Source organism: Coenobita brevimanus, chromosome 57 (genome assembly GCF_032717465.1).
Source record: "Coenobita brevimanus isolate Jiangsu-jjx chromosome 57, ASM3271746v2, whole genome shotgun sequence".
Lineage (NCBI taxonomy): Eukaryota > Metazoa > Arthropoda > Malacostraca > Decapoda > Coenobitidae > Coenobita > Coenobita brevimanus.
The window spans coordinates 7,649,886-7,794,064 of record NC_137010.1 but is presented as its reverse complement, the minus strand read 5'-3'; the positions used below and the strand labels follow the sequence as shown (position 1 = coordinate 7,794,064).

The 144,179-nt window shown below is 41.6% G+C and overlaps 2 protein-coding genes across 2 annotated transcripts; one reads left to right on the top strand and one right to left on the bottom strand.

Annotated features, from left to right (window-relative positions):
- The first annotated feature begins 30,730 nt into the window (after positions 1–30,730).
- LOC145402075 (multicopper oxidase 3-like) lies at positions 30,731–94,372 on the top strand. Its single transcript, XM_080274180.1, has 15 exons — positions 30,731–30,971; positions 55,654–55,804; positions 62,614–62,701; positions 64,216–64,336; positions 65,185–65,416; positions 65,963–66,072; positions 67,897–68,007; positions 68,374–68,434; positions 69,899–70,045; positions 73,536–73,822; positions 75,166–75,352; positions 81,162–81,383; positions 83,003–83,112; positions 91,760–91,880; positions 93,864–94,372. Exons 2-15 carry the CDS (start codon positions 55,687–55,689, stop codon positions 94,004–94,006), a joined length of 2,058 nt encoding a protein of 685 aa, XP_080130306.1. The 5' UTR covers positions 30,731–30,971; positions 55,654–55,686; the 3' UTR covers positions 94,007–94,372.
- An 11,800-nt stretch (positions 94,373–106,172) lies between these two features.
- LOC145402265 (dual specificity protein phosphatase 3-like) lies at positions 106,173–119,935 on the bottom strand. Its single transcript, XM_080274393.1, has 4 exons — positions 119,761–119,935; positions 117,173–117,329; positions 109,021–109,244; positions 106,173–107,558 (listed from the first exon to the last, which is right to left on the bottom strand). The coding sequence occupies exons 2-4, from the start codon at positions 117,316–117,318 to the stop codon at positions 107,368–107,370; spliced, it is 561 nt and encodes a 186-aa protein (XP_080130519.1). The 5' UTR covers positions 117,319–117,329; positions 119,761–119,935; the 3' UTR covers positions 106,173–107,367.
- Between the last annotated feature and the right edge of the window lie 24,244 nt (positions 119,936–144,179).

Below are 144,179 nucleotides of genomic sequence, written 5' to 3'. Positions count from 1 at the left end.
GAAGTTTTGGGCCAGTGGTTCAAAACATGTATTGAACTTTTAAACTTTCTGTGATTTTTTTTTTTTTTTTTTTCCCACTTCATAGTTTTCAGATGTGATACATGTGTTCAGAAGTTTTCTTTAGGTGGAAATATTCTGACCCTTATTAAATGTATAAACCTCTCTGATTTGTTGGAATATACTGTATTTAATGTATGTATTTGGGAGGAATTTTTTGTGAATTTTAAAATTCTCCTATATTTTGGTTCTTTTATCCTTGACATAATTGATGTGAATATTTTAAAGGGTTTTAAAATTTGGTGGCTAGAGATTTAGAGGGGTTGACTAGTTATATCTGTTATACTGGGGGTGTAACATGTGTTAGGTTAGGCCTGTAGACAACACAGCACCATACAGTGATGATATTGTGGCAAGACAGTTTGTATCCCTCCCCTCCCCATTACAATTAGATTCTTTAACATGGTGCTTTAGACTGTCATTTTACACTTCCAGAACTATTGTGGTTTACTCAAAATGTTACTTAATGTTTTTATTTATTTATTTATTTATTTATTTATTTATTTTCTGTAGTTTTATTATTTTGATCTTGATGTATGATTGTTCACAATTTTTAAACTGTTGGTGTTTTGTGTACAATGTTTTGAGTAGCCAACCACAGGTGTCTTACGCACAGTATCTCCAGAATTGTGGTGAATCCTCAAGTGACACACAGACAAGTGAGATATATTGAAGCTATTGAACCATTAACCTCATTAATATTTTTTAAATTTGAGATTATTTATAGTGAAGAAGATGGAAACAACAATGTGTCTGTCTCTTACCAGATGCTGTGTATTAGTATTTTGTCCAGGGTATATGATTGAAGAGACTGCATGCCACTCAGTCCTGATTCATTTGCAGTCCTTAACCCTCACTGGGCTGATTATCTGTGAGGTACAGTAATTTCCCTTCCCTGGGTCATTGTTTTATGACCTATGTAAATTGTACCTCGTATGAGGCTTGCAGCATGGCCAGTGCAGACTTCATTGTGTCTTATATGAGGTTGCACCTCGGCAAGGGATTAATATCAAGCTATGAAATGGTACTGACCATATGCCACCAATGTTTCCTCTTTATAGTTTGATGTATTTAACTCTCGAACTCTTTGTATGCAACCTGCGTCCAACCACTTCCGAGTACTGCATGACCCCCACGGGCTGGCCCAGACCTTACACACCACACACCTCTGACTCAGCTATGTGCACGACATCGGAAAATGTTCCCATTCAGCTTTCTCCCGTGCCCTTATTTATAATTGTATTGTTATTAAATTGTTACATGTTATAAATTAATAAATGATCTTCCTTATGAGTGGAAGAAAAAAAAAGAAAAAATAAATTACTATATTTTATCGTTCACTCATTCAACACTGATTTCTCACAGATATATTGTATAAACATTTCATCAATGCTTGTTGAGAGAAAGTTGTAGAGCATTTATTTGCAATTATTTTCATTTAAAAATGACACTTCTAGCTCTATTAGAAAGAGTTTTATAGCTTATGGAACATGAATTTCATACACATGGCCTTTGACCACAACCGGCTGCTCTAGTAGCGGCTGGCTCTACATTGTAAAACGTTTCCAATCATTTAATTCCCCTGCCCTTATTTGTAACTGTATTGTTATGAAATTACTACATGTTGTGAATGAATAAATGATCTTCCTAATGAAAGAAGAAAAAAGGGAAAAAAAAATTACTGTTTTTTCATTCACTCATTTATTCAACACCAATTTTTTTTTAATATATAAACATTTCGTCAGTGCTTGTTGACTGCTCTACTTTCAGTAAGCATTGATGAAATGTTTATACATCTGTGAGAAATCAGTGATGAATAAATGAGTGAACCATAAAATATGATGATTTATTTATTTATTTTTTATTTTATTTTATTTTTTCATGTTCATTAGGAAGATCATTTATTCGTTTATAACATGTAGCAATTTCATAACAATACAGTTATAAATAAAGGCAGGGGAGAAAGTTGAATGACGCAACCGAAAATTGTGGCAAAAAAATACAACCTATATGGTTGGATGCAACCTGCTTCAAAAAAGTGCAAGTAGTTGGATTTCACTTGGATGGAACCTGCTTCGAAAACGTGCGTGCAGTTGAATATTTTACCAAGCCCTTGTGTATGAGAGAGTTAAACTCACAAACTTCATAGTTTCAAAAACTTACCATATATATCGATTGGCATGTCTTCAACATAAATATAATGCGCATTATCTTAGAATTGGAAGTCAGAATTAAATTTGACACCATTCTGAGTTCAAGACAGTTCACCAAAACAAGAAAACAGGTAATAGTCTGATACATGCCGGACTTCACTTCATCACATTACTCTGTATTAGCTCTGTCATCTACTGTATATGACTTACATTAGGCTGCTGCCTGTTGAACTGTGGACTTCAACACAGCAGAATATGCTTCACCTTGGAATATGTATAACTGTACAGTATTTGTTTACAGTCTAGAGAAATCAGAATCGCTAAAGTTTCTTCAAAATATTGGGAGCCACCATGACCGATCTTGATTAATTACATTTTCCAAAAGGTAAATGTTTTGTTTTTTTAATTTTTTTAAAAACTGGTGGTCTTACCAATGCTTGTTGCCACAGCCTCACTATTATTTGTGTTGCCTGGCTTGAAACTTATTATGCTTGTACCTGGACATGGTCTTGAGATACTTTTCTCATTTTTCAGCTTAAGCCCTTAAAATGCTTTTATAGCCCAAAAGTGTAGCAGGAATGGTGTGGAAACACCATATACTCAAAGAGCTATCCCATAAGGACACATTCAGTTCAACTTTGAACACATTTATGGTACAGTGCAGTTTCCTTTGGAACGTTCCCTCTAGCCTATGATTTTTTTTTTTTTTTTTTCTCCATTAAAAATACAAGCAAATACATGTATTTACATAATATGTAAAGCTTTTTAAAATGTCATGCATTTGTTCACAAAGGTTGCCTGTCTAGTCTAGCACTGTATTAAATATCATCCTAAGTTTTGCCACTTATAATAAAAGCCTTCTGTCTGAAATTTGGCTTATCAAGATTAATGAAGTTTCTTAGAATTTTTGTCTAACATCTGATTTGTAAGCAAATGTGGAGAAGTCAGAGCTGAAATACTGACTGAGTTTGTTGTAGTGACTTGTGTCTAGGACGAAGATAGGTAGAAGCTGTACTGAAAGTAAGGACTAGGTTGAATACAAATGGGAAGGTGTGTCACGGTTGAATGAAGGACTACAGTTTAGTCAGGCTAAAGCATTGTGGAGATTTCTCTTGTGTGAACTACCAACATGAAGGTGTCCCCCAGGGCCGCATCCTGAGTACTTTACCACCCTTTTTCTTATAGCTATAAAGGGCATTGCCTCTTCTCTACCCCCTTCTGTTTCGGTCTCTCTGAGCGTTGATGATTTTGCTGTTTACGCTGCAGATTCAGACCTGCCTTGTCACCAGTCTCTTCTTCAGTCTGTCATTGATTCTGCATCCATGTGGACTACTACTATTTTTTTTTTTTTTTTTTTTTTTTTTTTTTTTTTTTAACCTCTAAGTCCTGTGAAGTTATGTTTACTTGTTTGCAAACCATACCATAGCCTTCTCTGTACTTGTATAACATCCCTCCTCTGTACCACCCCTCTACCACTTTTCTTGGCCTCTTTCTTCAACTCCCGGTTAAATTGGAATGCACATATTTCTTCCCTCAAGTCTTCTACCCTTTATCGTTTTCATTTGCTGCAAATGCTTTCTCATCTTCCAAGGGTTGCTGATTGTGTCACAATTCTTCGTCTGATTGTGTCACACTTCGTCTTCACTCTGTCCGTATTCTTTCTAAACTCAGTTATGGTTGCCAAGTCTTCTGCCTCCACTTGCACTTTTTCAAAACTAGATTGCGTTCATCATGCTGATCTATGTTTAGCAATCGGTGCTTTAAGGTTAACTCCTGCTGCAAGTCTTTGTGCTGAATCAAGCATCCCCCCCCCCCTCTTATCATCATTCTTTTCTCACTGTTTAGTCTTCCGCAAATCTCCTTCAGTGTCCTGCAAATAAGTTACTCCGTCCTCCCAGCCTTCTCCAACCCTCTTTTTACTCAGTCTCCCATCTCCTTCAGTTCCCCCTTCGGGTCCCCACCCTTCTTCAGTCTGTTGATTTCACCTTTCCTCCTCTTCTTCCACTTTGTTCAGTGCCCTTCCCACCTTGGCTTCTGTCTCCTGCTGTGGTCTGCCGTTCTTTTCTTTCTTGTTCTAAGTCTCAGATACTCTTTGCACCCTTTTTCTCAGACATTGTCCTGTCACTTCTGCTGCACATACTTAATCTGATGGCTCCAAATTTTGCCATGGTATTGGGTTTGCTGTTGTGTTCCCTGACAACTCCTTCCAAAGTACAGTTCTTTCCATTGCAAGTATTCTCACTGCAGGACTCTATGCTATTCTTTTTGCTCTGACGTCTCTTTCTCTTCCTCCACCTTTGTTATCTTCTCCCATTCTCTCAGTGTGCTCACTTCCTTACACATCACACCTTCTCTTCCTCCAGTCACCCAAATTCGGGAGTGACCGTTCCGTCTTTCTTTTCAGAAAAAGTCAGTTTGCTTCTGCTGGGTTCCTAGCCATATCGGGATTACAGGTAATGAACAAGCTGACTCACTGGCATGCTCTGCTACTCTCCTCTCCAGGTCCTTTCTCCACCCCTTTCCTGCTGTTGATTGTTTTCGTCTTCTGACCTGTCTCTTCCGTGAATGTTGACAATCCCATATGGAACCTGAAGGGTCACAACAAACTTCATAATGTTAAACCCTTATTTCTTCCCTGGCACACTTCAGCCCATTCCAGTCATCAATGGGAGACTATCCTTGCTCTTCTTTGTTTGGGCCATATCCGCCTCACTCATGGTCATTTAATGAGTCATGACCCTCAGCCCATCTGTTCACACTGTATTTGCCCTATGACTGTCCATCACCTTTTCCATGTTTGCTCATCTACACTCTAACACCATCTTTCAGCTTTCCACTTCCTTTCCTTACGATGTTAGTCCCCACGGCTTACTGATTTCCTTTATGACTCTACCCCTGTTTCAACTTCCAATCATCACTTTTATTAATGCTTTTCACATCATACATTTAATATAATTATTTCCCTTGTTTCCACGTACCTTACTGCCGTATAGCCATATTGTGGCTTGGTGCTAGTTCTTCATTATTCCTTCCTTGTCTGAGCCACTCCCAAGTAATTGTCATGCAGTGAATAACTTGAGTGAAATACAGGAATGACAGATGATGAGGAAATTTGCAAGGTATATGTATCACCAGTTGTAACAGGTGTCAAGTGTGTGGTATTACTGTTTGACACCTGATAATCTAGTGGACTAAAGTCAGTAAGAATGAAGGACTTGAGCTTCGTGCATTAGTTTCAGTCCCAGTGACGAGGGTGGAGGGTTTTCCATTATTTAATACTTCCAGAGGTGTAAACCAGTCACCTGACCCTCATGTTCTTGAGTTCAGTAGCCCACCCTAGAGCTCCCCCTCCCCCCTCCATTTTTTTTTTTTTTTTTTTCTTTTTTCTTTTTTTTTTTTTTTCCTAGGGTGTAGTGGTTGGTAAGTGGGTTTCAATATATCTTTTTTTGTCTGTTGGTAACTCATTCCGATCACAACAGTCTTACTTAATGTCTGTCCTCATGTCTCTGTGTAATACCAAGTTGATTAAGTGTAAAGTCACTGGGTTATGTATTCAGCAAAACCTTGAAAACCAGGTGAATACAGAAATCTAGCAAAAATTGGATTCAGGAAGTCCTCTTTCATTTACATGCTCATTGTCAGCTATCACAGTGTAAATCCTTTGAATAGGAGAATTATGGGTAAAACCTTTGTGCTTTTGAAATTCATACTTTTATAATTGCAGTGAACCATATTATTTTTCACTCTGTCATCTTGTTTGAAATTCATATGCTGTCTAAGCAGAGATATGTAGGCATCTGGTTTTGAAAGACCACACTTATTATATGAAGTCCATCATTAGTTGTATGATAATTTGGTGCTGGCATAAATGAAATGGAAATGTTTGAGTTGTAGTGAATGGCTAATAGAAAATGTTTCTAACCCATCTCAATGAGAAGTCCTTTCTTATTTAAAAAAAAAAAATGGAAATGGCTAAATAAAAAATGTTGCTACTGTAGTAAAGATGTAAAAGCAAATAAAATTAAGAGTTGTTATATCATAACCCTGGTCTGGAGAGGTTTTTACTGTATTATTTCACTTGCAAGCACTGTATTAGTATGTCTGTTCTGAGGGAGGTGGTGTGGTGCGTATGTCTGGACGGTGCTCTGTAAAACTTTTAAGGTGATTACCCAAGAAGAATTGGACTAAGTATTCTCTCTCTCTCTCTCTCTGCATATATATATATATATATATATATATATATATATATATATATCTTTATATCCATCCATCATCGAATCCTATGTCGCCCTATGAGGAGTATAGGAGACCAGGGCTAAGCATGTTGGTCCTGACATCATATAGTGTATATATATTATATATATACAGTAAGACCTCACTATAACGGACTAACTGGGGTCCACACCATTCCGAAAAATGCGAAATTCCGATAAAAGCGACATCCAGACTTCCCCCTGCTAATCCGGACTTTTTCCGAAATATCAGACATTAGTCCGGATTGCATGAACGGTTTTTAAACTGTTTTGGCTACCATTGCGGTACTGTACTGTGTTATAACTTCACTACATTAATCAAATGGTGTAATAATACTGTACTGTACACTGATAAACATGTCTTTTATTTACCTTATTGTGGTGAACATAGCTGAAGTGGTCAAGCAGTCTGGACTGCTTCTGGCTTTATCGGACTTTTTCCAATATATAGGAATTTAGTCCGGTAGCTCCAAGAGTCCGATAAAAGCGAATTCCGGACTATTGAAGTCCGTTATATCGAGGTTTTACTGTATATATAGAATATGGGGGTGTTCCATGATTTGTGTGCCAAGCTTCAGGAGGTTGTTCTTGACCTAATTTTGAGTAATAAATGTTAAATCATTTTGGGTCCATTTCTCTGCCATTACAGAGTTACAATGACTGATAATCTTATGGCTGAATTATGAGGGATATCATTTTTGCCCATGACGTCATCAGTGTAGTAATTGTAATGCTGTAATGAATGACAATTGGTCTCAAGTTGATACACCATTTTTTACTGCATTGTCATACATTTCATAGGACACCAAATATCTCTATGCCTTCCAGAGTTTCCACTACTAAGGTCTGTAAGGTGGGGTACTAGCTGATGCTTAGTTTCACAGTATCACCCGTAGGACACTGGAAAAAGAGAGAGAGAACTCAACTACTAATGTCACAATGTTAGAGTCACCAAGACCTGTACTGTTGTGGAGCCACACTTTCTTAATGTTGGCTTTTGGGGTTCAGGAAACTGCTAAATATGATTTAATCGTAACCTGTATGATGTTATCACCATGACTGCTTTTTATATATATATATATATATATATATATATATATATATGTGTGTGTGTGTGTGTGTGTGTGTGTAAACTATACAGATTTAAAGATGTTCACTCAAAACTGAGCTGGAGTTTTAGAGAGGTGTTCTGAATTGCATTCCCAGGCCAGTAGTAGTGTAATAAAGTATGGTATGATGGTATCGTATGTATGGTTTGTTGAATGTGCATTGAGATTTTTATATTCATTACTGGTGACATTATTATTATTATTATTATTATTTTTATTATTATTATTATTACTGTTATTATTATTATTATATAAAACCAAAACAGCAAATGTTTCTTAGCTTCTAAATCCAAAATATCCATGTCAGAATGTGTGAATAAGATGAATTGTTCTTTAGCCATGGAACTGATTGTATTTAATTTGACTTCCTACTTGGAAGTGGAAGAAGCTAGACCAGAGGAAAGCCAGCACCACATGGGATTTTTATGTGACTTTGCAGACTGTTAAAAATTGGATTTTTTTTTCCTCATCCATGTCTACAAGTGATTGTACTCAGGTTTTAGACCTTGCAACTGTCAGAAACTTTAATAATGGTAAACAAAGTGAGACAAGTTACAATACTGTTAGTACAGGCCTCTTATTTGTGTGGTGGTATGAAGTGTATATATTAGGTACCTTGACTGATGTGGTGGTCTAATAATATGCTTAACAGTTTAGTATCATTTTAAATATTGTCAGTTCAGAAATACTGTAGTTAATTTGGTGTGTTGGTGTGTGAAGTGTATGACATTTTTGTTTATTGTCAGTGATGGAATAGCATGTCTGTTATGGTTGACAGTATAACATATGTTAATGATTATTGCCAGCACAGATTTTATATTTACTGGTGCATTTGTGTGTGAAATGTATGACTTGCATAACAGCAAGAACGATACCTGTATTGTGGTCAATAATAAGGCTGCCACTTTTTTTTAGCCACTTGGGCATGAGTGTACAGAGCATGATGCAGCCATTGTGATGTTGTTTATGTGGCGTGTGCGTAGCCAGCGTGTTTGTGTCGCTCCGCACCACCTGCCCTACCACAGCAACTGGAAACACTGCCATTACCATTATTTTATTTTTTATACATGTCAGCTCTGCTGGCAGTTCCGGGAACAGGGTTATAAAAAATGAGGCCGGGGAAGTGCAGGGTGGGGGGGGTGTCTGTTGGCTTTCTTCAGCCTAATTCATGTTACATGCATTAAATAATTTTTATTGTACTTCTATGCTCATGTTACTGTTGGTTTAATGCAGAAGCTATTTCACCCTTTTGTGGGTTGCCTTATATTGGAACTTTTTCTCTTAAAATTCATAGCAAAACCAGTATTGTAATTTTGGTAAATGTTATTTACTTTCTGTTAATTTAGTACTGTAGCACTGTATCCATATTTTACTAATTACATAATTGCAGTTGGCATCAGTTCTTCAAAACTGGAAATATCAGTTGAAACAGCACCATATAAAATAGCACATTCCCTCCCAACACAAGGAGCCTTACTTCCCCCACATACTTCCCTGCAGGCTTCAGTAGTCTAGTCATTTTTAATTTAATAAATCACAGGCAAGATACACAGAGCTCACCCACCAATTCTGCCAACTCTCGTCACATCATATTTATTTGTAAAACAAGACCTTCCCGTGTGGGTGTGGTTAGAAAGCAAGACAGTTTAATCCAGTTATCCAAGTTCAGTACAGTCAGGGACGTCAGGCATGTCTACTGTTCCATAGCACCTACTTCACACTTTGGGCATGTTGTGGCTTTCCTCCCTGATGTAACACATCAAAGAGAATCATCTGTGGTTAGAGAAAATATTTGTTGAAAATATTTGTAAGCATTGGAAAGTGAGAAGTAAAAAAGGTGAAATATTAGGTAGTCTTTTGTCTGAGACTGTATTTGATTATCCTAAAGGCTCTTTCCAGATTGTTTTATGTGATTTGAAGGGGGTAAGCATCTATTGAATTTTCAGCAACTCAGCTAGTAGTAGTTATGATAGTTTATCAACCAGCTTAACAAAGAACTCAGAATTAAAGTATATTTTGTAACAAATTTCCTTACCTCTTTTGATATTTCCATCAGTTACCAGTATAGTTTTTAAAGTTGAGTAAACATTAGCAGCACCTGAAAAGCCTTGGGAGCAGTTTGACTTGGATAATTGGAGTGTTGCTGTAACTGGGACCCCAGTAGTGTTTTGTGAACTGCCATTGTACAAGTCCTGAAATTAGCCTGAGCAGTTATGTGATTTATGAATATTACTACAAAGAATTATTTACCTTGACCCCTTAAGTGTCTATTGCTTTTCCAAAGCTCTATCGTCTTGCTGTAACAAGAATGACGAAAAAGGCATATCATACTGAGTAGGTCAGAAAGAATATGCATTACTTGAGTGAGCCAGGAAAACATGATGTGTAGTGCACAATATGGAACTGTTCGTGGGTCCTGATGCTTACAGCCGTATTATTGAAATTGAGTGTGCAAAGGTGTAAACGATTCCTTAATTTTTTATGGTCATTTATGGAACAGGTGTAATCTCATATTACAGAGTGTAATCAGCAATGATGCAGAAAGGTCAGACATGTTCTGCCATCACCATAAAAGTATGCTTCAGAAATTAGTATAAAAAATTGAGGGCTTGTCCATGCCATGCTTTCAGCTTTCATAACACGGCTCTTATGTCCAGCTACACCTGTTTGTCTTATGGTTTGATTGTTCTTCATTTTGCCCTACTTTTAATGCTATTCAGTACAGAAACTTAGCACAGGGCTTGTTAATTTTAGTATATTTAAAGTCTCATAGATCATTACCATTGTTGCATTTCGAGTTTAGCACAACTACTATAAAAAAATGATTTTCCTTTTTCACAGGAATGTAGTTCATTATTTTTTTCTTACCTCTTTAATTTGGTGAAAGATTTTTGTATTTTATTCTTGCTGCTGTATCACCGGATGATTTTATCAGATTTAGGATATACAGTACCTCTTGCACTGACTGGGTTAATGAAGGATACATCTAACTCTTCAAGGTCAGAGTCTGTCTTGAGCCAGGTGATATTGTCTGGAGATTGCAAAAATAAAATGGATGAGACATCATCACTTTGAAAGGGTCAACTGTAATATGAGATTGCCAATGACTAGCAGGATCACCAGTTTGTCACAGTATTTTTTATTAATTTTTGTGATGTTGCCAATGACTTTCAGGATTATCAGTGTTGTGATGTACAAGAATGCAGTATTTTTTACTTATTTAATTTTCCAGCAATATTCTGTGTGATGCATAGGGTAACTGATTTTTATTTTAACAGGGAAATATTGATTCATTTGTTTTCTTACTTGGTGCATACTAAAGATGGCTGTAAGATTTTTTAAAAGAAAATAGTTCATATTGTCCTGCTGCCATAGTTATATCATTGTGTTGTGTCTGCTACTTTTCTTTATTGTGTCTATAGAAACTGTAATATGAAGTCAGAGAAAAAATTATGAAATACCAAGAATTAAATGGAATTCTATGATTGGAGGAGTATGAGAGGAAAAGTGGCTTGAGGAAGTGATGTTGGTGAGGCACTGAAGTGTTGCAGCCACTGTGGATGATCATAGTATGAATTGATACAGATATACTGTATACATCTTGATATCTTTTAGTGGATGCCATGAAACTTCTTGAGAATGTGAATTCAGCAGCAGCAGTGGTGTCAAGGATTATCTTGATGGAAATGAAGTGTGCATTGTTCTGTACTGATAAATATGTATGCCAGTACTGTACTTGGATCAGTCACATTGCTAACATTACATGTTTGTGTGTTGTATAATGATGTGAGACGGTTGGTGAGAGAAGATTAAATAGGAAAGTTGTGGCAGGATGAATGTTAGGAGTATTGTGGTAGTATAGATTTGTGTGGTAGTATGAGAATAGTAATGTAATGTATTGGTAGTATGACAGTGATAGTTTAGAACACAAATGCCACTGACTTGTGAACTTCCTACTGCCAGTACCTGTAATTGTTTACAGTAATAAGTGTGGTTGTGACTGAAAGTCCATTTGGTTTTTGGGTAATATACATTAATCATTCATTCATTCACTGATTCACATTGCACATCAGACCAAATTAAATGTGTCCTTTTCTTGGTGGTTGTGCTTTATTGAGAGTTATTGGTCTAAGTATATGCACATGATTCATTTTCAGAAAAAATAAGTAATGTCAGCCTTTTACAAGTAAGGGAAAACATTATATTTTCATAGATACTTATTTATGATCTGCAAATTGTAATTGTATTGTACTTCCTTTGCTCATGGTGAGAACATTCTACTGTGCCTCTACACTGCCATGTATAACACACAACATGATGTAATTTTCAGCAGAATGTGTAAGCCACCATATATTACTGTTGCATGTTAAACTTCAAGATCAAGATGATGATATTGATACACTGCTGTTTATGAAAGTGATGTTAAGCTTCCCATCTGTTATTCATATTATGAAACAAGAAAATGATGATGAAGTTTGATCATGTATGCAATGCCGTTCCTTATCCCTTCACCTTCAAGTTTAACCCTCTGACTGCTGGGATTTTTCTTATCTAAACTGAATCTGATTTTGACCAAAATTATTTGAGAGGTGTACAGTTAGCAGAAAAAGGGTGACTCACATTAGTTTTTGAAGCATTTGACTGTGGGGATTTCTGTTTGAACAAATCTTCCAATGTTAGCCAGAATAAAATACTTGCTTACCAGCCACAACAAAAGCATTAACTTGTCAATGAGTAAAAAGTTATATAATTGCCCACCTTGTGTTCATAGGTTTGTATGCTCGTCAGCTTCAGAAGCTTTGTAGCACCTCGTCCTTATCAACATGTTTTTCTAGCACCTCTTCCTTATCAATTTATTTTTCCATATTGCACATCAGTACTCATGTATATTCTATATGTCTGTCTGTTGCCTGATGCCTTAATCCCGTATGGGGTGGCCACAAAACAAATCGCCTCCATGTCGCCCTGTCCTCTGCCACCATTTCACTGCCCTACTCCCAGCTCGCTCTATCTCACCCTGTCCTTCCCTCCACCTCACTCATATATACTCTCCTCGTCAGTCTCTTGCTCTCCATCCTCTCCACATGGCCAAAGCACCTCAGTGTGTTTCTCCTAACGCATCGTATCACATCCACATCCACACCACAATGCTCCTTCACTTCCGCATTTGTCAGTCTGTCCCTCCATGTGACTCCACATGTTCCCTTCAAGTAACTCATTTCCACTGGTCTCACTCTTGACTTGTGTCCCTCCAACAAGGTCCTAGCATCACTTCTATATCACAATACTGTCATGTAGTAAGTTTTTCAATTCCATGCTCACTTCCCTGTTCCATGTCACTGCTTTCAAAGAACCAGCAACCTTTCTTCCTTATTGTACCCTTTCAAGCATGTCACCCTCTAAACTTCCATCCTTACTCATCACACTACCCAATAACTTGAACGCACTTAAATTTTCCATTTCCTCCTCATGTATATTATACAAATTATATAAACATTACAAACATATATATATATATATATATATATATATATATATATATATATATATAATCATAATAGTCATGATAAATAACTTGAGGTGTTTTTAAGCTTTGTAACTGCACGAGAATACAGCCTATAACTTAAATAAGTTGTAGAGAGCACTTCAAGGTAAGTGTGTTCCATAGATGAAGGCCGTGGTGCCATATGCTGTACTGTATATATATTTTTCCCCATGAGAAATGAGAAAATCTGTGAGACGTTTCAGTCATGTTTTTTACTATACTTAGTAACTACTGTATTTGAGCAGAATGACGTGATCTTTATTTATTGTTTTTACTTTTTGAAAATATTGTGCAGTCATTGAGGATTTTTATACATCTCCCACTCCCCTTTTCTTTCCTGAAGTCATGCAACCCAGATAGTTTACAGTATTGTCTATTCTGTTCTGTTGTTTTGAAAACTGGTTCATATATATATATATATACATATATCTTTTTACCTGTAAAAGGTTCAAAATGTATCCAAAAACTAATTTTATGGTCCTTATGTTCATGTTTTAAATAAAGATGTATTTTCATATATAGATTTGAATTTGAACACTTTAAAAGATCAAGTTTAGCTGAGTTGTGAAGCAGATATACAGATGAACATTCCCTTGAATCTCTCTCTGTAATTTATTCTTGATTTTTCGTATTTTTTTTTTTTTTTTTTCCCAAGGAAGAGCCTCTCGTACTGAATAGGGTAATGAAGATTGTATCTAACTTCCAATTCCAAATGTCTTTCCTAATCTGTACGTACATGGCATCAGTGTTGGAAAGAACAGCTGGATTCCTAGGGATTAAATGTTTGAAAACCAAGAAGTTTCATCCGGATATGCCGCTAAATTTGTCACCACGGCCAGTATTATGTGCATATATGTACAGTACGGTTTAGTTAAGTTTGAGCCTTGAGTAATTAAGGTCATAACAGTGCTGAAAGATTAACCGTGATGGTTTTCCGGGGATGAGACCATATTGGTTAGACAAACATATACAGGGTATTCAAGCAACAATATTTGCCTAGATGACTCCACTAATATTGCTGGTGTATTTTGTAGGAATAAAATAAGCAGATAGATTTGTTTACCCTTCTTCAAAGTAGTGAAGTTCTTGATTGGTGAAATTTTAACAAATACAGGTACTGGATTAGTTGCGTACACGTATTCTTGATCAGTTCATTTTATATTTTACCACAATTTTAGTGTAATCTGACAGCTTAATCACTTGCATCTGATGACTAAGTGTATTTTATAACCAGTCCTTTTAAACGGTTATCTTCAGCTGGGGGGAGACTCGCCAAACTTGAGGGATAAGGTATGGCCTTTATTGCTGCCTTAACTACTAGGTTGCCATTTTAAGTTAAAAAAAAAAAAAAAAAAATCTTCGTGGGACCAAATATTGTTATATTTGGTCCCATGAAGAATTTTTTGTCATCAGTCTGAAATGTTTTGCTAACAAATTTGGTGTCTCAAACAGTGTGGCATTAATGACAGCACTGAAACATTTTCCTTCTCTGGAGTGGTTGGCTATTCATGTTGATCATATCACTGGCTGGCGTCTAGGTTATAAAATGGGAAAGCGTACCGTCAGTGCCGCGTGTGGGTGTGGAGGATGAGAAAGTAACAGGACTTGTTTTTCGTTAATACTGCATCCATCACTTCAGACCGCTCCCCCCCCCCCCCCCCCTTTTTTCGTGCATTTTATTTTGCTTGTTTCGGCCCCCTCACTGTGCTTTTTTTTTTTTTTTTTTTTTTTTTTATGTATATGAACTTTAATATAGGGTGTACCCTGCCTACCTGTCACTTACCTCACCTTGCTCTTTTAAATGCTTTGTTTACAAGTTTAATTAAAATCCACCATACTTGGTTCATTGAAATTTCCTTTTCGTCTTCCTATTTCGACTTTGCGTATGGCAGGTACGGTACCTGCTGTTTAATGTATCCCATCCACATGTGAAATGGTTGGAAAACGTTTTTCCAAAGATTTATCAGCGATATGTCCACGATCAGTGTATGGGTTGTTATGATTTGCTTATCAAAACATAGGAAAACAAGTAAACACCATAGTGCAATTTTATTTTGACTTGCACTAATCAGGTTGAGTATTTACTCGAGCAACTCTCGGAAAATGTGTGCCACTACAACGGCAGCCCATATCTTGGACTTGTATAACATCTCATCGCTCTTCACATACCAACTTTATTGTTCATCTTTCTTTTTCATTTTATGATTTATTTTTTTGGTTGCTATATTTTCCTTTATTCTGTGGTTCATTTTGTGAATTTCTGTTCCATTTTTAGTCCACTGACCATCTTTTTAGTTTCTATAATACTAATTTACGCACTCAAAACAGTAATAATAATAATAATAATAATATTACTATTATTATTATAAACCCGAAAGTCAGTTGGCGAATTTGTGAAGCTGGTGTATTATTTTTGTTAATGACCCATTTATTCTCGGAGAATTAGATGATTCCTTTATTTGTTTCTTCCCCTTAGTACAAACTTCCTGCGAACGCGACTGGGAACAAACTTTTTTTTTTTTTTTTTTTTTTCCTCAATCACTACTTTTCTGTATCTGTTACAGGGAAAATATAAATAATGTTAATTCTAGAGCAAAGTATTTTTCACGTTTTAAGAGATTCAAACTGTTGTTTCTGAAGTTTTTATGTATTGTATAACATGCAAGAAATTGGGTTCCTTGTAGTCCATCTTGAATAAATTATAAATATGCTCGACTTTTTTATTACGACTCAGAATTTCTCTCTCTCTCTCTCTCTCTCTCTCTCTCTCTCTCTCTCTCTCTCTCTCTCTCCCGTTTGAAGCTTTAATAATATCGTGTCATATTTTGTTTTGATCCTCAATGCTGAGCACGTAGACTCTGTTGGATGATTTTGCAACATACCCGACGTGTGAGTTGAAAACCGTTTTTAGGGGGTCAATCTGGTGTTGCTACCCCAATGAAGTACCGGTATGAATGTGCTATGAATTTGTCCTCAATGTCTCCTTACCCACATACCTTCACCCATTCCACATTATTGCTACCTGTATACCTCCATCCATCCCTTAACCTCACGTTTTCCTGTCAGTTTTAGTTTTTTTTTTTTTTTTTGGGGGGGAAGGAATTTTGTATATGGGGAATCAGTTCCCCGAGCTAGACCTTGATAGATCATATATCCCTGCTAGGTAACGGGAGAGCACTACCTTTCTCAGCAGGGAAGTTGCCTGGGTGGGGCGCGAACTCGGCCCTTTTGTCTCAAGTCAGGCACTCTACCACTGATCCAGCCTGCCCCCGTGGGAGGGGGGGAGGGGAATCTTTACTACTGTCTTCTTTTAGTAATCTTGGCGCACTTTGACAGAGGCCGCCAAGAATGGACCAAACGCCCCACTCATCATTTTATCTCCTTGCTTGCGTACCTTAAACCATCCATCATTATTCTGTCCGGGGGGCTTGAAGCGGGGCTGGGAGTGCCGCCTACTCTGGTGGCGTGCCTACAGGTACCTGTGTAGAGTTCGGCATTTATTAGGCCGGGGGGCTTGAAGCGGGGCTGGGAGTGCCGCCTACTCTGGTGGCGTGCCTACAGGTACCAGTGTAGAGTTCGGCATTTATTAGGCCGGGGGGCTTGAAGCGGGGCTGGGAGTGCCGCCTACTCTGGTGGCGTGCCTACAGGTACCTTTATTTTATTTATTTATTTATTTATTTTTTTTATGCGAGGAAGAAGGAACCAAAGGCCATAAGCCCGCAGTAACAGTTCCCTCCAAGAGAAAAACAAAATATAACAGAGAGCCAAATTCAAGATCCATCATTTTGAGATGCCTGGACACACTGCGTTTGAAAGACTGGAAATCATAGGCAGCAGGAAATACAGAGAGAGGGAGACAGTTCCAGAGCTGACCTGTTGCATAAATGAAAGACTGGGAGTAACGGTTAACTCTTGCATTAGAGAGTTGGACAGAAAAGGGATGAGAGTTTGCTGCCAGGCGGGTGCTACGCGCCCGTCGTAGGGGTGGAGGAATGCAAGCAGACAGTTCAGAGGAGCAGTGACCATTAAAGTAGCGATAGAAAAGAGATAAAGATGCAACAGTGCGGCGAAGAGACAGAGGTTGAAGGGAATCAGTAAGAGGAGGAGAGTTAATGAGACGAAAAGCCTTTGACTCCACCCTATTGAGAAGAGCTGTATGTGGGAAGCCTCCCCACACATGAGAGTTGTACTCCACACAGGGGCGGATAAAACCCCTGTATAGAGTCAACAATTGTGCAGGGGTAAAAAAAAAAAAAAGCGGAGTCGGCTTAGCACACCCAATCTCTTGGAAGCAGATTTTACAAGAGATGTAATATGATCTTTCCAAGATAAGTCCCGAGTAAATGAAACCCCAAGCATGTTCAAGGATGATGCAGGATTAAGCTGAATATTATTAAACATTAATGGGTATACCTGTGGAAGATTTTGTCGGGTTGATAGGTGTAAGAACTGAGTCTTAGATGCATTAAAAACAACCATATTATTTTTACCCCAGTCAGAGATATGAGCCAAGTCAGACATTAGGTGTACCATAGCCTCATCCCTTGTTTGTTGAAGTAACTGTTGAGATGGGCGTTGCGGGAACCGAATGGAAAGGTGAAGGGTGGAGTCATCAGCGTATGAGTGGATAGAGTTAGATGTACAGCTTAGAAGATCATTGATGAATAAAAGGAAGAGAGTTGGTGATAGAACAGAGCCCTGAGGAACACCACTGTTGATAGATCTAGGAGAAGAACGATGGCCGTCTACAATAGCGGCTATAGAACGACCAGAAAGGAAGCTAGCGATGAAGGCACAGATAGAAGGATAGAAACCGTAGGAGGGCAGTTTGGAAATTAAAGATTTATGCCAGACTCGATCGAAAGCCTTTGAGATGTCAAGTGCAATGGCAAAGCTTTCGCCAAAGTCCCGAAAGGAGGATGACCAGGAGTCTGAAAGGTAGGTGAGAAGATCGCCAGTGGAGCGTCCCTGACGGAACCCGTACTGACGAGCGGAAAGAAAATTGATAGGAAAGATGCCTTAAACTTTTTCTATTTAGAATTGACTCGAAAACTTTTGAAATACAGGATGTTAAAGCAATTGGACGATAGTTGGAGGGTTGGGAGTGGTCACCCTTCTTTGGGACTGGCTGAATGAGAGCAAACTTCCAGCAAAAAGGAAAGGTACAAGTTGACAGACCAAGGCGAAAGAGTTTGCCTAGGCAGGGTGTAAGCACAGAAGCATAGTTCTTGAGAAAAACAGGAGGGACCCCATCAGGCCCATATGCCTTGTTAGTACTGAGGCCAGTGATGGCAGAAAATACATCAACTGAAGAAATTTAAATGTCAGCCATGAGGAAGTCAGAGGGGGGAAGTGATGGAGAAACAGCACCGGAATCGTCTAAGGTGGAATTGGAGGAGAAAGTCTGTGCGAAGAGATCTGCTTTATCAGTAGAAGAAATAGCTACAGAACCATCAGAGTAGAAAAGAGAAGGGAAGGATGATGAGGTAAAGTTGTTAGAAAGATTTTTGGCAAGGTGCCAGAAGGAGCGGGAAGAATTCGAGTTGGAGAGTTGAGAGCATTTAGTATGGATGAAATTATTTTTAGTAGAGCAAAGAACAGACTTCGCACGATTCCGGGCAGAAACGTAAAGAGTTCGGCATTTATTAGGCCGGGGGGCTTGAAGCGGGGGTGGAAGTCCGCCTACTCTGGTGGCGTGCCTACAGGTACGTACCTGTGTAGGCCTAGAGTTCGGCATTTATTAGGCTCGTTATTAGGCGGTGTTGCTCCCGTAAGAGAGAACAGCAGGAGAGGGATGCACAGAGGCAGCGCCCTCCCCGGTGCACACTAAGGCCGTAGCCGAGGGTCCCCTTACCCTGGTGTACACTTCTGGCCGTAGCCTTGGGCCTCCTGCCCTTGGGGTGGTAACTGAAGGGCGTACGGTGGCCGCTCCTTCCCCGTCACGTACAGTGGCCGTCGACGCGGTGTTACCTGGGACTGAATCTTGTTCAGTCCCACCCCGATTCTGGTGACGGCTGTCCTACCCGCAAAGTCGTTGCCTTTTTCCGGTCACCTGGTGTTGGGGTAGTTGCGGGGAAAAAGGACTCAGGACAGTAGTGTCCCGGTGTCCCTCTCGACCTGGGTCACTAGCCCCACCGTTGTGTCCTCCTGGGGTTGTGGTGTGGTAGCGGCTCGGTGGTGGGGAGGGGGGTGGCGGGGTGGGTGGTCCGGCGGCGGGTATTTTAGAATCATATTATTATTCACGCATATATTATACACGAATATTATTATACAGTACACTAACATATACACGAATCACATGCGTCTCTCACTATACACGAAATCAGACTCACTTTCGAATGGTAGGTTGCCAGGACACGATAATAACCTGAGGTGCCGCGACTATAGTTGCCTAGTTTTTTTTTTTTTTTTTTTAATGTTTACTTTGTGGCAAAAATATTGTACAGATAATTACTTGGAATTTATATGAGTGCTTTAGCGGAATAAACATAGCAAATAGGGTCCAACAATTTATTTCACGAAGAGTGGGCATTAGGACATCTACATTAATTCAACTTTATCTGGCATTAGTATTAAGTCTGTTTATTTTATGCCGTGCACTTTTGCCTTGCATACTATAGAATGTATATAAATTCGGAAGAAAATTTAGTGAACGCTATATGCTGTTCGGAACGTTTCGTATGAAGGCAGGCTGAAAAGGGTAAATGAGCTTTCACCTGAAAGGCGTAAAGGGGGGGAGGCTAATTGATGTGTTTAAGTGGACGAAGAAATAGAAAAGAGAAATATTAAAAAAGTACTAAAAGTGAGCATATAGGATAGAACCAGAAATAATAGTTTGAAACTAGATGTATTCGAAAGTGTGAAAAGAGAAAAGACACTGTCTTGGTGAAACTGAAAGGGATAATTAACAATTAGTAACTAGGACATTATTATTATCTTTTAAATCTAACCCTTACCTGTCCTATGCTTATCTAGCCTATACTTGACACACAGTGAAAGAGGCTATTATTAGTAAACTTATTTCATTCGTCCACTACTCCACCTTACTACAAACTGAATTTATCTAGTTTGAAACCATTTGTTCGAGCCCTTTCCTCAATGCCCACATTCAGTATGGTACCTTGCTAATATCCCCCTTCTTCCCTTCATCCACTTAAACATCTTAATCACCTGTTATTCATCGCTAAGGTATGATATAGAGTCTTACAGGTTTCCCTTTAAAGCTCAACTATCGGTGTGGCTGGATTGGTGGCGGGGAGCATATTCCCGATGTCTATCGCTTCAGTGCACGCAGTGAATGTAGGGGTTGTTGGGGAGGGGGGAGTCTAGTTAGCTATCCCCGCATAGGAAAAGAAAACTAGTTTAACTGGTAACTTGCTCCTCGTGTTGGCAGATACAGTAGGTTAGGTTAGGTTAGGTTGGATCTCCTATAACTGCCCACAAAAGGAGCAAGTTACCCGTTAAATTAGTTTTCTTGTGCGTGAATCCCGCACTCAATGCATGCGCAATTGACGTTCAGAATATGCTGGCCGGGCACCACATTTCCATGCTGTATGTATATTGGTCTCCATACCACAGCCAGCCACCTCAGCCAAGCAGCCCTTGTGGGATAGATTAGGTCAGGTCAGATCAGGTCGTCAGAATACCGTGAGTAATTTTGCGTGGGAAACACATTGCGTATATTTTCGAGAAGAACCTATGGTTAGTTTTGAAACGGCGCGGTGGTGAGAGGAATACGCATGCAGAACCGAAATATGTGGCCGGGCAGGAGCAGAGAGTTAACTGCTGACGAGATCATTCAGTTTTGCGAAGTCCACCAGTAGAAGAGTCATTGGTCAAGGCTGTATCTTACCCTTCTAGTTTTAATACCATGTCCAGAACTGAATATCATACGAAGATAACAAGAAGTGTTACGTCATCGACTTAAAGGGGTTAGTACGTCGAGAGGTGTTGGTTTGTCCGTACGATCATGGCGATGGTTTGGTTCGAACTCCCACATTAGCAGCACTAAAGTTCTATCTATCTATCTATTGCCAGACGCCATAATCCCGTACGGGGTGGCCACTTGACTCTGAGTTATTTGTTTTACAGGGAGGGGCACTAACCCTCCACCAACCCACTTGACACGTAGGGAGCACGCATGGTTTGGTTATATGGTTACCACCCAGCGTTGTAAATGGTTTCTTGGCTTACAGGAAACCATTTGGCTTGTCACTCAATGTAAAGCCACCTGTAATGGAAAGAAAAGCAATAAATATTGACAGAAAAGATGGGAGAAATAGGAAGAGAGGAGGGCAGGCACAGAAAAAGAATGATAAAGGCTAAGGAAGAAGTAGTTAAACTTTCATGTACCTACTACCGATATCTCAAGAGAGAGAGAAAAAATGATGGTACTGAAATTTTTAAAGCCAATAATATTCCAACACAATGGACTTCCCGTATTTATGGTGGATGGTGTGGTTGTATGGTGCAAGGAATATATTGAGAACTGTGAGAAGATAGGCCTATGGTGTAGGGTACGGTTGGGGGGGATGGAGGATGGAATGGGATCCTTTCCTGGCCATGGGTCTTATTCTCGTGGGGTTTGCAGGCTTCCTTGCATCCCTTCCTTTTCCTGTTTACTTAAACGAGGAGAAATTCTTCTTATGCAAGGAACACCTTAATATTCCCCCTTATGTTACGTATGCCTTATAAATCTCTCGTAATAATGACATCATTTATTTATTTATTCATCTAAGGAGAGCCAGGCAGTTATTCATCTAGGGAAAGCCAGGCAGTTATTCATCTAAGGAGAGCCAGGCAGTTATTCATCTAGGGCAGTGGTTTTAACCTTCTTTGAGTCACGGACCCCTTCGAGAATCCGGTGAAAGCTATGAACCCCTTCCCTACAAAAATGCACATATGCACAAAAATGCAGCATTTTGCATGTAATGAATATACTTTATTTTATTGAAAACTACCTCACGCAGTGTATGACACACAAAGTGTAAAACAGTCTTTACGAAGGATTATGTTTCTCACTCTTTATGTAAAAACTAATGATCACTCGATGAAAACTGTTATGCTGAGTGTTTTTAGGCCGACTCCTCGTACTAAAGACTCTAGCTACTGAGCGGGGTCCTCTTTCCGGACCGGAAATAATGCACTAACAAAGGAACAGGACATAAAAACTAGGCAGTCCACCTTTAACACATCTATTACCTTAATTCTAACACCTTGACAATATTACATAGAATGGTATTATGGACAGAGGATACAGATATACAAAGTTACGTTAGTGCAATACGGGATATTCACACGCTCTTTAATTATGCTTTACAATAGGTTAAGAGTCCATAAGTGGATGGGACTAACTTGCATCAAAGTCCAAAAGGTCTTAGTGTGCTGGGACAATAGAGATGTCTGGGCTTGATGAGCCGAGGAGGGATTATTACTATAAAATAACAAGGGGGGTAGAGCACTATAATTCAATGTTTGGGCTCGGCGCGGCAACTCTCGCCCGCGCGTGTACTGACAAGGGGGGGAGACTATTCTAGACTGGACTTTGGGATAGCACTAGTCGTATGAACCCAGAACTTATAGTCTTTTCCAGGGGAAGGTATTTACGGACACTTTTTGGTGTAATCCCGCTGGTTCACTCTGTCACTGGATCACTACAGGAAAGGGAAAGTCACTATTCTTGCCGGAGTTTCTGGGGCGATATCACTTTGTCACTATAAGGTGTAGGTCCTCACTCTGGTCACGGTGCAGGGAGACCCTCTTGCCTGGGGTCTCGACCTGTTGTAGACCCTCCTCTGGTCACGGTGCAGGGAGACCCTCTTGCCTGGGGTCTCGACCTGTTGTAGGTCCTCCTCTGGTCACGGTGCAGGGAGACCCTCTTGCCTGGGGTCTCGACCTGTGGTAGGCCCTCCTCTGGTCACTGTGAAGGGAGGCCTGTCTGTGTTGGCCCTAGGGACTGGGGCCAAACAGGTGTAGCAGACGGGCCTGACGTCGTAGGGTCTGCGGCAGGGGGAGGTCGGCGTCGACGGGTTGCTGGGCTCGCCTAGGGGTCCGAGGGCTGCGGAGGTCTGCTGGGGGGCGCGCCGTCGGGTGTGGGCTGCGGCCTCGTCTCCTGCTGGTACCTGGGGAAGACAAGAATTTCCCGGGGGTGGGAGGTAGGTCCCGACTGGGACCGGGCCTCTGTTCAGGTGACACTTTAGGGGCAACTCCCCCGGGTGGTGTCCAGCTACTCCTGCAGGAGTTAGCTGACTCTAGAGGACACATGGAGGCCGTGGTCTCTCTTGCACTTATGGAGGGTAGCACAGAGGCGACTCTCTCTCTTGTCTTTACAATTGCCGTGGCACCAGGTTGATCGGTCCTGGGACCCACTTGTGGCTGTGTGTGAGGGTCTCTTACCCTTAGAGTGGCTAGGGGCGTGAGCCCCGTACAATCCACTATTGGGCCTCCTGCCCTATTTGTTATAGAGGGCTCTCCTCCCTCGTCAAAGGACCTCCTGTCCTGGTTGTGGCAGAGGGTATTACGCCCTCGTGGCTCACGGTGGCAGAGGATACAAGCCCCTCGTGGCTCACCTGGGTTGTTGCGGCAGAGGATGGTACTTCCCCGTGGCTCGCGGTGGCAGTAGGTGTTAACACCTCGTGGCTCACCTAGGGACCTCCTGTCCCGTTGGGGTGAAGCTGTGGTCGTCACCACAAGACTACGAGGGACTGACGTATCAGTCCCACCCCACTGCTGTCGATGGTCAACCCGCCGTTGAAGTTGTTGCGGATCTAGGCTCACCTGTCGTTGGGGCAGTTGCGGGAAGAAGGGGCACAGGTCAGTGGTGGTTGGATGACCCTCTTGTCCTGGGTCATTAACCTGTCCGTTATCTCCTCCTCGGGTGATGGGGTGGTGGTGGCCCGGTGGTCGTGTGGGGGTGGCGGGGCGGAAGGTCCGGCCGCGGGCATTTTAAAAACATTAAATAAATCTAGCCTGTGCAAAATAAACAAAACAAAACTTTAATTCTGGTCAAAAGTTCATTTCAATGAAAGGGTTGTTATTGTTTGGTTTGAATAAGATGAAACTGTGGAGTGGTTTTCGACTAGGCAACACGCATGTCATCGCTGACATTCAGTTGATTTCGACTTTTTGTTTTGATAGAAACAAGCGCTGAAAACCCTGACTTAGAAAGGTATGTAGCAGCAAACGGAATCAAAGCACCCATAGCCAGTTTAGGGTAGGCTTGTGTCAACGAACACCAAAATTCTTCAAGACTCTTCGAGTTTTATTTGGCAGCTAATGATGCCAAACGGCATCACGCAATATCGCTAAATTGTTCTCAGTTATTCTGACCTAATTCACGGACCCCCTGAAGCCCATCATGGACCTCAGGTTAAGAATCCCTGATCTAGGGAGAACCAGGCAGTTATTCATCTTAGGAGAGCCAGGCAGTTTTTCACCTGGGGAGAGCCAGGCAGTTATTCATCTTAGGAGAGCCAGGCAGTTTTTCACCTGGGGAGAGCCAGGCAGTTATTCATCTTAGGAGAGCCAGGCAGTTATTCATTTTGGGAGAGCCAGGCAGCTTTTCATCTTAGGAGAGCCAGGCAGTTATTCATCTTAGGAGAGCCAGGCAGTTAGTCATCTTAGGAGAGCCAGGCAGTTATTCATCTTAGGAAAGCCAGGCAGTTATTCATCTTAGGAAAGCCAGGGAGTTTTTCATCTTAGGAGAGCCAGGCAGTTATTTATTTAAGGAGAGCCAGGCAGTTATTCATCTAAGGAGAGCCAGGCAGCTTTATTCACGTGAAGGGAGACCCCATCGTGGCGAATTTGTCACCACAGGCTCATAACAAGGAGTGTACATATCGCTACATCAGTGGTCACTGCTTTGAACTGTCTACTTGCATCCCTCCACCACTACGGCGGGCGCATAGTACGCATCTAGTAACAAACTTTCATCCTTTTTCTGTCCAACTGTCTAATGCAAGAGTTTACCGTTATTCCCAGTCCTTCATGTATGCAACAGATCAGCTCTGGAATTGTCTTCCTCTGTAATTCTCACTGCCTATGACATCCAATCTTTCAAACACATTTTGCACAGGCATCTCGAAATGAACAGATCTTGAATTTGGCTGTTATTTGGTTTTTATTGGAGGGAACAATCTTGCGGGCTTTTAGCTTTTGGTTCCCTCTTCCTTGCATATAAAAAAAATGAAAGAAAATAAACGTACATAATTATTTTCCTATCTTATTTTTATCTCTAAAGAACTTGCACATAAATATTCCGATGTGGACAAACTTTGCCGAGAATAACAGGGGAGAGTATTAACTTATCCAAGAAAATATGAATACCGGTATTTATCTGATTACTTCAGTTCGATATCGGATTATTCACTCGTCACCACCATACAATTTGATTCATTGTACAAGACTTTATGAGGTCAAATATACCGGCTGCCTGAATTAAGCCCTCCTGTGCCTCTCCCCTAAATTGAATGAAATCGTTTGGTAGCAAGAATAGGACAAATTATGCCTTGGGAGTTTCGCCCTTTTCTAGCGTGTTTCCCGCAGCTTAGTGGCAGTGCGAGACAATATTACTCGGCCTTGTATCCTTTCTATAGCATTTTTCCGCGTCAAGCTCCAAATCGTGGTCTTACCGTCTCGTTATAGCTCAAGCATTGAAGATGGTGGGGTGGCAACTTTTCGCCTAGTTAAAGTGAACAGAGTATAGTTTACATGAATAAAATGAACATTTATATTAGCATGTAAAAAGGACTAAGTTGCTGAAGAAGAGGAGTAAAGTAGCCTCGGAAGCCCACAGTTCATCCCTTAACTCTCTCAGTACGATGGCGCATTTTAAATTTGATTCTTGCTGCAACCAGAATAATTTGTTCAGCGAGGGGGGTGATGTGATGGGCGTGGTGGGCAAAGGAACAGGTGGGATGGGCTGGAAGTTTGGTGGGCGGGGGAGTTGGGGCGAGAAAATATATTGTGTAAAATGAGTGTAGTTTATTTCAAAATATCCAAAAATGAATGTGTCAGGTGGTGGTGGGGGGGGTAAAGAAAGAGTGTCCCAGAATGAAAGTGTCAGGGTGGGGGGGTGGGGGGGTAAAGAAATGAGTGTCCCAGAATGGAAGCGTCAGGGTGGGGAGGGGGTAGAGAAATGGTCGTGTGGATTCATGGGAAGACCCGGATTTGTGGTGGGGGTATGAGGGAGGGACCATGAGACTATACCTGTGCAAATGGATGTTATGGGGTTAATGGTTGAAGTGTAGTGAACGTTTGTCTTATAGCTTTTCCAACAACAACAACAACTAGAACAAGGGAAGATAAGCTCATATACCTGGTGGTTTTCGACGCATATAACGTGACGTGGTTGACCCTCCGAGTGTCAGTGGTCGAAAGTGCAGGAAATTAAGTAAAAGTGATCAGTTGCTAAAAATCCAAGTGATCAGTGGTGCCGTGCCGAAAGAGTCACGGGTAGCTTTGAAACGATGAGAGAGAGAGAGAGAGAGAGAGAGAGAGAGAGAGAGAGAGAGAGAGAGAGAGATGGGGGAGTAGTTTTCAGTATTTTCGTGCAGTTATTGTTGACTGGATGTGACGTGTGTGGAATGAGATATTTCCTGTGTGTCAACCCCTCTGCTTCTGGTGCTGGTGTGGCGACGGAGGAAATAGTTGGTGTCCTGGAATGCTGGAAGGGTTGGGGTTTCAATAGTCTGTCTGTCTGTCTGTCTGTCTGTCTCTCTCTCTCTCTCTCACACTCTCCATCTTCATTTTCCTACACTCCCTTCACACTTCACATCTCATTCGCTGTCTACCTCAGTGCTTGGCTTCTGCAGTTTTTTTCTTTTAATTCTATCACGTTTTCGCTCTCCCTCTCAGTCTCCACCTCGCTCTTAGCAATCCATTCCTGTTCGAAGCTTTCCGTAAGCGATTGATTTATATACGGTACTCACGTTCACTGACTTCTCACGGCCGCCGTCACTCCCACTACAGTTTCACCACAACTACCACCACCAGTATCGTCCATATCATCACTACCATCACTGCTACCACTACCCCTACCACACTACCACAATAACCATAACTACAGCACCATCGGCAAAACTATCATGGCTGCCTGCTTCACTACTGTTGCTATTGCTTATCAAACCCACTCCCTCACCACCACTACCAGAACTACCACAACTACCACCACCAAAACTCTTCCACCATTACAACCACACCGGTACCATGACTGCCACGATTCTCAGAAGTACCGGTAGTAAGAGTTGCGTAGGCGGTCATAAGTTTTTCTCCCTTTTTTCCTCCTCTCTCCCTTCCCTTCCCTCACCTTCATTTATCCCTCCTCTCTACTTCCTCCCCGGACCCCTATGGTCAAAATATCACTTTCCTCCTCCGATCCTCCCTTTCATCTCCCCTCCCTTCCTGCTTCCCTCCCCCTTACCTCACCTCCCTTTTTCCCTTATCTCTCTCCCTTCCTTTCTCCACCTCCCGTTCACTCCATCCCTCCCCTCTTCGCCTCACCTCTCCATTCTCTCTCTCTCTCTCTCTCTCTCTTGCTGTATGGGACATCTTCGTTACGGGTGTTCCTTCTTCGTAATAAAGTTTTTTTTTTTCTTTACCTTCATAAAGTTACTCTCCGTGCATAACCTAAAGCAAATATCTGATCACATTTAACTGACAGGCGCGATGGAACCAGTAGGTCTTGCCGTACGCTTTCTTTTCTACTCCCTTGTATTGTCTGAGTTTATCCCATTCTCACTAAAATCGTCTAGCGGCATTATCATCATAAGTAATGAAGTCGTCTGGTGCCAGCAGTAATAAATAAGGTAACGCTCAGTCGTATGGAGACGTCGGCATGTTAAAAAAAAATAAATAAATAAAAGTTTGTAGGACAAAGCAAATGGTCCTACTATAAACATGAATAATAGGACAGCTGAATATGCCTGGCTGGGTCACGGTAGGCAGCTAAGTTAAAGGTCTAGAAATCTTGACCTTACTTTTGTGTTTAAGTATTGCTAGATCTTCGATAATAAGACAAGGATGACAAAGAATAATGGTTTCCCCTGCACACAAAACTCTCAACCCGAAAATGACAGGAAAAAGTGAGAAGAATGAAAGTAAACAACAAAATAAAAGAGTAACTGCAGAATGGCGATTGACTCAAGCTAAGCAGTTCTTAATTGTCTTCATTACTACAAGGGTCACCTCACCTAATCTGGCAGGGAAAAAAATAAGAGTTGGACGAATATATGAAAAATTTGTGAATGACGAAAGAAGAATATATTGTAATCAGAGAGAGAGAGAGAGAGAGAGAGTCTGTTTCCTATTACTCTGTCCCTTGGCTCCCAGGCTGACCTCTTCACCTATAACCTCTCTCCCACCCTCACCTCTCCTCTCCTGTCTCACTCCCTCCGTCTCTCCCTCCTCCCCCTTTCCATTCCCTTCTCCCCCTCCCTTCCTTCTCTCCCGCCCTCCGTCTCCCCATTCCCCCTCTCGTTCTTTCTTCCTCCATGTACTCTCTCTCTCTCTCTCTCTCTCTCTCTCTCTCTCTCTCTCTCTCTCTCTCTCTCTCACACACACACACACACACGCACACCTTTCTCCCCACTGCACCTCACCATCCCCTCCGACCTCCTTGTTTTCGTTCCAGCCTCACCTCGCTCCTTTCCTCTCTCCCTTCTTCCTTTTTATTCCTATCATCCCCTTCCTTTCTTTCATCACTATCCTATTTCCCTTCCTCCTATCTTTCAGTTCCCTTCCTCTCGTCTATCTCTCCCTTCCTCATTTTCCCCTCTTCTGCTTCCATGCTGTCCCCTCTTTCACCCCCCCTCCCTCCTTCCAGTTCCTGTTTGCTCTCATATTCCCTCTTGATTAATAAAAAAAAAAAATGTCTTCGCAAGTCCTGAAGTCGAAATTTGCATGGAAAAACGCGAGGGAACTCCATGCAGTAAGGAAATGACATTATACTGAAAAAAAAAAAGAAAAGAAATAAACTCCATACTGCCTTAGTGGTACCCCCAAATAAGTAAAACAGCAATAATTTGTCCCGAGTGTTAACATTTTGTATTGAATGAGAGTGCCTGTTTTGACGTGGGTTCAGTCCGGGCATGGGCGGACATTTAAGAGGGTGCAGCAGTATGCCCTTACCAACAGCAGGATAAACTGATATGATCGTAGTGAAGAGGTTGGGTGGTTAAGGGGAAAACAGAAGAACGGACGCAGATGGCTTCATATGACGAAAACTATATGCTTTGGATCAAGGGGATGGTTAAGAAATGGGAAGTAGTTATTTGATCACCTGGAATGTGTTTATATCCTCCACACTCTCTCAAAATAGAGTACTGGTAATATAAAGATGACTGGCGCGGATTACATGTCCAGCGATGCAGTTACTGATATATTTGATTTGTTTTCACTTAAAGAAACTGGGCCACTACCGTAGTTATAATTTTTTATTTTAATATTTTTGTTAAACTTTCTCTAGACTGGACAAGGACATCTTTTGTAGGATTCCGACCTTCGGTTCTTTCTTATTTGCCTACAGAGCTGCCTATGGGTCAACCAGCCTTCTGATGTTATCCTACCCCCTCCCTCCCTCCCTCTCTCTCTCTTTCATCATACATCTGTCCGTATCTATCCATCCTGCTGTCTGCTTCTATGTCTATCTACCTGTCTGTTTGTCTGTCTGTTTATTCTTGTCAGCCTATGGACTTGTTTACGTATTTTATTATCGGGACCATAAACCGTTACTGACAGTTTTTATGAACTGAAATTAACCGTGACCTTTTTTTCTTGTTTACTATGCTCTCTCTCTCTCGCTCTCTCTCTCTCTGCATCACAGTACCAGTGTCCTCGTAATTAAGTTTCGTTTTCTATCAATTTATTTTTCTTAAAGAAGCTGCATTATTATTATTATTATTATTATTATTATTGTTGTTGTTGTTGTTGTTGATGATGATGATCGTGGTGGTAGTATTAATATATAGGTATTTTTACATTGTTCCCATATATCGTTTTCTTATTAATCGCCTTTTCATTATTCTTACCCCAATTCTTCCTTCGTCAGCCTTTCCTCGGTTTATTTCTTCATTCCTATGTCCTTCCTCTTCATTCTCACCAACTTCTTTTCCCTCCTTGTTTAACATAACCTTCCAACTCCCACTTTTCCTTGGCTTCTTTTCCTTTTCTTTTTTCTTTCCTCGTTTTCCCTTCGTTTTATTATTCACTAGTCTGTTTACTCCCAATTCTCTGTTCACTCTTTCCTCTCCCTTTCCTTCCTTCCTTCCATTTCCTTCATTTTGTAACCCACCCACTCCTGTTTCCTCCCTTCCTCCTCGTACTCCTCCATCTCTCCCTTTAACTCCTCCTCCTGACCGCCTAGGGCAATCACGTGACCAAGCACCAACGGTCGAAACAACATCCAAAACTTCAAGCTCAAAACACCGAGCCACAAACATCCACAATCAAGCACTTCTCAACGGAATTTGTGTACAGAGTGAAAATTCCAGGCAGGAGGAAAGAGTAAGAAAGGAGGGAGATAAGGGAGTGAGAGAGGGAGGAGGCGTCTGGTAACCCCTCCTCCCTCCACTTCAAAGCCTTCCCTCCCTTTTTCTCTCAGTCTTCTCCCTCCCTCCCTCCCGTTCCCTCCTCTCCATCTACTAACCTCCGCCCATTTTCTCCCGTTTTCTCTATTTTCTCTGCAACCCCTCCGTGTTTCCCCAATATTACGGTACCGCAAGATAGCCGGGGTTTTTGGCCAAGTGTGAACGAAGTGTGGTGAAGTTTGCACGATAAATAACGAAAGAAATGCAATAAAACCGAACACCTGTGGAAAATAATGTGAGGATTTTAAACCGACGCCTTCGACACACTGCGGGTAAGTGCTCCAATTTTCTTCAATTTAGTCCCTTATTGCATCATTCTTTGGTTATAAATTTGGTTCAGGTAGATTCTTATATACATGTTTTGTTGCCTGAGTGTAAAACTTTGAAACGTTAATCCTGAAATCGTGGAAAATATTCAAAAATGTTGTTGGGAACCGAAAACGAGTGAATGAAAATGAACGAAGTCTTTGTTGTCTTTCGTCTCTTACGCATTTTTCCTTCTTTTACTCCCTGTTTTCTCTTTCCTTCTCTTCTGTATTTTTACCGCAAGGTATCTCTAATTTTCTTCTTTCATTTCATTAATCCTTCGTCTTCATCTTTTTGTCTCCACTTCGTTCAACCCTCATCCTTCTTTATTTTCCTTCTTTTTCCCTTCTTTCATCCATGTCTCCATACGCATCCCCTCCCTTCCTCTTTATTCAATCTTTCTTCCTCATCGTCCTTCATTCCCTTCTCCAAACCCCTGTCATTTGTATTTCATCCTCCCTTTCTTCGTTTTTTTTAACCACCTCTTTTCGTCCTTCTGTCAACCATCCCCACTTTCCATTTTTCTTTCATCCCTTTTCTTCATTCCTTCCCTTCATTTCATTCGTTGTCTCCAGTCTTTCCCTCCTTTCCAATCGTTTACTTCCTTTATTTTCATGTAGGCCTATTCTGTTCCACTGCATCAATCTTTCCTTCCTTCATATCTCTCTTTGTCCTGTCTTCATCATCTTAGTTCCCCTGTGCCTTCCTTTCCATGTTTATTTTGTCCTTCAGTTTCTCTCTTCATCCCGTCTTCCTCACTTCCTCCTTCCCTCCTTCCTTACTTTGTCTTTCTTGTCCTTCCCCTCCTATCCCTTCCTTTTTCCATTTGTTAATTCTTTTAACTGCATGCTTTTTCTCTCCTTGCCATTCTTTCCTTTTCTTCTCTGCGTTTTCCTCCCCCCCCCCACCTTTTTTTAATCACTCCTCCCTTGTATTTTTGTTCCTGTTTCCTACCCCGTATCCTGATATCCTCCGTCAACCAGCCTACGTAACAGTACGGCACCGTACCATTATGTAACATTACAAAATACTGCCTAACTACCTGACTTACCGTCATTACAAGATACTGCCTAACTATCCGACATTAGCATTGCATTACGGGGGAGTACTTGCTTTTGAACGAGAGAGAGAGAGAGAGAGAGAGAGAGAGAGAGAGAGCTACCCCACTTATTCCCTGCGTGTCGTAATCCCTTAACAATGATTGTCTTAGTTAATTCTTGCCGTCCCAGACAACAGCTTAAAAGAGATTTTTAAAACTGGAGGGTTAGATATAACGTCATGAAACGTTTCACTTCGAGGCATCCCTAGAGCCAAAGAAAATGGTCTGAAGGTATGGTAGCAAAAATAAAAATGTAGTGGTAGTAGTAGTAGTAGTAGTAGTAGTAATAGTGGTAGTAGCAGCAGAAGTAATAGTAGTAGTAGTAGTAGCCTAGTAGTTGCAACCCCAGTCTCATCTAGACGAACCCGGTAGTGTTGACTGAAGTTGCCCTTGTAGTGCAGTCCTCTCGAGGAGTGGAGAGGGAATTGAAGGGACATTTGTATGACCGGGCAGCTCCACCGTCGTATCATACCAGTGCCACCACCAGAAGGCGCCTCTCGACTGCCGAATGAAGTATTAAATGATGTCATCGTGGTGAGGGTTGAATCATACTGTCTAGCTTACCTGTGAATATGGGACAGAGAATATTTACCCACGTATTCCCCGCTTTATTTTGTCGACAGGAGTGATGGTGGACTGTAAGCCACCTTCCCCATTGCATGTATTGGCTTAAGAATGTAGCGATCCCACCGATAGCCACCGGTGTTATTCTGTGGTGCAAGCAACCTCGTAGCTCCAGTGGCACGGGAGGGATGATGCTGGAAATTTCCTGATCCTCTGATTTATATTCCCCCAAAAAAGATATTCGCACCTTCATGTGGACAGTGGAAACATGATTTTCCTGATGATGATGATGGCGTTTCTTCCTTACTGGTATGTTTATTATTGCTGAACTCGTTTTTCATAATGGTATCGTGGTCGGCTGTCTTTGTTAATGTTGGTATTAGTAGCTTTGTTATCTGGTATTTCTTTGGTGTTGGTAGCTGCGTTGTTTATTGATGCTTTGATGTCATTTGTCAATATTATAAGCAAGATTTGTTTTTGGTCTCTCTCTCTCTCTCTCTCTCTCTCTCTCTGATAGACGTCACTGTGTTCTTGTGGACTGGGATAGGTATCATGTTGCTGTGTGTATGTGTGTGTGTGTGTGTTCCCTCTGTCTTCCATCCATCCTTCCTCCCTCCCACCCTTCCTTTCTTCCTCCATCATACCTTCCGTCTTTCCTTCCTGCGTATCAGATGGCTCATATTCCCGTCAGCCAGACACCATGTACCGTCTTTACCAATATCTCTGTGTATTTCACGTTGTATAAGAGATACAGTAGGGTATATTTTACCCGAATAATGCCCAGTGGTATACTAGGATTTCTCTCAACTGTAAATGCCATATTCATAATGAAACGATTAGGAATGGTCATCTGTCTATGGCCAGACGCCTTAAAACTGTATATACGCATAGAAAAATAGCAGTTTGACTGTATGTTTGGGTAGGCTGAGCAGATTTGTGGTTCCCAACCGGCCAGCACTTCTGTTATGCATCGTGGTACCGCTTACAGAACAATAACAGGGGGAGTATACCTTAAGTCTTTCTCCTTCCTTTAATAATCCCTTCCCCGCGTTTGGGTGTATGAACGGGAGACTAAAAATGCGCTGTTGGACTGAAGGGGTTAAAATGGATGGAATAGCAACAAAAAAGACGATTAAAGCATATTAGAGCTGAGACTTCAGGATGAGGAACTGAGTACAAAAAATAAGGGTGTGACAATTGGGTGGTATGAGAATTAAGTGGTGGTCACGAAACAGGGTGCAGCAGCATGGCGGACCCCCGTTTTCTGTGCGGGTGAGCGAGGGAGGGAAGGGTGACTGAGCAGGATGTGACGCAACTGGGAAGCCTTTGTGGGGGCTGATCTACAGGATGCCGGAGGACGGGGTGAGGGGATGCAGCTTGCACTAGAACGTCAAATACAATGTACGTGAAATGTCAGATGCAATGCACAATTAGTAAATTAACACAAGCACATGGGGGAGGTGAGTTGGGGGGAGGGTAATCAAATGGTGGGTGACAGCGACTTGGAGGCGTTTTGTCTGCGGCCACCCTTTGCGGGATTAGGGCGTCGGGCTATAGATAGATAGATAGATAGATAGACGTTATGAGCTTCTGAAATAAAACTTCCTATCATAAAGTCGTCTCCTCAGTGGCTTGGCAATATTCTCCAAATAAGCAGGTAATTCATATAAGAAGTCCAAACTAATTTCAGTACTCATGATATCTTTCACGACTGATGTTGAGGCCGTTGAGCTATGAGGCATCCTTGCCTTACTGTATGTTGAGGGTCTAAGTGAGCATATCCTCATGCTATATAGAGGAGAATCCATGGTATAAGTTCCCTCATCGTTACCTACCAAAAAAAAAAAAAAAAAAAAAAAAGCTAATAAAGTCATGCTGTGGTCGATGATAGTGATGATGTGCATTACAACTGGCTTGTGGAAAACTATCCTTGCTCATTGTTTCACTTGTAGAAGGAGTTTAAATCGATATGGTACCTAGCTCATGTAAATGCTGTATTGTGGCATTGTAGCAACAGTTGCACCTATGTTTGTGTGTCTTATGCGATCTTAATTTATTTTAGTATGTACTGATATCCTCTAGTTTATTTTCACCGATAGTGTTCGATGTTTCGGTTGTGTCCGAGGTTGCATATTTGCTAACTAAATTTCTTGGGACCTTTTTTAAATGGTCAACATGAATTTGTTTTTCCTCGCCACTCGACAATGACTTAATTACTACCTTGTCTGCAGTCTTCTTAATCACTCTGTATGGGCCTTAAAATTTCGGTGATAGTTTATTGTTTCTAGTGTGAATGATACCATAGACAGTGTCTCCAAGCTGATAGGCGATTCTTTTGCCCTTTTATTGAATGACTTCGCCATTTCTTCCATGGTCATCGCTAATTGTTTCATCACCCTTTTGTGTATATAATGGAATTCACGCAAACGGAGCTTAGGATAATCGTCATAATTATATACTGGTAAATTTTCACTGTCTAGAATTTCGTAAGGTAATTTTCTGTCTGTTCCTTATATAATGAAATGTGGTGTGTCTCCTATAGATTTATTAATTGCTCCATTAATTGAATCTTCCACTCTGGGAATCCAATCATCCCAGCGCTGCCACCAAAATAATATATCACTTGTAATTAATTAAATCGTAGTCGTAGCCGAGCCGCAGGTAACAGTGAGCAGACTTGTGAGAGACAACCCCAGTTCACTTGTAGTTGATGACGGGAGAAGTTAAAGATGAGTCTGGGGTTGATAGTAGTTTTATTCTCTTCAAAAGGGAAAGCTCAAGATAAACTTTGAGCGTATTACACAAGAGCGTTTATATACGGTACTTGCTAACTTCTTGCAGCCCACCGTCCCCCTTCTCGCTCTTTCTTCTCCAGCCTCGTAACTCCTGGTTTCTTCTCCAGTTTCCTTCTGTATATGAGAAGTTCGGTCACATGGGCAATACAATTGTCGAATGTTCTAGAAGCCTGTGTGTGTGTGTTTGTATGGTAGCTTCCGGTCACACTTTGCTGGCTGGCATTCTTGAGAGAGAATTTTGCTAACACATTTCTTTCGGCCTCTAGCCTATGACTTTCATTTAACCTTTAGAATACCTATGCATGTTTTATGATATTGTAGAGTCCTGACAATTACACATAAATTTTGGAATAATAAAAAAGTGGGTGAGGAAGTTGTATAGACATTGAGTTGCATATTATCTCTGATGATGTGTATGGATCAAAGGCTAGGTTGCACAATGCCATACATTTAAAGGTACAGTACCTGTAGGTGGCCGGCGGCTCTAAACCGGAAAACCTCGAGATGGGTGCACGAATGTATGAGTATATACAACAGTAATCCACATAAGTACTTTGTATGCTTAAAATCTCATGTTCATAGTTATTCACATGAAAATGATAGTAATGAATATGTATCTGAACGAACCGAAAACAAATCAGCTCACCCTTATACATTATGGCGAATAGTATCCTATTAGCTTTAACCATAAATCCTGTTAAGAGTGCCGGCATATCATCACAAGGATCACCCTGATGATATATCCTTGAAAAAGACATTTTCCTAGTCCTGTAGGGGCTTCCACCCCTATACCACCAAGAGAGAGAGAGAGAGGGGGGGGACTGTGTGTGTGTGTGTGTGTGTGTGTGTGTGTGTGTGTGTGTGTGTGTGTGTGTGTGTGTGTGTGTGTGTGTGTTTTATGCAAAGATAAAACCAAGGTTTTAAGCTTACAAGCATCGTTCTTCCGGAGAAAATTGAACAAATGAGACCCAGGCACGTATTCTCGTCGGTTAATGAAGTTCCCTAACATCTTTTCTGTTGCCTGCTCTTATATCAGTCCTTCCAGTATCGCTACACTGTGCACAGATAACGTACAAAAGGATATTAAACATCCATATAAAAAAGTAAGTCGCTAATACAGGCCCCAGATTCAAGATTCGTGTATTTCGAGACACCCAAACCCATCGCTTTTAGAAGATTGGTGGGGAGGAAAATAGATTGAAGAAAACATGTACGTAATTAGCCAGTTGTGTAAGATACAGCCACAAGCAAAAGTTGGGCTTCACTTCTGTCACGACTTTGGCAGTGGAAGGATTTACATAGCCAATTCTTATGTAACAGTAATACGAAACATACAACAGAAGAGTATGGGTAGGAACTATATTCTTTGTTGTTTGGTGAGGAATCGGAAATACAGAAAGCAAGACACAATGCTGGCAGGTTGGCGTCTTAACTGTTATTCATAGCTTTACGAGGATTCAGAACGTTAGACAAACTCGATGAGTGTGAACAGATGATGTGTTGTTCCCTTGCGTGCGGGCTGTAAATTCAAAACCCATTCAACCCCAGAAGTGTTTTACATTTCTAAATCTTTCAAACCGAGGAATGTTTTATTTTATTCATTTTTTTTTTCTGCTGCCTCCCAAGCGATTTTATTCATGATAACCACGTGGTAATGAAAGGGTTATTGGAGGTTGTATTTTACCCCCGTAGAAAGAGAAGTTAGTTTCTGAGAGGAGGAAGATTGAGACGTGATGTCTGTCTTCAGCTGTTTACAGAAGCTGATACGGTGAACACTCCGACACACACACACACACACACACACACACACACACGGATGAATAAGAGCCCTGTATGGAGGCAGCCAGTGTGTCGGGGTAAAGAATTCTGGCAGCGGATTTATCAGGAAGAGTAATGTCAGGTTTCCGGGAAGGGGAAGAAGGAATACCGTGAATAATAAGACAAGGACTGAAGGCCGTGTTCTCTTTGGTTTAGGAAATTTCATAATCCCTCTCCTTTAGCGGTTTACTTTATCTGTTACACTTTAAAATTTAGTAAGCCCTCTTCCTTTGCGATTTACTCTGTTACATTTTAGTATCCTCTTGTGTTCTACTAATGTAATGTATGTTGTTAAAAAGATGCAAACAGCCAAGAAGGTACGGTAAGGTAATATGAAGGTGCAGTGTGGACGATGGTAATATAAAAATGTAACATGCATAATAAATCGCTATGAAAAGTTACCAGAGAGAATATGACATCCTTAACTCTCTCTCTCTCTCTCTCTCTCTCTCGTTATGTGTTGTTGAAGGAAATGGGCTTGTGTGGAAGTCCCAGAAGCTGACGGACCGATAGGCGAGAGGAAATGAGTTTATGAGGCAATAATCCCTTCCCCACTAGAACTCTCTGTTATTTTATTCCTGCCACCACCAGCCGATCATTTTTAGGTAAGGAAAACTCTAGTGAAGAAAGAGTTAAGCAGTCTTCATTTACTTTTTTTTTTTTTTACTACAATGTCGCCATTTTAATTTCAGTCATGCTACCTCCAGGAAATTTAATTTCACTTCGAAAGAACGTTTGTATTGTGACTGAATTAAGCAGTTCCTCAAATTCTTTCAGTACAGACGATTTTTTTAAAAGTTGGGAGAAACTGCTTGCAATGAAGGAGTTAAAGCGAGTTTTACACACACACACACACACACACACACACACACACACACACACACACACACACACACACACACGCACACACGCGCGCGCGCGCGCAAGTAGGCAGCGTCATGCAATTTAATTTAGCTGGAGAAACGCAGCATAGGCAAGGGCAAGGAATCGTACTGTTTTATTGGTGTGCTAATGGGGAGAGTAGAAACGTGTGAGGAATAACACTGTTCACCTCGTTCACCCTTGTTTTGGCTTGGTTGTCCTGGAGAGAGAGAGAGAGAGAGAGAGAGAGAGAGAGAAATAACACTGTTGTTCACCTCGTTCACCCTTGTTTTGGCTTTTCTTGTTTGTCCTGGAGAGAGAGAGAGAGAGAGAGAGAGAGAGAGAGAGAGAGAGAATTCATGGGTTTTCTAACCTAATTGTATTTTCATAGGACTGAATAATAACTCGTTGATTCTCGTCTTTCCCTACAAAACTAGTTTATCAGTTATAGAGCTTTAACCATTTAAAAATATGTTTGGCACAAGGATATAGTATATGGTGAAGGTGATGAATGAGTGATGCGTATGTTGTGAAGCGTTAGTAAGTTCTCTGTGGTGAGTAGGATGCTGTGGTATGTGATGAATTTCTGAGATGAGTATGTTCCATGTGCAGTAACTTGCTGTGCAGGATATAATATGCGGGTGATGAGTATGTGGTGAGTCGAGATGAATATGCTGTGAATTTCATGTTCCGATGTATGTGCTGATTATGGTGTAGGCTAGGTGCGGTTCATATGTGGTTGAGCGTGTGGTGATATGTGGTGACTAATGTGAATATGATGTTCCGGGTACTGTTTTGAATTGAGGGGGAGTAGATGATTTATGTGTTGTAAATGAGTGTGAGTGTAGAGTGTGATAATAATAATAATAATGCATGGACAGTGAATACAGTGCTTATGGTGAGTTCCAGTAGTGAATGTAGTGCCTGTTATACTTTACGGTGTAGGTGTGGCGATAGCAGCTACACCACCCCATTATCGATTCCATAAAAGGTCAAGCCACAGCGCAGTCTGGTACGATGCATTCCCCAGGATCTCAGAAAGGTCACACAGACGTCTTTACCCCCGGGACACACAAGGGAACCTGGGATTTTAGATGGAAGAGTTATATAGTGTGCCTGGCGTGATGGTGGTAGTTGTGGTAGTTTTGTTCTATTGTGGTAGGGATGATGCTGGTAGTACATGTTCTCGTGGTGGCGTTGGTGGTAGCACTTGTAGTGGTGGTTATTTTGGTGATGACAGTTGTGGTACGGAATGTGGTTGTATTGGTGGTAGTTTTTATAATAGTTGTGATTACTAAGTTATTGTGGTGGTGATAGTTGTGGTAGGGAATGTGGTTGTGTTTGTTGGTAGTTTTGATAAAGGTTGTGGAGGTGATTGATGTTTGGACAGTTGTAATCATGATTGTGGTTAAATCGTGGTTGTGTGGGGAATGTTTGTCGTGTTAGCATGGTGTGGCTGTAGTATGGTAGTGGTTGTGGTGGTGATGGTACAAGTGGTAGTGGTTGTGGCGGAAGTGGTAGTGGTGGTATGGTAGTGGTAATGGTTTTGGTGGTGGTGGTGTGGTAGTGGTTGTGGTGAAATTGGCGGTGGTGGTGGTGTGGTAGTGGTTGTTGTGGAATTGGCGGTGGTGGTGGTGTGGTAGTGGTTGTGGTGGAATTGGCGGTGGCGTGGGTGTGGTTGGCATGTGGTAATGGTTTTTGTGGTGATTTGTAGCTATGCGGGTATGGTAGTGGTGGTGGTAGTGGTTGTGGTGGTGTGGTAGTCGTTGTGTGGAACTGGTGGTGGTGGTCGTGGTATGGTAGTTGTGTGGAGTTGTTGTTGTTGGTGGTGGTGGTATGAGTGTGGTTGGCTTGTGTTGATGTAGTGGCAGTACTGCATTCCTCCAGTACTCAGTTAATACGCCTGGTTAGAAAAAAATGTGGAAAAACCACATTGTTTGACCACCACCATCATTTTCACCCTTACAGTCACCACTATCACCAGTCACTATGATCGTCGTTTTTGTCATCATCAGTAACAAAAATACAGCTACCCCCACTGCCACCACCTTTATCGCCGTGACAGTAACAGTAACAAAATGCCTACCTAGCAAGTTCCATCACCACCACCAGAACAACAGCAACAGTTTATCTGTAACTACCACCATCATCGCAACCACAGTCCCAGCCACATCCACCACCACCACCACATCATACAGCTCTTCTAACCATTCCAGCTACAGCCACATTAACTTCCGCCACCACCACCACCACCACAACAACAACAGCTCATTTAGCCATGCCCAGCACCACCATTCCTATTACCATCACCACCACCATAACAGAAACAACACCACCATCTTCCACCACCACCATCAAAACAACAACAATCACCCACCTAACCAGTCCGACTACCACCATTGCTTAATTCCCCACCTCCCCTCCCCCACCTCTCGCTCTCCCCTCCCCTCCCCTTCCCTCCCTTCCAGTCTTCCCTCCCTCCCAACCGGACATTCCACACACCAATAAACGCTTAGTGACTGGAACGAGAGAGAGAGAGAGAGAGAGAGAGAGAGAGAGAGAGAGAGAGAGAGAGAGATGTGTAAGCCTTATTGTGGCCTTAATTACTACTAATAGGACTGCAGTGAACGTTCTGAATGTGGTAACACGACTCTGCTGCGCGGCCTCGCTTTAACTGAATGAGATCGTCTGAGAAGAGAAGAAAAAATATTAAAGAGTTAAGTGCTTTCGTACAGGATTTTTAATTTAATTTACTTACTTTTTTATTTTACGTTTTTATTACTCATTTGCTTAGTCATTTCCTTCTCGAATTATTTACAATAACTGATACTCGTTTTGACTGAGCAAGGAATGTCAGTTGTATTGTTACGAAAACATACGGAGAACAATACTTCACCGAGAGAAAAGTTCCGCTCTGGCGAGCTTCATCACACACAGACACACAGACACACACACAAAGAGGGAAGCGCCTGGGTAAATGCGTGTTCTCAGAAGTCACTTTGGTAGCATGTTTGCATTCGTGAGACTGTTACTAACCCCTACAGTTCAAAGATGTTTTACCTAGGTTAAGTAAAACTGTGTGGCACCAACCTATAAAAAGAAAAAATCGGACTGTGGGTTTGAATGACCTTTATCAGCAGCATGACCATTCTGTCAGCCTTGTTGCATTTTTGAAACGTGTTTCTGTCAGTAAGAAAGCGTCAACCGGTTTTTACCCAGTGAGCTGTTTTGATACAAACCCAGTGAGCTGTTTTGATACTAGAGTTATGATTAATCTGCTTTTATACGATGTCATTTAGCTGAGCTGAGGGAAACACCAGACCCAAAAGGATTAACATCATCATGGTATTTTTATTCGAATTTATTTACTCCTACGTTACTACTGTTGCTATAAGTTGTGAAGGGAACAGGTTTTGCTGGTATATCCCCGCTGTACTGCGCTACCTTGAACATGATTCACATTTACTATCACTCTGCTGTCTCTTATGTAACCAGCTGTGTAACCTGTTATAAATGTTACTTATGATAACTTATGACTCTTGAGACATCTGTGCCTGTCAGGAGGTTTGCTTATGTCTTATTTATTATAATCATGAACATTAATTAGTTATATATTTGTATTATTACGAAGGCTCAAATCATCTATGAACTGAAACGAGAGAGAGAGAGAGAGAGAGAGAGAGAGAGAGAGAGAGAGAGAGAGAGAGAGAGAGAGAGAGAGAGAGAGAGAGAGACAATATGACGTAAGTTTGTACACACACACACACACACACACAACCACCATAAGCATATTCTACCCAGTCAAGCCCACTGACCCTCCCCCCCAATGGACCTCCCCTTCCTCTCGGGCTGAGTGCGTGGGAGGGTGGGTGTGGTGAGGGTAGGGGAGGGGTAAGGGTAGAGGGAGTGGTATCATGTTACTCCCGCAATAATAAGTGACACAAAAAAGGTGTAAGTTAGTGCAGCTGGGTTGTGATTTGTTCAACACATGTCTTCCCCGACCGTACCCACCATACCAACAACAGCAGTAACAATAACAAATAAAACACTCCGTAAAATAACCAAACTTGCATCATAGTGATGTTCTCTACGACCATCTTGTGTTCCACCAGCTGTGCCTCCTCACGCCCGTATGACTTTATCCCTTTATATTCCCCTATGGTGTCTGCAGACGGCCTTTATCAGGAGAATTACTTTTTTTTTCTTTTTTTTTTTTAAATCGCCTACTGTGTATGAAGCCTGCACATAAATATCCCAATGAGGAATAACGCTTGTTACAGTTTTTCGAGGAGTTAGGGTGTCCCCCGAAAAAAAAAAAAAAAACGATAATGGACTACAAGGTTAGGTCACTATGACTGTTTTGTCTACCACCAGGTATTTTTTATTCACCAGAGGGAAGCACCCTTTCCTAAATGGTTCAGTTCATTTACTTGGTTAGTTTCCATCACTTAAATCAATTGTCTGGTGTTAGCCAGGAAAAAAAAAAAATCCTACTCTTCTGTCACATCCACTAACAGTTTAGGAGGGTGAGGTGGTCGGGTGGGGTGGGGTGGATTTGTGGTGGTGGTGTTATGTAACCATCTTACGTGTTTTATTCGTTATGAAGACGCATGCTTTGGAAAAACTGACATTCCTCACGAGCGAGCAATGGCAGTAACTGTGCCTACATACTGAGATTGTGATTATCGTGAATATGCAACAGGTCTGGTCAGAATTTAACGTTTTTCATTTATCGGCAGGTCTAAATCTGGCTGAAATTGTTTTATCCTAATAAACACACTTCATTATGTGTGTCAAATTTCGTCTATGCCAACACTTGACGGTGTTATGGCATCAAGACCCAAACAAACAATACTTAAGCCACGATAATTAGGCCACCTCCAGCCTCCCTGACGGACGTATTATACACAACAATAATTAGTAGTAGCAACAACAACAACAACAACAACAATAATAATAATAATAATAATAGTGTATGACCAACCGTTGTGTTTCCCCGTCACAAATATAAGCATTGTATTAGCAAGAGCGACTCATAACAAACAATCTATCAGGTGTTTGTTTATGTTTCTGAGTACTATGATTTATCGCGCTCTCTCCTCTCTCTCTCTCTCTCTCTCTCTCTCTCTACGTGATTATATAAAATTCTCCAGGCGTTTGAAAGGAGGGAGCGCGACAAGAGTGGTGCTGGTTGTGGTGGTGGTGGGTGGTGGTGGTGTTAGTTGTGAGTGTGGTTGTGGTGATGGTTATGCCGGTAGTTGTGAAGCTGATGGTGTTGGTAGTAGTGGGTGTGATTATGGTAGCTGTTGTGATAGTGGCAGTGAGAGTTGTGATTGGTGGTGGTAACGGTTGTGATGGTGGTGGTGTTAGTTATGGCAGTGGTGGTAGTTATGCTAGTGGTTGTAATGTGCTTGTGGTGCCTTCTGGGTAGCTGTGGTACTGGTAGTAATATTGGTTGTGGTGATGGTAATAGTGGTATAGTTGGTATAGTTGTAGTGGTTGCTGTGATGGTTATGGCAGTGATATTTGCGATGATGATAATGGTTGTGATGATAGTAGTTGTTGTGGTAGTCATCTATAGCGGTAGTGGTGGTGGTGGTTCAGATGATATTTTGGCCATATCAAAGTCGGAAATGTCGGAAATTTGTGTATATAAAAAAAATCTTGGGGAATTACGCTCCTGTTTCAAAGAGAGAGAGAGAGAGAGAGAACGGAGAGGAGTGACCACTTGTCCCCTGGGAATGACCAGCCTTCCCGGGTCATATGGGTAGGACCATAGTGTACAGTAAATATTTTTATTACGTGTACCGTATATCCATATATAATTGCACATAGAAAAGTACGAGTGGCCCACTCACTGTGTGTGTGTGTGTGTGTGTGTGTGTGTGTGTGTGTGTGTGTGTGTGTGTGTGTGAGCTTTTTAACTCCTATTTGGCTATTTGATGGGAATGAAACTTCCCACGGGAGTTCGTCTGGTTACTTGGAAGGTTTTCCACTATATTTATTTTTGCAGCCATGATTATTAGGAAGGCCAGCACCCCGTGATCAAATTTAACATTCTCAGAAATAGTGAAAGGAGGGCAGATATGGTCTTGTTACGGTAGTGTACAGTACATGTCGTACCATGCGCGCTCATCCATAATGGGATATTTGGGGAGGATGACCCTCCAGTGATGCTTGGAGCGCGGGGGGGGGGGGATCGGCCCCCTCCCAAATTTTAAAATTATCAGAAATAGGGGACTGTGGACACAGAAATCGACATACATATCGCAGGATTGGGTACCGTATGCAGTTTCCATGGTTCCTCTAAATGCACAGGAAGAAACTGCATATCTTTATTATCACGTATTAGTAATAGCCAAAACATCAGCATGTCGAACATTTATTGCATTAGCCAATCGCTGCAAACCTGCTTGGTGCAACGGACTCACTCTTTTGCTCAGTAGGCTACAGTCCTTTAAGTGTATGTTCATTTGCTCCAGAGGATAGTTCTGTTTGTACTGGTACAGTACGTTAGATTGTGGTTAGGAACAGATGCTAGAGCTATAAAAAATACGTGGGTGTAGCGGTATGCGAGATTATGGTCATCATCCCCTGCCACTTGCCTGCTCGCATACACACACACGTCTGCGGTCTCTGCACAGGAAATAGTGAAAAAATACTGTAATTCGTTGACTCTCGTGACTCAGCTCCCTCACTGTTTTCTTCGAGTTATTTTTTTAAATATTCTTTCTGATAGTTTTTTTTTTTTTTTTTTTTCAAATCCAAAATCGGCGAAATACAATCAGCATTATATTTGCCATATTCCTTTTATTCATATTTTCTTGGTGCGCATTTCATTGTAGGCTAAACGTTCTACGAAGTATTAAAAAAAATAAAAAAGAAAGAAAGAAATATTGAAGGCACGTTTTGAATAATCAGACCCTTGTGATAGACGGGTGAAACAAACCAAGTCACCTATTCGACTGGTGCGAGAATCAGACTTGATAAGTAGGTACAGTACTGTGCTCGGTGTAAGCCGACGATATGTGGGTTGTAGTCAAGAGCAAATTGACTCAGCGCAAGTTGATTGCCGTAAAGATGTTTGTGCAGTCGACATGCATTAATTTAAACCCCTTCCATCCGTTATGTGCTGTAATTCTTTTTAGGTTTATTGCTGGTCATGTGTTTGTTGTATGTTCTGTTAAAAAAAAAAATGCTTTTGGCGTCCAAGACAGAATATGGCCGAGCTAAAAATGAGGGACGCAGGGCCCCCATGACTTCCTTTATGGATCCGTCACTAGGTTAGGAATTATCGACAGAAACCCCTTGAGTGTGATGACTTTTTTTAATGTTTTCATTTGGTTAGTTGGGTGTGCCTGCAGAAGTGGATGAGAATGGCAGTGCTCTAGTGGCCAGTTGTGCAGGGAGGGAGTTGGTGATAGCCAATACCCTCTTTAGACACAAAATGATCCATAGGTATACGTGGCGAGCGAGGATAAGAGTGGATGGTGAACTGAATGAACGGAAGGCAATGACTGATTATACGTGTGTGTGGATGACAGAATGAGAAGGTGTGTAATGGATGAAATAGCATATAGAGGTTGGGGGAGTGGACTTTCTGACCACCACATGGTGGTGGCGAAAGTCAAGGTTCAAATGAAATGGAGGGATAGAAGAAGGGTAGGATATGAAGAAGTAATTTATACAGGGAGGATAGAAAGGTTGCAAGGGATAGAAAAAAGGCAGAATATAAGAGAGAAATGGAGGAACGATTGGATGAGTATGATTCGGATCAGATGGGGGACGTGGAGGGTGTGTGCAAGATATTCGCAGAAGAAACCTGTGCAGCATGTAAGGTGATGCGTGGGGTGAAGAGAAGACGAAAGGAGGTGCAAGGAACAGCATGGTAGAATGAAGAGACAGGCTGTGTAACAAAAGAAAAAAGCATATAGTAAGCGGACGAGAAACAGGGGCGTGGAAAAAGTTGAGAGATGGAAGGGAGAGTTATATGTAGAGAGAAAGAGAGAGGTGAAAAAATTAATAAGAGAGAGTAAGAAGAGAGTGGATGAGGAATTTGGAAGGAATTTGAGTGTAAAGTGGAAGGAATGTAAGAAAATGTTCTGGAAAGAGGTAAAAAGAGCTAGACAGGGTGATAAAATATAGTCTGGGAGTGAAAGATAAAAATGATAGATTGGTAACTGAGCGGATGGAGAGAACACTTCAAGGAATTGTTGAACATAGAGATTGAAAGTAATGCGAATGTAAGTGGCTGGGGAATGGCTGGAAGAAGGTGGCATATGAAAAGGATGGAAGTTGTGGAAGCAATGAAGAATGTGGTGAAATGCTGAAGCATGGGGGAGAGATAGTAGTAGAATGGATGTGAAAGTTGAGCAGATTGGCCTGGGAGGAAGGTAGAGTCCCGGAGGATTGAAAGTCAGGTATAATTATTCCCCTGTATAAAGGAAGAGGGAAAAACGAAGTGTGTGGTAATCATAGGGGCATTTGTCTTAGTGTAATAGGAAAAGTTTATGATAGGACACTTATTGACAGAGTTAGGGAAGTAACAGAGGAATCAGTAGAAGAAAAGGGAGGTTTTAGGAAGGGAAGAGGTTGTTTAGATCAGATACGGTATTCATTTTAAGGTCTTGTGTAGCTCAGATGTTCATTCTAAGGAATAGTGTTTAGAGAAGGGAAGGAAGTTGTATGAGGTCTTCATGGATTTGGAGAAAGCATATGACAGGGTGGATAGACAAGGACCTGGGGAAGTATTAAGAATATATGAGTGGATGGGAAGTTGTTGAATGCTGTGAAGAGTATGTATGAGGGTGCAAAGGCTGCAGTGCGTGCTGACAGTGAGATGAGTGAATTTTTCTATTTGAAGATTGGATTGAAACGGATGTGTCATGTCTCCATGGTTGTTAAATCTGTTGTTACATAGCCTATGATTTCATCATCCTTTGTGTAATTTTAACGCACAGTATGCTGCATGTTTGATCACGAGCGTGTTCTGCCTCAGTCCCCCCCTTCTACCATTATAGTAGAGTAAGTCGTCCTTTCTGTTGTTCAGTGCGGGATTTTCAGCTCTTTGTCCCCATGGCTTCATTTGCGCGTCCTTCTTACAAGTTGTATCAAGCTCTGCTGGCCCCTATATAATGAGCTCAGTCTCTGCATCATTGCCACTTAGATCTGCTCCTCATTTTGTTCACATCTCTGTCCTCCCCTGTACCGTTATTATTATTGTGAGTACTCCGGAAGTCTCCAACCATCTAGCAGCTGTGTAATTTGAGTATAACTGTTATTGCATTTTTTCCTTGTATAGCATAAGGTGTTGATTTGTAGGCCTAGTGAGTTTTTTTTTGTAATTTATGTAGGATTCATTTTGTCAGCCAGTTTTAATATTATTTTGTATCTGTAATAATTTATCTTGCATTTACTGAGCATTACCCAGTGTATTTTCATTTTATCAGGGCTAACTTAGATAAATTTACTCTTGCTAATTTCGTGTTAATAGAGGCTATTGCAGTTAACCATATATTTAACCTGTTTTTTGCCATTACATTATCCTTATGAGTTCTGAATGTTTTGTTGTTAGTTTGAGCATTAAACTTTAACTTGTAATTTTACCTAACTTTTTTGTTTTGAACCTGGAACTTTACGGGACAGTAGTGATTTTTAGTATTCTCACTTAAAGTGTACATTATCTTTCTCTGTTCCGTAACACTGTATATGGATGGGGTTATAAAAGGGATACAATTTATGGCCGTGGATGATGGAGCGGCCCTAATGAGGGAGGGCAGTGTTTGGAAATTCCCTGTACTGTTGTTTGCAGATGATACAGTGTTGTTAAATGAAGACGAAGAGGAGCTGCAAGGCTTGGTGATGAATTTGGGAGAGTGTGTGTAAGAAACGGAATCTAAAGGTGAATGTAGGGAAGAGTAAAGTTATTGTCTTCCAGATAAATGACGTCACTGAATGTACAGTGAGGTTGGATGATGAGGAAATGGAAAATGTGAGTGCTTTTAAGTACTTGGGTAGTGTGATGAGTAAAGATGGAAGTTTAGAGGGTGAAGTGCTTGAGATGGTACAACAAGGAAGAAAGGTTGCTGGTTCTTTGAAAGCTGTGATAAGAAACAGGGAAGTGAGAATGGAAGTAAAAAAGTCGCTGGATGACAGTATTGTGATACCAACTGTAACGTATGGAAGTGAAGCATGGACTTTGTTGGAGGGACACAAGTCAAGAGTGAGCAGTGGAAATGCGTTATTTGAGAGGAGTATGTCGAGTCACATGGAGAGATAGACTGTCAAATGAAGAAGTGAAGGAGCGTTGTGGTGTGGATGTGAATGTGATAGAAAGCGTTAGAACAAAAACATTGAGGTGGTTTGGCCATATGGGGAAGATGGAGAGCGAGAGACTGGCGATTAGAGTGTATGTGAGTTAGGTGGAGGGGGGGGGAGAGGGAGGCCGACGATGAGATGGAGGGATGGAGTGGAGAGGTATATGAGAGAGGGGGGTGTGAGCTGGGAGCAGGGCAGTGAAATGGCGGGGGACGGCGACATGAAGGCGATTTGTTTGTGGACACGCCTTCCGGGATTAAGGCGTCTGGCAATAGATAGACAGAGAGATGTTGACAGCCAGCAGATGATTTTTATTCAGTTTATTATAGACTTCTGGTAGTACTGAAGATTGAACAGGCTCACCTCTTCCTTCACGGTCCCCATGAATCCTGTAGGCTGACATCGTCAGGAAAAAATGAGAAGGTGAATGCTATATCCTGGCATAAATTAGTTGTTTTACAGGAAAGTAGACATCGAAAAAGCAAGAGACACCGGAGATACTACGATAGGTTTTATAGGCTATATTCACTTCGTATATTGTTGCATTTGCCATTTACGGTATTTATACTTGTCATATTCTACACATTCATGCTTGGCCTTCAGTGACAACATTCCCTGGTATATTGGAGCTTGTGCCGAAATGGTCAATGCAGAAGCCAAAAAACAAAACAAAACGACTGCTTGTTAGGGTGCGATGTGAAGAGGCGCGAAACAGAAAATGTAAAGGTGGTGTGGTAAGAGGTAAAACAGAAAACGTAAACGGGTCACTAAAGGAGAAGCTATGATATATAAACACATGACTAATGGTAGAGGGTGACCATGGCTTGATAATGTAACCCGCTGTAGTCGTGAGGGCTGGGCCGGTGCGGGTTCGAAGCCCTCTACCACTTCATAAATATTTTTTCTGTCCTCAGTTTCTATATTCCCCTAAGCATGTGTGGCCGGTTTCTGGTTGAGAAAGAGAAAATTATAAGTAAAAAATAATGAATAAATAAATAAATACATAAATAAATAACAGTCGGAAGGTTGTAGAGGTAAGTGAAGCAGTGCAGAAACCACAGATACGATACGGAGATGATATTTTCAGTCGGTGGTGTGTTGAGTGGAATCATACAAACTGGGGCGCTGTGATGTTGACCTTTGACTCATAACCTTCATGTCGCCTCAGTATTTTCCTATGACGACACCCGTTTCACGAGTAAGTGGATTTTTTTTTTTTTTTTAAGTGTTCCCTCACATTTTCATGGTTAACACCAAGTTCACGGAGAACTGTTATAATTTTATTTATAGTGAAGGAGACCTGTTGTCTTTATTAGCTTTCATTTTTATGGTTAACACCCATTTCGTGAACTGTTGTCTTTAGTGAGTGTTATTTATTGAAGGAGAGCTGTTGTCTATATTGTTATTTTTGTTGTTGAACCTTTCGCTGCCTCCCACCCTCTCTCTCTTTCTGTGTGTGTGTGTGTGTGTGCGTGGTGATGGCTCTAGGAGTAGTCTTCGAGGCTTGTTAATGCCGCAGATTTTCACTGTTTCGGTTATAATATTCAACTCGTACCGTATGATTCAGAATCCTGCTGTAATCCATCTTGGAATAGGACCTACAGACCTTGATGTTCTCGGACAGTAATACCGGGTACCTTTATTACAGTTTGTGAGATACCGGTATCTTTTGAAACAAGCAGTCAGTATTGGGTAGATACATAGCTTTAAATCATTAGCAAAAATGTACGTGGCGAAATAATACAAGCTGATTTATTCTCTCTCTCTCACACACACACACACACATGCACGCGCGCAAAACATGATAAAACGAGCTCCGGCTCAATACCGTCATGCTTTTATTGTCCTATACGATACTGTAGGTTGTATCGTATTGAAGAAAGTCTGTAGCTATCAATCCTGCCTTGAAAACTATCCTTGAGCGTTAATACTATACGGTGGTCTTCATTTCCCGCGTGCTTGGGTTGTAGGGAGTGGTCAGTGGGTGGAGCCTTCTGGTGTACGGTTCTTTATACAGACTGGTAAATACACGAAGCCGAACCATATAACAAACGGGCTGGAAAAGACCAAGACATCCGTGAGCTGTTTGCTTGCTTTTGTACTCCTTTGCAGGCGTGCTCTTTCATTTCCCAGGTTACAGTAATTTACACTTCCCAGCAATACTTGTCGCCGGCCAGTGATGTCATTCAGTTTAGGGAAATACCTGGTTGTTTGGCGAAAAGTAACCCCTACACCATGATGGCTTATTCTGTGTGCAGCTAAACGTTTTTTTTTTTCTTTTCTTTTCAACCTTGGGAGGTCCTCTCGCATGGTTAGAGTTATGGTCCCTGAATTCAAAACCGTACTATAGCCGTTTTACTCTGACCTGGTCTAAAATTACTGCCTCTCCGTCTTCATTATTGAACTGTAATAATATTTTAATACTAGAATATGATGAGGGTAGTGTAGAAGTGCTATGGAAAGCAAGTAGAGTTGTAGTATTGTTTTTACTCTCATTGAACTACGTGAAATACGCTGCTGAAGGACGAAAACGTAGGCCAAGTTAAGATAAAAGAACTATAGCAACAACACACAGTATCCAACTAATGTTTGGAGTGTGTCTTCTCACCCGTCGAAGTGTCCCGGCGATGTAAACAACACAGAAGAGCGAGGCTCCTGAGAAAAATAGTCGATTACGATTCTGATTCTCTACATGAAATTAGTGGATGAATGGTATAAATAAGGGAGATATTAGCAAGGTACTTAAAGTGAGCATACAGGATAGAACTAGAAATAATGGTTTCAAACTAGAAAAATTCCGTTTCAGTAAGGAAATCGGTAGAAATTGGTTTGGTAATAGAGTAGTAGACGAATGGAATAAGCTACCTAGTAAAGTAGTTGCTGCCTCTTCCATTGAGAGTTTCAAGCATAGGCTAGATAAGCATATGACAAATAAGGGGTGGATATAGGATATTGGATATAGAATAAAGAAAATCTTATAACCAATACTAATTCAAAAAAAATTTCTTTTCAGGTTACACTATGATAGTCTCTATTCTCCTTTCACACTTTCCTGTAAAATGTCCACGCCAGTTTTTCTATACGGCGTGGTGTTCTTTCTGACTTTTTCCTGCCGGCTTCGGCTGGAGGGTTTGGAGGGCGGGGGAGAGCCTTCTTCTTTGCTATCCTTATCTCATTCTAGTAGTTTAGTTACTCTTCTAGGAGCTGCCTAGCATGGGCCAACCGGCCTACTGCAGTTATCCTCTCTTCTTATGTTCTTATGATTATTTAGGTCGCTAAGCTGTTAATGAGACTTCTGTATATCGTTCTAATTGAGTCAGGTGTTGAGATGGATAAGACATTGCAGTAGTACCGTTATGTTCCTATACACGTTATATACAGTTTTGCACTCTCTTGCGCTTCCCTAATAGCCTATGCACTTTCACAGACTCTGCCACTCTACCAGAAATTTCCACATGCTGTTCCCACTCTATGCCCCAGAGAGAGAGAGAGAGAGAGTACCATCCTTGATGCATGTTTGTGCAGGGCAGGCGGGTACACACACACTCACACACACACACACACACACACACACACACACACACACACACACACACACACAAAACGTTCCTCTCCCCTCCTCCCTCGGAAAGCCCAGTCACGCCCTCAGTAGTTACATGAGCTCAGTCACGAGGCAGGATTCTCTTCATATCACATGCACACCACACGGACGGACTGGGAAAAGCCGGGCAGAGAGGGAACGAAGGCACGGGCGGAGGGGAGACAAGGGGGAGGGATGCAGGGGAGTGGAGAGGGAAGGAATGAAGCAGAGCAAGGAGAAAATGGAATGAGAGAGAGAGAGAGATATCGGTGGAAGAGGAGGGAGGGAGAAGGGTGAAGTGGCGGGCAGATAAAAATAAAAAGGAGGAAGAAAAAGGAAGGCAAGAAATATTAGAGAAAAAGATATGAGGAGAAAAAATGGTAGAGGAGGGAAGAGAAAAAATGAGATAGGGAGAAGGGAGGGAAAGATAAACGATAAAAGACCAAGAAGGAGTGAGAGAGGAGGGAGTGGAGAGAAGGACGAAGGAGGAAAGAAGGACAAGAGGAAAGAGGGTAGGGGAGACAGTGATAAAGAAGGATGAGAGAAGTGGAGAGAAAAAAAGGAAGAGGGAAGGAAGAGAGAAAGAGAGAGAGAGAGGTGGGGGGGAAAGCTTGGGAAAGACAAAAATAACAAAGAAGAATGAGAAAGGTGAAGGGAGAAAAATAAAAAAAATGAGAAGGGAAGAAGGAAGGAATGATGAGAGAAAGGAGATAAGACGAAAGGAAGGGACAGGCCAAGGAAAACAAAGGAGTAGAAGGAGAGCAAAGCAAGAAGTCATTAATAGGGGGCAGGAGGAAAGAAGGAGAGAGGGAGGGAGGAGAGAGGTCATTCAGGTCAATGGGGGCGAAGAGGAGGAGGAAATCCAAGGTTACAGTGGGAGTGATGGAGGGAGGGAGGGAAGATTGTGTGACTCATCTTCTTTATCAGTTGAGTTCACTACAAAGCAATGTATACAGTCATCTCGTTCTTTTGTCAGGGGATTTCCACTTCTGTTCGCCCCTGTTTGTCTGCCTGTTTATGTATCACCCATCCATCCATCCATCTCTCTCTCTCTCTCTCTCTCTCTCTCTGATGCTTCCAGCAGCACGCCACCCTTCCTCACATACTCTTTTACCGTATCTCTTAGTTTATATTTTAGTATATATTGACTTTTTTTTTTTTTTACTATCTTCTGCAGACGAAAATAGAAGGCAAACTCCAGAATTGGGCCTTATATAGGCTTAACGCTACCTGATTCGACCTTTCCTGACCTACCCCAGGCCTAATCATGTGGTTTAAAAGAAGGCTTACGATGACCTAACGTACTTTACGGTAGATACATGTTACTCAAACCTACATTACATGAATTTCCCATATAATGTCAACCTAGCCTCACAACCGAACTTCACAAAGAAAGGGGGTATGGTGCTCACAAAGGATTACATGGTGACTGTCGTACTAAAGCTCATGTTACTGTTAGTGGGTATCCCCTCGCCAACATCACCGCCAAAGATGACAAAGCAGAAATAGAGTGGAAGATTTCGATGATGGCATCGTAGCTGATTCACTCCAATTACGTAGCTTCTTTCTTCCAAATTTTTATTGCAATTAGGAACGGCTTTTCGTACTGACGGGATTAATGAAGGCTACATCTAAAGGGCCTATCACTCGGGAACTCGTGGACGTCCAAATTTGCTGCCGCGCGAGGGTCGTGGACGTTCACGGGTGGAAGGCCACCACACCCATTCGTGGACGTCCACGACACCGTAGTCTCCTTCTCTACTGAGTTTATCCTTAGTTGTGGCCAAGTAAGTGTGTCGTCTGTCATTTTATACCGTGATTAAGTCAATACCCTTAGTAAAGTTTGTATAATCTTTTTATACGACCTGTTTTTGTTTTAGAAAAATATCCATTGCAAAAGTCACTAGCTGGTTCACGTCCATTATTGTTGATAAATACGACGTCTTCTAGGGAGTCGGAACAAGTGACCTCACAGTCGCGTGGGGTGACCTCGATAAAGAAGGTGGATGTTCACGTCCACTGTCCACCGTGTGATAGGGAATGGACGTCGAAGCTCAGTTTGGACGTCAGTTTTGTGTTGCACACAATGTTCATGGATCCGCGTGATACACGCTCAACTTTCATTTCAAAAAGGTTTTACGGGGCTGAATGGAATCGTCTGACGGAAAAAAAAAAAAAAAAAAAAAAAAAAAAAACCTGACGAAATCAGCAACTGTGTAAGCGGCCCTATGACTGCGATCCCACAGAGGACAAGTGCTCCCACCAAACGCAGTAGTTTTCATGACCCCTATGAGCTTAGTTGCCATGGCGACCGATAGACGAGCCGGGGGCCATATAATAGGAAAGGTTGGATGTCAACAATGATTGGCTAGTGTGGGCCGTGCTAGAATCTGTTTCTCGGAACTGTGACGCAATATTAGGCGAGACGAATGTGCATTTGTATTGACTTGTCTTGGTTTTGATTTAGAATTCTGTATATCTAATGTATTGATATACGTTAGCTAATATAACGAAGCCTTTGTTCTTACGAATATGCGTTCTTTGTTTTATGGTATTTTTCCTCCCATTTGAATTTATTGAGAATTAGTGGTTGCCTGGTACGATATTTATCTTCTGATTAAAATAATATTAACGTTGCGATAACATTTCTTATTCCGGTCTTGTTTTATGCAGACTATTTTATTTACTTCAGGCGAGACTTCAAAGTGGAAGAAATATTTTTTAATCCCTTCTGTACGGTTTATCAAATCTTGGTGCATAAAATACATTAACAACTACGCCATCGCAGCGAAGGAGTTAAAAGTGGCTATGCTGTGTTGTTCTTCAGTGGTGGTAATGACTGGTGGATTTTAATTTTGGTGTGATATAACTGCACTTGCCACGTGAACGGGAATCCTCTATTTTACCGGGAGACAACCACGAGAAACTAAAACTGAAGGAGAACAAAAGGTCAATGCATGCTGAACAGTTGCCAAGGGAAAGTAGGAAACAACATGCATTCTATTGCCCAACCTTCTCTGTGAAGTACAGTAATCATTTTTTTTTTCCTTGCCATCTCTGGACGATTTGTTCTGTTTAGGAGAAAATAAAAACCTGTGGTCCCCAAACTCATCTGGGAGGGTGGGAAGGGTAGATATACAGTACCTTAGTAACTCCATCACTATATTTCCCTCAGGCTGAGTAAAATCGTCTGGTGGTGGCCTGGTTCACATGACGAGACGTTACAAGAATGAGAGGGTTAACTCCTTTTTACTTCTTGTACGTAAAGTGTGTATTCTCCATGAATAGTACGACTGCAAGGATTCAAGCCCACTTTTAGACACACGCATACCTACTCACACAGGCAGAACACAAAAACACGGGGTGTTTGGTTTCCAAACGCCTCTTTCTTACCAGGTTACTTCTGTATCTGGTACATTAAATATATTCTTGAATATTACTTCTTCATTGTGTCGGTGCAGAAAGGGTAAATGTAATAATAATGTATATGTAATACGTCAGAAAGCCTCCTAAGCTGACGAGAATACGGCCGTAACAATCACTGAGTCACGTACGGTAAACTTGAGGTGTGTAAATATGTATCATGTGCATATAAAGTTTTTGGTATGTTGCAGGGCGGTCGGTGCGAGGGTATAAAACGGGTGGTGATGGCTGGAGGGTGTCAGTTCAGCGCTGTGGCTGCTGTAACCATGGTGGCTTTAGTGCTGGCAGCGGCGATAGCCACCCTTACCTCGGTCATCACTGCACACCAACCAATCACACCAGGTTGGTCATATCACTTCCACATGTATCTACTGTATTTACTTCTTTCACTACTAGGTTTACTTTCAGTTGCAAATATATTGATGTGGGTTTTGCTAAAGTTGAACTCCATTTTCGCTATTACATGTCTATCCAAAACATACGAAATTAATGGCAAGTGGTTTAATTTCACTGTAGCATTTTTGTTTTTACATGACTAGTGGTAGGTGGGGGCGTCACCATCCACTCACTCGATGTAGTGCTGCTCTGGGGTGTCTACCCTTTCCTCGCCTCCCTTCTTTTCTTCCTCTTGTCTTTCTTTCCTTCATTCTTTCCTCGTCCTTCTGCCAACGGTGACTTTACACTCCCCCTTTTGTCTTTCCATCATCCTTTCCTCTTCTTTTACCTATGAGTGACTCTACTCTGAGTGACAAGCCAAATGGTTTCCTGTACACCAGGAAACCATTTACTACGCTGGGTAGTAACCATATAACCAAATAATGGCACTTGGTGAGTTAGTGGGTAATTGTGGCGCTCCAATCGGATTGAGCCAGTGAAGGTTTATATCCACGGGGTGGTTGGGGTTATTGCTTACGTAATGCCACTCAGGGATGAGTGAGGCTGGTCACCCACCTTAAATGTCAGAGCCAACATGCATAGCCCCGGGCTCCTACGCTTCTCATGGGACTAGGTAGGATTGGATGATGGATGGATGGATGGTTTTTACATGACGGAACTGGACATAAAAAATCGATGAGTTAATGGGGGTAGGCACTGCATCTCCTTGATAAAGTCAAATCGACCCTCCAGTCTGTGTAAACAGAAAAGGGTTAGGAATCAACAGTATAAGTTAGAAAAAATGGTGTGTGTGTGTGTGTGTGTGTGTGTGTGTGTAATTCACCGGGTCGGTCAGGATCAGTTGATGGTCGTGATCGTCAGCTTTTACCCTCCCGGAAGGGAGCTGAGAGCTCATATAGTCCGATCTAAGGGCAAGGCTGTGACCTTCACACACGCACACACCCGTCCCCTTGCTCGAGGGGGACAGTAACCACCCACTTCGTCAGTGAAACTTTTCGCAACCTGAGCGAGGCGCGAACTCCCGTCCACCAGATGGCAAGCGAGAGCGTTACCACTGTGTGTGTGTGTGTGTGTGTGTGTGTGTGTGTGTGTGTGTGTGTGTGTTTACGGAAGAGACTCTTTGGTGTGAGTTGTATAATAAACTATCCGTTCCAGGAGTGACTTTATAACCTTGTGGCCAAGGACGTACAGATGCTTTACTTTAGAGAGGCATATGCTCTGACAATAAAAGTGGCACTTGGCGCATGCATGGCTACCCAGTCCTGACATTTAAGCCAAGGGTGAACGTTCTAGCTCGCCTGAGTGGCAGTGAGAGAAATAAACCCCTTCCATCCCTAAGATGTAGACCCTTACAGGCCTCATTCAGTTGGAGTGCCTAAACCCACCAGTCCACCAAACATTCATTTGGTTCTGTGATTGCTATCAAAACAAAGTGATTTCCTGAAGTACATGCATTTATTTGGCCTGTCACAGTGTAGGGTAGAGCTCCTTGAAGGTTGCGTTACTTCGTGAGTGGATGGCGGGCGTCCCCATCATCAATACAGCGTATTATGGGCGCATTTTGTACTAGCGAAAACAGTATATATATATATATATATATATATATATATATATATATATATATATATATATATATATATAATATACTAGACTGCAGTAGTAGTATCGTAACCAATGAGGAAAATCCGAGGAGTGATGGCAAAGCTCAACCAACTTTTTAGCCACTTGTTATTAGGTAAAGTTACTGTATTGCAACTGTCTTTGTCCTCCGTAAAGGCCCGTTCACACCAGGGATCATGCAGCGCTCTTTGTTGCGCTTGATGCTGTCCAGTTCGGATTTTTTTTCGTGCAGCAGAGTTTGTGCTGCGCGCTTCTGGCAAATCTGGCCGAGGAGCATTTCATTGTGACAGCGCGCGCCGCCAATTCCGCAGTGCCTTCAGTACTCAGTTGCTGTCTGACTTCAGTTGAGAGGAGTTACCGCTTGCATCACATCTTTTTCCCATTCCTTTACTTTTAGCCACAACTTAGTGCCACAATGCCCCACATCATAGTCTCTTGAACTGCTGAATGTTGGTTTGCATCCTCCTCCTCTAGCGGCGCAATGGTAACTAGCGTGCACTGCCCAATGCAGTGTTTCCACAAAAAGGAAATCAACCTCCTTAGAGTCTTGTCCAAATTTCCGTAGATTTCCTTAGATTTATCTTTGAATTTCCTTTAAAATTTTCTTGTGTAACAAACAAGAGTAAATACCATTTCTTCAAAAAAAATTTTTTAATGTAATTTACTAATTTTACTATATTAATTAAAAAAAAATGCATTTTATTATAGATATTACACTATTTCTTATCGTATACATAATTTTATAGATTCGGATTCCTTTTGCATTGCAACTAGACTGCACACTGTAGCAACTACCTGTACAATGAGCTTGCTTAATAACATACGTAATACCAGCACTGTGCGATTTATTAGAATAATGGTATAAAAATAGATATTCCTGAAAAAATAAAACGGTAGATTGCTTTGACAAATTGTCTTATAAAATAAATGTCAAAAAAAAAAAAAAAATAATAATAATAGATTGGATTCACTCGCATCTTAAATGTCGGGACCAGCTGCTTAGCCCCGGGCTCTTACGCTTCTCATGGGGCAATGTAAGATTGGATGATGGATGGATGGAATGTTGCTAATTTGCTACGACCAGTGGTGGACTAGAAATAAAAATACATGGGATATGTGAAATTGCATGGTAAATTGCTATAACCAGTGGTAGACTAGAAATAGAAATATCTATCTTATATAGAATTGTTGAGTATTATATTATAGTCTTAATCTTACTCAGATCACAAAATTTCGTCAAATTGTTAACCAAACCAACACCTTTATCTTTGACTTAATTTACAGATTCTACATAGGAACGTCTTAAATCACCTGATCCTGTGTTACCTGCATTTGAGAGCATTTTGGAACAGAGGCTATGAATATCTTTTGATGGGTCTAAATCTGCAGCCTGATGATTGCCTTTTTGTTGAAAGGCAAGCTTGGTTGTAAACAACCCAAGTAGGGACTCATGCTCCAGGAAAGTTTTGTGTTCAGTGTTTGCTTTGAGTTGGCTGAAGGAAACGAAGGCAATATGCAGAGAAATTTGCATAGGTCTGGGAATTTAGATCTTCCTCCGATTTGTTTACATTAAAGACAATATGCCAAAACCTCCTGAAGGCCGTAACAACATCACTATTTCCAAATATGGCCTGTTGTCTACACTCAAGATCAGCAGCTTCACTATCAGCAAGGCCTTTTAGGTGGGGTAACTTAGCTATTACCTGTGCTAGGCTTGTTTGAGTAAGGTTTAGGGCTGCTTTTGGAGACACAGGAAAGAAAGTCAGAGACATCAATATCAAACTAGGACTGTTACCAATGATTGTTGAGGGAGGTGGCCTTTTCACCGGCTTTGGGTAACACATACAAATAGATCCAAAACTATTGAACGTGCAGTAGTAAAATTTTCTTGAATTATTTTCATGTTTTTACTTTTTCTAAATTTCCTTACTCTTTTGCCATGATTTCCGTAGAATTGCCAGTTCCTTAGACTCATCCTTTTAGACTCCAGATTTCCTTAGAAAAGAATCATTTTCTTGAATGTGGAAACACAGGCCCATTGCACTAATGTGGATATCACCGGCCTCAGGCACCACGAGTTGGGCGACATAGCGCACAGCGTGCCCCTATTTTGGACAGGATTTTAAGTCCTGTCCACACTAGGGCTCATGTTGCCCAACTCGCGTTGCTGATGTCCACATTACAATAGACAGAGCGCGCAAATTACCGTTGAGCTGCGAGGGGAGGAGGATGGATACCAATACCGCAGCAGTTCAAGAGACTGTTAATGTTGAGCGTTGTGGCACTAAGTTGTGCCAAAAAGAAAAAGAATAAAAAAAAAAAAATGTGGTGCAATCAGTGGCTGTTTTGACGCAATTTCGGAGGGAAGCCAGACGGCCACTGCTTGACTGCAGGCATCATAGAGGTAGGCCTTCATGGCAGGCATCGTGGCGCGCGCATGAAATCCCCCTCAGTTAGATTTGCCAGAAGCGCGCGCCATAGACCCTTCTGGGCTCGAAAATACGAGTTGCGCAACATGACGCACAATAGAGCACGGAACATGAGCCCTAGTGTGGACGGAACTTTAGAGAAAGAGTAGCCTGTCTCTATTTTCGCGTGGTGTGCACCGTTAGTACACTTTAATGTTTGTACTGTATGCTGCATGACGTCTATAGTAGTTTTATTTTCTAGTAGTTTTATTTATTTATTTATTTTTTCTGTATCCTGTCATTCTGATGTCATAATTTCAACATTTGTGTTGATTGGGGCTACCTAGGCAGCTAGTTAGACATGACTGCTAAGGAAGGATGCCCGGTGTCATATGCACGGAGTGACTATGCAGGAAGCTACCGTTCCCTTCTCTGTTTAGCCTAATTAATCTAACCAAACCAAACCTAAACTAACCTAACCTTATCCTATTTCAACCTAACCTAAATAAACCTAAATTAAACTAACTTTACTTCACGAAATGACTGATTTCACAGTCTGCCTGTAATATACATACGTATATTTATTTGTATATCTATATATCGACCTATAGTTACATATAGGTCGATAAGACATCCAACTATCTCCATGACACATATTTCATAAAATGTTGATAAATGGCACAATACTTGAGATAACATGCAGATACTTTCAGCACAGCAACCAAAAGGGCACTCAGCTATTGCGCACTTAGCGGAACGGTAACTTCCTGCATAAAGTCACTTTGTGCATATGACATCGGGATGCAGAAAGTCCGTTGCAAATTCAGCCAAGGCGCTGAAATGTGTTGTCATTGCAGTAATTGACGTCACGTCATATATGTGGGCAATGAGGACGATGATTATACAGTTTTATGCCGATGGTACTCTGGTAGATGTGATGAGTACCGTCAGACCAGCGACGTACGGACAGGGCCGACGCGATTTTTAGAGGTGTTCTTGACAGTTTTATGGAGGATATATTTTCAGTGCTGAAAACTTCGGAATATAGGATCAGCGCTACTGAGGCGACTTCCATGAACCCTCAGCATCATTTGCTGACATCCTGAAGCAGTGGCGTGTATAGGTCCGTGGAGAGGGGGGGGGGGCACAGGGGTGAATCCAGAATTTTGTCAAGGGGGGGGGGAGCAAGCGAAGCGAGCCTCTACAGCTGGGGGGACGGTGTAAGCCGCCCCAGGAAATTTTTTGGAAATCAAGCACTATTAGGGGCATTTTGAGGCCTCAGGAGGGATACATTACAGTTATTTGATATTCAGTGGCAAAACAATATAAAGAAGTTTAAGTATCTTCCCTATTTAAATATTTGAAAAATATTTAAATAGGGAATTCTACAGTACCCGGTATGTATTAAAAACAAAAAAAACTGGTAGATCATATGCAATTGTTCATTCCTACATTCCTGGAAGCTGCAATGTTCATTTTTATATGAAACATTTAAAAAATTAAACAAAAACTCGCATTAATGATTTAGAGAGAGAGAGTACTGTATATGAAACATTGAGCAAATTAAACTAGAACTTTCATCAATGAAGTTGAGAGAGAGAGAGAGAGCTTACTAAAGTCGTGTGAAAGTTGATCATTTGAAATCAAGCAGCCTATATTTACAGCTGAATTCATTGATTACTTGTGTATGTATTTAGGTCTGCAGATATGTAGGCCTACTGGGACAAAAGGGGGGGGGCCATGGCCGAGTGCCCCCCCCCCCATATATACGCCACTGTCCTGAAGCAAGAATTGAAGGAGCTGGGGAAGGAAGGAACGCTCCCATCAACAGAGTTGTGACGGAACAGAACATAGCCAACATGTAATTGTTGAAACCAAAGGATGGCAATGAGAACGATAAGGCTAGGTTGTCTGCAGCTGTTAGATATGTATAGAGGGCACTGAAGACTGTTCTAGTTAACAGTTGTAAGGAAACAATATCAGGAGCCCATGTTGTTAAGCTGCCCACAGAAAGAACTAGGGCAGAACAGTGAAATAATGCTTTGGTTCTGATGGTACTTGCTGACAGGCTTTTCTCTTTCCTTAATGACCGTGACATCATCCCAATCATTTTGAATAAGAACAGCATAATTAAGATGCTCGTGGAAGGTGGTTGTACCCTCAGCATTGCCTTCACAAGAACTAAGAATAATACAGTACTTGATGTGTCATCTTTCAGATATTGCCTAATGTAAGACAGTTATATCTACGGAGATATTACAAGAAGTCGTGCCATCGACAGATTTTGGGTTGCGCAATGTCACCATTGTCAGTACTCTGGTCACACATCTTAGAAGTATACTAGAATGAGTGATGAACCCAAATGTGTTTTGTGCTGGAGCCCACAATACTAAAAACTCGTAATAAAGGCTCTCCCGCACACATGAACTGCTCTTCTGTAGGGCATCAAGAAGCTGATGTTGATTATCACAGTGGCGCATTATGAATGTAGTAGAGAATGTTCACTTATGAGTTCACACAGGAATAGATTGAAAACACCAACTTTGTCCACAGGAAAAAAAGAAAAAGAAAAGACAATAAGTTCTAAAGTCAGTTAAAACTCGTTCTTCTTAACATTCTTTCCTTGGATGTACCGTAACAAAACCAGTGGTTTTAGTGAACCTAACTTTCCCAATTAGTTCATTATATTCAGGGTCTGCTATACTTAACTGTGTTTGTATCCGGCAGGGAGAAATTGTTACCGAAAATGTGTTGCTGATGACCACCGGACGTGCCACTTCCGCTTTGATGTCCACCCCTATCAAACTATGTCCAGGTGAGGTGATTGTAAGGGGGAGTTTGAGGAGGTACTTTGACTTGTTAAGGATCACACATGTATAAAGGCATCTGAGGATTTGGGGGTTACTGGGCAATATTTGAGACATTAGGGGTAACTTAAGGAACATTTTCAAAGCTTTCCATCCTCAACTAGGTATTTCTTAATCTTTTATTTCCCACTCACTATTTTTCCATATATGTGTACTGTATTACAAAGAACCTTAATTACGGTAAATGTCATTATCATTATCGTGATTACACTCTTCTATGAACATAGCCTAAAATTCCCCTCTCCACCATGAATTCTGAGCTGGAGCAACTGATTAACACTAGAATATGGTGTTAGTTGTGAAGAAGTGCTGTGGAATGGATGTACAGCCATTGCATTGTGTTTTTCTGTCACTGAGTTACTTGAAATTAGCTGCAAAAGGATGAAAATCAGGGCCAAGTCATGTCATGTAATTATGAAGAGTGCATCAGTCAGGGGGTGACTGATTCCACCCTACCACTGCAGCAGCGTGTAGAGGGGTGTCAAAACCTTTTTAGGGCCAATTCTTAATTTAGTTACAGACTCGAGGGCCAGCAAAGATATATACCTGTACGTATTTGCAAGACTGATGTTTACAGCTTAATACGAGGATGTAAAGACAGTCAAACAAACAGAGAAAGAGAGAGAGAGAGAGACAATGGCAGATAAACAGATGATTTACATTTTTTTTACATTTCAAAAATTTACAATGCTCAAAAACAATAATAAATAATTGAATAAAACCGCCCACTCAACCTGAACCTGAACACGTGGCAGATGGCCTACAGTAGCGAAGCCTGGCACAAGGTGGTGGTTACCAGTTTTGACGTTTCCCTACTTTATTTCAAAGGTACACCTCAATTCTGTATGTATTTAGTCAGAGTCTGATTAGCTGAGTTATTAAAAAGCGAAGTATAACTCATGATTTCGCTAAAAAAGTGGCGAGGTTTTATCAGTGTAACGATGGCATACGCCGCTTCGTGTCTTTCATGACAGTTAAAATGTTTGGGCCTGGCGACTCATGCCTTCAGTACCAGCAATGGCTGCGTCTTCGGTTTTAAACGGATTCGTGATACCCGGTATTTATTTACAGAAAGTTTCCCTTTATGAAAACGATATTGCTAGCAATTTTAATTTAAATTAAATTATCATTATAAATAAAAGGTAATTTATGAATTTTCTGTCTCTTAGCAATACAGTATTATATTTTCATTCCTAACAATTATAGTTTCACGGACCCTCATCTCGCGGGGCATTTATGACCATCCTGAGGGTCACATTTGGCATGCGAGCCATGAATTTGACACCCCTGGTGTATACATGATAGATCCAAGGTTTAAGGATTGGCCCAAGTGAAGGTGAATAGAATATAGTCTGTAATGAATCTTCCGCTAGACTTCATCTTTCCACTTGAGAGGCAAGCCATTTATATCCATATATCATACAGAATTAGTGTAATGCTGATTGACACATTACTTCCTTAGGGCATGCTATGGGTGCCCGGGCAATAGCACTGACTGCCAGCGTCCAGAATGTCTGCCAGGGGATGGGAAGAGCCGGCGCATTATAGTTGTTAACAAGCAGCTCCCGGGTCCTCCTATACAGGTAACATATAGGTCATCACTTTCTGAGAACTTATATGATAAAAGAACCAGTGGGCTTGGATTCTTTGTAATTCTGGTCCAGTCCCCTACTGTTGAGGGATATTTGTACGGCTCGTTAGTAAACTTGTTGCTCTTCACTCATATGCTTACCTCTCTGGGTCAGAGGCAGCCAGTCACTTACCTACAGTATATCCAACCACTTACTAGAAGGAAGGGTTCTCCCAAGAGAAGTTACAGAGTATTATATGACAAAATTATTGTAATCAGTTGAGATTTGGAGAGAGAGATGGAACCAGAATTCCACTGTAGTTTGTGCTTGTCATCAGCTTGGTCATTGTATAAACTTAAAAATTCCAGTGATATGAATGTGTGTTTGATCCTAAGAACTATTGGGACGTTTTTGCACATTAAACCATTTGTACTGGTCACAAGATGTGATTGTTTACAGTGGCTTAATGGGTGACAGAAGCACCAAAGTGGCAGAAGTTGTTACATTTGTGCTTGCTGTAGGTTTTCTTGTACCCAGCTGTTTTGTTTTAGAAGTGTAAGGAGGTTGCCCCTAGGTCAAATATGTACTTAAAGCAGCATGATATGACAAAACAGCACAGAGTTTGATTCATTTAACCTTTTATGTTCTCAGGGTTTCAGTCTGCTCAGTGGATGAGTATAGAATACCTTACCGAAGTCTGATGACTGCATTGAAAAGGTTAATGGCATAGATGAACACACATATATCAGGCATACTTCTCAGTGTCCTCCCCATGAGTCATTTTCTGACATTTTTCTTCCCTCCTTTGCATATATACAAAAATAGATGAGCAGTATATAGTTATCACTATTGTGTTGCAGGTGTGCAAGGGAGACACTGTGGTTGTTGATGTACGAAATAGCCTTCCTGATGCTGGATTGACGATACACTGGCATGGCATCACCTTGCAGCCGCAACACTCTTCCCACCCTACCACACCACACATGGATGGCGTTCCAGGAATAACACAGTGTCCCATTAATGCTAAGAGTTCATTTAGGTACTCATTTATGGCCGACAATGCAGGAACACACTTCTATCATGCACACACAGGTGAGGGATTGTGAAGCTCTGTGAAACTCTGGTAAAAGCTTAACCTGTAAACTGCAGCCTAGGGAAATTAGCTTCATTGTCTTACAATGGTTACCACTCAGCATAGTAAATGGTTTCTTGGTGTACAGGAAACCATTTGCCTTGGCACTTAGTGCAGAGTCACCCATAGGCAGAAAGAAGAGGAAAGAATGAAGGAAAGAAAGACAGAAGAGGGAGTGTAAAGTCACCCATAGGCAGATGGAAGGAAGGAATTAAGGAAATAAATACAGAAGAGGAAGGAAGAGAGGAAAGGGCAGTCACCCTAGAGCATCACTACATGGAGTGAGTGGATGATATATGTCCCCACCTACCACTATGGTAAAAGTTAAAGAAAAATAAAATCATACAGTCAACACTGACAGTGTTCAGTAGTAGTATCTCTTGTTTATAATGTGGTTATAGAGTTCTGGGTATAGTGAGTCCGTGGATGATGCATGGATAGAGGATGTTTTTTAGAGAAGAGGGTAATTATTTATTTTTTAATTTTTTAATATAATCATTTGCCAGGGTTCCACCGAGGCGATGGTGTGTTCGGGGCATTGATTGTGCGAGAGGTGGCCAGGCAGGACCCCAATCATGGCACGTTTGACTATGATCTGCCCGAGCATGCAATATTGGTGAGTCACGCTTAACTGTCATATGTTAACTTCATTGTAGTAATGACTGGATTGATGTTGGATGGTACAATATAATCAGGCATTTCCATTGCCTGGTTGTACAGTTTCTTAGTGATAATGAGAAGCCTACATTCAACGGTGTTTTGCACTCTGGGTGGAGTAGCTGCAGCATCCACCCAGGAATCAAACCACCTCATACTTCCCTGCACCTCTTTGTAGGAAGGATCCTAGTGTGGAACTGTCTACCACACAAAGGGGTCCCAGATCACAACATGGTGTCGTGTATTGTTCTGTATCTGTAGGATGGCCCCACAGAAGCCATTGCTTATCTTTGATTGACAAGTCTGTACGGCCAGGCAGACTGGAATTAAACAACAATATATGTCCCTTATCTCTCCCCCTGTCCACCAATGGTGGACTGCAGGAAAAGGGCACGTTTTTCCTATAGTACAGTGGGTTCACATTCAGATGAGTGAGGGGTTGCAGCAGCAACAATAGCATAAGTTACTGGGATGGGAGAAAGATAGGTAGTATAATACTAACGCTGATAAGAGAGATGTAGGTAATGTGTTGTTTTCAGTGATGTCTTGATGAATATGGTCATTCAGTGTTCCAGCAGTAGCTTGATAAATTGGTATAGATACTGTAATTCAAGTGAGAGTATTGACCTGTAGTTGATATAATACTCCTCAGACTGAAGATAGGTAAATTGTAACAATGAGACAGTGTAGTGTGTATACAGTAAGTCCTCATTGTGTGGGATATGTTCCAAATTATCAACTTTTTCATTCACTAGTATTGTAAACTGGGGATATTGGTGAATCAGCTTTGAATTTAGGAATGAAACTTTCTTAGGGAATCTTTTTGTACTTCACAGTGAACTAATCTGCAAGAAGCATGTCAGGAAAGACAGTATATGATGAGGACTTGTTATCTGTAAATAGTGGTAGGTGACGGTGACCATCTGTAGGAGGACTGCTGAGCCTTGATAGCAGGCTGTGAAGCCTATGCCCAGAGCCAGACACATTAAAAAAAAAAAAAAAAAAAAAAAAAAATCGTCCACTCACTTGATGTAGTGCTGCATACTTCTTCCTTCACCTTTATCATTCTTTTTCTGTGTCTGCCTACCTCTCTTCTCTCCCATCCTTCTTGTTACTTTTTATCACACTTCGTCTGGCATCCTTGCACTGAGTGATTGACAAATCTAATGGTTTCCTGTAACCCAGGAAACCATTTACAATGCTAGGTGGTAAGCATATAAACAACTGGATATGCTGTAAAACCCCTGTTAACTGGGTGGAGAGATGCAAATATAACATCCATCCAGGAACCAAACCTTCATGTTTCCCCTTGCCTTGCTGTGGCGATGCGCTGTCTGAATCAGGGGAACATCAGTTCACTGCACGGGATGGCCCTGCGGAGACGGTTGCTTGCTTGTGGTTGATGGGTCTGCCCAGCCAGACAGAATGGGGTTACCCAAGAACAGCAGCAGCTGTACAATAATTGTGAACTGGAACCAATATTTTGAAGGCTTGGATGATATGTGAATGAGTTTGGCATCGACAGTGCTGTTTGTATTATGTGACTTTGTGGTTTACCTCTTATTGTGACTGGATCCTTCCTTGTCCCACATCTTAAGTGGTAATTAGTGGTGAATGGTGATGGTAAATACAGTAATTACAAACACTAGGGCATAATTCTGCATTTACTTTCTTTATTTTTGGCTGTTACCTCACCTGATCTCATGAGGCAGGGATTTGGGTGGGCTGATGATGACAGATTGCAAGACAGGTGAATAACTGCAGATGTTTTATTCTCTCTCAGTTCCATGATTGGTTGCACATGCCAACGGAGGACAAATTTAACTTGCGACACTACAGCGGCGGTGACGACTTTCCTGAGTCCATGTTGGTCAATGGTCAGGGCCCTCACCAGGTCTGTTGTCATGGTGCTTGTTGATATTCTGTTGTAGTTGTCCTTGTGTTAATTTTGTTATGGTTTTTGTTAATTGTCATGGATTTTTTTTTTTTTTTTTTTTTTTCCCCCCAGTCATATTTGTTCATTGCTTCATTGGTGATATTCTTAATTTGCTACTTTTTATTATACTGTACTTTCATCATTCACATTATTACATAAACTTATTTTCATTTTATAGTATTGCATGTTATTACGCTATTCTCATTGTGCTGTGATCTTTCATTTTATGATTTTGTTGAATAATTTCTGTTATTTAAATGTCACTCCCAGGACCCCAATGAATCACCAGTTGCTTAATTTCTGTTATTTAAATGTCACTCCCAGGACCCCAATGAATCACCAGTTGCTGCCCGGGTACCTTACAGTCGATTTACAGTTACACCAGGTTAGTGTGGGATATTTTTATACACGCATAATTGTCTGTTTTTGCCCCCTCAAAATATCCTCTGCAATTATTTGATGGTGTTTGTCTTAGCTAACTTTGCACTATGTTCCAAAGCATCATCTATATGTTTGAATTTACATGTTTGAAGTTTATTTTGAGATGATTTAACAGCATTCACCCTGTGTATATTTGCAGATGTTATGAAAAAGTTCATCAGTACATCCTGCAATCAGGAAGGTTCTCTGTCACTCGCTGCCCAGGTTTCACATCCTTATAAGAGTGTTGGCAGTATCAGACTTTCTTGCAGGGTTCTTTTTGCTTTAAACTAACCATCCTGTCATTTAGAATACTGCCAAGTTCAGTTACTTCTCTCCCCAGTAGTGATCCTTCTACAGTCCCTACTTCATTTTATCATGTTTACTGAGTACATTTCTGATGTCTTTACAACTCACTACTGTACGACACCCTACCTTCTGTTTGAGTTGAAATTTTAATGGAATTTGTACCAAGAATTTCAGAGGGTAGAGTGACTAGTGAGTGGAGGTATGGGCCATTTCATCACATACCCAAATGTATGTGTGTTTCTCCTCTGGTTTCTGGGTCCTGTCCATCCAACCAATTTATCAGTCTGAAATATGGTTAGAATTATGATACAGTAGTGATGGTTAATATGAAATAGATACAGTACTAGTAAATCTTTAAACTTAGTGTCACTTAACCTATGTAGGCTTGTTCCCAAGGGCTGGTTGGGGTTTATTGCTCATGTAATGCCACTCAGGGATGAGTGAGGCTGGTCGCTTGCATCTTAAATGTCAGGACCAACTTGCCTAGCCTCAGGCTCCTATGCTCCTCATGGGGCAACACTGGATTAGATGATGAATGAATGAATGACCCCTTAACCCTTTCTAATTGAGAGGTTTCCCATGAACTGATCATACTTTTCATGTGCTAACAGGAGTATAGAATATATTTAAAAAAAAAAAATAATTACACTGACTGGGTTAATGAAGATTGCTTTTAACCTTTTTAGTATGAGACCCCTAGTGCTAAATAATACTGTTTGGGAGTAGTAAAAATGAGATACAAAAAATTCACACTGAAGGGTTTATACTGTATTGGGAAGCTGTTTTTATTGTAACTCATAGTTCTCAGTTAAGGTTACTTTTTCGGATGTTCAGTTATGAAGTTGCTAATGAAAAAACAGCAGTTTCTCTTTGTGTTACTAATAAATCTTAATACATAGTTGCTGTGAAGTCAGGTGATATTGTTTTACTGTGCTTATAACCCCATAAATATGAGCTTTGAAGTTGGTATGAATCTCTGAAAGTTGTTTCACTCTAGCAGCATTCTGCCTGCACACCTAAATATTGTGTGAGGAGTGACATCATCATATTGGAGGGATTAGGTTGACCAGATGTGTTATAATTTTACCCAAACGCCATGCATTGTATCTTATGTCCACAGGGAACAGGTACCGCCTGAGGCTGATAAATGCTGCAATCCTGAATTGTCCCATCACAGTGTCAATAGAACAGCACATTCTGACTGTCATTGCCAGCGATGGGAACCCTATATTGCCCATCAATGCCACATCACTGGTGGTCTATCCAGGTTAGTGTAATATTTTGAGTGTGTAGAGGGTGCATTTTAACACATTCATTGTTTTCATTGCTTATAATAACATAATAGTTTAACAGCATTTCAGTATGCAGTACATGTATATGATACAGTTCTCCATTTAAGTTTTATTTAATATATATATATATATATATATATATATATATATATATATATATTTTAATTTTAATAATTTTCATTTTTATTGATGCTTAGGGAGTTGTGTCAGCACTTGATAATTTTCTACACCAGCACTAATGATTACAATAAGTCATCTGCACTTGTGTGTGTCTAGTACAGCATGCTGTGATGATGTTTAGTTCAAAATGCAATGAAAAATGCTGACACTGGTATTTAAAAAATTCTCTTGCTTATTGCACCAATGATTGTGTTCAAGTAATGGGGTTTGAGATATGGAATGCTGTACATTATGCATTACAAGAAATATAGAAATTACACAGCTGGTATGTAATGCCCATAGTAAAAGGAATTTGGAGGATTAGAGACCCTTATAGATATAGAGATGTGACAGCTTCATTTTGGGTCCCACAGGATTGTGGTATTACTTCCACAAATATCAGATGTTGCCAGAGTAACAAATAATATTTATCCTAATCATTTAGATGTCATGGGAATCCTTACTTTCTGAAATCTGTCCATATTGATATACTATATATATATATATATGCTGTATAAACATGCACATACCTACCTACAGTCAGCGCTCACATAATGCGTGATCCTATAGTGCGAAACTTACATAACACGGGAAGCAAAATTTAATGCCCTAATTTAGTCTATCTATCTATCCCAAGACGCCATAATCCCGTACGGGGTGGCCATTTGTTTTACAGGGAGGGGCACTAACCCTCCACCAACCCACTTGACACGCAGGGAGCACATATGGATTAGTTATATGCTTACCACCCAGCATTGTAAATGGTTTCTTGGCTTACAGGAAACCATTTGGCTTGTCACTCAACGTAAAGCCACCTGTAACGGAAAGAAAAGCAATAAGTAGTGACAGGAAAGATGGGAGAAATAGGAAGAGAGGAGGGCAGGCACAGAAAAAGAATGATAAAGGCTAAGAAAGAAGTAGGCAGCATTACAACAAGTGAGTGGATGATGGTCGCCACCACCTACCACTATCACAATGCGCAAATGACAGACATTATGCGGTCGGAGGAAGTTGCTCATTTTGTTTTTAACACCATACGTGGCAACGATAGACATAATGCAGCCAGAACCCCCAAATTTTGGTTCAGACAGTCATAATGCGGCAAACTAGGATCATAAGGTGGTGGGAACATACACAATGCGGCCAGTGATAGTCATAGTGTGGGTTGCATCAGCCTGTGACGTATGGCTGTCACATGTCTGTGCAGGGTCTCGTAATGGCCGACTGAACATTCCTGCCCCAGTTTAGCCTACCCTCTCCCTGCACTCAGGCTGCACATATGCTCTGTGTGATCTTTTTGACCAGTAGGAGTCCTGTCCTGCCTTGGAACCCCACTTCACTTCCCCCCAACAAGCCCACAACCTCATCTATTCAAGGTGAGGAATCCTCCAGTGTTTGTGTGTACTGAAGTCTTTATTAGGTAGGCAGATGTCCTGGAAAAAACTTTGAAAATTGCCCCAAACGGTGAAGCACAGGTACCATGAAACCATGTAACATGTAAGCACGTGTCCCTATAATGCGGAAATCTCATAAAGCAAGAGCTTCAGGGTACAGTATTCCCATGTTATGTGAGCACTGACTGTATATACTGTATAGAGAGAGAGAGTGATGGAGAGAGCCGCAGAAAAATGTATACATGCTTTAACAGCTTATAAATCTGCATTTTTTTTTTTTTTTCTTTCCCAGGTGAGAATCACTCTTGAATATGGCCAATCCCAGACTTACATTCGACCAATGTAAGTTTGTACTGAAGTGGTACTGGAAAACAGAAAATATAAAAGATGACGAGACAGTGTTGAGTACCCTTCCAGAAAAATGTATACACAGTGTGTGTATTAACAGTAGCTATGGTGATTATTTGAAGGCTAAGTAAATACATTTATATTGAAGAATAAATGTTATAATAATGATATCCATCTTCAGTTGCACTCTTATGTAAGGTGTTCAAATTGTCCTCCCTGCACAATAATGCACTGCTCGCATCGTCGAAGCAAAGAGTTGCAGATGTCAAAGTTTCTCTTGTAATTTTGCGACACTTCTCTTCTTTTGTAATCTTTAATTCTTCAAGTGTATTTGGTTTTATGACATAAACTCTATTTTTAAGGTACCCACACAAGAAGAAGTCAAGTGGTGTTAAATCTGGTGAACGTGGAGGATACTCAACATTGCCTCTTCGTCTTCTTTTATGTTTTCTGTTTTCCTGTACCACTTCAGTACGAGCTTACGCTGGTCGAATGTTAGTCTGCGATTGGCCATATTCAAGGGTGATTCTCACCTGGAAAAGAAAAAGAAAATGCAGATTTATAAGCTGTTAAAGCGTGTAAACATTTTTCTAGGACACCCTGTATACATATATATAGAGAGAGAGGGGGCTGTATAGTGTTTTTATATTATCTGTCAAAAAATGAATACGCAGTTACAGTACTGTTATTTTTATTTTCACCATTGTGTGATGAAAATGAAATTTTCTTTGTCTTTGATTTATTTTTAACAATGCATTCGTTAAACTAATACATGCTGGTAAACAAGAAGTCAGTAATTAAGTCATTATGGTAATCTGGCATTTACATTCTGCTTAATATCCTAAAACATTCCTCGCTTGACTACTTGCTCCATCTTACATTTCTCTCTTGCATGTTGATTCACAATGAGGTACACTCACAAAATCTAGTTTTCAATTAAATTGGAAATAAATCATAAAATGCCTTTAATGGCAGTAAGACAGTAAATTAATGTTGTATTAGGTGGTGGCCAGGAGTCCAACAGTCCAACAAACAAGTTCCCATTATTTTCCTGTGAGCCTATATTTGGTGTGACTTTCATTTGAGACTGATTTATTAGTCTGCTAACCAGTAATGAAGAGTAGAAGGAGTGGAAGACAATATTATTAAGATAGTATACTATTGTAAATTTACTTACCTGGCTCAGCAGTCACCTTATATACCCAATATATCTTGTGGAATTTGTAGGCAGATCATAAACTGTACTGTAGTTATATTACATAATTTACAAAATTCCTGCATTCAAGTTGATAGTATGTTGTAAATACCACAATTTTTATATCACATTTTTAGTAATACAACAATGATGACATATGGAGTGAAAGATCCAAGATGGACTGTGGGAGACAGACATATCATGGTATTGAGTTCCTCAGCCAGTTATAAACCAGCAACACTGTCATATCTCTTATAGTCTCTAGGGTCTCTAGGAAGGATGAAAGGCAAACCAGGACTCTATAATGCCAAAGGCAGCTAGGCAGCATAAGATAAATCCACAGTTTACGTGTATGTGTTTCGCCAACAGGAGAACGCTGGGATGTTGTCATCACAGCTGATGTGCAAAAGTCTGGAACATTTTGGATGAGCTTCATGGGTGGTGTGGACTGTGCTGAGTCTGCTGCCCATCAGTTCTCCCTCCTGCAGTACCAGGAAGTTGTGCAGGGGTTATTGTTGGGGGTTGTGAAGCAAAGGGAGGGGCATCGAGGGGTGACAGAGGGAGCAGGGGCTAGCAGGGTGGAGATAGAAGACTCTGTGTTGCTACAGCAGATGACACCCAAACCCAAGTTCACTGAGGTTCCTCCAAGTGGCGTGGTGAGTCACAGCAACTTATTGAACTTCAGTAGGGCAGTCCTAGTTGGAAGTTGGATGCGTTTTCTCTAGTATCTCTCTCTCTCTTTTTAACAGGACACCGACTGGTACTTATATCAAATCTGGGGGACATTGATGGGTTAGCATTATGAATAGCAAGGAAACTTTGGAACTTTAATAGACAGTTTTTCTGCATTTTATGGTGGACTTGATATGAAACAAAGATACTGAGACTGCAAGAGGATTTTATGAAGGTGTGTGACTTTAACATGGGATGAATGAAAAATAATCAAAAGTGCAGTGGAAATGGAACTAATAAGGTCTGGAGTTTTCATAGAGCGGGTGTGATTAAGAATCATAGTGATTTGTGAACAGCAGGAGTAAGGAAGTTTGTTGATCACGGAAGGGAGGAGAGTGTGCTTAGACAGTGTGGTCATGTGGAAAGGCTGAATAAAGATAGGGTTGTAAAATGGGTATATATGAATGATTGGTGGGAGGACCTGTTGTAGGCCAAGAAGATAGGTGTATATGGTAAATGTGTTTGTGTTAAAAAGTGAGGTATGGAAGTTGATGATAGGAAAGTGATAATGGCCTTAAGTGATGGGTAAAGTATATACAGTGAAGCTCATGTCGAGGGTTTACCACTCCTTTTTTCAACGTGGTAATCAACACGACGACTATCTTACAGGGTGTATGTGAAGCTCTTTATAAAGAAAATTTAAAAAATATTTGTGCAGATGCTTTTACTTGTGATGTTGAGCCAGAATTTCCAGGACTTGAATGATATGTGAATGAGTGTGTGACCCATTTCACTGAGCATACTGTTGGTTATTCTACGATTTTCTTGCATCTAGATTGTATGTCATCCCATCTTGAAGTGGGAATTAGGGTGAAGCTGGTCGTTTTGAGCTTTGATAAAGATGTGTATATTTTGGGACACCAGTATTAAACTTCTTGGTATGGTGCAACTTAACTTAAGGCAACCAGAACCCTGTGGTAACCATTGGCTTCACTGATTTACTTCTGCAGATATTTCTTTTGCAGAAATTATGAAGGGCATTTATATTTACAAGTTGCTGGGTAGTTTAGTGGTCCAAGATGCCAGTTGGGGTGAAGGTCATGTGCTGTATATGCTTCACCTCATGAAGACTAATATGGGACTGGTTTAATCTAATGAAACTGATGAATAGCAATGGATGGATTTAGTATTGATGGAGATACACATGACAGAGATTGCACCACATGTGTGACTTGGCAGTTTTCCTGTTATTGTTTCTGGAAGCCTTTCACCCTATGTTCATGCATTAATGGGGCTGATGATTTAACTTGTGACCATTTTACTACAGCAAATAAACAGCATCAACAGCGCTTGTTATGAAGACCTTGTGTGTGTGGGCGATCTCCGCTCCCCACATACCATGCCGGAGGAATTACGCACACCCCGGGCTAATTTCACCTTCTACCTGGCGTTTGAGATGCGCAGGCTTAACAATGCGCATTATTATAACCGCATGTACTACAACTTTGACCTCAGTGAGTACAGGTTTATAGTTTTTCCCCATTAACTTTGCAGAGATTTCATATTTTTGCAGCTTATTTTGTGTAGGTCAGTGGCAGAATAAAGCCCCATCCACACTAGGGATCATACTGTGTGCTCTGTTGTGCATTATGTTGCTCAGCTTGTGTTGCTGAGTTTGGTGTTGTCCTTACTAGTACAAGTGGCAGTGCACGTTAATTAGTGTTGAGTTGCACGAGAAGGATGATGGATGCCAACACCGTGGCAGTTCAAGAGACTGTGCTGTGGAGCATTGTGGCACTGTGTTGTGCCAAAAAAGAAAATGAATTGGGAAAAGAAGATGTGATACAAACAGTAACTGCTCTCAACGGAAACCAGATGGCCACTGAGGGCATCATAGTGCGCACTGGCACCATGAAATGCCCTTTGGCCAGATTTGTCAGAAGTGTGCGGCGCAGACCCTCCGCGGCATGAAAACCCGAGTTGGGCAACATGACCCTTAAAGCCCCATCCACACTAGGGGTCCTCTGTTGTGTGTCATGGTGTTCAGCTCAGGTTTTTGTGCTGAGGAGGGTCTGTGCCGTGCGCTTCTGGCAAATCTGGCCAAGGAACATTTCATGGTGACAGTGCACGCTGCAATGTGGTGATGCCCCTTGCAGCAGTCATCTGGCGTCTGTTGAGAGGACTTGTATTTGTTTCGTTTCATTTTTAAAGGCTCCAACATGCTTGCATGCGTAGCCCTTGGTCACTCAAAGGTGGCTCTTCATGCTGCAAGATTTCTGGCAGCGTCTCTATTCAGTCTTTTATTCCTGAGGTCACACTCAATGAGTTCGTCCCAGGTTTTTTTCAGTCTGCCTCGTAACACTACCCCTAACGTTAATACTTCTCACTTTCTGCACCCAAATATCATCTCCCATCCTCTCCACATGCCCAGACCACCTCAATCTATGTTTATTTGAAGAATATTATTGTTGACATCGATTGAGGTAAGGTTGGAGGATGTGTGCAGCTGTGTTTGCGATTAGATGTGTACATAACACTAACATGTACAAATCAAAATGCAAACACAGCCACATACATTCTCCAACCATACCTCAACACACTACATGAATGGTTCACCTCAAACAGATTGAAAATAGCCCCAGCCAAATCTACAGCGACCCTTCTCACAAACTGGACAGCAGAACATAGTCACATTCCACACCTCACCATAAACCACACACACACACACACACACACACACACACACACACACACACACACACACACACACAGTTCTTTGTGTAATATATAATATGTCAGTGTCATTTAACCCGTCACGTCCCGAGCACTTTCACACCTCCGACACCCCCCAGTCCCGACCATTTTTGGATTTTTTTTTTTTTGGCTAAAACCTCCGTTTTTGGTGAGAAACATCGAAAATTCATAGAGAAATTGTTCACCTGAGGTTTAAAATACTCGATACACGTAGCAGTACCTCCTTACCTTACAGGGTTTTCTATCAGGCTGGCTGCAAAGAAAACGAGTTCTATGGGAGGATAACTATTCCACACCACTTATAAACGGTATTTATTTATTTATATGGTACGAATTTATATGTAGTACGAGAGTATATTGGTTTTCAAACAGTAATAAAGGCAATATAAGTATTGTTTCACTCACTAACTCATCACCATTCCTGACCTTCTTTTGCCACATTACCTGATCATCATTTCTGACTGTTTCTTCCTCTAATGCTATGTAAACTTTGTCCTCCACATTGTCATCGATTGGGGAATCACTCTGGCCCTGAATGTCTTTATTGGCCAGGTCACTGGTAACAGGTGAATTGCTGAGATAATGGGGGGGGGGAGGCTATGTGGTGTAAGGCATTGTCCCTGCTTGGCATCTTGTAGAGGAATAGGGGAAGGTGTCCTGTGTATACGTATGAAAAATCACGTGCGAAAATTGAAAATTGTGCAAATTAGGGACCTTGCAATTGCACAGCATACCAGTACGTCGTCGGGACTGGCAAATGCAAAATGTTGCAACGTACCCATACGTCGACAGGACGTCTCGGGTTAAACAACGCATGACAAACACTGAAAATAATTTAACAAAGACTCAATGCCCTAAGGTCACTTGCCCATACAACATTCAGACACAAGAAAGAAACCACCACCACAGTTTACAACCAATATATACATTCAGTGATGAACTATGCAAGCCCTACTTGGGCTTCTAATCTCACTGAAACACATTACAACACCCTTCAGACCATACAGAACAAGGCCCTAATTATTATCACAGGCTGCACAGCTACTACAACTACAGACCACCTACATCAAGAAACCAAAGTCCTTAAAGTCAAGGATCATCTAAACATGAGAGGCACACAAATTCTTGCTGCAGCCTTCACAAACCCACACCATCCAGTACACTACATGGCAGCACATCCACACACGCCAAGGAACCTGAAAACAACATCCAGCATATGCTATCATACACAAGTACTGTCATCTCTCCTCCCCATGCCTGCCTCAAACCAGCTTCCAGAAGTATACCCATGCTCAAATCACTTGCCACTCCATTCAGTCACTCAAAGACAACACACAGCTGCATGCACGGCCTCCTAATATCCACCCCTCTGAATCCTACCTCCCTCATGAGGACAGGGTCCACCTGCTCAGGCTGTGATGTGGGCATCATCCCGCCCTCTTGAGGTATCAGAAGAGGATGGATGACTCTGTCGCTGATGCCTGTCCAGGAAGCAGCACAGCACTGCATACTATTAAGCACATAATGGAAGACTGCATTGCACGCAATCACCTGTGCCAACAACACAATATACAGTACACTCCGTGAGAGCTCTGTGGGAAAGCCCTGTCTCGGCTGTGGCCTTCCATAGGGACTCGGGGCTGTTTGGCCAGACTGCCTACGGAACAACTGCTGTTACTACCATCTCAGTTTACGTCTCATCACAACACCAATACACTCCAGTCCCATCCTACCTCTCAACTCTTCCATCATAAACCCAGGCCCCCCCTCCCCCCCCAGGCCTTGTAGTCAAGAACACACTGCACATCCATCTAATCATTGTCATTTCTTTACGTTTGAGCCTGTGAATATTCTCTTCCTTTACTACCTAGGTCTCGCTGCCTTACAGCGTTACACTCCAAACACGTGCTGCTTGCAAAGATCGCTTAGCATGGGGGAAGAGCCCTCTCAATGTCAGGAGAGGCAACAACTCCCTGAACTTCTTCCAGCCACTCCTCACTCTAGCCATAGGGCTAGCTCCAGCCCCACCTCCATCACATAACATGTCATCCAAAGAACAAAACTCTTCCACACACTCAAAGAGACTCACCAGCAAGATCAATCTTTTCATGCCTGACAGTCCCCACATAATCTCCCCGACACACCGCACACATGAAATCAGCATTATCTCGCTGTCTGCCTCTAATACCACTACATCACTTATGCACTCACTAATCACAAACACTGCACAAGATGGTATTTACTTCCCACGTCTTGTGGCAAATCGCACGTGGCCACTCTCCCTCTTTGATAGTATCGTCACCAGCCTTAGATAGCATCACTTTTGTTTTATCTATATTTATTCTTATGCCCTTGTGCCCCATACCATCTCTCCACTTTATAAATATTTCCTCTGCCTTCCTTTAATTCTCTGCAGTCAACACCAAATCATCGTCATACAACATGTACCATGGGAGTCCATTTCTGAAGTTACGTGAGAGGGTTTCAGGTACCATAATAAACAACAAGGGACTCAAGCATGACCCCTGATGCACACCAGCATTCATGGAAAACTCATCACTCAAATCTCCATTCATTCTTACCTGGGTGCGAGCACCCGCATACTTGGCCATAACCACCCTAACCAGCCACTCCTTGATCTCAAATTTTCTCATTGCCCACTTCATCACCTCTGTAGGGACTTTGTCAAAGGCCTTCTCCAAATCAACGAAAACAAAGTACAGATCCCTTTTTTTTTTACCTATATAATTTTCCTGAAGCTGTCGAACAATGAATATGGCATCAGTGGTCGAACAGTGAATGTGGCATCAGAGATCTCTTTGTCTGGCATAAACCCAAACTGCATCTCATCAGTATTTTTTGATCTCCAGTATGACACAATGGCAGAAGAAAGTACACGAATTGAATGGTCAATTCATTTTATGGAACTGCTGAAGATACATCCATGTATCTAGCAAACAAGCAATACAAGGACAAGAACTTAAGAAATCATCATCATCATCATCATTATCATCATCATCATCTTCATCATTCAAACCTCCTTTCTCACCCTAGGGCAGGATGAGGAGTAGCAACATCCAGATAGCCTAAATTTGCCCAATCCAGTGGGCCATGCTTCCATTCGCTGGCTCTATCTGATATGCCAAAAACTTTCACCACATTCTGTAGCTTCACATAAATGTAGCCAATAGAATCAATCTGTTTATGTTAGGTGGGGACACCCATCATCCACTCACTCAGTGTGGGGATGCCTTATGGTCTTTACACTGAGTGACAACCCAAATGGTTTCCTGTACCCAGGAAACCATTTACTACGCTGGGTGGTAACCACATAACGGGTTTTTGGCCGGGTTAAGTGTCCCCCAGATTCCCCTATCTAAAATCACTTAATCATGGTAAATGTTTTGGATTGACTTAAGAAGTGCAAGTTTAAAATTATGTCGGGACAGCCAGGGCATGCACTACATCTTGTTTTTCCAATTTTTTTTTCCTTTTGGCACAACATAATGCCACAGTGCTCCACATCAGTCACTTGAACTGCTACGGTGTTGGTATCCATTCCCCTCCTCTTGCAGCTCAGCAGTAACTGGCAATTTGCTACCCATTGTACTAGTGTGGACACCATAGGCCTTAGCAACACGAGCTGGGCAACATGACGTGTAACAGAGCATGCAGCATGACCCCTGGTGTGGACAGTACATCTCCATAGCACTTTCTTGGGATGCCACAGTCTAGTGTTAATCTTTTGCTTGCAGCATTCAGGATGGAGAGATTTCAGATTTAGGCAAAGTTTTAGTGGATGGTTTAGTCAAGCAGTTGTTTATTCCATTTTCATCTGAAATATGTGTGCCTGTGGGATGGAACCAAGAATTTCAGATGCATGATTGATAATGGATGTATGGTCCATTTTTTGGGCATTGTGTTAATGGTTTTTCAAATACCATTCTTTTCTGTTCCTTGGTTCTACATGACCTATTTATTGGTGTGAAGTGAGATTGGGATAATGAGTTTTGTTAGTGCAGAAAGAATTAATGAAAGAGTGGAAATCTGCAGAAGATTTCTTTTCAGTGAAAATTAAACCAGTCAGTCAAACAGTCAGTCAGTCAAATGCCATTAATGAATTACCAAAGTGAGGTTGGTCGACTGCAGCTGTCTTTCATGGACAAGCTAAACTGTGATTTAAAACATGCTGATTACATTCCAACAGTTGCTGGAAACTGTTGAGAACAAAGAAATATCAGATGTACTGTAACATTTGTAACAATATGCGATCTCAACGTGGACTCTGACACTATACTTAAGCTGAATGTTTCCTGCCTAAGACTGATAACTGTATAACTGTTACCCAGCTTATAGCCATATTTCATTCTCAAAGTAGTACCTTCCAGAATCAGAGGTAGCTGTCCATCCACTACCCAGTGAAATTGAACAAGGAGCTAATATTAAGATATGTTATTTTTAGATGCCTACAAAACTGGAGATTGTAAGCTGAGAGAGATACAGGTCTACCATTTTCATGCAAAAAGTTAATTCTTGCAATAGATGCTGATGATGAGTTATGTATTGCAGTGGATGAGGACCAGCAAATCCCTACACCCCAGATCAACAACCTGACATCTGTACATCCAGCCAAACCTCTTCTGCTGGGTGTTGATGCAAGCACAAAGGAGCGAGTGTGCAATGCCGAACACCTCCCACCAGGCCTTACTTGCCACGATGACCACTGCGAGTGTCTCCACATGTATGAGGTTCCTCTGGGTGCCAGTGTGGACCTTGTGCTCATTGATGAAGGTAAATGTTGGTTGCATTTTGTAACCTTAAACCCCTTCATGATGAGAGGTATCCCTGAAGCTAAATAATGCTGTCTGATGGTAGCCATCTATCCAGTCGGTCCTGTAGGGTTGGGCAAATTAATTGGGAGGGAATTGGCCTAATTGGCCACTTTGCCGATTAATTGGTAATTAGCCTTTTGACCGACTAATGGGGGCTGATTACTTGGAGAAGCTTATTTCTGTCTTTTATACAGTACAGTACTAACTTGCGTAATGTATTAATGTCAGTATATGAGCATGGTGGTTTTACCAGAACTCTGATTTGCTCTCCAAAACATTTATGTCCGGCAAGTTCCTATACAAATGTACAGTATGTTAGTTACTGTACATTATCTATAATAGTTTTATGTGCTCTGTCTGTTTATTTTTACTATTTCCCATAGTACAAAACAGACATAATGAAAATAAAAGAACCATGTTTTTCATAGTTCTTCATAAAAATCAATTCATTTTCTGTACTATACACAACCATTTCTATTAGCATCTAGGATCACCACAAAAACAAGAAATATAGCAATTTCTAACATTACAACCAGGATGCACAGAACGAGATTTTGCAACAAAACAAAACTAGACTGTAGAAGAGTGGCAAATGACTAAAATTATTTGCAATCCATACGGGAGATGGTGGTTGGGCAGTAAACAAAGTAAAAAATAACAGCAGGGTGATGTCTTTAAATTTGTGCTACCAATAATTTCAAGAAGATTAATCCCATTTAAAATTTTTTAATAGTTGACCGATTAATCGTTATTGGCCGATTATTGAGCACTGATTAATGGGTAATCAGTAATTGGCAAAACTGCTTATTGACCCAGCCCTGCGGTCCTGTGATACAGTAGCATGAATAAAATGAAAATGTTGTCCTTATTATTAAGAGGTTAATGGTAGTTGGTTTTAATCCCTTTGGTTAAAGAGGTTCTACTGAAGTTGAGTCCAACTGTTAAGTGGTAGCAAGAATAACATGAAACAAGTTATCATACTGAAAGGTTGAAATAGTTTCCTACAATAGTTAGGATTAAACACATATGTTGATGAAATTATATGTTACACTGATGATGATAAAGTACAGTAGATGAAGCTGTGGAAGATAAGAAGCATTGTCGGACAATAATAGGAATAAGTAATATAATTTGTCTTTGGACTGCAGTGAGGGCAACTAAATTATGCTACTGTAGTAAAGTGGATGGCATGAAGAGAAGAGATGAACCATATACAGTAATTATGGGTGTGGAATCTCCCTGAACTGGGTTAATTAGTTTGGCTTTATTCAAAATGATATGCTTAAACTTCACACATTGCTCAAGAATAAAGGAGAAACAGTTTATGGTAGGAGATATATTGGAACCTGCTGTATTTACATTTTGCAGTGCTTAATGCTTGCCTTAGTCTTGCACACCTGCTGGCTGCACAGAATGATATGGTTGATAATGTTTGATAAGGTTCATCTCCCAGAGGCACCTTGGATCAACTTGGCAGTGTTTTGTCTCAGGTAGTTGAATGACATATACTGTGTGTGTGTGTGTGTGTGTGCTGGTATATCTTTTCCAAATAATCTAGCCCAGCCATTCATCTCCCAGGGCAGTATGGTGATGAGAACCACCCAGTACACCTCCATGGCCACCACTTCTGGGTGCTGGGGCAGGACAGACCTATTGATCTCGTGGATGCCAACATCACACGTGCACAAGTACGTCACACAATAGGGTTTTGATGAATAAGAGATCATAACTCCCCCCTTATTTTTATTTATTTATTTTTCTCCCCTCCTTAAGGTTCATTTCCTAGAGGCACCCTGGATCAGTTCAGCAGGGTTTGCCGTGTAGTTGAATGATACATAAACTGTACAGTATATGTCCTTTTTAATTAATCTTGTCCTATCATCCCATGGCATCCATAATGTTGCCATTTTTCTCCTGAAGTCATATATGTCTGACAGATCGCAGACTGTGGTAGTGGACCATGCATACTTGGACTCATTTCCCTAACTGTCTGGAGTCCCTTAACCCCTAAAAGACAGGTGGCTGCGTATGGTGTCCAAGGGTACTGGGGTCAAAAATACAGGTGTCCGCATATGCGGTCATGTCCCCCCACCCCCCACACCCACCCCCTACCACAACACCCACACACCAACCCCTCGCTGCCTCCTCAACACCCCCACCCCCTTTCCTCCAACTCCCTCCACAGCCCCCCAACCCCCCCCTCTACCCCTACCACTCCCAACCCCACACCACCTACTTCCTACACCCCCCACCATCCACCCCCACACCCCTACTACCCCCATCCCCCCAACCACCCCAGTCCCCCACATTACCCCCACCACTCCTACTCCCTACCCCCCAACCTCCCATACCCCCTTCCCCCAAACCCCACCCCTCCAACCTGCACTGCCACCCCCATCCCTCTATCCACCCACATCCTACCCCCTCACACCTGCCTCAGCCACCCAGCCCACCCCACAACCCCACCACCACCATCCCCCACAAACCCCCCACCATATCGCATCTGCCAATTATGCCCGTCCTGAGCGTGTCAAAACATTCCGATGCTTGTCTGTTAGGGGTTAAGGATCCAATTTAGGTCCAATTCCATTTACAGTTTATCATCATCCAGACCTCCTTTCCCACCCTAGGGTGGGGTGAAGAGTAGCGACATCCACACAGCCTATGTTTGCCCAGTTCAATGGACCATGCATCCATTCACCTATCATTCAAGTCCATGGAATCCTGGCTTCATCAGATAGGGGGGGGGGGGAATTATCACATTCTGTAACTTCACATATACCCATCTGATAGAGCCAGTCTGAATGCTATCATGTTAAAAAGGGGTGCCAAATCCTTGGTTATGCTTCTTCGCACAAAAATCATCCGGCCAGCTCGGTCTCTTGTCAGTCCCTTAGCTTTGCCAACTTCCATACCTTTCATCCTCACACACTCATCCACCATATCCTTCCACTTTCTTGACTCACCTAACCTCCTCCCTCCTTCAAAGTCACTCAGATATACCTTTTTCCCCAGTCTGTTGTCATCCATTCTCTCCAAATGACCAAACCATCTCCGTACACTTTCTTCGATTCTGGTGTCCACAGACTTCCTCACTCTGCATCTTTCATGAATCACATTATTCCGTATGCTATCCGCTCTCCCTACTCCACATACATTCTTCAGCAGTCCCATCTCCACTGCTCTTACTCTTGGCTTCTCATTTTCATGTCACACCATAGTCTCACATCCGTATGTTAAAGTTAGCACTAACGCTCCTTCATGTAAACCTCGCACAACTGCAGCACTCAAGCCTCTGTTTTTATCACGGCCTTTATAGCACCAGCTACTTTTCTTTTCTTCTTTGTATCACTATTTTCCACTTCTTCTGCACATTTTCCTCTTTTTCTATCACTGTCCTCAGGGATTTGAACTCACCAATTCCAGTCTCTTTCCATTCACTGTAACATCACACTAGGAGTCACCTTTTCTCTCAGTAACCATCACTTTACTCTTTTCTACATTTACTCTTAAGGCACGTTGCTCACAGACATCTACAGAACTCTGTACTAGTCTACCAAGCTTTTGTCTGGTATTTGCAGGTAGCACTGCATCATCAGCATACAACAAATTTGAGATATTCCATCCATCACCAACGCCATCCCTCTCTCTGTTACTCATATTTTTACTTCTCTCATCACCCCATCCATATACAGTATATATTGAACAACCATGGGGACATCACACAACCTTGTTGCATGCTCACAATGATATGATCATGAACCTTTCTCTTAGGTACCCATTTACCCTTACACATGCCTCACTACCATCATAAAAACTCTTGACGGCACCTAGCAGTTTACCATCATCACCTTACAATGCACAAAACCTTCCACAATCCATCCCTGCCTGCTTTGTCATGTGCTTTTTCCGGATCCATAAATGCCATAAACGCCTTGTAGTCATTCTCACGCTCCTTCTCCACTATCTGTCTCTCTGAAAATATTTGATTCACACATCCTCTGCCACTCTTAAAGCCATCCTGTTCTTCGCTCACTACTTCTGATATCTCTCTTACTTTATAATAAATCTTCCATATACATCCCTACAACACTCAGTAGACTTATGCCACGATAATTCATGCACTCACTTCGCTCACCTTTATTTTTGTACAGGAATATACTGCCATTTTCCACTCTACAGTACTGGCACAGTTTCACTCATCTATTCCTTTTTACGTATCTTCAACACGCACATCATTCTGCCCTCTCCACAACACATAATCATCTCTTCATACACATCAACCGCAGGTGCTTTCCCATTTTTCAGCTGCTTTGCCACGTTCTTCACCTCTGCGAGTGTCACTTTTCCTGGCACTGCATTCCATCTCTGTACACCCCCCAAACCAATCATGTTAACAGTCAATTTGCTTTCTCCATTCCCTTTCATCAGACTTTCAAAATATTCCTTGCATCTGGTCCTTATTTCATCCCCATGGGTTAATAATCTACCACTTACATCCTTCACACTTTCACATTTCTTTCTACTGTCACTTCTACATTTCTGCACCTCTTTCCAGAACAACTTCCTGTTTTCAGAGTAATTTGCATTCATTTTTCTTCCTAGATCATTTACCTCCTCCTTTTTCCTCTTCACTAGTCTCTTTACATGCTTCTTGCTGTCAATATATATTCAGTTCTTATTTCAACTGAACCCCTGTCCTGTATCCACTCTAGCCACTTCCTCTTTTCTTCCACTGCTCTCTTAACCTCTTCATCCCACCATGCCATACCTTTCTTCCTCGTTGCTACTCATGCCACACTACACACCACTTTAGCATTCCTAATGAAGCAATCCCTATATATACATTCCACAAGCTATCCAGATCCATTTCATCCCAATTCAAAGATCCTAACTCATCCCCTACATTGGCCCTGTATTCATCTGCCATTTCTTTGATCCTCAGTCTCTCTCCCTGACAGCTACTCTCTCTCTTGGTCCACCTCACTCCTTTCAGCTTGATCATGCATACCACAATCATATGATCTGACAAACCCCCACATCGTCCTCTCACTGCCCTTATATCAGCAACACTTCCCTGCATTGATTTTTCTACAAGCACGTAATCAGTCAGGCTCCTTGCAACATGATCTCCATTCCCTCTATACCATGTGTATTTATGTACATCTTTGTGTTTAAAATAAGAATTGCAAATGCACAACCTCCTTGACAAATGTCCTTCAGTCGCTTCCCATTATCATTCTCTCCTGGTATTCCATTATTATCCATTATATCATTCTCAGGACCATTGCCTACTCTTCCATTCATGTCTCCCATTACAAACACTTTATAACTCCTGGGCATTTCTCCTACTAATTAACCCAGCTCATCCCAAAATCTGTCATTCTCAGTCTCGCTTCTGTCATCATACGGTGCATAGGTGCATACGCAACAAGCACTGCCACTTTCACCTTCTCAAACTTGAACTTGACATACTTGCATCTTGAGCTGACACATTTGTAATCTCTCATTCCACTCTGCCACACTTCATGCATCAACAGAGCAACTCCTTCCTTGCATCTTCCTCGCCTATTCATGCCCAACCCTACACATTTTACACCCTCCCACTCCTTAACTTCACACCCTTTCATCGTAGTTTCACACAGTGCTGTCATGGCATGTCTCGCACTGTTGAACACATTCACCACTTCCACCCTCTTATTCTCCTCATTCACACCTCTCACATTTCACATGGCCATGTGAATCTGCCCATTTGGTTTGGGCCCTGGACAGGTATTGGGCCCTCCGAGGCTCTCCAAAATGTTTGCCATAATTTAGTGATTTTAGATAGGGGTATGTGGGGGACACTTAACCCGGCCAGAAACTCCGGTTATATAGTTATCACCCAGCGTAGTAAATGGTTTCCTAGGTACAGGAAACCATTTGGCTTGTCACTCAGTGTAGAGACCATAAAGGCAACACTACATTGAGTGAGTGGATGATGGGCACACCAACCTACAGTTTATACAAGTAGTTTATGATCCCCACTTGATGCACATGATGTACTGTATCCTGTAATTTTTATGCCAATAACAAGATTTATGTTAAGATGGCTGATATTTATAACTACAAATAAACTGGAATCCTTAATGTCTGATATTACGATCTTGATGGTAAAGAGAAGACTTTAGTCGAATGATGGTAAAACAGAAATCATTATTATTCAGGGAAACAGAAGGGATGATGATGCTGATGGTGCACCGACTCTGAAGACTGGATAGTCACAGCTTCTTCCTGCCTGTTATATTTGAAATCTGGTTGTACATTTCAGTTTGAAACTAAATTACAAAGAACATGTTAACCAAGTCAGAAGTTGTAACTTGCATATCAGAAACCTATATTCTGTGAAACAGTTTCTAAATAGACAGTGCCTAACACTGGTCCATACACTGGTTTTGTCTCATGCTAATTATTGCAGTTCATTATGGGTTGGTCTTTCAAATAATCTACTAAAGAAGGATCTGTGTTGAATAGAGCAGCAAGGCTTATCTTTGGCCTTCCCCCAAGAATCCCTACCGCCTTATCTCTCATGAGTTACATTCATTGCCAGTAAAGGCTAGAATAGCATTTAAACTCTCATTACTTTCAGGGTTCTTCTGCATGATGAACCAAAGTATCTTGCCGAATTGTTGAAACTTTTGCCGGTGTGCCCAGGTGTTACATTCTAAAGCTCCGATGATCCCTTGCCCTTACGTAAAGCTGTTCACCAATCTTCTTTCTCTGATTGATCTTTTTACTATACTGCCTGCCCCTAGGCTGTATAATAAATTGAGGCAATTGATGCCTGTTGAATCTTTTAACAGGCAGCTCAGAACTTTTCTCTTTTCAAGGAACTATGAACTGGGGAGAGGTGTTGTGATGAACAATTTTAGGGTTTAAATTGCTACCACTTCTGCTGACTGAGTTTGTATATGAATGATAACATAGCTATTATTATTTTTCTTGAAAAGTGTTGAAAGTGTATAGCATGCTTGCAACTTCCTTATTGGAAGAATTAATGCTTTTGAGAAACAAAAGACAAGATTATTATTATTATTATTATTATTAATATTATTATGGAGAGACAGGCTGACGAATGAGGATATAAAGGAGCGTTGTGGTGTGGATGTGGATGTGATAGGAAGCGTTATGAGGAACACATTGAGGTGGTTTGGCCATGTGGAGAGGATGGAGGGTGAAAGACTGATGAAGAGAGTGTATGTGAATGAGGTGGAGGGGGGAAGAGGGAGGGGGAGGCTGAGGATGAGATGGAGGGATGGGGTGGAGAGGTAGATGAGAGAGGGGGGTGTGAGACTGTGAGTTGGGAGCAGGGCAGTGAAATGGCCGGGGACAGGGCGACGTGGAGGCGATTTGTTTGTGGCCACCCCAAACGGGATTGAGGTGTCTGGCGATAGATAGATAGATTATTATTATTATTTTTATTATTATTACTGCCTGGTTTTCGCTAATTTATTTATGAAATGATCGATAGCCATGTGAGCGAAGGTAATCATATATACAGTTGATCATAAATGCTGCTTAAGCTTAAGAAAGTTTATAACTATGAGCAAAAGTTAAGACTGAAGGGTAGAGGATTACCATTGAGAAACTGAGGATTAAGCATGATTACCAGAGAGAAATTGAGGATTATGGATGGGAATAGTTGTGGAGAATTAGAATTAGGTATGGTAGCTAAACCATAAGCATTAAAATGTACTCTAGAGCAGGGGTTCTCAACCAGAGGGGAATTCCCCCCCAGGGGGGGAATTTAAGTGTCTCAGGGGGGGAATTGTGGCCATAGAATGGCAAGCTCAAGCTGTTGTTATATTCATCTTTTTATTGCCTCTGAACACAAAACATAATGTGCATCAGTTAGGCCCAATTTTTTTTCCTCAGTGTATTGTTATTTTTATAATAATTAAGGAATAGTGTGAAAAATAATGGAAGAGAAAATTTTCTCTCAGGTCTGTTTGAGTTGTTTCTGTGAGTGAAAAAATATGTGTGTACGTGTGGTCTGAGGTGGAGGAGGAGGCTTGCCCTCTTGCGTGTCTAATTCCTGTGTGTTCATCCTGTCAGCTTGTTTTGTTTGCCTAAGTTGGGGAAATGGTGAAGGAACTACCAAAACCTCTCAAATCAAGGGGAATTTCATCTCGACTAAAAAAAAATGCAATTTTTTTTTACGTATTTTATAAACTGAAACCCTGAGAGAGAGAGAGAGAGTCGTCATATTCCTGTACCGTCAGGTTTTCGTTTTGGACGTGTACAGAGTAGTGACGCTGTTGGTCCTCATGCCTCGGTAGATTCTGTCACCGTCATTATTTTATGCGTATTATTCCGGTAAAGTGGGGTTGGTGGAGGATTAGTGCCCCTCCCTGTAAAACAATTAACTCTAAGCCCTTGGCCACCCCGTGTGGGATACATGGCGTCTGGCAATGGATGGATGGATGGATTCTGGTAAACACCTTATGAGTAAGACAGTCTTGGAAAGGGGGGAATGACATTCTGCCATATGGTTGAAGGGGTGAATGGGGCAAAAAAGGTTGAGAATCACTGCTGTAGAGAATTACATTTGGGAATCTGAGTTAGGAATGGGAATAACTGTGGAGAATTAGGAATAGGTGTTATTGCCAGAGAGTCAGGAGAAAGATTGGGAGCTGTAGAATTAGATGAGGAATTTTGATATTGGTCTGTTTGGTCTAGTTGTGTGAAGTGGCAGTTAGGATGATGTGCAGGTGTTGTATGAATCAGTTTGAATCTCCAAGAGGTGACTGGAGATAATTTTTGTGCTCACTTCACACCTCTTTTTTTCTTATACAGGGGTACACCTCTTTTTCACTCTGCTGGAACAGTTTCGCTCATCCAAGCTTTCTTACATATCTAACCAACTCTTCATTCTGCTCTCTGGACACATTTAATAATTTCTCCATAACCTCTTCAACACCTGCTGCCTTTTCATTCTTCAGTTGCTACACATCATTCTTCAGTTCTGCCAGTGTCATGTTTCCTGGTAATTATAAATTCCTTCTGTGCACACCATCAGAACTAATCATGTTTAGAGCCACTGTGCTCTCACCATTCCCATTCATCAGCTTTTCAAAACATTCTGTCCATCTGCTTCATACTTCACTTTCCATTAGTTAGTATTCTTTTACTTTTATCCCTCACACTTTTACACTTTTTTTTGCACCTCATTCCAGAACAGTTTCAAAGTAATTTGCATTCATTTTTCTTTCAAGATCATCATTTACTTCCTTTTTCCACATCACAAGGTTCTTCACATACATCTTACTCTCAATGTATTTTCTTTTTTCATATGAACCCCTTTCCTGCAACCATTCATCACTTCTTCCTCATTCCTTCCACAGTCTCTTAATCCCACCACACTGTACCTTTTTTCTTTGCTAGCTGTGTGACACCACACATCACTTTGGGATTCCTAATTAAGCATTCCTTATAAGTATTCCACAAGTTGACCAGATCCACTTCCTCCCAGTTTATTGGCTGCAACTCCATTACTGCACTTTAGCCTGGTATTCATCTGCCACTTCTTTGTGTCTCAGCTTAACACAAGCGTATCTCAAATCCTGTATGCTGTACTGCAGTTATGTTTATACAATCCTTGTCCGTCTCTCTCTCTCTTTTTCTTAGTTTATCAGCTTACTCTTGCATGCCACAATCATATGATCAGATAAACCTCTGCATCATCATCTCTGCCCTTGTATCGGCAACACTCCAAAGCCTTATTCTCTCTACTAGGACATAATCACTTAGGTTGTTTTCAGCACTGTCTCCATTCATAAGCTGTTCATCCATCATCCAATCCTACATTGCCCCATGAGGAGCGTAGGAGCCCGGGGCTAGGCAGTTGGTCCCGACATTTAAGATGAGAGTGACCAGCCTTGCTCATCCCTGAGTGGCATTACATGAGCAATCTACCCCAACCACCCCTTGGATAAAAACTTCACTGGCTCAGTCCGATTGGAGCGCAATAATTACCCACTATACCACCAGGCACCAAAATTTGGTTATATGGTTACCACCCAGCTTAGTAAATGGTCTCCTGGTGCACAGGAAACCATTTGGCTTGTCACTCAGTGTAGAGTCACCCACAGGCTGAAGGAAGTGGAAAGAATGAAGGAAAGAAAGACAGAAGAGGGAGTGTAAAGTCATCCGTAGGCAGAAGGACAAGGAAAAAATGAAGGAAAGACAGAAGAGAATGGAAGGAAAGAAGGATGGAGAGGAAAGAGCAGACACCTGAGAGCAGCACTACATTGAGTGAGTGGTTTACTTATTTATATTTATATTTTGGTGTTTCAGGTGATGGAAATGGATGCCCGAGGTGAGCTTGTGAGAAACCTTGACCGTCCCATTCAGAAGGACACAGTCACCATCCCAGATGCAGGCTACACCATTGTCAGGTTCCATGCAACTAACCCAGGTAATGCATGCCTACTGTATAGAGCTCTTTGCTGTACACATTTACAACAGTGGCCACATATTCTAGGTTATTCGTGCTTCTTTTCATATTTTTTCAGCACAAACAAATATTGTTAACTGCAAGGATATCAGAGAGAGCAAACAATCCACCATCTCCATCCTGTGTATCCTCATACATGTGAAAAATCCATTTGGTAATGCATTATTCTGATTCTTTACCAAACGAATTTTTCATTACCAAATTGGCCCACACTTGGTAATGAAAAATACCAAATGGCAACCCTGACAGGGGAGGGGGGAGGGGGAGGAAGGAAGGGGTGAAGGGACCATGGTGTAACAGCTGTTCGGTGCCACGCGGCAATTTCAAATTATGGGAGGGAATAAAGTCAGATTTTTTTCGAATTTTTTGCGGTTTTTGGCCCATTTTGGGAATATTGGATCCCAGGACTATTATGGCCGGTTAGTGGGGATGTTCGGATATCAGAGGGATTACTGTATAATTAGTGAAGAATAAATGCTAGCTTTACGAATTTGGTAATGAAAATTGAGGAGTTTTGTAATGTGGCCATTGCGATTTGGCAACTCTGTTTCCCTGTCTTCAACACTGTCCAACAGCTACTGCCTAACTTCGATCGCGAGTAGATGCTTATCACAGTGGAAGCCACACGTGCTCGTTTTTTGTGAATAAACAGTGAATAAACTGCAATACCTCGCCACTAGACCACATGGGAATTTACAGTGTTGTGCAGTGTTAAGAAATTAGAATTTAGAGTGCAAAGGATTAACTGTGGAGTGCAAATTGGCAGTTGAAACTGGCGTGGTGCAGTTAAGAACAATGTGCCGTGTTAAACAATTATAACTCACAGTGCAAAGAATTGAGTGCAGCACAACACTGGATTACTGTATGTGCTTCAAGAGCATTTTCACCACTGCCAAAGCCTTAGAGAAGCCGGCCACAGACGTGCTGTAAGTATCCTTGCTGAGGTACAGTCACTTCTGATTCCTCATTCTTTGGTTCCTTTTCATTTATTTCATGCTTTATGTCCATTATTGGTGTGAATAGGGTCTTAAATAGGTTTAAATAGGTGCTATGCATGTCCGGTAGGGAGTTATTTAAGTGGCTTTCAAAGTTAGGCTGGGTTAGGGTCCTTAAGTACCAGTCCAGGAGCCAGGGGCCCATTTTCTGGATGGGACCACTTTCCGGACAAGCCTTTGGCTCTACTACGTCGGATAGTAGATATATATATATATATATATATATATATATATATATATATATATATATGTGATATGTATGAAGGGAAAAAGAGACTGAGAATGGGGTGTAGGAGTACTTGAGGGAGGTTTATGTAAGGGTTGCTGGCAGATGTTAACCATGAACAAAGCAGGGGAGTACATGAGGAAGGTTGGTGAAGGAAATGAATGGAAGAAAAGGGAGACCAATAAAAGGTAGGGGAATCCATAAGGAAGCTGTTGTATGAAGTGAATCAGAGAAGCGGGTGCCAAAGAACAAGATGTGGGACAAGAAGGGAAAGAGCATGAAGGAAATGTGTATACAATGGAGGTGGGTAGATGTCGGGAACCAAGAAAGAGCTGGCAGTGCAGGCTGGGGAGTTCACAAAGGAATATAATGTATGACAGGGAGGTGGGTGGAAGGGGGAGAGGGAGATTCAGTTTCACTTTCATATACATGTCCCCTGAAAATTTAGAGTTTGTTTTAAAAACATCTGTCATAATAATTTTATTACTACTTATCATTAGGTATCATCTTAACCCAAGTACCCTTTATTGCAGCAGGGTGATTAGACTCCAGAAACAGAAGATAAAGATAATCAGTCAGTCCTTTATTACAAGGGGCATAGGAGACTTGAGGCTGGGCTAATTGTTTCCAAACTTTAATAGGTTAGGTATAATCCAGACATAGGAAAAGAAAAATGTGAAGTAAGAGGAACTATCAATTTAAATAATTACCCCTGCATTTCAGGGTACTGGCTGCTGCACTGTCACCTGCTCTTCCACTCTGTGATTGGAATGGATTTGGTATTTAAGGTTGGTGAGGACACAGACATTCCCGCACCCCCACCAGGATTTCCCACCTGTGGCAACTACAAGGGAGTTGAGCTCTAACCAGGGACAGGCCATGGGGGGACTGAATTCAAAACAAAGGTTGTGTAAGTTGGATTGAAAGACTGTACATAACTGGAATTTAAGACTTTATGAACTTGAGTGAATAGTCATATGAGTTCAGAATTAAAATTTTTATGGGTTTAAAGTGATAGAGTGTATGAGCTCAGTGGATATATTGTGTGAGCCTGGAATGTGAATGGATAAACTCAGTAAGAAAGACTGGTTATTCTAGGACTGAACAGTGTGATAAAAGACTAATGTGAATATGTTTAGCTGGGAATTAAAATATATATATATATATATATATATATATATATATATATATATATATATATATATATATATATATATATAATATGATTGAAACTTTAAAAATAAGTGAATTTTGTACTGGAAAACTAAACATATGAAGGCAAGTTGGGTATTACATAAAATATTAATTAGGGAAAGAACTTCACCCATTGTTAAACTTGCAGTGATTTGCAGTTGGTGAGCGATTCTGACAAGTCGAGGGATGAAATACATGCTGGGACTTCATTAGGAACATGTAAGGAACAAGGAAGACAGAATATGATGCAAGTTGGAGTACTGTATGTGGCATAAAAGGTGAAATTTAATACATTATGAATGGGATACTATACAGTATCTGACATGGATAAAAGAAAACAAGGAGATGCTTGTAATACGTTTGGAAAACATAAGTAGTTTGTCAGAAAGCAGATCTGGAATCCATAAAGTATTGATAATAATTCTAGTTAAAAATCTAAAATATGATAGTGACTGTGGTAACTAGGAGCAAGATGGGGAAGCAGTTAAGTTATACTGTATAATGGGGTTTTCTGTGTATAGTGATCATAGAGGAATGGTGAGCAACAAAAGATTGCAAGGGAATATTGCATCAGTAAATGATGTGGTACACAAGTGACAAAATGAAATGTTTTGGAGAAAATTAACTGAAAAATTTGGCAAAAAATTAATAAATATGCAATTATTGTTGGTGTAAAAGTAACCAACATCTGCTTTATGTGCACTCAGTGCTGTGACAATCATTTTGTAGTATAAGAATTAAAAAAAAAAAAAAAATGTGATAAACTTTACAAATGAATAGGCACATGCCCATATGATATGCAGCATTGTGGTCATTAGTATTGTATTACTAATAGTAAGTAAACTCCGAGTTCAAAATCCATCCAATAATACAGTACAATGTGACCAAAGCAGTTTTGAAGTTTGGTAATTCGTTTCAATATGAAAAGGTAGAAACACCTACACCAAACTGCAAATGGCTTTGCAGTGTTTGTTGCATTCTAAAACTGTTCAGTATGTTAAATACAGTACCCCTTTAAGTAGTTCTTGAGACTGGTACAGCTAAAACCAAGAGATCCACACATCTCATTCTTTCTTGCCTTGTATCCATTGTTTTATCAGAGCATGGATGTTATCATTAAGTGATTTCATATTTTTGACTGGACCTGGCTAAGAAGGCTGTGAACTTTTGTTTTTAGGCTGTACATCTATACTTTAATGAAATATCCAGAATGTCAATATGATATTAAAATGAGCAATATTGTTATGCGGGCTACAAAAATTCCATTCTTGCCTTCTTCTTATTTATCTTTCTTGGATTAATGAGGTGTGATGTTAGGTTCCATTTCTTCGTACAAACAAATCAATATTAAAGGCTTACATTAGAAAACTTTTAACTTCATAATAGGTCAAATTTATATGGTTGGAATAATGGAACATCAGAGTTTTGGAGGACTGATTAAAGGGGTATACTTGTATTAATTCTTTGTGTATATAATACCTACAAGTTGAGCATATGCAGTTTTCAGATTTTGCGTTACTAAGTATGGTATACTGTTGAGCAGTGATCTGCAGGTGCTATTAGTGACTGAAAGTGTTGTTGCTCTCAGATTACTTGATCTCAGATAAAACTAACTGCTGGAACAGAGATACTGGCATTTTATATTGAGGTGTGATGTACCAGTCAGTTGAGATCAGCATTCATACATATGCTGACCACTGTCATATGATGTAAGACAACTCTAGCAACAGAAGGCCATCTACTGCTTTGACTTCTGGGAAGCCACCCATCCACCTACCTACCCTGCTCATCCGCTCCATGCTTTTATCTACCCATCCTACCCATTTCATCCATCTACCTATCCACCCTAGCTATCTACCCACCCACCCATACACTCAGTCTCTCTCGCTCTCTCTTTCTCTCTCTCTCTAAAACACACACACACACACACAATGGATGGATAAAGATTAGTTTTTATAATACCAGCAGGTATTTCTGCACGTGATCCATAGCTAAATCTCAGTGGAACTTGATACAAATAATTTTCTGTATCATTGATCACTGCACCAACACTGTAGCCATCAACATTACCTTTTCCATCCCTAGTTATATGTCTGTTCATCTGACTGTACAACTGCTAACAATGCTTTCCTAGTTATATATCTATTCATCTGACTGTACAACTGCTTTTTTTTTTTTTTTTTTTTTTTTTTTAATATAAATCAGTATATAATAGAGGTTTAGGATGACTTTGGTAATCCAAAATCTATATAGTACTATGAAACTGAGCATGTGAACCTCACGGACATGAAGAAAATGATTGCTAAAATGTAATCCATCACTAAAAAGCAATGTTTTCCCAAGAATGACCAGACTATCCCACAGCTGCTTTCCCAGACATCATCAGCTAACAGTGAAATCCATGAAGCCATTGAGAATGGAACATAATCAAATGGGGGGGGGGGAGGAAGTGCTGTGAGACACTTAAGTTACAAGAGAAGAAAACCACTTACCAAGATCTGGCTGCAAGTACAAAACCTTCTTGCCTTCACCACAACCACTTACTCTTAAGCTCCACTGCTCTCTACTTTCTTATCCCACTGAGCTATTTCTACTTTCTTGGCACAAACACCCCCCCCCCCCACACACACACACACACTGTATGCCTGTTGCATTCACCTGCTACATGTAACCCACAAATTTGTCAAGGTTTCATATGTTTCTGTTTCATTACTGTTAATGTGGGGTGGTTCTATTTTCCTCTCCTCTGAGAAGCCCCAGACATGCAGTGAACCAAGCTTGGACTGTTTATATTGACCCAAATATATTGTCTTACTCTGCTGCATAAAGTCTAGTGGTTTAGTGACCTGAGACACCAGTCAGGAGGAGGTAACAAGTTGTACAGGGTTTGGTTCTCTAAGAGGTGGCTGAAGCAACATAAGGCCATAGTCTAGATGGCATAGGAAGCTTCAGAACACCTCTTCCTTAGTAATTTATTTTGCATTGACACCGTAATATGCTCTTGTATGATGACGTTATAATTTGATATGCATAATGTACTGTACGTTGTATCAGTAATATGTAGAAGGATACTGTTGTGTAATGTGCTGTGTTAAATTAAACTAAGGTGAAGATGTTACAAAATCTGAAGCCACTCAAAGTATAGCGCACCTAGCTAAACGTAATCGATTATAGCAGCCATCTTGTGGCCCAACATCTTGCAAGAGGTTATATCGGACCGGATGTTACCATTATTACTGCCTAAGTTTTACTAGCTTCTTATTTCCAGTGACGTTATTCTGCTGGTTTTGCCGCCGCCATAAAGTTTTATGTATGTAAGGAGGAGACCTTTGGTAGTGAAAGGGGTAACCCACTAGTTCAAAATGTTTTTCATAAACTGAGTAGAATCCTCTGTATATAGTAAGAAAGTACTGTATTGTTACTGTGATGAAGCTACTGTTATTGTTTCATTCCAGTGTTATACCATCATATAATGCCACCAAAGGAAGCTGGGTGGTCAGCTGCACTTAAATGTGCAGAACTACAGTGCCTTGCCTGTGGCCCCTACACCAAGAGGGTAAACTGGGAGTGGCTGTTACTGTTTTACCTTACCACAACATGGTCAACTTCAGTCGGTTATGGAACCAGTAAAACGCGTCTGTTGGTGAGGTACAAGTGAGACCATTTAAATCTGAAAGCATCAAAATGTCACCATACACCCCAAGGATGCCTTGGGTATTTTGATGGCTACCTACCAAGTTTCATGCCTTTACAATAAACTGTCTGGCTCATGGCCCTCTTTTAAAGATTTTCAACATGCTGCACTTGGCACATGCCATGTGCACGGCAGGGGTGTGGTGAGACCTGTCAAAAACAAATCTTAAAGAATGGGGCTATAATATGGTGCAAACTACGTAGTGATCAGCCCTGTGGTTGCTGAGATATAAGCTTTTCAAAGGCATTACAGTCAGGCCAGGCTGGGTTGGACCACTCATATGTGAGAAAATGCCACTACTTCACAAGAGACTCACGAGGGCAAAGAAGGATGATGTTTGCAAACAATTTACCTACTTAGTTACTAATATCTGTAATAATAGGATATACAAATAACAAAGAATCTCAACATTAAGTAAAAGTCATGTGCCAATTCTATGATCTGGTAGTTTAAGGACTTGTTATAGAATGTTTTCATAGGCTTTTGTATTATCATTCCTTTCTAGTGTGCAGGGATATATTTCAGGAATCATTTAACCCCTTGGTGTTTATGGATGCAGTGCAAATTTCATGCACTCATTACCATTTGACGCAGGCTGTGTCTGTGCACACTTCAACCACTCGTTACCATTCGACACCGGTTGCTTCAAACGAAATGGCCCTCGTTTTTTTTTTGGTTATGGAATGATTTCTGGGTGAGAACAAAGCACTACTTGCATCCGTCGCACTCAACCTACTCCATGCCCAGCGTCGCCCCAGTCAGTGTGCTACGAGCTGTGCTCGAGCTTAAGATAATTTCCTTTCACATTCTGTAAAATCGGCCCTAATCGACCTACAGTAATTCTTTATACACCAAATTGTAGCCAAATAAATTCCCTATAACTTTTTCTCTGTAACATTTACCATAAAAATTATATTTCTATGAGAAAAACTAAAAAAAAAAAAAAAAAAAAAAAAAATCAAGGCATAATTTACATTCGGCTGATCTTTTTTACGACACCATAAGCAAGTACATTTATTCAGGACTGCAGTGGAGGGGGGGGGGGGGGAAAAAAAATTATCGAAGCATAAATAAGGTTGTGAGGATAAACTGTTTATGAACTTTGTGCACAGGAATAGCACGGTGATGGGGGGTCCTCGCTTGCAGTAGGATGCAGCCTGTGTTGAATGGTAACATAAGATTACAGTATATCAATGTGATGAAATAGTGCTGTAAATGCTCTCAAGTTTGTTATAGTGGAGATAGGCTGAAGAATGCTTAAGATCATGGTAAATGTTGGGGGGGGGATCAGTGCCACAATGAAACTTGTAAACAGTGCTAATTAACCTTCTGTTGTCAGTGAGCTAAGAAGTGTTTCATTTTTCAAACCCCCAATATACAGTATCACACTACTACTGTTACTGCCTTATCATTAGTTACATACTAATGTACGTAAAACTTTCATAGCCTGTTTGCTCCAGCCAGTCAGGGCAGCACTGCTGAAAAGGATGGGAAAATTGGTGATAGCAAGAGGTGGGGCTCCCATTTCACTAGCCCTCAGGACTAGCTAGTGACTATCTCCCTTTGCTAACCTTTCTTAAGGTGTTACCATTGGCCAGCATTCCCAAACAAATTTCTGCAACTGCCTACTGTACACACTACATAGATTTTGTATACCATGCACTGTACTCTACTATGACACAGGTTGATGCCAGCAAGGGCATGCGGCCAGACAACTTTGGCTCCACCACCAAGTAGCAGACATGGAGGAAGGTGTAAGGTTGACTCCTTTGGCATAGCTTTGGGGGGCAGGCTAGGGCTTGGACTGAGATCTATGTCAGAGGACACAGGGTATTGTGGTTCTCTGGCTGTCATTTCCATCTAATACTACAGTGAGGAGCCCAAAATTAACAGTAGTGCCCCAGGAGGTTATCCTGTCGTTGGGCACACAATGACTGGTCACAGTGATAAGCACACTTGGAAGGGTATGCCTGTAGCTGCCCTAGTGGGGACCCCTGAGGCCAGTGGCACAGCCATTGGCCATGGCTGGTAAGGTATGGGTCCTGTTCCCCATCCATGCTTGGGGCTATGCAGTCAGGGGCTGTGGTCCATCTCTACCTCTTGTTTATCCCAGCTATGACAAAAACCAAACACAGTATGAAAAGTAATCGTGAAGGAACTAAAATACCCAAAGGGTTCAGAGTAGCATCTTGGAATGCAGGTATTGTGAGGTATTGTAGGGGAGTTGGCAGATACCCTGAGTAGGAGGTGGGTGGATGTTTGCTGCATACAGAAATTCAGACTGAGGAGGATCATCAAGGATGATTGTTGGGAAGGTCTGTAGGTACAAGTTACTGTGGAAGGGAAGTACAGGCAGATATGGCAGAGTACAGTATGCATGCTTGGTTAAGATATATGGATGTAATGAGAGTATATGAAAGATTAGTGTACTAGTTATTGTTTGGACATGGTAACAATTATACAAAACAGGACTGGGATATGCCTCACAAGTCTGCTTGGATAAAAAAAAAAAAAAAAAGGTTCTGGGATGATAGTCCTGTGTTGGAGGTATGGAGGATGATGAGATTGTAGTTTTGGCTGATTTCAGTGACCATGTGGCTGCAACAGCACAGGATATGGGTGTGGACAAGGGATGTGCACATGGAACAAGGAATGATGAAGACGAGAGTATATTAGAGTTCGGAGAAGCAATGAACATGGTTGTATGAAATGTGTTTTTTGGCAAAAGAGAGAACTGTGGTAGGTGGTGACAGCCATCGTCCACTCACTTGATGCAGTGCTACCTACTTCTTCCTTCACTTTCATCATTATTCTTTTCTGTCTGCCCTTCTCTCCTCCTATTTCTCCCTTCTTTCCTGCCACTGTTTATTACTCTATTTTCCTTTTCAGGTGGCTCTACATTGAGTGACAAGCCCAACAGTTTCCTTTAAGCCAGGAAACCATTTACAACACTGGGTGGTAACCATATAACAACCTATATACCTGTTCCCTATGTGTCAGTGTGTTGGCAGAGAATTAGTGCCTCTCCCTGTAAAATAACTCAAAGACAAATGGCCATCCCTTATGAGATTATGGTGTCTGGCTAGACAGATAGATAGAGTGCAGGCTGATAATGTATGAGTCTAGGGGGGTTACAGTAGCCAGACCAACTATTCACGTCAGGAGTGCCAATAGGATGCTATCAAAAGATGTGAAGGTTGTAGGGGCCAAACTGTATGTGCAACAGCACAGATTACTGATATGTGACATGGTACTAAAGAAACAGTGAAGAAAAAGACCTATAATATCCAGGAGGAAAAAAGGAAGTTGAAATACCAAGCTTCTAGGGGTGCCTTCTATAGCAAGATGTGGCTGAGCATGGGGTCACTGAAAGTGGCAAAGAACTCTTAATAACAATGAGAGTTAATGATTTGGTGTATGGCTGGACAAGGGGCCCACCAAAACAAAGTGATGTGGTGTGGGTTGAGGAAGTAGATGCTGCAGAAAAGAAGACTGCTTATATGGAAAAGGGGCAGTAATGGACAGGAATGTTTGGCAGCGAAGCATAAAGCCAGAAAGGAGGCATATACAGCAAAGTCTGAGTCTTCTGGATAGCTTAAGTAGTGCTGAAAGAGGAATGTGGTATTTAAGGTTGCTAAACAGATGATGAAAGAAAACGATATAAGTGAGCAGTGTGTGAAGAATGATGAAGAAGAGTTGAGTAACCCTGGTCTGTCTGGTTGAGCAGACCCATCAACTGCAAGCAGGCAAGTCCCTGCAGGGCCACCTCATGCAGTGAACTGGTGTTCCCTTGCAGCAGACAGCACCTCTCCACAGTGAGGCACAGGGAAGACTGGAGGTTTGGTTCCAGGAGGAATGATGCACTTGTGTCTCAGCCCAGTCAGATGCAGTCACAGAGTAGGCTTGACATCACTGTTAGGTTTGTCACTAATGTACAGCTACCTGAAGTGGAAAGAAGAGTAATAAAACATGACAAGATCCATCCATCCATCATCCAATCCTATGTTGCCCCATGACGAGCGTAGGAGCCCGGGGCTAGGGAAGTTGGTCCTGACATTTAAGATGAGAGTGACCAGCCGCACTCATCCTTGGGTAGCATTATGTGAGCAATAAACCCCAACCATCCCTTGGATATAAACCTACACTGGCTCAATCTGACTGGAGCACCTTAACTGCTCACAAAACTACCAGGTGCCATAATTTGGTTATAAGGCAACCACCCGGCATAGTAAATGGTTTCCTGGTGGACACGAAACCATTTGGCTTGTCACTCAGTATAAAGTCACCCATAGGCAGAAGGAAGGGGAAAGAAAGACAGAAGAGGAAGGAAGGGAGGAAAGGGCAGACACTCAAAGCAGCACTACACTGAGTGGATGGTGAGTGCCCCCACCTACCATGTTACAAGATGGATGGGAAAAAGAGGAAGGCAAATGCAAAAAATAAATAACGATGAAGGAAGAAGTAACCAGTGCTACAAGGGTGTGAATGATGGCTGCCACCACTTACCACAGTGAAGGATTGGTAGTGGTGGATATTAAGGATGCTTAGAGAGAACATTACAACCAGTTGCTTGGAACAGGGAGAGTTTGGAGGCAGCAGGTCCAGTGCTTGGCCCTTGGCCTTTGGTTGGTATTGATATTGTGGGCAAGGCAGTTGACAGAATGCAGTTGGGGAGGGCTGTAGGTGTGTCTAGGTTGACTCCCAACATGCTGATGACCTCTGTAGGTAAAGGAGTGGGTTTAGTTACTGATTTAAATTCTATATATGAGTGTGTTGTTCCAGATCACTAGTTGAAGAGCGTGACTGCACAAGTGTATAAGGGCATGTGTGATGCCTTGGAATGAGGAAATTAAACAGGCATAAAGCTTTTAGATCTGATAATGAGGGTAATGGAGCATCCTGGAAGGTATGATGAGGTAAAGCATGACTTCTGATGAAATGCAGTTTGGGCTTCTGCCATGCAAGGGTATTGTTGATGCAATATTCACTGTCTGACAAGAGTCAGGTAAAATTTATAGGAGGGAAGAGAAAGTTGTACTTTGTTTTTCCTGATTCGGAAAAGACCCTTGACAGACTGCCCAGGAAGGTGGTGAAGTGGGCAATGTGAAAGGTTGGGACTGAGGAAAGGTTGGTAAGAGTGGTTATGGCAATGTATGAGTGTGCTAGCACCCAGATAAGAGTGAACAGAGATGTGAATGACAAATTTTCTGTGACCTCTGGTGTGTTTCAGAGGTCAGTTTTAAGCCCCTTATTGTTTATTATGGTGCTTGAAGCTCTCATGTGACTTTCAAACTTGATTCCCATGATAGGTGTTGTATGCTGACAACTTGGCGCTGATCGCAGAGAATGAAAGGGTTGAGGAGGAACGATTAGACAGTGAAGACGTGGAATGTGGCACAAGGGTTTGAGAGCAGTAAATATGGATAAAACAAAAGTGATGATATCTACAGAAGGTGATTGTACTGATGTAGCAGAAGGACTATGGCCATTTCCAGGTTACCACAAGGTTGTGCAAAATAACTATTTTGTGCAGTCTTTGTGAATAAGAAATGTACTGGTATTAGAGGTAGGCTGCAAAATAATACCGATTTGAGTTTGCAATGTGTAAAGGGGAGCATACAGGAGAGAGGCTGGAAAGGATTACCGGTCTTCTTCATGGAAAGTCTTTTCAGTGTGTGGAGAAGCTTTGTTATTTGGGGGACATGATATGTGCTGAATGTGGGGTCTGAGCTAACTCAAAAGCAAGAGTAAGGAGTGGGTGGAAAAAGTTTAGGGAGTTGTCACCTCTCCTGACTGGGAGGGTGTCCTTCTGTGCTATGGGGTCCTTGTATGCAACATGTGTTATGCATGTAATACTGTATGGTAATGAGACCTGGGCAGTAATGGAAGAGGATATTCATAGGCTCAAATGTATTGAGATGAGCATGATCCTATGGATGTGTCATGTGTTCTTGCATAACTGGTATGGGGAATTAGGACTGCAAAATGAAGAACTGAGAAGAAGGATGGGAGTTCAATGTATCAGTGATGTGATGGAGTAGATGGTGATGGTCTGTGTGTGGAAAAGATGGAGGATGACAACTGGGCGTGGAGGATGAAAGGTATGAACACTGAGGATACAGCTGGTAAAGGCAGGCCAAAAAATACTTGGGATGAGGTCAGTGTGACCTCAGGGACAAAGGACTGAATTGGGAGGCTGCTTGAGATCAACAGAGATCAAGTAGCATGAAGAGCCATCATTAAATAACCAAGGCCAAGACATGTAATCATGTTGGAGTCTTTATAAATGAAATAAAATCAAAGAACTGTTCTACACTGATGTTTTTTGATAAAGAAGAGATGATTGCTTAACATGTTATTTATCAGTGTTTGCTGATGGTACCAACACACAACTTGGGTGAAAGACATCTACATAAAAGGAATCAAGATAATGAAGTGATTGGCACAGGTAGCTAGCGGTAATGGAAAAGCGTGAAGTACTATACAACGATGGTACAATACTGGTAAAAGAAAAAAATATATACCAAGAGAAAGAGTAACATAATTGCTATTGCACTCTCACTGTAGTTCAAGTTCTTGCTTAGTCTTCTGTTTGAATGCAGTATATGGGAGGTGCATGACTTGTATAAAGAAGTGACACAGCACTCAATACAGATATAAGTATGCAGGTGATGAATAAGCAGCTATATTTACTTCCAGCTGCTTATGATTCACTGACATTTTCCCTTCAGGTCAGAAATTAGTGTACTGTACTTAAATGGCTCAACCATCTGACAAAAACATCTGTCATTTCAGGTTGTTCACTTGAAACAGTGCTATATTTTTACTTTTTACACCTTAAGACATCACTGATAATCTCTGCACAGTGCTGATGCACACATCCTTGCTACAACCACAGCTCATAAAAGCCTCACAATCAAGACAGGGTTCAATGAGGTAATTAGCTGGGCATTACAAAATTAGTACAATATCATACTTCTCAACTACACCCAACATATCCAGTAATACTACTGTACTGTATACAGTGCATAACATCAGATGTATATGCTGCTTGACTTACAATGCCTATAGTGATAATCAACAATGAAATAAGGAATAACTATAAAATTTTATTTTGTACATCACTATCAACTCTATTTAAAATTAAATAAATAAATAAATAAGGAGGGTGTGTGCAATCCAGATACAGGAAAGAGAAAGCCAAGTTCCCCATGCATTGGACCACACAATCATTCACTCATTATACAGCACAAAAAAGTATAATTTTAATATAAATTTTACTATTTAACTAACAAGTGGTTGCAAATATGGCTATCACAGCTTTCCATGAATGTTTCTACAGTATTTATTGACAGCTTTGCAAACCTTAACCCTCTGGCTGCAAATTAATCTTTCCACTAGTTCTGGCAAAGTATCAAAGTACAATAACATTCTGTGTGTGTGTGTTTAAGCTTACCAACATGTTGCAGCTAAAGGGTTAAAAAGTGCTGCATGGTAGAGATCAATTGTGTAATTCTATCACTTCTTCAGTACAATAACAAACTATTAATGTCATTCTTCCTACCATCAGATTACTGTACAGTACGCTTGCGCAGTATGAGTAATCACAGTGCGCGAATTGCATAGTACACGAGCGACCAAAAATCATAACCATAACACTTTGAATTAGCAAGTTTAGCCCACAATATGTGAAGCAGAGGCAAGGGGTGGCCCAAAACCGCTATTTTCCCAGACTACGCAACCCCCCTCCCCACACGACGCGCCCATCCTGACGTTAGAGGCTTGTGGGGAAGGTGCTCAAGAGAAGTCTACAGTAAGATCTCGCCAATAACGTTTTCAGCAATAATGGTAAGTTAGAACAGATAACCTGTTTCTATAATAACGTTTGGATTCACTTGAATGACAGTTATTTTGCAAATGCCAAGTTGTTACAATGCAAATATGTCCACAACAAGATGAGGAATGAAACAGACAAACGAGAAGAAATGATGGAAATTCCCGAAAATGTGAGCAGTAGCAAGGAGAGGAGGATCCTCCCCTCACAACCTCCCCTGACTCACCCACCACAGTCCCCTCCACCTCCACTGCCCCACCTGATCACAAACCGCCTCCCCCTCCACCTCCACAGCCCCACAAAACTCACCTACTTCACCTGGCATACCTGCAACCCCCACCATAATGACTGTTGCTGCATTCTGGAAGAATTATAACATTCAACAGGCCATAACTTTCTTTGTCAAAGCCTGGAATAATACAACACTGGCAACTGTTAAACATGCGTGGTGCAGCGGGGGCACTCTAAGTGTGTTGCAGTACCTCAGAACCCCTGCTATTTAAGACCATCAGGTATGTTGTGTACTGTTTTTAAGATGACCGACCATATTTTTGTTATTATAGCTGTACCTGTTGTGTATGTCTTAAAAATTTTCCCATTATTACATCTCTATGGTTAGACATCAGGGTTTGAGGAGGTGCCACCCATATGTAACTTTTCCCATAAGAGTATGTATTCATAGTACACAAAATCACAGTGCGTGAGCTTGTGGACTGCCCATCCACTCGCGCCCTCTGCGAGTGTACTGTACTAGACTTCTGGGACCTACTCCATAGTTATGGGGTGATAATCTCCATTAACCACTTCAATCTGGGTGTTTTCATTAAGGTAAATATAATAAGGTGGTGATGGGAAGAATGAAATAAAAATCTCTGGGCATCAACAGTGATGAGTACAGGGAAATTTTGTACACAATATTAAGAAATCTCTAATAATAATTCTGTGGATCTAATCCTTTATTCACCTTAACAGCAGGTGATTCCATTCAACTGAGATAAATTATAAAATTTATTATCGGTGTTCCTTTCCACCACACCAAGCTGCATATTTTTAGGTTTTCCTTTATTCCATCCTTCCCTTGCATTCTCAGTCATTTTCACTTTGATCATCCTGTTCCATTTTCCCATTATTCAAATGGAAACAGCAGAAAGAAAAAAACACACACACATGAATATGAGTAGCTGTTAACAAAGGAATCATTCTCAGTCAGTCAGAATGCAAGAAAAGAAAGCACCAAAGTACATAAAATTATAAAGACAGTGGCCATCCTTATTCAAAGTCTGAAAGCAGGGAAGGAAAACATTAAAATAGGTAAACTATCAATGAAGTGTCCATCCTCAATCAAAGCCAGATGGTAAGGAAATGAAAGATGAGAAACTATTAACAGGGCTGATATCCTCAACCAGCTCTACAAAACATGGAGGAAATGCACTTAAACAGAAGAAACTATCAAAAAAAAGTGCTCATCCTCAACCAGAGATAGAGATCAGTTGAAGCTAATTCATTCACTCTGCCCTCAGCCTGTTATCAAGGTGGGCCAACTGTGAAAGGAAGCCGTCGTTGGGTTGGATGGGTCGGTTCTTGCACAGTTCTGTCATGGCTGCCACAGCCCCCATGTTACGACGCAGCATCAGGAATGCGCATGCCACTGTAGCCGAGCGTGACAGACCCATGAAACAGTTAACCAGGACCTTCCCTGAAGTCATACATATGTTAAACCCCATCACTACTATGACAATGCAATTTATGATGCATTCTCGCTCTCCCATAGTCATTTTATTAACTTTACGTAGTAACCTTGGATTGATGGCATTAGAAACTAACTCCATTAATTCCAGTCCAAAGAAAAAATCATTTGTACCAAGGCAAACTCCAAAATCAGTTCTTGATATACCAGTATGTGTGTGCATGTGTGTGTGCTTTCTTTCACCGACTGAATCCATCCAATTACATGAGCCACCTTTGAAATATATATACAGTAGAACCTCCCTCACTCGGACTATATGGGGGGAAGGGTTGTCCGAATTAACAGATTGTCCGGACCATCAGGGTAATCTCCAGTTCATACCAAAAACTATCTACACATGGTGTGTTTGTTAATTATTAACATACGTGGCATATGTAAACCCTACGTAACTGCAAAAGATGAAAGGATGCTAAAATAACCAAACTAATCATGTACGATAGTTTTGTATTGCATAATTTACAGGTAAGGCCATGACAAGAAACTAGCCTACATTTTAAATTGTAGTAAGTGACTAAGGCCCGTGTAGGCAAAAAAATTAATGAATTAATTAACTAATATTTGGAAAAAAATAAAACTTATGTAGGCAAAAAAATACATTGTCATCTTTGGCATATTGATAATGCCCATATGGGCAAGAAGCTAATGTTTGATGTACAAGTAAAGCACATTTAAGTACAAAAAATAACCGACAGTAATCATTAAACACAGCAGAATATTCAGACCCATTTTTGTGTAAGCAAATTCCTCCTTTTAACACCTTTATTCATTGCAGAAGCTACACTTGCATTAAGGGGCATGGTAAGGAGGATTAACTTTTGAAATACAGCGTAAAAATATAAATGGTTGGTGAACTAGTTGATGGAATGAATGCTAGTGCGTGTTTAAACAGGCGCCCATGTTGCGATCTAGCGTGATCCGAGACTAAACGAATGACGATTGATTTCCGCGCCGATACTGAAAATGACTTTAGAATTACTTTCAACATATTTTTGGAGCTTATTATTTTTAAATTTTGTCCGAATTAACAGAAATCCGGATTAAAGGGGTCCGGACCAAAGAGGTTCTACTGTACTGGTGCAGGGGATATGTTCTAGAGAATGTGATACTGTACTGGGGGGCCATAATAAAGGCATGGTAGTCTAGTTGTCTAAGGTGCCATCTGAGGTTACTGTAAGGCACTGTGCACCAAGGCTGGGATCTGTAATATCAGGAAGTATTCCTTCATCTAACACCATATGGAGTACCCTTTAATGCTGAGGACTATGACAGCTTGACCTTGGGCTCCTACTCCTCACAAGGGCTAATGCTGGACTGAATGTTAATATTTTACAGAATGAATGGGTTTTACTGCAGTACAGCAGTTGAATTAAACTTTACTAATAATTTCTTAACTTTAATCCTGTAGACTCACCTCCACTCTTCAAGGCATCATCAATGAACTGTGCAGCTGTCTCAAAATACTGGTCAATCTTGGTGGTAGGAAGGTCAAGGAGTCTGAAGCCTAAATATCTGATGCCCACATCAGCATAGAAGGCCTTGTCAATGTCGACCATTGTGAAACCGGTGCCCTCGGCTGTGTTGACAACATGTGTGATCCCCATCTTCTTCAGGTATGCCTTATTGTTAGCTGCTACACTGGAAGGAGTATAGAATATTATCTATCTATCTATCTATCTGTAGCCCGACGCCCTAATCCCGCAAAAGGTGGCCGCAGACAAAACGCCTCCAAGTCACTCTGTCACCCACCATTTGACTCCCCTCCCCCCAACTCACCCCCCCCTCCCTCATATACCTCTCAACTCCATCCCTCCACCTCATCCTCGGTCTACCTCTCCCTTTCCCTCCCTCCACCTCACCTACATACACCCTCTTAGTCAGTCTTTCATTCTCCATTCTCTCCACATGTCCAAACCACCTCAGTGTATTTCTCCTAATCTTTTCAACCACATCCACATCTACCCCACAACGTTCCTTCACTGACAAAATATACTGAAGAATTCAGAGGTTTTGCAAACCATTACTAATTGGCATTCTATAACTATACTCTACTACTACTGAATTCATATACTGTACAGGCATACCCCGTTTAACGATGCAATTGGCTAAGTAAAAACCCATTGCTAGGTAGGGTATCGTATCTACGGGTAGATTTAACCTGTAAAGTGTAGGGATGCATTTCTGAGCCTTGGGTTTCCCCCCCCAGCCAAGTTCTAAACCCACCCAAATGAGTAAAAAAAAAAGTTTAACACCAATCTAAATGGCCTATCAGCTGCAAAAGAAGCAAACCCAAGCTGAAAACCAGTGCCCGTCTCGCCTGTACCCAGTCAAGGTCACTGGAGTATGTGATCTCTGACTCGTATTCAAACTTGTTAGAGAAGAAGCTGCGCACTGTTTACAATCCCACTATCAGACAGTCCCGGGACAATTAAATAAACATCTGTTATGCATAATAATAATACAGTATATGAATGACGCAGAATCATCCAAGGTGCAAACTGCTGTGACGGAGAATCGTTGATGTTTTGACAGGGAATTCTCTTGATGGGGATTTAGATTGGGAAAGCCTTTTCAACGGCCCCTCTTTATGTCGTTTTACCTACTGTTCTGGTTGCTGAGCTCCTTTACTTTCTCCTCTCTTATTTTCCAACATTTATTAAGAAATTCCTTTGCATTTTCAAAGCGTTTTTCCTTGAACAGCCCGAATGTAAACACATGATTTATCGATGCCACAGTAGTAGCAGTCGTTGTAGTAGTAGTAGCTGTTCCCTAAGCAGTCCAGCCAAACAGCCCCAATGCCCTAAGGAAGGCCATGGCTGAGACCAGGCTTTCCCACAGAGCTCTAAAGGAGTGTATGTTGTGTTGTTGGTGTAGGTGATTGTGTGTAATGCAGTCTTCCATAATGTGCTCAATAGTATGGGTTGCTGTGTTACATTTTGGACAGGCATCAGTGATGGAGTCATCCAGTCTCCTCTGGTAACTTAAGAGGGCTGGATGATGCCCACATCTCAGCCTGGCCAGGTGGACCTCACAAGGGTGATAGGATTCAGAAGGGTGGATATCAGGAGGCCGTGCACGCAGCTGTGTGTTGTCTTTAAGTGACTGAATGGAGCGGCGAGTGATCTGAGTATGGATATGCTTCTGGATGCTGGTCTGAGGCAAGCAAGGGGGGAGAGATGACAGTACTTGTGTATGATATTGTGTGCTGGGTGTTGTTTTGATGTTCCTTGGTGTGGGTGGATGTGCTGCTATGTAGTGTAGTGGATGTCGTGGGTTTGTGGAGGCTGCAGGGTGAATTTGGGTGCCTCTCATGTCTAGATGATCCTTGACTTTAAGGACTTTGGTTTCCTGATGTAGGTTGTCTGTGGATGTAGTAGTTGTTCAGCCAGTGATTATTTTTAGGGCCTTGTTCTGTATAATCTGTAGAGTGTTGTAGTGTATTTTAGTGAGGTTAGGAGCCCATGTAGGGCTTGCATAATTCACCACTGAACGTATATATTGTTGGTATACTGTGGTGGTGGTCTCTTTGCTGAGTCCAAATGTTGTAGGGCAAGTGACCTCAAGGCATTGAGTCTTGGTGTTATTTTATTTTTAATGTTTGTGATGTGTTCTTTAAATGACACTGATGTATTGTATGTTACACCAAGGATTTTGTGTGTGTGTGGTAGGGGAGTGTTGTTATGATGAGGTGTGGAATGTGACTGTGTTCTGCAGTCCAGTTTGTGAGAAGGGTCACTGTAGATTTGGCTGGGGCTATTTTGAGCCTGTTTGTGGTGAACCATTCATGTAGCGTGCTGAGGTAAGGTTGGAGGATATGTGCAGCTGCGTTTGCATTTTGGTGTGTACATGTAAGTGTTATGTCATCTGCATAGGAAGCTATGTGTAGCTGTGATGTGTGGGGTGTGGGTATGTTGTACATGTATAGGTTAAAGAGTGTAGGGGACAAAACAGATCCTTGGGGGGGTTTCAACCCCCTGGGGGTAGGGAGGTTTCAAGAACACTCCCCCAGTATCCCTGCTTGTCATATGAGGTGACTAAAAGGGTTGGTGGTGGGTTAGTGCCCCACCCCATAAAAAGACCTAACTAAACAAGCGAATAAAGCGCCTCGGACCAGATGGACCATACGTTGACGACTAAGGAATGGACAAAGGACATTCTAAGGATGGGGACATGGAATGCGAGAGGAGTGAATGATGAAGCGAAAGAGAGAGAGATTGTTCAGGTGCTTGAGGATGCAAGAGTGGATGTATGTGAATTGATTGAAACTAAATGGAAAGGTGAAAGGGTGAGAGAATGGGAATACGTTTTTGGAATATGTGCAGGAGTTAATGAGAATGAGAGGGCAAGAGAGGAAATATGTCTGATGATGAGCAAGAAGTGGAAGGAGAATATAAGAGAGTATGGAACAGTGGGTACAAGGATTGGATGGGTGAGGATAAAACTAGGTATACAAGCTTGAGCGATTGTATGTGCGTATGCGCAGACAGAGGACCGAGTGGTAAAAGTGAAAGATGAGTTTTGGACAAGTGTAAAAGCATGCATGGACAAGTTTGAGAGGAGCGAGAGAGTGTTTTTGATTGGAGACATGAGAGGCAAAGTTGGAAATGCATGAGTGGATGGAGTGGTTGGTCAGTGGGGTGTTCCAGCTGAAGTAGATGGGAATGGTAGTGCTCTGGTGGACATCTGTGCTGGTAAGGGGTTGGCAATAGCCAACACCTTTCAGGATAAGATGATCCACAGGTATACATGGAGAGTCATGAGGAGGATGGACGGTGAACTTGTTGAACAAAAGGCAATGATAAATTACGTGTGTGGATGAGCGAATGAGAAGACAAGTGTTTGATGTGTGAAGAGAGTGGGGGAATGGAATCTCGGACCTTCACTTAGTGATGGCCAAGGTAGGGCTCAGAGGTGGAAGGCCTTGTGGAGGCAGTGGTGTGGCCAGGGCTGGGCATGGCAGGGTTCACAGGCCTGAATAAAGTGTCAATGGTTGATTGCCATAACGAATGGCGATTCTGGCGAGTGATGATGTGCTACCTAAAAGCATACACTTCCTCCACAAGTCCCAGGGGCCCCATCTCCCTGTCGCAGTCTGGGTGTTCTAGGTAGTTAACAATGAACTCGATGTGCTCCCGGAGTGCGGTCAGCTTGGGGATGGCTGGAGCAGTGGTGCACTGAGAGGAGTCCTCATCATCCTCGCTGTCCTCGTCGGAATCTTCAAGCTGGGTACTTGTACCGGCAACTGAAGATGTGATCTCGATATCAGACACGATCTGATACCCAGGATCGCCCTCGTTATCATCCAACTACTCACGCACTTTGTCAACATCAACACCGTCACCAGCCGCATGAAGGTGTGCATGGAAGTCATACACATCAAAACCTAGAAAGTCGTGCACCACATTGGCTCCGAGAATCACACGAGACCAACCACTTTCCAGAGTCTGGACAGAGACTTCCCTCCATGCACTGGCCCAGCTGTAGATGACTGACTTGATGTTGTAGCAGAGAAGGTTTTCCACAGTCTGCTGGCCTCACGTGTCCCATCCCTCCCTGTGCTCGTCCTCGTCCCTGAGAACAACCATCACCTTGTCCAGGAACTTCCAATGGTACAGCCTCTTCGTTGCCATGATCACTCCTTGGTCCATTGGTTGGATGAGAGCAGTCGTATTAGGTGGCAAAAACAAGCACCTAATTCGGCCATTCTCAGCCACCAACTCCTTGTCAGATGGATGCGCAGGTGCATTGCCCAAGAGATTCCCAGTGTGTTCGTCTGGTAATGGATGACCTCCTTGACAAAATGCTGGTGAATGCTGGTGAAACCAGTCTCTGAAGATCTTGGCTGTGAACCAAGCCTTCACAGAATGGTACCACACGACAGGAAGGACATCCATCACCCCACAAAGGCACTGAGGCTACTTTGTCGGCCAACAATAACGGGCTTGAGCCGGTGCATGCCGTTAGAATTGGCACAACACAAAGCAGATATCCGTTGCCTGCAGAGCTTGCAGCCAGGTACATGCTTCTTCGTCGCCTCTGCTAGAGTGTTTGTTGGCAGTGAGCGACTGAAGATGTTTCATCAGCGTTGTAGTCTTGACCGAGAATGAGGCCTCCCTGTCGATCAAGCCCTTCACCTTCTGCCGAAACTCCTCTACTGCCTCCTCGCTGGCATCCAGAGCTTCGCCATAGGCCTTATGGCTGGTAAGTCCATGGTGGAACTTGAAAGTGAAGAGCCAACCCTCGGATGCCTTGAAGTCCGGGGTGTCGTGTAGCCTGGCGAACTTCTCAGCGGCAGCCTTCAACTCCATACTACGCACCAGCACACCAGCAGCATGTTGTTGTCGATGCCAAACCAGCGTGGAGTGGTCTATTTCTGCAAACCTGGGAAGGTACATAACCTTCCTCTGCATGTTGCGTTTGGTCTTCGACGTGAAGTCAACTGTGTAATGGGTGAGTTTGTCCCGAGATTTCATTATATCAAACAAGGTAATGCAGGCCAGGTTGAATTCTCGGAGGATGCGAGACGATGACCATCCCGCGTCCACCATCTCCAATATCTCTCTCTTCTTCTCCAGAATCAGAACCACCAGTTTCCTCTTCTCAGGCGGCGGGACCATCATCACACACACGAGTAAGAGGCAGCAGAGGAACAACAGAGCCTGCATGAGGTAGGGCACCACCACAAAAGCAAGCACATGGGTGGCCATGGTGACGAGAATGCACTCACGACGATGGTTAAGTGGGAAATGGGGAGGAAGCAGCGTCGACCAGGCAGACAATGGTGGTAGTACATGACAAAACACAGCTGGCTGGTGCCGCGCACCAAGTTCAAAATACAGTTGAAAAAAATGTCGGATTTTTTTTGTCTTTTTGCATTTTTTTGGCCATTTTTGGATTCCGAAGGCCTGGGCCCAAGATGTCCAGACATTGGGGTGTCCGGATATTACAAAGATTGCTGTACCATACAACAATAGGGATTACATGGCCTGAGGCCACAAATTATGGATTAAACAGTCATTATGCGACAAAATTGGTCATAACATGGTAGGAACAGACATAACCCAGGCAGAAATAGTCATAGCGCGGGTTGCATCTGGCTGTCAAGTGTCTGTGAAGGGGTGTTGTTACGGTCCACTGAGCATTCCTGCCCCAGACGAGCCTACCCCCTTCCCTTGCTCTGGCTCCACACGTGCTGTGTGTTATCTTTGCTCTTTTTTTGGGGGGCCAACTGGGGACCAGTAGGAGTCCTGCCCTGCCTCAGAACCCCACTCCCTCTCCCTCCAGGAAGCCCACAACCTCTTCAATTCAAGGTGAGGAATACTCCAGTGTATGTATGTACTGAAGTCATTATTTGGTAGGTAAATGCCTGGGAAAAATCCTGGAAAATTGCCCCACAAAGTGAACTTGGGGCTGACTTGGGTACCATGAAACCCTTTAACATGTAAACATATGGCCCTATGCAGTAATGCGAAAATCTCATAAAGCGGGACCATACAGGGACAATATTCGCGCGTTATGTGAGGGTTCAGTGTATATACAAGTGTATATATATATATATATATATATATATATATATATATATACACACACACACACAAAACTGACAAGAGATCGAGCCTGCTTGATGAATGTTGTGAAGAAATGCACATGACAGAGAATTGGCACCCCTTTTTAATGTGGCAGCGTCCAGACTGACCCTATCGGATACATTTATGTGAAGCTACAAAACGTGGTGAATGTTTTTGGCATATCCAATAGAGCCAGGATTCCGTGGGCTTGAATGATGAGTGAATGAAAGCGTGGCCCATTGGATTGGGCAAATTTGGGCTGTCTGGACATTGCTACTCCTCACTCTGCCCTAGGATGGGAAAGGAGGTCCGGATGATGATGATGATGATGATTATTATATATATGTATATATATATATATATATATATATATATATATATATATATATATATATACAGTATATAAGAGAGAGAGAGAGTATATGTGGAAAGCCTTTAACATTCTACTCAAGAACTGAACCCAGGACTCCTAGATGGGAACCAGGCACTGATATCACTATACCATGGCATGATAAAAAATAAACCACCCAAATTCTACAAGGAACTAGGTAAATACACTAAAGGAGGACATGTTTCAACCCAAAGCCCATATGATGACACATTTCAGAGTCATACAGATTTTTGCTTAGCACCATGCAACTCGGCAAGTAACACAGCAGTTTTAATTTACCCTAGACATTACATGTACCCTCCTATATGTCAGAGAAACACATGTGTCCTCCTATATGTTAGAGAAACACAGATTAAGTATGTGGACATGAGTGGAAAGTTTTTAGTGCCCTAGCCAAAAACAAACCCAGGACTCCTAGATGGGAGCCAGGCACTGGCTTAAAGAACAGGTCTAGGCATACTTATTCTTGAAAATCATATTATGTGAAAAACAGGAAGTCACACAGGAAATTATGAACGTTGCTGAGAAAAATTACAAATGGAACCTCAACAAAAGCATTCAGTAATACATTTTGTGCTATTCAAAACATTACCTGTGACACAGTGGTACCAAAGAACTATGAAATCTACATTGGGCAATAGACTTGTGGTATCATCACTACAATCTCCAGTGCAGTACTCTATCTCATATTCACAAGTATTCTAAAATTATAATACTGTAAATCTTTTAAAATGATAATAATAATAATAAAATGTATTGCTGAAAGTAAATCCACTCATTTCTCTTTGTACTTCCCAAGCCAAAAATCCACACTTAATACAGTACATAGCTGACATATCAAAGAAGAACAGACTTTAATTTTATCCCAACAAAATTACACTCTCAGCTGTACCATAAATTATTTTATCTCAACAAAAGTACACTCCCAATTCTACCATAGTATTTTAAAATTACTTTTCTGCCCTAATCAAACCTAACTTCAGAGGAGCAAATGACTGACTGAGAGAGACAGCAACTCAGACACTTGGGGAGAAATAGATGTTTGGGAAGGAGAGAATGGAAGAAAGAGGGAGGAGAAATACTGTACTGTTACTTTCAAGAGGAAAATGGAGACACTTACGTAAAATACAGGGAGGACAGATCATCATACACAAAAAGGAGGGAAAGGAAGAATGAGGGAGAAGATTGATACATTTATGAGAAAGATGGAGACACTTTTGTAAAATATTTGACAAGGAAGAGAAATTACAATATGGAGGACAGATCATCAGGCACAAGAATATTTTACATTACAAGGAAGTGAAAATGAGAAATCATTTTGGGCTACCCAGTACATAAAAAAGTGCCAAAACATAACCAACAATATTCACTACAGATGAAGGGAGAAGCAAAAATTTAGAAAAAATAAAGGAAACTACAGCCCTTTCTTTTACATCGAAAGTAAGAGAATGAAATTATGAAGGGAGAGGTAAAGAATATTAGAAGGAAGACAAAAGAGTAGCAGGAGGAGGATGATAGCAGGTTGGTCAAAGTATAGTATGTACAGTTGTACCTGTATCTGAAAGTTAATCTCACTCAATCACTTGAAGTTTATCTCAATCACTTACCCACTGCCGACAAAGAGACCAGGATAACATTCGTCCATACACATAGTAAACCGTGCACAGCCAGGAAGGGGGCGAGTCCTGGTCACTGTGTTGTCTATGACATTATGGAGGTCCTGGGTGGTGGTGTGGGACACGGGGTTGGCCATGGTAATGACACCTGTGGACAAGAGAGGTACTAAGTAGACAATTCTCAAGATCAAAATCCCCAACTTGTTGGAGTTAGGCCTAATGCAAATGAAAAAATACAGTAAACTCTCAATTATCTGTTGTAAATCAGCCTAGGCCTATGCCAAACAACGTGAAATGCCGGATATTGCATAGTTCCCCCCCATCGGCGCAACATATGGTGTTGAGCCAGAAACTGTGTTACTGTCTGTCTTGACCCTCTATCCTAAAAAGTTTCCCATGAGTAAAAGATGAGAACTAAGCATAAAATATGGTAAAAAACAAAACAAAAATGGGGGTAGAAATTGCACATACCCCACCAAACAATGGCCAAACCCCGGTTTAACAATGGGTTTTGATTTTTCTTACCAATTTTGATGATATTTTAGACTGAAATTGTGTATTTAGGTTGATTTATAAACTGTTTTTAGACTTCGATTAATGTATTTTTAAAGATGGGGTGAACACTGTCAATTTGGGGTAGTTTACTAAGTTTGATTTTTTCCAGACTTATAGTTGATGATATTCATATTTAATTTGTTGGTGTTATTTACAGGTGTTAGGCTTAGGTTAGCTTCCGTGACAGCTGTTAGGCCATTTAGACTGCCTTTAAACCTGTTTTTGGGCTCATCTGGGTCGGTTTCTGACTTGGTTTGGGGGGAAACCCAAGGCTGGTAAATGGTCCACACTGAAATACCGGGTACATGTTAAAAATACACCGATATACGATACCTCGCCTAACGATGAGGTTTTACCTAACCAATAAGATCGTTAAACCGGGGTATGCCTGTACACTGCGTAGGAAACTGGTGCACACTTGTAGCAGACATTGCTCACCTTGGTCTGACCAGGGTACTATACTTCCCCACAATAAGAAGCAGGGAAATAAGATGAGGTTTGGCTACCACGTGGATGACACAACTGTTTCACTCCACCCACAGTGTACAGTGTTACCATGTGTAGGTTCCTCATCCGTGACAGGGTTTACAGCACAGTATTTCGAAATAAAGAGCAATGGTACCTTATGAGTGGCATACAGTACAGTGGTGCAAGACTGGAATAAAATGGGGGAGTGGGGATGGTACTACTGAATTATTTTACCATGACCATTTGACGAATGGCAGAGTATATACAGTACTCTGTATTATAATTCATTAAAAAAAATTATACAATAAACACTGATACACGTTAAGCTGACATTAAGACTGTACTCCCGGCAAAGAAGGAGACCTATATAGGGCAATATATGTTTGGAAGATATTAAAAAAAAATGTACCTAACCCCAGAGCCACAGAACTTCAACCCAAACACAGCAACCAAACTGGATGAAGGTGCAAGCAGAAAGCCCTACTTACATGAAGACCTGAATGCATAAAGATTCCACTAGTAGCCAGCCTTGGTCACAATGGTCCAATAACCTTCAATATCCTCCCTAAAGAAATTTGTGACATGACTGGTTGCTCAGTAAAAAATTCAAGACTAAGCTGGGGGAATTCTTCAGGACCCTGCCTGATCAACCACCAACACTGGGCTTTACTGCACTATGCTGAGCCACCACCAACTCAATACTGGGTCAATTCGTTCTCAAGACGAATGATTTGAGGGACAGAGACAACGATGGATCACTACGGCTGTGAGGCATTGACCTCTGAACTTCATTAAGTAACAACTGCAACCAATGCCAAACTATTACTGCAGCCTGTTTTGTTTTTTCCTTGCATAATTCTGGCATTGCATTTACTATGAAGACCTAATAAGTATACTGCACTGTATTGTAGGCTACATACGAACATTCTCCATTTTTCCTGTACAGCATTTATCTTCTTGAATACCTTTTAATTTTGATGGATAATTTGGTAAAATTATAGTTTCAGCCAGCCACAGAATTATTAGGTTTTTGATCTGTTGTTTTTTGGTATTTTAGACAATTCTAAGACACTTTTCTTCTATGGCATTTTTGTTGCAAATTATTTATATTTCACTCTTGAAGATAACCTAAATTAACATTCAAAACAAAAATAATTTGACAAAAATGCCATAGGAAAAGTGTCTTAGAATTGTCTAAAATACCAAAAATATTGGATCAAAACCTCACAATTCTGTGGCTGGCTGAAATTATAATACCACAAATTTTAATGGAAGGGAAATTATTAGCCAAAACAAGCTGGACAGAGTAGAATGGTTGTTACTTTAAAAAAAATAATAATAATAATAATAATTGTACTCATTATCACCTTAAGAAAAAGCTATACTATTGTCAACAAATATAACTACTGCATGCTCACTTTTTTGTAAATAAGTGCAACTCTGGAGTATGACCTTAATGTTTTCAGGAAAAAATAATTTTTCTGTTGTGATGAATAATTCAGTGTAACTTAAAGGGCAATGAGGAAGGAAATATAAGGTTCTCTGGCCTCCATTACCTGGGTACTAAGCGTAAGTTTGGTATATCAAGAGCGCCAGACGGTCTCAACTTGGTGTGGTGTCGTGATGTTGCCTCCCAGAAATTCCCATGCAAAGTTGCCCCAGTGATAAGGAAATCATATTATTGTACGAAACTACTGAGGTGAACTCGTTCGTCCCAAGTCACAGTTCACCACTTTGACATCTACACAAGCAGTGCTCCAGACTTAGATAAAATACGCTTCCAATATTAAGCATATTAAATATGAAGATCAGTGACGCCCTAGTTCCAGATTTCCCATGAGGGACTTTCAGAGAGCCGAGTCATAAAGACAGATGTGAGCATGACGCATGTGGGGCTCGAGGAAACTGACTAGTTGGCATCTTTAACTCATGCCCGCCCTGACCACGCCCCCTTTTACCACAGTCTATCCGTACATTAAAAAAAAAAAAAAAAAAAAAAAAGGCATAAAACTGATACTGAAGTTATATTGGCAGAGACAATACCCAGTTTAAGAACCTGTAGTAACCTGGTAAGCTTAAAACAAAACCACCTGAAACTAAGGGGGAAGAGAAACGTCCTAACTATCCCCACTCCGTCATGCCACTTTATCTTGTCGAACTTTGCGATAAGGAAAGCATAGGCTAAGGCATTACTGATAAGAACCTTGCTTATATGAGAATTTAAACGACAGAACCTTTAACAGCAATAAATATTTCTCACACAGTATCGAATCCGTGTTATAGCCTACAGGGTGTCCAGCGAGCTTTGTCATTAGCAACGGTGATGATTATTCTAGACATTATAAGCGAAAAAAAAAAAAAAGGTTCCATTAACATTTTTGTAGTTAGGTAGTATCATTCATAGAAAATTGTCTACCGCGAAAATAAAGAAAACGTAAATGTTTTGCAAAACTAATGCAATATTCCATATACGAGTACACAATTTATTTCATAACTGTAATGCTAGGTGTTTAGGTCGGCTTCTCGTCCCTCTAACGCCTAATGTGGAGCTGGGTTCTCTTTCTAGACCGGAGCTTAGACCTCTGTATGATCTTAATGTGAGGCGGAGTCACTGTATATGGCAGCGTGTTCACTTAAGATAGACTCTTACACTGCCTTGCCGTGTTCACTGTTTCACTGTTATCTTACTTATTCCACTTCTCTTTTACATCATTAATGATGCTTTCTCACTGACTTTCCATATTCTGATAACTCACTGCTCTGCCCTTGTTTCACTATATCTCGGGGTGGGAGTCTGGCCCTCAGGCCTGGGGCCGAACAGCTGCCTGAACTTCTCGCTCAAGCGCCTGACGGAGGACGATCTCCGGCGTCGGGTGAAGGGATGTCCCGTCCGGGGGTCCTGGGGGCGGTCCCGAGGTCCCGGGGGCTGCAGTCTCCGGCGGTTGGGGACGCCGTCAGGAGTGGGCTGCGGCGTCGGCCTTCGTCGGAGTCCGTCAGGCGGGTCCTCTCAGGAACCGGCTGTAGTGAGAAGAGGCTGGTGGTAGTTACGGGGCCTCTCCAATACTCCTCCGGGCTGGTGTCTCCCTCTGGGTCGTAGGTTGGTGGGCAGGAGTCAGCAACTGACGGAGGAGCGGCTACCGGCCGTCTCCTGCCGTAGGGCCCGGCTACTGGCCGTGGCCTGGGGAAGGGAGTGGCTACAGGCTGACTCAAGAGCACCTTCGGAGCGTCTACCAGCCGTCTCCTGACGAAGGCGGGAGCGGCTACCGGTCGTCTCCTTGTCACCTCCAGAGTGGCTGTAGGCCGTCTCCTGCAGGAGGGTCGAGCGGCTACAGGCCGTCTCTCCAGGGGCACCTTCGGAGCGGCTACCAGCCGTCTCCTGAAGAAGGCTGGAGCGACTACCAGCTGTCTCCTCGTTACCTCCGGAGCAGCTGCAGGTCGTTTCCTGTAGGAGAGTCGAGCGGCTACCAGCCGTCTCGTCGAGGGCACCTTCAGAGCGGCTTCTGGCCATCTCCTGACGAAGGTGGGCGATGCTACCGGCCGTCTCCTTGTTACCTCCAGAGTGGCTGCGGGCCGTCTCCTGTAGGAGGGTTGAGCGGCTACCGGCCGTCTCTGGGGTGCTGACTGGAGCTAGACTAATGTTTCAATGGCCCCGTGCTCCCCACTCAGGTTTATTTCAAAGATCTGAGGTGACGTATAATGGAGGTTTATTCCAGAGAGAACTTCTGTACCTGTGATCTGTTAGATGTCTAGCCCCATACTGACTCACAGCGAGCAGCGGGCGTGGGAACCTTAGCTTAAGTCAGCAGTTTAGAGAAGTGTGCTGATTTCATCAATGGTACTGGTTACATATACATATATATATATAGGTTTAGGTGTACATAGTATGGGTACAATACTCCCCCCGTAAAAATGGAATTGGTGTCTCCTGACACAATGAAGGTAGGAATGCGTGGAAATTCAATAATTGTGAAAAAAAAAAAAGTATGGGGGTGTTTAGTAGGTATATAAGTAAATGGGTTAATTATTATTGGTTGATAAAAACAATCTATAGGCCATGTGAAAGAAGAAGAAAAAAAAATGTAAATACATAGAAATAATATAACAATGGTTATATGGACATATGATGTAAATGCACAGTACGTAGGTACAATTATAAAAGAATAGACTGAAGGGTAATATATCATTTGTGGAGCACATATGTGTAGAGGTCACTATATTTATAAGGATCCCATCCGACTATAGCCTATGATGCACACTATTATTGTCTTTGTCGTATGAATCCATATTTGGTTCAGTAATTTCACACTGGATTTACTGTTCCACATATATTCTATATGGTTATGCTACTAGTAGAAAATATTGATAGTATTTTGGCTGTCACTACATTTTTCTGTTACTCATGAACTGTTCGTTTTCTATTTGGTTACATCTTTTCAATAAAATGTAAGGCGTTTCTGTTCAAATTTCTTACATATTATATTTATTTTCTGATTTTCTTTTAATAGATGGTATTTGGATGCTTCTGCACTTTTGGTTACCATGGATGGACACTAAACACTGCCTTCTTCTACAGCCCGGGGAGGCTGTACAACTCCTGTTGCGATTCTGATTTCTTGAAGGCGGCGTTCCATTTTCCTTACACAACAGTACATTGCACAGATCATAAGAATGAAACCTATCAAAGAGATGGCCACTGGGGGAAACACAATTGTTGGATGTACCCATGAACGGCTGAAGGCCATAGAAAACTGGTCCATAATGAAGTCACTTTCATTTAGAAAGGTTAGCATGCCCAAGTTTGCAGAGGTGATAGAGATATTATCAAATGGTAGAGTGGAAGTCATGTTGAGTGGTTGAAAGATGTCATAGGTGTGATTGCGGACAGCTTGGTGGTAACGAGTGGCATAAGTGATTACAGATTCAGATTTGACTGTACAATAGTCAGGTGTCTTATAGAGACCATTAGCAAGCACTGAATGAATAGAAGAACCAGGACACATGATGGTAACAGAGACAGGAACCGTGAAAAAGAAGTACTGGACGTGGTTGAGATGAGCGTGATGGACTGGAAGTTCTGGAGCCGGTGCAAAGGAACAGGCAGAGTGTACAGAATGGTTGAGAACTAAGGCAGACTCGCAGGGCGCGGCGCTACTAGGGAAAATAGTTAGAAGGTAAGCAGCACAAAGGCGTGACGTAGGGGTAAGGAGAGAACATTTGGTGAGATCTTTTGAGGAGATAAAGGCAATGGAAGGGTGATCATGGGATAGGAGGAAATATTCCAAGAGAACAGATGCTTGTACTAGGGAGTTATTAAACCTGAAAGGAAAGGGAATAAGTTGGAAGAGGTTAAAGGTGATGGCAGAGCGAAGAGGAATATGAATCATGACATAGTTTGCAAGAAGGGTGGCCTCAAGAACTGGATAGTAGGAGTCTAGAGAGGAAAAAGAAAGTTGTAGAGACAAGTCGAAGGTAGAGTGAGCCCATTTCAATACAGAACGAAGAGCAGAAATAGATACTAAGTCCACAGTGACACGTCCATCAACAGAATCAACTAGAATACGAACCAAGGTGGAAACTTGAGAGAGGAGAGAGTCAATAGAGAGTTGGAGGTTGTCGAGGTGAAGTTTTAGATAGACGAGCTGAGAAACAATATTAATCTTAGAAATCTGTTGTCTGAGAATGTCTGGGAAGTTGTTCAGAGTGTAAGTGACTTCACTGAGGTGGGCTGTAATTTTTTGCAACATAGTGTGTTGGACTTTAATGACTCTACTCTGAGATTCTAGGGGCGTGGCCAAGTGAGCTAGGTCGGATTTGAAGTCAGAAAGGTCACGAGCTGTAGCTACGCCAAATAAGCCACTAAGAATTTCATATCTAGGCCTAAGAATTATAATTGTCCAGTGTACTCGTATCTGTATTCGTGACATCTACCCGTTCCACTGTAGAATTTAGCAATACACATGTAAGGTTGTTGCCTATTTGTCTAAGCTCCGGTCTAGAAAGAGAACCCAGTTACACACGAGGCGTTAGAGGGACGGGAAGCCGCCCCTAAAATACCTAGCATTACAGAAAGAAAGACAGAAGAGGGAGTGTAAAGTCACCCGTAGGCAGAAGGACGAGGAAAGAATGAAGGAAAGACAGAAGAGGATAAAGAAGGATAGAGGAGAGGAAAGGGCAGACACCTGAGAGCAGCACTGCATCAAGTGAGTGGATGGTGAGCGCCCCCACCTACCACAAAAATATATATATATATATATATATATATATATATATATATATATATATATATATATATATATATATATATATCAAAATGTGTTACCACAGAGCTAGCTACATGGTGAAAAATGCAGCAGACATTATAACACACTTACTTCAACAGCGAACCTTACCAGTATAAGATATGGGTAACTCTGCCTATGTACACTGTTAACTGTGTCCCATAAAGTTTTCCGCCCAAACCTTCCCCTTCCTCCTACACACACATAGTCATCCCCCACATTTATTCCCTCACACACACACACACACACACACACACACACATCTACATACACGCACAGCCCCCACACACCTCCCACACAAACAGATCCCCCACATACACACATAATTATATGCACGCCTATCCACCCAATTTACTCCCCCAGCACATACATTAACCCCCTCCTCCCCACCCACACACAAAGGCCCCTCCTCCCCACAGCGAGGGTACTTTAGTTAGGTCATTGGTGCGGCAGATGGAGTGGGCAGTGGGGGAGAGGTCGTTTGGATCTCACCCCTCTCGACACTATGAGCTGGGAAATGAAGGGGATGGTCCAGGTATCTCTATTATTTTCACACCGCTTACCCTCTCTCTCTCTCTCTCTCTCTCTCCCTCTTTCTCTCTCTCTCTCTCTCTCTCTCCTCACAAGCTGACCGGTATCATGCGTTTTGACAGTTCTTTATGTCTTTTTATCTATCTATCTATAGCCGTCTGTCATCTCAGTTTATCTATCAAGCTACTGTATATCCATCTATCAATTTATCTATCTATCTATCTACCTATTTACCAGTACTTGCACATAATCAATTCTTTTATTGCCGCTTCAGGGGCATATGGGGCAAGGCTATTTAGTACAGACATTTAAGATCTCAGTCCCAACTTGCTAATCCTAATCTAATCTCTCCTAACCTAAGCTATCTCATCCTCACTTAACCGAAATAATAATCTAAACCTAACATATTGGTAAGGAATTTGGCATTACACTAAAGGTAAGATGTGCGTTGGGAGAGCCTGGCAGCAAGTTTAACTCTTGGTGGTAAATACGTCGGAGTGATGGTATGTGTAATTCAATGTCTTCTCGGATTTCATAGTTTTTTTTTTTTATGTCCATTATCTACGGTAATATATGAAATAACAAATAATTTATCAAAGGCTAATTCCAATAGTTTATTTGGAAGACCTGTGCCCCTGTGGTAAAATATTAATACACTTTTTAAGACTCGTAGTAGGTTTGTAACGAGCACGCTTCTCCAGTGAAAGAATGGTTAGCAGCTGCAACTCCCTATTTTAATGAGTGGTTGCAAAGCCAAGTGACCACCTTCAATGTAGTATAGATAGGTAGGCCTACTGAAAAACATAAGTTATGGATGTGAAACAGACTTGTAGGTGGATACGAGACAATGAGAAATACGAGTAAGAATGTAAAAGAGTGAGGTTGGAAGGAGTGCGAGTGTTTCACCAACAGTCGTCACTGTCTAGGAGGTCACTGTCGATGTCGTGACTGGGGTCCTGCTGCGGTGTAATCCCACATAGGGCGTACAGCAGGTGCACGAACACCCCGCCCTCCTCACTCACTTCAGGGGGCGAGACAGGGGTGGGAGAGAGCTGGGCAACCACTGGGGGCAGGGCAGGGGCAGGGGTGAGGTGGGGCAGAGAGGGTAGGTGTCGTGGAGTGTTGGCCTCCTGGTGCAGGTAGTGTGTGAGGAGGGTGAGCGCTGACGGGGGCGACATCCGGCGTTGCATCAGTACCTGGTGGAGGCCCGTCAGCACCAGGGTGGTGGCCTCCACCGGCGCCGTCCTGTCCCCCACCGCCCGCCACACCACGTACTCCCACAAGCACTCTGGCGCCTCCGCCTCCAGGCAGGAGGCCAGCAGCGTATCCCCACCCTCCATGTCCTCCAGGTACTCATCTAGGAAGGCGTCGAGGATGGCTTGATCGTCGAGTGCGGCCTGTGCGGTGGTGAGGGTGCTGCGCCAGGCGTCTCCCAGCACACAAGCAACCTGCGGCCCGCACTGCTCAGTGGCCGCACGTATTGACCGCAGCTCCCCTGCTGCAACCTCCCGCACCCTCACCCGCAACTACTCCAGCCCCGCACCGCGCCGCCTTGCGATCCCCATTGAAACTAAGCCAATCAGAGATAAAGATGATAAATTAGTTTATTGTGGGAAATGGGGCTATTCCGCGGGTGGCAACCATACCACAGTTTCAGTAATGACCCAGCTTGAGGTCTGGATGAAGTCGTTGGTGTGTGTGTGTGTGTGTGTGTGTGTGTGTGTGTGTGTGTGTGTGTGTGTGTGTGTGTGTGTGTGTGTGTGTGTGTGTGTGTGTGTGTGTGTGTGTGTGTGTGTGTGTGTGTGTGTGTACAATTAGGGGTTCTTTATTACTCTTCTGATACATATCCTTCGTTTAGTATTCAGTAAATAATAGGCTATAGGGATGATTCTCCAGTTAAGCTGTCTGTTAACATATCAGTGTTTAAATTATCCAACCTAACCTACCAAATTTTAACCCTCTACATTTGGTGACTTTTTTTTTAAATCTTATTCCTGCTGCAGCCAGGCGATTTTATTCATTTCAGGATATATACATATATGTATTATATAAAATAATAAAAATAAAAACCCCTTTCAATACCACATATCGTTCCGATTTAAATATAATCGTCTAAATATATACATCATCCGAGTGAAATGTAAAATAGATGTGACTACAGATGGAACTAGAACCTTGGGAATCACCCTCCCCCCCCATTCCTTATATACAATATAGTACTAAAATGAAGCGTTTGCGGCGGAAAAAAATAACAAAGTTCTATCTCTGATAGTCTCAGATAATATCACTGTATCTCATCATCACCCATCCCTCCTTTCCCATCCGAAGGCGAGGTGAGGTGACTTTGGGTCCAGTGAGCATATATAATGTCAAATAACACACTGGAAAATGTCGATAAGCGTGACTGTCTGAAACTGTCCTAATACTGCTGGTGGCCTCTTGTCATGCTTGCCAATACGATGAGAGACTGTGTCGTGTGAAGCATTAACTCGTGTGGCGGCAGCACGGAATACAGTTGTTAGAATCCGTCACGTTTTGGTGGAGATGAAGTGGTTTTTTTTTTTTTTTTTTTTTTTTTTCCAATCAGGAGAACGTTTGTTGGTGAAGTGGTCAATGAAGCCTGTATCAGACCTCACCATTTCGAAAAGTCTCTCAAAAGCCGAATGAAATCGCCTGATGATAGCAAGAATACAATACGCCATCAAATAAAAAGTACCTGACCAATAAACCTCACTCTGTTGCTTCACTTACCGGTACTTACCCTTTGCCATACAGAGGCTTATGTCAACTGAATACAATACAGAAATTACACGCTCAATTCTGTTTTTTTTCTTTTTTGCTAATAAGTTCATCATAAATTATATAAAAACTGTTAATATTTGACCGAAGAAATGTAACTGATCATACGTACAGGGTAGGGTCAGTCCACACAGTTTTGATCCGAGAAATAGTTCAATTTTTAGGACACTGACAATGGTAAAGGTCGCAAGGTAAAGTAAATGGTTTGGCTCAGACCTGGTGGAGTGTATTTAGGTTAGTAAGGATACAATTACTTAATTTTCATAATACTAGTTCAAATGTCAAGGTCACAGGTTAGGGTCAAGTTATAACAGTCTGGTGCAGGTTTGACCACACGGGGTAGATGCGCTGAAGTCAGGTAAGGGTAAATAAATTTGTACAGCAGTTAGCCACAGATCAAGGGCACAAGCCAGGGTCAATGATTTGGCCTGAAAGCGACTGTATACGGCGGGGTTGTTGCACTTTCTGATTAATCTTCTTTGTTAATAATGTTATGAGGCAACCGCATACAATGTCCTCCCGCTCACCAGCACACTCAGTAGACCCCACAACACACGAGATTGCAGGGCGCAATATACGGACCAGCCTGTATTACTGAGGTGTACCCGGCGTGATGAAAGGCACTGGAATACGAATGAAAATACCAACAAACTCAATATCAAGTTATAATACATGCCGCAACCACCCACCTTGCCACACATCTCACATACTTTTTTCACCTGTACGTACTACATTTATTTTCAAATGTAATTTATGACGATGGTAGAAAAGCTCCATTAGGATCATGTGAATATAGTTATGCTGCCCACCTATTCCTTGAGACATAGCGAAGCTCGACTGATCCTCTGACTGACTGGTAAATAGACTATCTAAATATCTATAGTCGTTCTTCACACAACGTATATACTCAGTCAGGATAGGTTAGGATAAGTTTGATCAAACTTCACTAAAGCCACCAATAATCACACTGCTACTCATTGCTTTATTATTGTTATTATTATTTTATTATTATTATTATTATTATCACCGTCCCCGTCGTCGTCATTGTCGTCCTCGTTGTCGTCAACGTGAGTCAATCCGCGGCAGGATAAAGGCGTCTCCCATATTTTTCCACTGTCACCTATTGGCTACTGGCGCGTTCTATTCAGTCCCACCGAATCTCATCTTGCCATCATGTCCTTTGCTTCTTCCTCTCACTCCATCTCTGGGCCGCCACTCCGTTATCCTTGCTGTCCACTTGTTTTCTGTTCTACGAAGGAGGTGATCTGTCTGTAATCCTTTATGCTCTTTGGCTGTACTGATTATATCCTCCAAATGTCTGTTCCCTTATCCAGGAGCCTATCTTTTGCCTCGTCTTGCGGCACCTAATGTAATAATTTCCATTCCTCGCTGAGCATTATGTTCAAGTTCCACGAATTTTGTTAGACTCCACATTTCCGATCCATCAGGAAGGACAGGAAGGACACACTGACTGTATACCTTTCTCTTTTATACCGGCAACTGCTTATCATTCATGTAATTACTTAGTTCAACAAAACCCTCCATCCCGTTCTTATTCTTCGCTGGGTTAAATGGCAAAGCAACTGTATACTGTGGGCATTGTCTCTAATCACAGGTCCATATTTGGTGCAATTCCTTCGAACAATTTTGCCATAACCTTGATAACAGCTAGACAGACATAATGACAGACAAACCAGATCAAACACATAACCACGTCGCTCTTTCATGTGTGGGTGTAATCAATCATGAAATATATGGACGTACAAAAGCAGACACTATAAAGCCAGAAAAGGGTTATGGAAAGTTAAAAATAATACCGGTAGGAACTGGTAGCGCCGACTGGGGCGTTCTCGTATTCCATAAGAACTGGATTGTGAAAGATATGCACCATCCTGTATTTTTTCATAAGTAGTAGTAGCGGTAGTAGTAGTAGTAGTAGTAGTAGTAGTAGTGGTGGTGGTGGTGGTGGTGGTGGTTCAGATGTCAAAACTTTTACCTTAGCTCTTTCAATCTGAGGTATTTCTTTTTCAGTCTATTCTTGCCATCTCCAGACGTTTGAAATAACTTCGGAGTGGTTTCTCGAACTGGTGGGATTAGATACAACCTTCGTTAATCCCTTCATCATAGAAAAAAAATCCCCCCAAAAGAAAAAAGTGGAAGCCCTGAGAAGAAGGCCAAAGCAGACGTCCTCGGGCGAAGGGGTTAATCAGAGTGAGGGAACAGTAGATCAACCCCCTCCCGACAGGAACAAAAAATCACCCAGCGTTATTCACAACACAGTAAGGAAAACGTGACTGGCAGACCAAAGTAACATGAAAATCGCTGAATGAGGACACCCGCAGGACAGACTAAGAGGTGTTAGTACTAAGCAAAGTCAGCGTTACGTGTGTATGGCCCTGTTCAATGAACACTAATTGTATGTGTACACGTTCTCAGCCTGAAGCGGTTACGGCACCCAAACAGCCAATGATTGCTTGGAGGGATGGATCTCGTTCAGTGGTGAATTATCTATCTGTATACTGTATGTAGATAGAGAAAGGCAGATGGATAGATGGAGACAGAAAGAACGATAGATAGACTGAGAGAAAGATAGAGATGTTGGGGGAAATATAATATGGTTCTGTTATTTTCCGTGAAAGATGAAATCATCACTACATTTTTTTTTTTTTTTTTTTTTTTTTTTTTTTTGAAGGGGGGACGTGACCAGGTGGCTCCTTTACACGCCACTGACCTTGGGGTGGCATGGATTTTGTTGAAGCCAGAGAGAGAGAGAGAGAGAGAGAGAGCAGCACGATGGGTCTATGATTTTCTCACTCGGTATTATTAAGCAGTAACTTTCTCTTTGCATATAATACACATTGATATTTTTATCGATAATATGCTGTTTTTTGTCAATACAGTTCTCATACTAGAAACAAACAACCCAATTAGGACAAGAAGAGAAAGAAACAACTCCCCAGTCAAAGTTCCAATTTTTTGTCCTTTGCGATATTGCCAGAAGTCCACTGAAACTACTGAAAACCCTTCCTTAAAGTTCCACTGCCTTCTGTAAAGCTCCACTGCCTCCTGTAAAAGCTCCACTGCCTCCTGTAAAACCCCACTGCCTCCAGTAAAGCTCCATTGCCTCCTGTAAAGCTCTATTGCCTCCTGTAAAGATCCACTGCCTTCTGTAAAGCTCTATTGCCTCCTGTAAAGCCCCACTGCCTCCTGTAAAGCTCCACTGCCTCCTGTAAAGCTCATCCGTCAGTATCCCGAATTAACGTACGAACTGTATGGAGAGAGTTGTGCTAAATCAGAAAACAACATCCCACGCGAGAAAGTCCATCGCTTAAAATGTGTTGAAAGGCTGCACAGAATTACATAACTCCCCGACACGCCATGTTCTTGAAGTTGTTGTGGTTACCAAAGTTTACACGTTGCTATGGTTACCGCACAACTGCATCAGAAAAAAAAACAAAAGTCCCTAAAGTTAGTCGGGCGAAATACAAGTGAAACTGATAAGAATATACACTTTCAGTACAAAAACGTTGCCATGGTTACGGAAAAAAGTATGCACCAGGAATGTATAGGGAGAAGTAAACTGAATATAACTATGTGAAAAGTACTGATCATATAATAATAATAATAATAATAATAATAATAACAATAATAATAATAAAGAAATCCAAGTCAGATCGGGTAAATGTTAATGATGGAGGAACAGAGATTAGGGCAAGGGAGAATAATGATACATAATGAGAAGGAACAGAAGCATTGCCCTGAGCGAGCGAGAGAGAGAGAGAGAGAGGGAATATTCATAGACTAATTGCAAAACATCCAGAAACTGGATTTTTCTGTAAACTCTCTCTCTCTCTCTCTCTCTCTCTCTCTCTCTCTCACACACACACACACACACACACACACACACACACATACACACACATGTAGAGGTGTATGATATGTAGGAGGACTACTGGGCCTTAACTGGGACCAGGCTGTGAAGCCTATGCCCAGAGTTGGAAAAAAAAAAGAAGAAAAAAAAAAAAAAACAGCTTCCTCCTCCATACCATTGATCACATTTAGGTAAAAACAATATCATGTCCTACATCCTACCATTTCTTTTCCTCCGAAAGAAATAAACATGGCGACACTCACTCACAAACACGAGTCAAAATGGCGGGAAAAGTCTGGCCTAGTCACCCGTTCAACTCGGCACGTCATACCAGCAACGAACCTCTTTCAGATTCATAAATGCACCCCTCCCGGAATGAACCCAGAAGAGACATCGGTCCTTTTTCATTTCTTTCCTTTTCCTGTACTTTTTTTTTCTTCTGTCATAATATTACTGTGGCACTTTTACACTAACCTGGCAGCTCCCTATTCCCTTCCAGATCGGTTAGTGTATTATTTTGGAAGCCTGATTATCTAGTAACCAAGGATACACGCTTATGCCTCTGGGTTTCGTGGGCAAAGTTTATGCGTACCGCCCTTCGCCTATCAGCTCATAATCTCGAAGCTCTTGGGTCAAGTAGAGAAAGAAATACTGAAGCTGAACAGCTACGTCAGAACTCATGGTTTTCCTTCACATTCACATGAAGTCGAAGCACAGGCCGAGAAGCTGTCTGAGGGAGGGTGGTGTGTGAGGTAAGATGGTGTAAGAGGTAACGAGGTGTATGCGGTAGGGTGGTGTATGAGGGAGAGTGATAAATAAGGCAGGGTGGTGTGTGATCCAGGGTGGTGTAGGAGGTAAGGAGGTGTATGAGGCAGGGTGGTGTGTGATCCAGGGTGGTGTAGGAGGTAAGGAGGTGTATGAGGCAGGGTGGTGTGTGATCCAGGGTGGTGTAGGAGGTAAGGAAGAGTATGAGGCAGGGTGGTGTGTGATCCAGGGTGGTGTAGAAGGTAAGGAAGTGTATGAGGCAGGGTGGTGTGTGATCCAGGGTGGTGTGTGATCCAGGGTGGTGTAGGAGGTAAGGAAGTGTATGAGGCAGGGTGGTGTGTGATCCAGGGTGGTGTAGAAGGTAAGGAAGTGTATGAGGCAGGGTGGTGTGTGATCCAGGGTGGTGTAGAAGGTAAGGAAGTGTATGAGGCAGGGTGGTGTGTGATCCAGGGTGGTGTAGGAGGTAAGGAGGTGTATGAGGTAGGGTGGTGTGTGATCCAGGGTGGTGTAGGAGGTAAGGAAGTGTATAAGGCAGGGTGGTGTGTGATCCAGGGTGGTGTAGGAGGTAAGGAAGTGTATGAGGCAGGGTGGTGTGTGATCCAGGGTGGTGTAGGAGGTAAGGAGGTCTATGAGGCAGGGTGTTTTTTTTTTTTTTTTTTTTTTTGTGTGTGTGTGTCCGACTCTGGGTATAGGCTTCACAGCCTGCTATCAAGGCCCAGCAGTCCTCCTACATACCATACACCTCTACATGTACTAATGACTTTATGGGTGAATAATGAGGAATATATTTTTCGTCCACAATGTTAGCTGTAACTGCTGCTCCGCAACGGTTGACGTTTGGACACATGCTGATGTAACGTTTCTTACTCTATATTAGCTCAATAATATCATCTGATCTGGCACACGTTTCACTGGAAGCCACGCACACACACACACACACACACACACACACACATATATATATATATATATATATATATATATATATATATATATATGAGAGAGAGAGAGAGAGAGAGAGAGAGAGAGAGAGAGAGATCTAAAGAAGAGGAAGAGATGCGAGGGGGGAAGATAAAAGACTGCGAGTAAAAACAGTGTAAAAATATAATTGCATAGCTTCTCTCTCACCACTTTTATTTCTCGTGTAGGGGAAGCCAGAGAGCTTTTCCAATCTGCTTCTCTCTCTCTCTCTCTCTCTCTCTCTCTCTCAGTTGTTTCGACATCCATTGTTCTCGTCTGATCCCTTAACATGCACACACACGGACATACACATACTTGCACATACACAAAAGTACATACTACTATACAGGTACATACAAATACATAATTACATTCACAGGTAAGCTGCACATATACATATGTATGCATCCAGTCGTATATTTTCTGTCTCCACGTCAAAATAATACTAGAAGCGAGGAATAATGATTAATTGAAGCGTGTAAAATTTTAATATTATGTTAAATAAAGACTGCACACACATCATGGCGTCCCCGTGGCAACACACATTCAGACCCTCACGGTGCACCACACAGTCCTTAACTCCACTTATGTGGTTTTAGAAACGTTAATTTCCATACTTAGTAATACTAAAATTCTACACTGCCCTAATTCAGATTTTCCTTAGCCTACCGCTATGATTCATTATTTTGCCCTGAAGATGGAAAGACTGCTTTCCGAGATGACACATTAAATATTTTTGTTATAGCGTTGGTTCTATTTCTCCTTTTTAATTTGCGCTTTCCAAGCCACCAGTATATATTTCTTCTGTCTGTCTGTCTGTCTGTCTCTCTCTCTCTCTCTCTCTCTCTCTCTCTCTCTCTCTCTCTCTCTTATACAGACATACTGTACATACATACATTATATATATATATATATATATATATATATTCATACTGTACACGAGCACAGGATGGACATATAAACACAATCAAATGCACGCAAAAAAATTAACAAACACACGGGACACGGGGCTTTGCGAGTAGCTTTGCGCTCAGATAGCATTGATCATTTATTCCATATGCTTTAAACTGGGCTTCGTGAGCGTCTAGGTGTGCGCACCCCTATACCTTATGTATGGGATGTCACTCTAACCTGCGGCATCCACACATAAGGTAGCGAGCGAATACAGATAACGCCAGCCTCTCTCTCTCTCTCTCTCTCTCTCTCTCCAAATAAAAATAATCGTATGCTCCATAATGGTAATACGTGTTCCTTCGTCCGTGCGCCAAGCCTAGACCAGACTGGGCTGTTTTACTCAACAACATATGGTTACAGCTGGGCGACTTTGCTTCACTACTGTCCAACAAGTATTTACAAACTCTTGCTTAACACTGTGTCTAAACTTTTGCCACACCACACTGAATTACGCACTCAAATGTTTTCCTGCTATGTAACTTACTGAGACATTATTCGATTTAAGTGAAATTATTTCCGTGTCTTCATTTCCCCGCTCATCACCATATAACAATGGGAAATGGGGTTCTGCTGCTACTACTACTACTACTACTACTACTACTACTCTACTACTACTACTAATAATAATAATAATAATAATAATAATACCCACAATAACAACAATAATAATAATAATAATAATAATAATACCCACAATAACAACAACAACAACAATAATAATAATAATAATAATAATAATAATAATAATAATACCCACAATAACAACAACAACAACAACAATAATAATAATAATGGTTACTACGCCCGTGTTAATTCCAACACCCCAGCTGAAAGTTTGTGAGATATAGACCGTAGAAACAGTAAACACACCAATAAATATACTGGAGAGAGAGAGAGAGAGAGAGAGTGTGTGTGTGTGTGTGTGTGTGTGTGTGTTTTGTGATTACCGTGGCACAGAGGCTACGCAGATTATATTACATGGCATTTCATAAGTAAAAACTTCTCTAATTATACACCATATCAGGTTACCGAGTTGTGAAGAAATACTATTACAGTACCAACTGAAACCTTGTTGCTGCGGTTTGTACACTGGGGTAATTTATTCAGGATAACATCACACGATTTTGTTTGGTTGAGGGAAGTCCTGGCGATGAGGGGGTTAAAAATCAATGTTTGAGGGAAGTGCTACCAGTGCAGAGGTTAAAAAACAATGTCGCATATCTCTCTGCTGATGATAAACCTAGTAATTTATTTAGCCAGTGGTTCCCAAACTTTTGCCTCCTGTGTCCCCCACCACAAAATATGACCATCCGTGGCCGCCATCTGCATCTTCACTTTTGTAGAAGCAAGCAACTTCGCTCGCATGAGCACGCACGATTACAAATTTTAACAATTCTGGTAATTAAACACAGACATGTGTTGCAGGCGCGTAAATACTCAAGAGTGTGAAATGAAAACTCAGTATTTTTGTTTAAACTGCATTTTTGGTGCCAATTATCATTAGTTAAGAAACAGTAAAAGCACAGAGAAGATCATCTTTCATGCGGTATACTGGCTACACTCTTTCACTCTGATGTTTAACAGCTTGGGAAACTCTGCTTCGTAGAAATGGGTAGACAAAACCAACAGAAACATACAGACAGTCAGCATGCTATAGCGTCCCATTTTTATCTTAAACTCCGCCAGGCTCTTCTCTCCCATTACTCTACAGCAAATGAGTCGCTACGAAATTCTAGGAACCCATCCCTTGTTGCCTCCAGGTATCCTCTCCACGAGACGACGTGCAGTGAAATGAACTATTCAAAAATCTTGCCACAGAAAACTGATTAGAAACTTTGCAAATTAGCCATTCCTGTTACTGAAGATAACCCTCACAGAACCGTTGAGAAAGCCACTCTGGCCCCCAGTTTGGCACCAAAGATTTAGCCCAACACCAGGCGATTTTATTCGGCCAAAAGAAATCACCGTACATAAAGGGTCAATCTTTTCAGTCCGGTTACGTATTTTCTGTTTCACTCTTGCTATCTCCAGATGATTTAGCCACAGAGAGACTTCGAACTGGAGGAGACAAATACAGCCTTCATGAAACCCTTCAATACGAGATGTTTTTTCAAAGTTAAATAAATTCGTCCGGCAGCAGCAAGAATGAAAAAGAAAATAATGGTATTGAAGGGATTACTATGATACACTGTCATTAGGCCTCATCTCTACGGTCAAGGTGCTGGCGAAGGATGCCTTCATGTGGTGGCACTGGTATGTCTGGATGGTGGAGCTGCCTGGTTATAAAAACATCCCTCATCTCCTCCCCTATCCCCCGAGAGGTGCATGGGGTGGACTGTGGGAGTAGGGCAACTTCAACCTGCATCCACCGGGTTCACGTTTCAGATGAACCTGGGGCAACACCAACACCAACAACAACAACAACAACTACTACTACTACTACTACTACTACTACTACTACTGCTATACTATTACTACTACTGCTACTATACTATTACTACTACTACTACTACAACTACTATTATACTATTACTACTACTGCTACTATACTATTACTACTACTACTACTACAACTACTATTATACTATTACTACTACTGCTACTATACTATTACTATTATTACTACTACAACTACTATTATACTATTACTACTATTGTTACTATACTATTACTACTACTACTACTATACTATTACTACTACTACTATTACTACTATTAGTGTTTTCTCTCGCAAAGATTTGTAATTCCTTTCAAGCTTAGCAGTTAACCAGATGTAGCCAGACTGGAGGGTATACGAGACTAGTAACCAGGGAGACTCATTTGTACCTCATAACCAAAGGTCACTGAATTTCACTCAACCACAGCGTAGTGTTCAAGTAGTGAAAGCGCCTGGGTTGTCAAATGGAAGAGAGAGAGAGAGAGAGAGAGAGAGAGAGAGAGAGAGAGAGAGAGAGAGAGAGAGAGAGAGAGAGAGAGAGAGAGAGAGAGGGAGAGAGAGAGAGAGGCTAGAGGTCTTATGTCAGATCAGTACAGACGTGGTATAATGGGGTACAAATTAGTCAAGTTTGTATCTAACCTGCCTAATTTGAACACTCTCCTTAACTGAATAAAATCGTCTGGAGATGGCAAGACAGGGGCCATCGCTGTGAAAGAATTAGATTTGTTAGTAGGGTCTTATAAACGGGAACGTGTGTGTGTGTGTGTGTGTGTGTGAGAGAGAGAGAGAGAGAGAGAGAGAGAGAGAGAGAGAGAGAGAGAGAGAGAGTTTGAATTTCATATGCAAAATGAACCAATATTGGGAATCTTTTAATTCTGTCCCTCTCAAAGCGGCGAGTTCCATCCCACCCCTTTCAATATGCATGAACCCACCCCCAATGCAAAACAGTGTGTAGGTTATTAGTGGCAGAGATGATGACACACCTAGTACCTGGCTCTCTCTCTCTCTCTCTCTCTCTCTCTCACACACACACACACACACACACACACACACACACACACTCACACACACACACAGACACACACACACACACACATACAAGTGGAATTAGGCTATCGCAGGTGTTGTCCCGCTGCGAATCACGAAGCACTGGCGGTCGTCAAGGTGGTGGACTTGACTCGTGAGATTACTCCGGAAATTACGCCTGGATTTATATAACAACTTAATTTTATGGGTACTTTTCCGGAAATTAAAAGAAATTCACCTGCTTAACATTACAGGATTGTAAGGTGTGGCGGAGGTCATTACATGGAGTGTAATTTGAGTGGCCTCCTTGTGAGTGGATTTGTTATAGTGTGGCAAGTGCTGGTGCAGGGAAGCCAAGGAGGCAACGCTGATCACTCTGCTAAAATGGGCATTCCCAAATATGCTGTGATTTATCCACTGTAAAGCGTCACCCAGGCTCCGTCACCCTTGTGTCAAGGTTCAGGCCACTCTCACGAACACACGACACACAGAATCGATTCAGTGACGTTATTATATTCGCTGCTATGAACCTGTAGTTCTTCGGTGGTATGAGGGGCACCCATCATCCACTCACTTGATGTAGTGCTGCCTTTAGGTGGCCGTACACCAAGTGAATAGCCAAATGATTTCTTGCAGCCCGGGAAACATTTTACTAAGCCGGGTTGTGAGCATGTACTCAAATGGACGTCTGGTCTCCCGAGGTATACTCTTCCAACGGAAGGTAGCCTTTAAAGGTTTACATCCGAGAGACAGTTGAGATTTATTGATCACATAACACTACTTAAAGGATGAGCAACTGACACCTCTAACTTTAAATGCCGGGACTAAGTAGGTTAGCTCAGTGCCCTTACGCTGGTTTACATCTGGCAGATAGATAGGGTTTACTGCTCACATAATACCACTCAGACGTGCACAACAGGTCACTTGCTTTAACTGTCGGGACTGACTAAGCACACTAGCCACGGTCCCTCATGCTTCTGAGGGGATAATAGATGATTTGATGATGGTTGGATGAATTTTAATTCGCACTTACAACATTCAAACAATTTCACTCCACTGATCCTGTCTGGCAGGGTTTTACGTCTGTTGTCTATTTACTGTGGTTGAAATTTGTGACAGTAACAATACAAATGTTAGTAAGCACTCCTGAAAATCCAACCCTGCCATTGTTTGGACGCATAAGCCCCAAGAATTTGCTAATTATCTCTCCTGACGGGGTACAGTAAAATAATAAATGATTACAGGGGAAACTAAGGAAAAGAACGCTGATGGGAGACTGCTACCCTCTCTCACTCCACCCTAACCTACCTTCGTCTACCCTAATCTAATCTAACCTAACCTACCCTAATCTAACCCAGCCTGCCCTGCACTACCCAAAACCAACCTAACTTACCCTGCTCTAACCTACCTTCATCTAATCTAACCTAACCTACCTTGCTCTATAGTACCTTATAATCTAATCTAAAAAGCTAATCTAATCTAACCTTCCCTGCTCTATAATACCATAATCTAACTTATCCTAACCTACCCTACTCTATCGTACCCTGCTCTAATCTAATCTAATTCAACCTTCCAAACCAACCTAATCCTACTCTACTGTAATCCCTCCTACCCAAATTTAACCCAAGTAAACCTACCCTAATCTAACCCAGGCCACCCTAATCTACCCTACTACCCTGATCTGACCCAACTACCCAACCCTAACCTAACCTAGTGCGCCTCAACACAACATGGACACTAGACTCAATCATGGCCTCATGCAACAGTAAACACGGCGAGATGTTTGCTGACCTGCACACACAACACGGGTGGCAGATTCACAAACGCACTTCCTATCACTTCACTATCGTAGGTGTAATTTGCCTTCCCACGAACAGTAGAAAATTGAGAATGCAGAGTTTTCCCATGTCTCTTGTTCCTAACTTTTTACAAAACCAAATCTAGGTACCAGGAGAATTTCATCAATAATATGTTTTAGTATGAAGGACAGGGAAAGGAGAATGTAAAATCGTTCTCTACCTCTAGTTCTTCAGCAAAAATAAATCTGAGTTACACCAGGGAAATCGATCGTTAATAACGTTATAAAATATTAGCCCTGGGTTGCCATAGCAACCTCTCCACCCGCCCCCACCTTACTGTACCTCATCTGTGGGCTGTGTCTGTCGCTGAAGCAGCCGCCGTAGCTCTCATACTCTGCCGCTTCATTTTTCCTTTATCTCACGCCTTCCAGCGCAAACATGCACCCCTCACATCCGCAAACTTCACAAACACTCCGGCAAGCAAACAACGCGCCATTGTTGTTGTGAGCTTCTCCGCCATTGTGGCCAGTCTTAACCAGTGTACTAAAATTTTATATTGTAGTGTTCCTGGATTCCATTCTAAATTACCATTATCATCAATACTTCTTTACTAAAGCATTTTCTGATGGTTAAGTGGAATGCGTATCAACCACTGCAAAAGAAACTTTGTTCATCATTTAAATAGAAAAAGTACGTTAACACTCATGCCTCGGGATTCTCTTTTTACGTTACTTGGTCTAAAATTGCCATCCCTCATCTTGAATGTTGAGTTAAAGGAACAGATTAACACTAAAATATGATACTAGTCTCGAAGAAGTACCACAAAAAAGGACGTAGAGCCACGGAATTGTCTTTTTCTGCTACCGAACTACATAATTATGCAAAAGGGTGAAAATTTGGCTCAGTTTTAGGTGATTTTTGTTTTTTAATAACAGGACGGAGGAAGGAAAAACAAATGAATAAAAAAAATAATCCATACACCAGATTACTGGTGTCCTCCGTTCATAAAATATCTTTAACAGTTAGACTTTAACAGCTGTGGGTTGAAATATGGAGGGAAACAAGTCTGGGGAAGCGAGTTCCAGAGAGATGCAGTTCGGGGAATGAAAGAATTCTGATAGGCAGAAGTTCTGCAATATGGCTGAGTGACATTCCTGTCATGAGCGCTACCAGATGCAAATAAAATCGCTTGGTGTTAGCCGGAATAAACCGATAACCGCGAGTTACGGGAATGTTCCACAGTTAAAAATATACTAGTAAACAGAAACATACTTTCGCACACACCTTTTGATTCTCTCTCTCCCTCCCCCAGTTCTAGTAAGTCTAGAGCTCGTTCTCTCTCTCTCTCTCTCTCTCTCTCTCTCTCTCTCTCTCTCATTTAAGATCGTCTTAGCATGTGAATAATCTTCGCAGGACTTTTGCCTTATGGCGATTGAAAAAAAGCTTGTGTATGCTAGTGATCAGGGAAGCTATAATGGTCAGGTTCAAAAATAACTAAATAACTAAATAAATAAAAGTTCAGTTTTAGGGATGACGACACAGAAGCGTATGGTGAAATGAAATTCAGTGCTCTTAGATTAAACAGTTACAGTATCGGTCCTATTAGCCTATCAAGTCAGAGTGGAGAAGGATGGGAGAGGAGTTTGTTTTGCAGTAGAATATATTAATCTGATGATGATGATTCCAGGAAAATTATACACCATACTCTTTAAAAACTACAAGGACAGATAATAAGCATACTACTTTGTCTCTTTATTGATAGCGACAAAATACATAACACTCATAAACCATTGAATTACAGTGCCTTTGTACAGCAGCATCAACTAACACTACACACATTTGGTATCACTCACAGCATTTTGACACATGTATATACAATCTAAGTAGAGTTGTTCGTAGATCTGAATAATGTGGGCATAGTGATGTGGTCTATTTACGTTGGCCACTCAGGGGTTACAACTGGCCACTCACCTTAATTGTATAGAATGAGCAGCCTAATCCCAAGTCCCTGCGCTCCTAATGAGGCAACAAATAAAGTAATGATGATGATGATGATGATGATAATAATAATAATAATAATAACGCCTGGTGGTTCAGTGGGTAATTAAGGCGCTCCAATCGGATTGCGCATGTGTAGGTTTATATCCAAGGAATGGTTGGGGTTTATTGCTCACGTAATGCCACTCACGGATGAGTGAGGCTGGTCACTCTCATCTAAAATGCCAGGACCAACTTGCCTACCCCGGGATCCTACGCTCCTCATGGGGCGACATAGGATTAGATGATGGATGGATGGATAATAATAATAATAATAATAATAATAATAATAATAATAATAATAAATAATAATAATAATAATGATAATATTAAAAAGCCGGATTCGATCTCTGATCTTTAGGCCTATTTTGGCTGGGTCAAATGGGATCTGATTAGGACTGAGGAGGATTACTTATCCAGAAGGGTCACACCAAAACAGTCCAGCAGTTTCAGATCGGCTTGTCCTATTGCCATGGCGACACTCCAGTACCCCACCTGACTAAACAAAACAATGGCGGCTGAAAGTTCAGACGGATGATTTGGTCAGCAGTAATTCTACTCTCATTTTCAGCAATACGGTCCTATTACTGATGAATCCAGACACAGTTGAGCCCCTCATACCCATCTTAGTAACTGGCAGTAGCATTTTATCAGTACAGTATATTAAAAAAAAAAAAAAGAAGGTATGGCATTTGCAATGTAGGAACTGACGCTATATTTGTTTTGATGTGACGTCACAATCCAGGCTCGCCCAGCTCAGTCCAACTTGGGGAGGTGGACTGCCTCAGATCGATCCAGGATCATCTTTCACTCCAATCCAGGCCCAGGACTGTGCCTCGCCAAAACAGGATCAGTTGTCGGGATCGACTTACCTCGATCCGGGATTAAACTTTCTCTCGCCAAAACAATAGCCTTTTTAAATAGCGATATAAATCGGACTACCGTGTTCTCAACATTACATATAAACCCAGTGAGCCGCGGGGACGTCTTTTATTCAGTAAACTCTTGCCTTCCTGGCGATTTTCTTCCCCTTAGGATAGACCTGGAGTGGTTAGATGTTGCCTTAGTTCAATTAAATCGTCTGGTGGCAGTAGGACTAAACTAGATGACGTCAACAGATTCCAGGAGTCAGATATCCCGTGACCAACCAGCAGTGAAGTTTACAGAACCGCCTGTGTTGTAGCTCCAGCCTGCAGTGCATCGGGTTCACGCTGTAATGTTATCTACTTCAAACTTGGGATGAGAGACAAATATGGCGGTGAAACAAACGCCAGTTCATCTTGGTTAGAGAAATTGTATAAATGAATTATACAGTACTGCACCTTAAAAAAAAAAAAAAATGTTCTCTAATATAACATTTTTTTTTAACTAACTGGGTGTGAACAGGAGGTTCGGTTATGACGATGATAATGGCAAAGATGACAATAATTACTAAATAAGAGGGTGAGTTGATGATGATGATGATGATGATGAACAGGAAAGATGACAATAATGACTAAATAAGAGGGCGGGTTGATGATGATGATGCCGACGACGACGATGATGATGATGATGATGGGAAAGATGACGATAATAACGAAGTATTTATCACTGCATATCTAATGACTGAGACGCATGCATATAATGGTATCAATTATTAACGTTTTCTAGATACATTACCATACTGTTTAAACTGACACGGATCTATATACATAACACTCGTATACTAATCACATCACGTTCATCTAATATTAGTCTATAGAAAATGCTATATAAATCCGTCTATACATTTAGGTATTTATATGTGAACTGTTATATGTGTGTGGTACGTTACTGTTATGGATTTTTTTTTTACATATGTACATTTTAAATTGACGTGTGTGTGTGTGTGTGTGTGTGTGTGTGTGTGTGTGTGTGTGTGTGTGTGTGTGTGAGAGAGAGAGAGAGAGAGAGAGAGAGAGAGAGAGAGAGAGAGAGAGAGAGAGAGAGAGCATCAAGGTGTGTATATTCATATTAGTGTATTATGGTGTGTGTGTGTGTGTGTGTGTGTGTGTGTGTGTGTGTGTGTGTGTGTGTGTGTATAACCCTCCTCAGCAGCCTCTTCCACCCCTTCAGCAGGCGGCCACCCACCCCCTCGCCCCTCCTCAGGAACAGCGGCACCTCCTCCACCTGCGGGCAGTATTATATCAATAGGTACACATTTCCCATTTATAAGATATTCATAATGGTATAAAGAACGGTATTATAATGTGCTATATTATCACATTTCGAATAATATAGAATTCATGTCAAAATAATTCTACTTAATGTTACTCTTGGTGGGTGTACTGAAGCCGTCTGTTCAAACCCTCACGCTCCTTTAATTCCTTCACTACCATGACGCTTTTCTCTTCTCTTATTATTGCAGGAGTTGAAAATATTTCTCATTTATCTCCTCACCCCGGCGATTTCTTTTTCCCCAGTTTTTCTTGTTACCACCCAGAGTTTTTATTCAAGTTAGGAAACACCTCCATGGGCTGAAGAGGTTAACTTCACTAGG

Coding starts and splice junctions, on each gene's coding strand:
- LOC145402075 (XM_080274180.1), top strand. CDS start 55,687: ATGGCTGGAGGGTGTCAGTTCAGCGCTGTGGCTGCTGTAACCATGGTG. Junction 73,823..75,165: donor AGGTTCCTCCAAGTGGCGTG/GTGAGTCACAGC, acceptor ATTTTACTACAG/CAAATAAACAGCATCAACAG. Junction 75,353..81,161: donor GTACTACAACTTTGACCTCA/GTGAGTACAGGT, acceptor TATGTATTGCAG/TGGATGAGGACCAGCAAATC.
- LOC145402265 (XM_080274393.1), bottom strand. CDS start 117,318: ATGGCCAACCCCGTGTCCCACACCACCACCCAGGACCTCCATAATGTC. Junction 109,245..117,172: donor GGTCTCTTTGTCGGCAGTGG/GTAAGTGATTGA, acceptor TACTCCTTCCAG/TGTAGCAGCTAACAATAAGG. Junction 107,559..109,020: donor TGATGCCTTGAAGAGTGGAG/GTGAGTCTACAG, acceptor GTATGACTTCAG/GGAAGGTCCTGGTTAACTGT.